This window comes from Natrix helvetica (assembly GCF_964273705.1).
Source record: "Natrix helvetica genome assembly, chromosome: 2".
In the NCBI taxonomy this organism is placed as follows: Eukaryota; Metazoa; Chordata; class Lepidosauria; order Squamata; family Natricidae; genus Natrix; species Natrix helvetica.
The window spans coordinates 254,064,255-254,208,433 of NC_138552.1; the positions used below are offsets into that span (position 1 = coordinate 254,064,255).

The window sequence follows — 144,179 nt, forward strand, 5'->3', positions numbered from 1 at the left end:
GATTTAATTGAAGATGATGTTTAGTCACCGGCAAAATCTGAAAAATGCAAGAGTGTGGCAATTTATTAATATCACTCTTGTGGAATATTAAGAATAGGTACGGATTTCTCCGTTATAAAACAAATGTCAGTTTATCCTAAAGTTTGAATTATTTAGGTATGCATACCAGATTCAAAGCTTTGACAGATCCATATTGTGCTGATATCCTGAATAATAAGCCAAAGGTAATTTGTTGCCATTTTTGCCAACATGTGACTGAAAATTCTCTTGGAATTTGATTAAAAGATCTACAGTTTCACAATTGATACAGATAGTTCTAACTTAGTGACTGCCTCATATAGCGACCATTGCAATAGTAATGAAAAAGAAACTTTGTGGCCAATTCTTGTATTTATGACATGCATATATATACAATACAATAGCAGAGTTGGAAGGGACCTTGGAGGTCTAGTCCAACCCCCTGCCTAGGCAGGAAACCCTATACCGTTTCAGACAGATGGCTATCCAACATCTTCTTAAAGACTTCCAGTGTTGGGGCATTCACAACTTCTGGAGGCAAGCTGTTCCACTGATTAATTGTTCTAACTGTCAGGAAATTTCTCCTCAGTTCTAAGTTGCTTCTCTCCTTGATTAGTTTCCACCCATTGCTTCTTGTTCTACCCTCAGGTGCTTTGGAGAATAGTTTGACTCCCTCTTCTTTGTGGCAACCTCTGAGATATTGGAACACTGCTATCATGTCTCCCCTAGTCCTTCTTTCTCTTAAGCTAGACATACCCAGCAACCGTTCTTCATATGTAAAATATATGTTTACATATATTTATATATATGTAAAGCAAAGGAAAATTGAAGTAAGATCATATAGTGACTGCTTTGTTTAATACCAATTTGCCATCCCAATTGTGGTTGATAATGAGAACTACCTGTATTTTCATTGCTTCTTGCTTAGTAGGATGGAAGTAGACTTGACTGATATCTATGTTGCTAAGTTTGTACTTCCAGAATATATTATTCCAGAATGATAAGCAAAGATACTGGTGTAGCCTTTTGAGAATGGAATGAGACTGGTTTGCAGTGTGGGCCACCTCAGAAATTCTCCCATATAGCGAGGAATTCAACTTTAGTTCAATGTCCATAGAGGCTTTCTTCTTGTCTTTTCTTGAAGGCTTAAAAGCATTTTTGAAAGTTTTGTCTCAAAATTTGAAAGACCCAATGGAGTAGATCTTGAAGCACATACTGGTTGAAAGGTTTAGAGCAGCAGTCCCAATCCCTTTCCGGATGGGCAGCCCAGCAGGAGTGGGGGTGGGGAAAGAGGTGAATGGTTCTGGGTGAGGTTCAGGCGTGAACATGCCCAGCTCCATTTGTGCAAGTGATGCTGCGAGTGTTAGCGCCCACCACTTGTATAGCCCAGTTCTGAACGGGATGCTGCCTGGTAGTGGGCTGTGGCCCAGGGGTTGGGGACCCTTGGTTTAGAGGAGAGAGGGGAAATCGCTTCATTTTCATTATCTATACCTATACATTTCTTTCCGAAACTCACCATTGGATTTTGCCCTGATCTCCAGGAACAGATTTCACAAAATTCAATGACAACTGCCTTTCTTAATTTGCATAATGATCCCGAAGCAGAAATATAGCTGTAGAGAAGAAACTGGTTCAGCAAGGCTAGCTGGAAGTACTCATATTTTTGGACGTGTTCCCAATCAGTTTACAGCAAGACAATGGAATTAGTTCAGCTAAACATGTCGGTGCTGCCCTTAAAATAGTTAGAAAATAGGTTGCTGTTAAATTAATAGGCTTAAGTTCCTTGCCTCAAACTACAAAGTTAAAATATGTATATAATCAAACATACTTTAGGCTAAGCACTTTACTGTGTATTTGTCTTCCTCTCAGACCAGAAACATGTAGAAAATGAGCAGGTAGGTTTACAGTATTTCTTGTGCATGTTTTATCTCTATATGGGTGTGTCTGTATATATTTATTGAAGGGAAGCATAATTTCTAATGCATTAATGCAAAACATCTATTCTGGGTATATCTTTGTATACGGAAAATCAATGGCTTGTAAACAGTTACAACAAAGTACATTTATAGAGTGTTTACATCTGATGAGTATAGATGAAGGACATCTGTTTATTTTATTTCAAATGTTTATACTACTCTCAAAAATATAGAAGAATGGTACCTGTTCTAATGTGCTCCAGCCAATAAATCAAACCTCATAGCAATCCTTATTTGAAGAACACCAACATTCATAGTTAAAACATTGAGAATAATTCAGTATGTAGTTACTAGGCTTTCACTATGAACTATCCTAAGGAGAAAATGCTCAGAAAAATAAAAGAATGTGCTAAAACAAAATAACACCAACTTCTTGGCATGAGGTTCAATTTCATTTCCATTGGAATTAAAAACAAGCTTTTGATCAGCAATGTGAGGACAGTTACTAGCAGGGAAAACAACCACGTCTCTATTACCAAAGTACCGTACTGTGGTTCAGTAACCAGTGATGATTTACCCACCCTTTGGGAAAGATTGTGCAAGTGGAATTGTATGTTTCATGGTTCTTATACATTGTATTCCCATGCCCACTTGGTGGCATCTTCTTCCTTTGCATTAGTTGAAGGTTGGCGAAAGATGCTCAAAAATGTAGTACAAACAATTCCCTGTTACTTCCTGCTCCCCATTAAAAAGAAAGACCATGTAAGAGCCAGAGACAGATTGCATTCTTTAGAACTGTAAATACATGAGTTCAAGGCTAGCCATATGATTGTGGCTCAAGAACATTCCTCGTGTATTGATTTCAGAACAAAACAACAAAACAGGCATCAATTCCACAGCAGATTTTAGGTCCTTCCTCTTTCTGCCTGTTCTGTGGAACTATTGCTACCCCTCCCTGTTGGCTTCTAGCAGTTACACACACTTGTATGTAGCTCTTAAGCAGCAAAACCTTCCAAAATAAGCACTTTAAAAATACCCTTGATTTTTAATCTTTTCTGTTGGAGGAGTGGTCACGTAGCCGAACTAATTCAGAGGTTTAACAGTGCAAGAGAAGAACACAGGTAAGAAAGCAATAACTCGATTTTATTCAGCACTGGCTAGATTGCACTTGTATATTGTGTATAGTTCTCCGTACTATAATTCAAAAGAGATGTGAAGAAGTAAGAGGGAATCAGAGAGAAGAGCTGTAGAATGAGATGAGGACCTGCAAGCATGTTCTATGAGTGGAGCATATTTAGCGTGCAAAACATAATTTTAAGGGAAAACATAAAAGCTGTTCTCTTTTGAAGCAGCAGGGCATAAGTACGGAGAAATCAAGGAAAAATTGAGTTTAATATTAGGAGTAACTTCCTAAAATTACAAACGCAACTTGCTTCTTTGGAGATTTTAAAAGAAGAGGCTCAGTTGGATAGTCAGTTTTTTGGGGATGACTTACCAAATTCCTCCATTTAGGTTGAATTAGAACAATGTTTCTCAACCTTGGAAACCACTGGCTGGGGAACTCTGGGAGTTGAAGTCCACACATCTTAAAGGTGCCAAGATTGAGAGAGACAAGACTAGAGGATATCTAAGATTTCTAGCATTATCCTTCTTACAGGCAGACTTGTTGATTCAGAATGTAGATAGATAGCAAGAAACATCCCAGTTGCAGTGCTTTGGAATGGAACCAAAAGAAAACCTGACCCTCAAAAAGAACCCATTCAGAAAGAATCAGAATCTGTAGGTTCACCTTCTGATACCAAAGGATATTTAATCAACACAAAAATCCACCAGGATACTTGCCCTCTGATCTTTTATGGATGAGCTGCCATAGTCTCGGTGGTGTATTAAATTCTTCCACGATGACTACAGCTACCTGCCAGGCTGGAACTGATTTCACCTTTGACGTCCGTATGGGTGTGCCACTGGATACTATTTTAAGCTTCATATGCCAACAGTTCTGCTGCAGAAGTAATTGTGGATAGCAGATCGTAACAACAGCTACACAGAGACAATAGAAATGGATTCCAAAACTTCAGGACCAATGCCTGGCTGCCCAGCACTTGAAGATATTCCTTCGGGACTGGCCATTTTTAAAACGATACCGTATGCCTTAATCTTGCCAGAGCTGGTAAGTCAACTAACTTATTTTTGTTGTATTTTTTTTAAAATCCCTATCTCCAATTTAACTTTGAGCAGTTTTGCACTCTATATAGTGTCACTATAGAAACACAAATTGTGTACAAAGCCATAGGGATAACTCCTGGTCCTGGTTACTTGTATGATATATGCAGATGTATGCACATATGTTTTATGCTAATTGTTCTCATAGTTAACGAAAGGTTTATTTGAGGATTGGTGAACTTTCCATACTTCATTTTATTAACTAAGAATTGTGTATTTGGTTCAGCTATGCACCAAAGGACATGCCATATAGCTGCTTCCCATTACTCTTAAAATGTGCACTTTTATATTTAAAGGAGTTGAAGCAGCTATCCATAGTTAGCATACAGCACAAAGCATCTAGATTTGTTAGAAGAGAGCTGTGTTAATCTAAAGTACAGGTAGTCCTTGACTTATAACTACAATGGGGAGCATAATTTCTGTTGCTAAGCAAGACATGTATTAAGTAAGTTGCACCTGATTTTCTGACCTTTTGGCCATAGTTGTTAAGTGAATCATGCAGTTGATAAACGAATCAAACTTTCTCCATTAACTTTGCTTGTTGGAAGCTAATTGGGAATGTCATAAATGGTGATCATAAAACCCCAGGATGCTGCAGCTACCATAAATACATGTTGGTTGTCAAGCACCCAAAATTTGATCACATGACTATAGGGGTGCAGTGATTGTCATAAGCATGAGGACTTATAGATACAAGGAGAAGTATTATATTTATTTATAGACTTGTTTATATATTCATATATGTAAAGTATATAATACCCTAACTATGAAGCTGATCATATGATAGCGGTTTGGGTGTATATTAAGAGGTCACTCTGCGTTCCTAATTTTCAGAGAACTCTAGCAAGAAACCATTTCAGCAAAGGAATGATTAGCTTGGAGATATTAATATTGCATTACAGAGTTCAATGTGTTTGATAAGGCTTGTGGAATTTTTCCTCCACCCTCCCTAATTACTCTCGGATTATTCAGGTTGACTGCTGCGAAGTTGAGTAAGATGCTGTGCTCATACCGGACTTGCTTTCTGAAGATATGGATCAATATTTTTCAAACAGTGAATGGTGGAGACAATAATCCAAAAAGCATTGATTTTCAGGCTGGGTGTAGCTAGGCATGTGATTTCTTGGATAAAGATTGATTCAACTAAAAGTGTTTCACAGGGGAGAAAGAGCAGAGCTGATTTATTCAGGGACAAAAGCAGGAAGGTCCATGTAGCAACTTAGAACATTCCCTAATTTATTAACGAATTCAAGAGTTAAAAACCCCCAAAATAATAACATGTCTAAAGGAGAGAGATGGAAGCATTGCCACTTTCAGTCTCTAGTTCATTAAACAGGATTCTCCAGACTTTGTACAGAGCTGTTTGTAGGGGAGAAGAAAAGAGGAAGAGGAACTTCTGCCCTTTCACCCATTCCTACTCCTAGTAACTCTATAGATTTGAGCCACAAAAAATAATTATACTTTATCAGTCTTGTCAAAGTTTGGGTAACAAACAGAATTGTTATGTCTTGAGGATTCAGCTGTATCTTGGATTTCATATATCCAGCAGGGAAACAAACCCTAATAGAACATCCTTGTTTGAATGCAGTTGAATTCAGATTGTTAAGTGCTGAGTATTGACCGTCTTGGAGAGTCCCTGTGGTTACACCCATCTGTGGAACTTGGCTTTCAGGAATTTGTCCTATTTTTTTAAAAATAGAAAATCAAACTAACTGGTCACTATCACATAGTGTGATAATGAAATTCACTGGGAGGCAGCTGCATTGCAGTCTGTATTTTGCTTCACTTGGAGAACTTTCAGGAAGTTATAATTCAAGAGTTGTAAAACATGGCAGAGTGACTATGTTATTGTATGAGCCGTGAATTTTAACACAAATAGAGGTTTGTGTGTGTGTGCGTGCGTGCGTGAGTGCATGTAGTGCTTATGTATTTTTTATTTATATGAAAACTTCAGCAGAGTTTGGTATAATCAGAGGTGGTATTCAGCCAGTTCTGACTGGTTCTGGTGAATTGGTAGTGGACATTTTGAGTAGTACGGAGAACTGGCAAATACCACCTCTGGCTGGCTCCGCCCCATCTTTTCTCTGTCTCCCGAGTTCCAGCTGATTGGGCATCCCAGCTGATTGGCTGGGTCTTCTTGTGTTGCCCTGCACAGAAGAATGGAGCTGGAAAGCAGGTTAGTGGGGTGGGGAGGGAATGCGGATTTTACAGCATCCTTGCCCTGCAGTGGGGTGGAAATGGGGATTTTGCAGTATTCTTCCCCTGCCCCAACGACCAAGCCCCACCCCGCCCACAGAACCAGTAGTAAAAAAAATGAATCCCACCACTGGTGTAAATAGTAAGGAAGATTACTTTGATGGAGATATGCAATCTTGGTTGTCAAGGCAACCAGTGGTAAAATATATTTTAAGTCCAAGCTACCAGATAACATTTGGAAGCAGCACAGACAGATACCTCTCTAATTCACTGAAGTATACAAGTGAGGAGGGTACATCAAAACCAGACTTGAAGATCCTGTTATCATGGTGAATCTTAATAAAAGTAGTTTTGGCCTTCTTGTGGAGTTGATGTTTTTGTCTGGTCAACCCAGTGGGGCTGAGGACTTATAATAAAAATTGAAGCAAGCAAGAAAACAATAGCATGTTAGTTATTGCCTTCTTTGCAAATACTGCTCCAGAAACCATTACTCAATGTGGACAATGCGTCTTCAAATCCATGGTGGCATAGGAGAGCCCAATGACTCTAATAACAGGGGTTGTGCTCAGGCATAAAAAAATGGGCAGCTCAGTGGAAGAGGGTTTCTGTTTTTCACAATCATTTTCACAAGTGACACAATTGACAGTTTGCATGAGACAGCAACATGAAAGTCTGGTGAATTGCTACAAATGACAAGCTTATGGGAAGAGGTTGATTTAAATTGCACAATTCTACGTGAAACATATACCGTGTTTCCCTCAAAATAAGACAGGGTCTTATTTTCTTTTGCCACACGAAATAATGGCCTTGGGCTTATTATAGGGGGAGGGCTTTTTGTTTTGGGGTTGCCGGGCAGCTGGTCCCTTGCGAGCGGGCTCCCGAAGAGCCGGGCATAACCAAGGCATGTGGTGCTCTGCCCACTCCCCAGCTTCTGCGGCTTGGCACATTTGGGATACCCCTAGGTCAGTGCATGGAGCTCTGCCTGGCTGGAGAAGGGGGTTGCGCGAGCACCTGTTCTGCCCCCAGCAAGCATGCCTCCCAGCCTCACCATGTCCTGGCCCAGCCACTGCCACCGCGCTCCAAGCATAACTTCTTCTCCGGCTTCCAAATTCCAAAACTCAGCTGCCGAGTCTTCCAGCAGTGGCTGCTCTAGGAGTGCGCTCTATGGTGTGGACTGGCTGCTGGAAGACTCTCTGTCCGGAAGACTCTCTGTCCGCCAGCCAGCCTAGGGAGCCCGCTCGCAAGGGGAGCAGCCACCCGGTAACTCCCCCTTCCGGCCAGACAGAACACCACTCCCCAACCTAGTGGTATCCCGAAGGCGCCAAGCAACGTGAGTGCCTTTCCTCCCCCTACCACCACCCCAACTCCCGCGGCTTGGTGCCTTCAGGATACCGCTAGGTCGGTAAGCGGAGAGGGGGGTTGTCCAGGGGGCTTATTTTCGGTGGTGGGCTTATATTTTTGCCCACGTGAAAAATGTGGCAAGGCGTTAGTTTCAGGACAGGTCGCATTTTCGGGGAAACACGGTATTTAAAAATATTTATTTCTTTGAGTGGTGGGGCAAGGAAGGCTATTCATGAAGGATATTGTGACAAAAACTAAATATAAACTGGAATATGGCTGCTTATGTGGGAATCAAAGTTAAGATGAGATACAGGAACGTGCCTTTTGATTTTCTTTACCCCAAATCCTTTTTTATTTCTTCCTGTCCCTTCAAATATTCAAGCACATCTGGGTCCCAGATGTTTCTTTACTTTTTTGTGTGTATGGCCAGAAGCAACTTAGACAATGTCACTAGAGCAGCAATATTCTGCACTCAAAACTATCTGCAACTCAATGAAGACAGATTTTTCTCTTAATTGAATTTTTATCCTATCTTTCTTCTATGAGCTCAAGGCTACGTCCACTGATTTACTAGAACAACTCTGGGAAGTAAAATTGGCTTTAGAAAAATGACTGGTACAAAGTGCAATTCTATAGCTAAGCATAGACTTGAACCTGCACCTCGGTAGTTCAGTTTAGAATGTAGTTTTGTACAATATGGTCTTTGGGCATGTGAATATTGCACCGGCTATTATTTTTTTGAGAATTTATAGAAGCCACAATTATAATACAGTTGCAACTGTACTTCCTATGCAAAGAACCTGCAGTTTACAAGCAACAAAACGACATAGATGGATAACACTATGGCTTTACATAAAACAATATGTGGAAGTTTCATTTTGAATGCTTTTAATTTTCAATGCATATTCCTGCACTCTCCATCTTGACGAACCTGTTTGATAATTTCTCAGCAAGGGGGAGCATTAGCTTTCTTGACAGTGATCCTTGCTCACTGGCATTCAGTGGGTGTGTTCCTGCTGGTGGGTAATCAGAAGAGTTGAACATCTTCAGATGGAGTTTTTGTTTTTCTTTCTTTCTTGGAAATGAAATGGGAGTGCTGGGTATTTCTGGAAACACCTTTACAAAGTATGCTGAAAAAGGTATGCAACAACCTGACAGCCAAAGAGAATGGCAGGGCCGTCACGTTCTTTGGAAGTAATGATCCTTAAAGTGTACCATCTGTACATATCTTCCAAATGTAATCACAGGTGTTTTTCATTGTCTGATTCATAATCTTTTCTCTGAATAATGACTAGTTTTATACATATAATATTTCAGGAAATCCCATTTAAGGATCTCTGTTGGATTCTAAGTTGACATTTTGTGCAAAACAGATCAGACTCAGATAGCAAATCACTGCTCTTATTCAATTTTGCTTACACTGACTTCTTCAAGATTTTGAGCAAGTTTTTTTTCTTCCTGCTATAGCTACAGATGCCAGTGACAGGACTTGGGACATTATCAACACCAGGAATCTGTTTTAATAGAGTCTAGGATTAGGGAGACAACTGCATTTGCATTCATTCCATTATAAATACAGCTTTTCTTCAGATCTCCCCTTGGCATTGGGGAAGATTGGATAAAATAGTGGCCACATCTATTTACATCCTGTTCTAAAGCAATTTAGATTGCCACATAGTCACCATAACTCTTGGAGAAGACTTCTTAGGATGCATCTTTATCCTACATTTTCTCTCCCTCTCTATCAAATGAAGAGCAACACATTTCTTAATATCAATTGCTGGAAATCATAAGGAGGATGTTAGATTGTCCAATTTCCTGTTGGAACAGGAAGAAAATGTTGGACTAGGCATGCACCTGGTCTGGTTGATCATCACTGCAATTGGCTGTTGTTTTAATGTGGATTTGTTGAAATGGCTTATTGATGACACAAAGGGAAGATAGGCAGTCAATATCATTCATGGGTGATATCCACCAAAAGAACTATAACAGTGAATGTGGCTAGGTTTGTGGCATAGGTGCCTATGTAACACAATCCTATGCATGAAAGCTTAGAAACGTGTGTCTTTAGCAGGAAACTACAGGTGGCACAACTTTATGCATGTTTACATAGAGCTTGCACACAAAGGCAAGTATACATGCAACTGTTGTCTGGAGAGATAGGATTGCAATTTTAAGTCAGCCAGAAGTCCAGCATAAGCCACAATGATGTCATAGCATCATTTGCACTGACGTAATGATACATATGATGTTATTTGTCCACCCTTCACTCTTAACACAATCAAGATGAGTGAAAAATGGATAAGGATAAAGCAGGCTATTTGTGAGACGAGAATTCAAATTTATGTTGTCCCTAATCAGAGGTGGGTTTCTACTGGTTCAGCCCAGTTTGGCCAAACCAGGAGTGGTATGCTAGCCTGGATTGCAAAACTGGCAGCGACCCAGGCTGGCCACACCCCCGAACCGGTTCCCTGGTCGCTGCCGTCGCCGCCATCTTTTTTTTTTTTTAGTTCTGTGCACGCGCAGAACAATTTTCTTTGAACTGTGCATGTGTGCCCACGCACAAAGTGTGCATGCGTGAACTGGCAGTAACACCGGCTGAAATCCTCCCCTGGCAAAAATATATGTATGTGTGTATGTATGTATGTATGTATGTATGTATGTATGTATGTATGTATGTATGCATGCATGCATGCATGCATGCATGCATGCATATAAATAATTTAGATCACAATTCTAAAAGGAGAAACCTCACTGAATACAATAAATATACACAAAAGTGAACTAAAAATGTACTATTGTCCCGCTGCTCAGAATAGGGTGACAGATGGTGGTGATGAGTATGGGGAATTTTGTTGTTTAAGGTGCTAAGACAACCCTTTGTTTAGCACAATTATTTATATACTTGCAAGGCTGCTTTACTCTCTATGGAATAAGTCATTTTAAATATTTATCATGATGCACATTGTTTTTTTTAAATAAAAGATTTGTAATGCCTTAACATTTTAAGAAAAAATATAGACTAAGTATATTACAATTATAAGCAACTTTTTATATATTTATGACATAAAGCTTTTTTTCATAATTTGTCCTGCTGTTCATAATCAAGGAGAGAGATCAAATCAAACATTCATGAAGCTAACCTTCTACCCACTTCACAAAGGACAAATGCGATTGGAGTTGTAATTGCCAGCTTCATGTTCTAATCATATATTCTGTATTCAGCCCATGCACACATTTGCTGTTAAATTAGTGTCAAGAGAAGATAAACAATATTAAGAGATCAGATGGTTAGTTGAATTCCTGAACCTGAATGTGCAAGAGAGTGGTTGACTTTGGATCAGTAACTGTATCTACATTAATTGATTGCAACCTGCCCTGTACATAGCTTTGACAGAAGCCTGTAAACCTATGAGAAAAACTGATCCACTCTTTTCAACTACAAAATACCATTCTTTGACAATTTTTACAGGTAGTCCTCAAGTAACGAATGTAATGGAGCTTGCCCATTCCATTTGTACCTTGAGGATTTGTAGGAGTGAATCTCGTACCTTGAACGAGATCACCTCCTGCTTTCTGTCCACACATTCGCTAATTGAATACGCAGTTCGTTAAGTGCACATGAGGGTGGGGAAGGCCATGGGGGGGGGTAGTGATGGAACAGCCCCCAAGGCCTCCCCAACCCTCTTAGATAGCTCATGCTTCCCCCTCCCTTCCGGCCGCCCCAGACTCACTTACCTTACAAGATCTGCCTTCTCTGTGCTGTGGTTTCTGTGCCTTTGAGGGAGGGGAGAGTCAATGCAAGGTCCTGAGTGCCCTAATATCGCACGAGTTCAGGCACCTATCCTCTTTTGCAGAGACTGGGTGCCTGAACTCTCACGAGATCACAGACCCTAGAAATTTTCATTCGGGATGTAAAAACTGTTTGTAGTGCCTTTGTCCTGCTACCCCACCAAATCCTTTCTGCCACCATCAGAACAGTTTTCATCTGGAAAAGTGAAAAGCCATTCCAGCCCATGTCAGTTCTCCATTCAGGTGAAAAGTGTTTGGGCATCAATGGGATGCTTAGAAATGGAGCCATCCGCTCCGTTTCAAGCATCCCATAGGTACCCATACAGTTTTTGCTAGCTTTTTATTGCATAAGAGCAAGTTAGGCCTAGTGGTTAAATCACTGGGTGAAAAGTGGGGGAACCCTGACTTCTAGTCCTTCCTTAGCCATGAAAACCAGCTGGATGACTTTGGGTCAGTCTCTCTATCTCTCAGTGCAACTCACCTCAGAGAGTTGTTTTTGTCTGGAAAATAGGAGAAGGAAGTTGTGTTGGATATGTTTGCTGCCTTAAGTTATTTGTAAAAATAACCTTTATTATAATAAAGGTGGGATACAAATAAATAAATAATAGACAAAAAAGATCAAGCTATTAAAAATGACCCAATTCTCTCCACTTGCTATTTACAAAATGCTCTGGGGCAGCAGCAGCAGCAGCAAAAGCACTACTAAAGTACATAACTTGTCATTTTTCATGATACTTACATAATAAGACTGACCTTCTTTGGAAATTGCTTTGGCAGATAAAGAAGCACAGTACACAACACTGATAAAACTTTGCAATGAAGAATAAATATAGTCCAGTTTGATCACCAAGTATTAGCTATAGGGCGAAAGTCTCAATTCCTCAGACTTCCATTTAGGCAAATTTGGATGTAATGGACAAAATTTTACTTTGCACAATTCTTCAGTCTTCAGTTTTATTTCATATTTTCATTTCCTAAGCAGACTGGACTATTGATATGCAATACCATTGCATAATTGATGTTTCAATGGAATTTGCATTCATTTATGTCACTTGTGCAAATGATGACTCAGGGCACAAGTGACATAAATTAGTGACATTCATTTATTTAAAATTGGATTTAACAGACATTCAGATTTAATGGACAATCCCTTTTCCCCAAGTGTCTATGGAGATTCTCAGTCATCCAGGTCATGGTTGTCCCAAAGGTGCTTTTTTCAAGAGGCAACTCGCCTTTCTGGTTTTTCTTTGAAGACGTTTCGCTTCTCATCCAAGAAGCTTCTTAGCTCTGACCGGATGGTGGGGAAATGTCTTCAAAGAAAACCCAAAAAGTCCAATTGCCTTTTGAAAAAGCTTCAGGTTTTACTTTTTTTAACAACAGTTTTCTTAATGGATTATTTTAGTTTGTACTATATGTTGTCCAGGATGGAATTATTGCATATCATTGTTTAAAATATTAGCATTTCTCCTTAGGATTCAATTAAATCATTTAATATAAATACACTGTAGTCATTCTGTAGTTAATTTTTTCCTGTCTCATGCATTTGGGTTTTTTTTTTGTTCTTGATTTAGCTTTTTTTTAAAAAAAGTTTTTGCTCTGTTGTTTTTTTCTGTCCAAAGAAAAAAACAAAGAAAAAGACAAGGACTGGTTCTCTTTTGTGCTCCCTTTGAAAAAATATTGGTTGGTTTGCACTTTATCCACTTCATATCAACCATAATATCTGCACATATCATTCATCCAAGGGAATTATTTTTAATTTAGATTAGAAGTTTCTTAGGAGGGAAAAAAACCCTGCTGATGTTGCATATTTTCATAACAGCCTAATGCAAGCATATTTAGAATTAATTATTTAAATAATATAAATACTTATTCTTCCTGAGGATCATTCCTGATGGAGCCAATATAATACTGGAAAAGGAAGAGGATATAGAAAGGTGCCCAGCTGGAGCTAGTTTCATATACATTCAGTTTTCAGACCCTGAGATGGTTCAACAATGATTGGCGCAACATCCTGCTAGCTTTTAAGATTACATGTGAAACACTTGTCCATTTAAGCATCAGTTGGACATTTTGTGCATGGATGTGTTGCTGTCAGTGTGTTTACTCTGCTGTTTTAAGATAGATCATTTTACATGTTGGTATTATTTGTACTTTAGCCTTCTGCTCCAGAGTTGCATTTTAATGAAATGTATAAATCAACCAATCAACCAAATAAATAAATACAGACATAAATCAGCGACTAAACCAATCTGAAATATAAAAAAGTTTAATGATAATCATTTGCATTTCAACATTTTTCACCCTGACAGATCTTTGGCTGCTGGGTTTGGATCCTCGTAGCAGCTACCACGGTGTATTTCCCTTTGCTGCAAGGATGGGTTATGTACGTCTCGGTCAGCTCCTTTGTCATCTCTTTTCTGCTCCTCCTGAGTTACTTGTTTGGCTTCCATAAAAACTTTGAATCCTGGAGAATTCTGGTAAGGTGGCAACAACAACTGTAGCTTAAAAATATTTGAAGTGGGTAAATACTCTCAGATCGCGAATGGGCTGCTTACTAGGATGACTTTGGTCTGTACTTCATGTGCAATTCTGCATGATAATGAATATAGCCTGAAGAATTCCACATTTCCTTCTTGTTTTTTTAACATTGTCCGCATCTACTTCTCTTTTCTTTTAGGACAGTCTTTACCATGGAGCCACAGGCATTTTTTACCTGAGCGCTGCTGTGTTGCAGGCAAATGCAACAATCCGTTCAGAGACTGAAGTGTCAGCAGAATTTATTCCTCGCTATTATCAGCTCAATGTTGCAGCCACGGTAAGAACCTCTCATCACCTGAGCAACTACCTGTTTTGTTTGAAAGCTCACACTTCAGTTCTTGCTGGTGACCTTTTATTGCTGGAACCAGAATGAAAAGAGCAGGGCAGCCCCTGCTAGGATCATCATTTCAAAAAGTGTTCTTTTACCCTGTCAGATACTTCATCTGTTTCCTATCATAATGCTCTTTCACTTAAATAGATGCTTTGCTGTTTTTATGAAGAAAGTACTAAGTCTTAAGTCCAGCCACAGTAAGGAAGTTCTTAATAGACACAACTCAACTCATAGTCTATAGAGATTCTCAGTCATCCAGGTCATGGTTTTCCCCAAAAAACCGACCTATGAGTTGAGTTGTCCCAAAGGTGCTTTTTTCAGGAGGCAACTGGATGTCCTTGTTTTTTCTTTGAAGACGTTTTGCTTCACATCAAAGACGGTTCTTCAGCTCTCACAGGGGAATGGAATCCTTCCATTCCCCAGTATCCGGTCAAACTGAAGAAGCTTCTTGGATGAGAAGTGAAATGTCTTCAAAGAAAAAGAAAGAAAGTCCAGTTGCCTCCTGAAAAAAGCACCTTTGAGACAACTCAACTCATAGGTCGTAAGCTAGATCATCTTTGTTCTGAATTGTTGTTTGCATTAAATCAGTGCTTAATGAACCTGGATAAATTACACAATACTGGGTAAAAAGTGGTTTTTTTTTGGAAAACAACACACAAATCTACAACAGGGACATTTAAATTGAGTTAAAGATTGCCATGTGTACCAAAAAATATTTATAAATCTCCCAAAGTATTCCTATTAAGATGAAAGTTGATGAAATTACCAATGCAAATTTATTGAAATGACATAAAGGCTAAACTTACTGATATTATTTGTATAATATATATACATCTCTTTCTATTTCCTTCCTTCCTTCCTTCCTTCCTTCCTTCCTTCCTTCCTTCCTTCCTTCCTTCCTTCCTTCCTTCCCTCCCTCCCTCCCTCCCTCCCTCTTTCTTTCTTTCTTTCTTTCTTTCTTTCTTTGATTTTTAAAAACATTTTTCTTATACTGTGAACCCGCCCAATCAGGTGCCACCTAATTTGAATAAATTAAATTAAACTACATTACAATGTTGTAAATTTACTTTTAGTTTGGCTTCAGCTGTTACCTTTTGGAATACAGCCCCTCCTCATCAAAGACCAAATGTGACTCTTAATGGCTCAAGTATGCACAAAGGCCTGTTGTAAAGCAGTATTAACTTTCACATAGCATGTGGCCTGCTTTATGGGTCAAGCATGTCTAACCCTACATATTTATTATTGGATTTATAATGAAGAACACTTTTCTATTGAAGAAGCCTTCCCTTTCCTTCAGTGTAGGATTATAGGGTAAACAAGACATGAAAATACAGAGCAAGAGTTGATAAAACATATAGACTTGTCAAATGTTCTATAAATTCTCCAATTAATAAACAAAATAATTATATCAGGATAGAGATTAGGTGGTTTTGAATGTAAACCGTGTAATGGACTTGCAAACTAAACTACTCCATCAGACTGTAGGAGTTTAACTCAACAAGAGAACTAGGAGCCTAAATGATGGGCCCTGAGCATCAGACAAGCATTCCTAGCATAAGATGGTTTGTTCATCCCACAAGTTCCTTTTGGTTAATGGTAAATTTAATCTGCTTTCCAGGCCAAACAGGTATACAAAGAAACTCATTAGGAAGGTCTGCTCTTTGATACCTGGGTATTTTGGAGGAAGGGTTACAGTTTGCATGCCATTACAACAATAGAAGTTGTATGCTAACACCTTTGGAGGCCAGGTGCCTGGAAAGTTAGAAACTATGTGACAAAACTGGTTGTCTCAGATTTTCTTCACCTTCATTTTGTCCTTCAATAATCCAGCAAGCTGGATAGCTGAAAGAGAACAGGTGTGAAGTTAGGTCTTGACTCATTTGGAACTGACTTTGAAATTGAATTTGCAACTATTCCTAGCCTGAGATGCTAACTTGCTTTGGGAATGGGAATAATAATTTTGCCAATTTTTTCCTTTTTCAGTTGTTTGCTTTCATCACTACGCTGCTGTATATTTTGCATGCCTTCAGCAACTACTACCACTGAAATGACAGGAGCTGGAGTCTGTATACCCAAACAAACAGTTAACATTTAAGAAGATAATTCAGTTGCAACTGAATTCACCCATCAGCTGGCACGATCTCATTTTAGGTGAAGCAAACACATGTTTGTTAAAACCTGTATTGTAGCATATTGCTGAGTTCTGTATGTAAAACTACTCAATTTACTGTAATCCTTGATTTCTCATGCCTGTAATTATCCCAAATTATTATTTCCCCCCCTCATATAAAACCCTCCATAAATAATGTACATAAAATAGGGGGGATTTTTGAACTTTCTGTCTTCAGTGAACTATCTTCACATTTCCTCTTCTGTGAAGGAATTCTTGTTGGTTTGCTATGGCATCTTGCCCATGGCAGAAGATTCTGGGTTCATATTCTCAGGTAGCTAGTTCCCGATTCACACAAACCCTAAACGAAATAGTGTATAGCAGTGATGGCGAACCTTTTTTGGCTCGCGTGCCACAAGTGGGGGGAGCGCAGGGGGGTCGAGTGCGGGTGTGCCGCACCCATAATGCAACACGCGACCCCCCCACTGTGCATGCGCGCAAAACACGCGACCCCCCCATTTTTACATGTTTTTTTGCCCTCCCCAGGCTCCAGGGGCTTTATAGGAGCCTGGGGAGGGCGAAAAGAGCCTCCCCCGACCCCCCCGGAGGCCCTCCGGAGGCTTCAGGGACTGTCCAGAGGCTTCCCTGAAGCCTTCGGAGCGCTTAAAACCACCCTCCGAGCAAACCGGAAGTGACTTCCGGGTTGCTCGGAGTGTCGTTTTAAGCGCTCCGAAGGCATCAGGGAAGCCTCGGACGGTCCCTGAAGCCTCCGGGGGGGGGCGGGGGAGGCTCTTTTCGCCCTCCTCAGGCTCCTATAAAGCCTCTGGAGCCTGGGGAAGGCAAAAAATAGCTTTTAAAAAGGTGAACTTAGGTGGCCAGCGCGCACATGCGTGCTGGCCAGCTGACAGGGCAGCGCCTCGCGTGCCCTGACAAATGGCTCCGCGTGCCACTTGTGGCACGCGTGCCATAGGTTTGCCATCACGGATGTATAGCAGTGTTTCTCAACATTGGCAGCTTGTAGACATGTGGACTTCAACTGGCTGAGGATTTCTGGAAGTTGAAGTCCACATAAGCTGCCAAGAATGAGAAACGCTGGGTATAGAATATATTATAATGCTACATGATTCAGTGTATGCCTTAAAATATATCTTCCAATGTCTTGTATTTGCAAGTCACAGGAAAGGTTGTGTAGTGGTTGGCAACCTTAGGCAGCATGCCTGCTTTCTAATCGATAAAGCTTCCAGAGAATTTCGGATTCCTCTACAACACTGCTTGCAAACTATTTCCCATTTGGATGCAACAAATTATTCATTAAGGCTACGGCAAATAATCTGTTGCCTCCAAATGGCCTGGGGAATAATTATCAAGATGTCTGGGAAGAGAAATTCACACACATTATGGTAGCTGTGATATAAATGATTTTTATCTCATTAACTTTATGTGTGATTTCTATCTTAAGTAAGTACGAAGCTAAAGTGGCAACATAATACAAAATACCATCTGTTTACCTATTGGGGTGCACACTCGCACAAAAAAAGCAAGATTCCTCCTGTGAATTGAAGAAGACTCATCCTGTCCTGCTGTTAACTAAAATTGAAAATGCTGTGCAAATAGTATCCCTTTCGGTAATGTTAATATATGTAAAAGTATTCTGCTCTTTGTTATTACAATATATAGACTGTTTGTTTCAATGTAGAAACATGAAGTAACTTATTGGTAAACTTGTGTTTTTTAGTTCTGTTTTATACTGATGTTTCAGTTAACTATCTTTTGCCAATGAATATAACTAAATTTGCCAAACCATGCAAGTGTTTTAATTGCTGCTTTATGAGTGGGGTTGTGCCATTGCAGATGCAAAAAACACATCCAGGCCATAATTTTATCAACAATTGTAGGCATCTTTAAACTATTATGTAGGAACTACAAAAGATGTACTTGTAAATGTGTGTGACTGTTAGGGGTTATGACATGCATAGGCCATAATTTATTTTTAATTTCATTCATCTTTCTCTGGATTCAAAGTACCAGTGCCCATAGTTGCTTCCAGCTTTTGTCCTAAGAATAAATCAGCCACAAACTTTGCTGCTCTGAAATATATGGGGATGTGTTGGGATGTGACTTGCATTGCAACGTGTCAAGATACTGCTGACTTCCGTCAGAATTCATCTGCTGGTGCCACTGCTTCAAAGACCTTGCTGCCCCTGACAAGTAATGCTAACACCAATCCTGAGAGGTAGTACATGGCCCTTCTGTTTGGTTTGATAGCGCAGTCAAAGTCTTAATCTCAATTTGGGCTTCCTCCTTTTCATAGGATCTGTTTATCAAGCACGCCGAGATTTATGAAGTAAAATATTTATGTCTAACTTATCCTTAAGCTCATGAGGAATACTGAGGATTCCTTCTATATCTGCACATGGAGAAATGTAGGCACCGAAATTACTTTATAATTTTTAAAAAAGGTAATTAAGAGTTCATTTGGGTTTATGGCTTTGAAGTGCTGTGATTTTTTAAATTTATTTTGCTATACCACCAACTGCCAAAATCGTTCATCATGATGTCAACATTACAAAATATTTTCTGATGTGGAAAATGCCTCCCCCCATCAAATTAGAACATATATTTTTAAGCAACTAAAATTTTACAAAATCAGCACAATGCAACATCAACTTTTTTCCATGAAAAGTTAGCATTAACACACGCAATTAAGCATTGAAGGGAGGTTTCAAGCAACTTGCCCACAGCTTCAGCCTTAAACTGTCTACCGTGGACCTCACCCCATTCCTAAGAGGTCTGTAAGGGGGCGTGCATAAGCGCACCAGCATGCCTACCATCCCTGTCCTACTGTCACCATTTATTTGTACTCATTTCATGTGCTCATGTCCATGTTTATACTTATATCTGTTATCTCGTACATGTTTGACAAACTAAATAAAAAGAACCTTTTATTCCGAGAGAAAAGGATTTCTGATTTCTGAAGTGGTTCAGCTCTTCCAAGTTATGTCTGACTATTCGAAGTTATGATGTCGCTGAAAAAAATGACTCACGACTGGTCCTTGCACCAACAACCATCAGTCTCCCAGTGGTCACTGTTGCGATTTTGAGAACTTGGCTACCATCAGCATTTGTGGTTGCATGTGGTGAAGTGATCACCATTTGCAATCTTTCTAGCTGGCTTCTGACAAAGTCAATGAGAAAAGTGGCAGGTAGTCACAGGTTGCAGTCATGTGATGTCTTATTTAAGGACCTTTGCTTAGCAATGGAGCTGTCAGTCCCAATTAGTGTCATTAAGCGAGGAATTCCTGTACCTTCAGTTCGCTAGTAAGAGAACATTAGTACACATTGCCTGGTCTATGAATGCGGGTAGCCCTTGTTTATTGACTGTCTTGTACTAATGACTATTTGGGGTAAAAAAAAATTAATGTTGAAACCAGTCCATGCATTTACAACCTTCTCAGTCTTTAAAGCAAACTGAAGTAAGATCATAAGCACAACCATGGTTTCACTTAAAGACCACTTAACTTAATGACCAAATTGCCAGGATCAATTATAAATCTATAAAAACACTACAAATGCTACTATTTTTGTATACATGCACATATATTGAAAATGTCAACGCTGTCATTACAGGCTGTCATCAACTTACAACCATCTGTTTAGTGACCATTCAAAGTTACAATGGCATTGAAAAAAGTGACTTATAAATGTTTTTCACACTTACGACCATTGCAGCATCCTTATGGTCACACGATCAAAATTTGGATGCTTGGCAACTGGCATGTATTTATGGTGCTCGCAGTGTCCATGTGATTACTAAAAGAGTGGTGTAGTGGTTAGGGTGCAGAACTGCAGGCTACATCTGCTGATCACCGGCTGGCAGCAGTTTGGCAGATCGAATCTCACCAGGCTCAAGGTTGACTCAGCCTTCCATCCTTCCGAGGTGGGTAGAATGAGGACCCAGATTGTTGAGGGCAATATGCTGACTCTGTAAACCACTTAGAGAGGGCTGGAAAGCACTGTGAAGCGGCATACAAGTCTAAGTGCTATTGCTAAGCGCTATTACCTTTTGTGACCTTCTGACAAGCAAAGACAAAGGGAAAGCCAGATTCACTTAACAACTGGGTCACTAACTTAACGAGAGCAATGTTTCACTTTACTGTGGCAAGAAAGGTTGTAACATGGGGCAAAACTGTTCCTGATTGGGTTTGATGCTTGGTGACTTCACATCGACATCCATGTAACAAAGGTAACATTTACTACTGCTTTCTTCTGGATATTCTTTTTCACCTCCTAATGTTACCTGAAGGGCTGATAATCCTTGGTAGTCTCCCATCTAAGGACTCACCCTTTCTCACCCTGGCTAGCTGCCAAGACAAGATCATCAGAGTGCTGTCAGTTGCATTGCCCAAGTCCTTTAGAAGGGATTGGATATTTTTCCAATGCGTTGCTTAATTATCCACTGGATGTATTTTTAAGATAAAGGCTTCAGAGCATATCCCTCATCAGAGAGTCATCATCTGAAAGGAGCAAGAAACACAGAAATAATGAAATTAGCAATTACAGAATTGGATGAGATCCCAAAGAGCCATTTTTACCAGCACAGAGATCTACATTAGAAAGTAATTAATTAGTAAGTAATCTCTTATGTCAGGGGTGTCCAAACTTGGGAACTTTAAGACTTGTGGACTTCAACTCCCAGAATTCCCCAGCCAGCCATGCATAGCATGTCATACAAAGGAGAAGTGAAGCCTAATTTTAAGATCTCTGAAAGGAATGGGTCAAAACAATTATAAGCACAGACAGAAATTCTATATAATACAAAGCTTCACTTGTGAGTTGAGCATCCCCCACTCTTAAAAAGCATATAAATGTGCATGGATACAGGAAATTTGCAATCTTTCTTTTAGTGACCATTCAAAGTTACAACAGCACTGAAAAAAGTGACTTAGGGCCATTTTTCTCACACCCCTTGCAGCATCCTTGTGGTCACATGATCAAAATTCAGATGCTTGGCAACTGGCTCAGATTTATAATGGTTGCAATGTTCCAATGTCATTTTGTACCTGTTGACAAGCAAAGTCAAAGAGGAAACCAGATTCATTTAACAACTGTGCCACTAACGTAGAACTGCAGTGATTCACTTAACAACTGTGGCAAGGAAGGCAATAAAATGGGGCAACACTCACTTAACTGTCTCACTTACCAACAGAAAACTTGGGCTCAATTACCAGTATTACTATGCACATGCACACACACGTATAGACTGCATATACTTATAGGTGCATATGTATGCATGTACGCAACTACATGTATACATATATACTTGCTAGAGGCTGTGCTTAAAAAAACAGCATTAATACAATATAATACAATACAATACAATACAATACAATACAATACAATACAATACAATAGCAGAGTTGGAAGGGACCTTGGAGGTCTTCTAGTCCACCCTCCTGCCTAGGCAGGAAACTCTATACCATTTCAGACAAATGGCTATCCAACATCTTCTTAAAGACTTCCAGTGTTGGGGCATTCACAACTTCTGGAGCCGAGCTGTTCCACTGATTAATTGTTCTAACTGTCAGGAAGTTTCTCCTCAGTTCTAAGTTGCTTCTCTCCTTGATTAGCTTCCACCCATTGCTTCTTGTTCTACCCTCAGGTGCCTTGGAAAATAGTTTGACTTCCTCTTCTTTGTGGCAACCTCTGAGATATTGGAACATTGCTATCATGTCTCCCCTAGTCCTTCTTTCTCTTAAGCTAAACATACCCAGTTCCTGCAACTGTTCTTCATATGTTTTAGTCTCCAGTCCCCTAATCATCTTTGTTGCTCTTCTCTACACTCTTTCTAGAGTCTCCACATCCTTTCTACATCATGGTGACCAAAACTGAACGCAGTATTCCTAGTGTGGCCTTATCAAGGCATTATAAAGTGGTATTAACACTTCACGTGATCTTGATTCTATCCCTCTGTTGATGAAGCCTAGAACTGTGTTGGCTTTTTTGGCAGTTGCTGCACACTGCTGGCTCATGTTTAAATGCTTGTCCTCTAGGACTTCAAAATCCCTTTAACTGTATAATTATCAATTAAAGGGAACAAAACTGATGTTACCTGTCTTGCCAACCCTTTTCCATTTCAGTGCCCACATATCATTTTCAGACACATAAATGTAAGTGCACAACTGCACATTCATACACATATGCACCTACATACACTTTTTTCCAGCCAACCCTTTTCCATTTCAGTGCCCACATATCATTCTCAGACACATAAATGTAAGTGCACATTCATACACATATGCACCTACATACACCGTTTTTCCAGAAACAACAAAAAGGAAAGAAGAAGCAACCCAGGATTAAAAGAGTGGGGCAGCTGCCCTGGGAAGGCAGAGAGAAGGGAGGGGAAGGGAGGGAGGGAAGGAGAGAGGGGGGGGGGGGGAGGAAGGAAGGAAGGAAGGAAGGAAGAAAGAAAGAAAGAAAGAAAGAAAGAAAGAAAGTAATAAGAGGTAAACAACGTAGACTGAGATGATGGGAGGGAAAGAGGTAATTGGCCAGAAAACAAAGAAAACAATGAAAAACCTTATGTCTTTCAGTATGAAAAAAAAAAGATTAAATTCACAAAATAGCCCCTCCTTAGAAATGGTTAATCTTTGAACTATTTTAATTTCAAGTACTTGCTTTGTTTTTCTACAGAGACCTCTTCAGTTATTTTTAATCACTGCTGCTCGTTTGCTCCCCCCCCCCAATATTGGCTCTCTTTTCCTTGGCAATTGCAAAATGATTGCACCCACCCTCCCCACCCGAATTATTTGGAAGTACTCTTGTTTTCATAATTGCAGTAGCTGAAATCCCATGGAGTTGGGACTTGGAGGTAACAGTGATTACCCTTCAAAGCAAAAGGGTACAAAACTCAATTCAGTCCACATACACTGCCCCGAGTCCTTCTGTGCGAAAGACGGATGGTTTCAAAATTTGATAAGGTAAATAAATAAATATAACCCTGCTGAAGCATTGTTAAGTTTATTATATCAGAATAGGTAAAATGTTTGAAAAATTGTGAACACTTATAATGCAACCATAAGAAAATAGTTCCTTATTGAGCATTTCAATAGAGCATGAACTTCATATTTCTTTATGTATTTTTGTAAGAAAACCAAAACCAGAGAACTCTTAAAGAAAAGGAAGCTAAATGTTAGAGAAGGGACCCTGGTAGCTTTTTGCTCTTGGAGCAGGAATTGGCACTTCAACAATTGGCAGGAGGCATGCATAGCCCCAGCATGAAGAATATCACCTGTTGATTTCCTTAAATCTATGTTCTGGTCCAGAAGTGGAAATCAGCATGGACACATTTTGTTTAGCTAGGTAGCAACCTTGCTATCTTTGGGAAACCTAACCCATCTATTTTAATATAGCTGTTAATTCAGATGAATATGAAATAGTTTTATTCTGCCACAGGTAATTGTCTGAGTAGCCACCAGATGTCTGTAATGCTCTGCTGGAGAAACTACAAAACACAGGATACTCTTTCTTCTCTGCTCAGCTGTTAACTGTTGATGCAGTTCTTCTGAAAAAGTCAAACCTCTCCTTCCATCAACCCACCCCCCTATGGTTCCTGAATATCTAGCAGAAATGCCTCTAGAAATAAGTGTGATTAAAGGGGGTAGTCTTTGCGAAAAAACCAAGTTGATCTATTTACAAATATATCTCAGATTAACGGTACTGTTTCTTGAATAACTGCCTGATGGTGAACCTATGGCAGGCGTGTCCTATGTGGCACACAAAGCCATGTTGCCCGGCATGGGCGGCCTTGCCTGTTTGTCTTTTGGGTTTCTGGTGCCCATCCGCGTGCGATGATCAGCTGTTCTTCGTGCATGCAGCAGTGCCGAAAACCGGTATGCACATGCGCACCACGCAGCTGATTTTCGGTTGCGTATGCGTGCCAGAACCCGGAAGTTCGGCTTTTCCAGAGCATGGCCCTGATGAGTGTGCATGCATGTGCAATGTTTCCATGCCAACTTTTTGGCACTCGGTGCTCCTTCTTTAGATTTAAATATGAGCCAGCAGTGTGGAGCAACTGCCAAAAAAGCCAAGGCAGTTCTAGGCTGCATCAACAGAGGGATAGAATCAAGATCACGTGAAGTGTTAATACCACTTTATAATGCCTTGGTAAGGCCACACTTGGAATACTGCATTCAGTTTTGGTCACCACGATGTAGAAAAGATGTGGAGACTCTGGAGAGAGTGCAGAGAAGAGCAACAAAGATGATTAGGGGACTGGAGACTAAAACATATGAAGAACTGTTGCAGGAACTGGGTATGCTTAGCTTAAGAGAAAGAAGGACTAGGGGAGACATGATAGCATTGTTCCAATATCTCAGGGGTTGCCACAAAGAAGAGGGAGTCAAACTATTCTCCAAGGCACCTGAGGGTAGAACAAGAAGCAATGGGTGGAAACTAATCAAGGAGAGAAGCAACTTAGAACTGAGGAGAAACTTCCTGACAGTTAGAACAATTTATTTATTTATTTATTTATTTATTTATTTCTTGGATTTCTACACCGCCCCCTCTCCCAAAAAGGGACTCAGTGGAACAGCTTGCCTCCAGAAGTTGTGAAGGCCCCAACACTGGAAGTCTTTAAGAAGATGTTGGATAGCCATTTGTCTGAAATGTTATAGGGTTTCCTGCCTAGGGGGTTGGACTAGAAGACCTCCAAGGTCCCTTCCAACTCTGCTGTTGCATTGTAAAGATTACCTGTGGACCTGAGACAGTTATCAGATGGCCATGGATGTACCTGGGGCATCTGATCTTTTCATAACATGCCTTTGTGTCCTTCCGATTAGGCTTTTCACAATGCAATCCAAAAAAAAGAGCCACTTGGATTTATTGGCTAGGACACTAGCTAGAAAGCAAGAAACTGTGAGTTCAAGTCTCACTTTAGCCATGAATGCCAGCTGAGTGTCTTTGGGCCAGTCACTCTCTCTCAGCCCAACCCCCAACAGGCTTGTTGTTTTGGGGAAAATAGGAGGAAAATGTGTTCGATATGTTGGCCGCCTTGAGTTATTAGTAAAAAATATTAAAGGTGGGATATAATGGATAATAATGAAACAAAGAAATTAATTCCTCAAAGCAGCTCCTGAGAAATCTGTGTTGATTACTACGTAAGAGAAATGAGTTTTTTGACTGAGAAAATAGTTGCTTTCACCAACACAATGCCTGCCATATTTTGCAGTGCAGTGCAGAATAATAAGGGACCTAAACAGGGGTGGGATCTTACCGGTTTAACAACCGGTTCTTGAGTGCAGTTTACAGAAGACTTACCTTCTGGATTACTGCTTGGGAAGGAAAACAGCTCCACTCTGCCGTGGGACTCAGCTGACAAGAAAAAGTTAAGTAAAGCACAGGGGCAGGTGGGCAGGCCCTCTTGCTAGTGGGAGCGCTGATCTCCAGAGCTACCAGTTCACCCAAACCAGTCCGAACCGATAGAATCCCACGGCTGGACTTAAAAGGAATGGGACAGAGAATTGAAGTAAGGTACTGGTTCCAAGCAGATGGCTCTTTGTGTTGACAACTATTTACTTCCTTATGCTATTTTGTTGGTAAAAGAAAAGGCCAATATCTTGATGGAAAAAACATGACATGTAACAAATATAAGAGAAAGTTGTCTAAGCTCTGTACAAAAATTTGTATACAAGGAAAGGCAACTGAGTAATAAATTATTTTCCTGGAAGTATTCCAGGTTTCTCCAACCTAAGGGCAGTTTTCTTTAAGGGAAGTTCTCTGTAAGCTTTGCCATACTGACTGTTCCATTTCTCTTACAGAATTTTGAAAAATAATGTATCTCGTAAGCTAGACAGGAAATCACAGAATTACAACATCTTAATATGACCTTTGGTCTCTTGGTGACAAATTACCATTTTCTCATAAGATTGCTTGATAGTTATTTTATCGGGTGTAGAAAATGTGTTTCAGTGTTCATTTGGTAGAGAGTCCGTTCTTTAAACAAATGTAACTCTAATCTTGGTTTCTGCCTTAAAACAGTTTCTAAATTATATAGGAAATTGTAAATGTGGGCTAGTGGATCAAGACCATGGCATATGGTTCCTTCCATTTGAATCCTTCCAGCAGTCTTCTGTTATTGCCTTCTGCTATCTATTATTTTAAATATATATACAGTATAGTGGTGGGTTTCATTTTTTTTAGAAAATTTCTTCACACCTCTTCTGTAGGTGTGGCCTGTTTTGTGGGAGTGGCTAGGCGGTCATGTGACTGGGTGGGAGTGCTTGGCGGTCATGTGACCGGGTGGGCATGGCCAACTTGGAAAATGTGGTGAAACTCACTTAACGACGCTCTTGCTTAGCAACCAAAATTTTGGGCTCAATTGTGGTAATAAGTTCTCTTTCTCTTTCTTTCTTTCTTTCTTTCTTTCTTTCTTTCTTTCTTTCTTTCTTTCTTTCTTTCTTTCTTTCTTTCTTTCTTTCTTCTTTCTTTCTCTCCCTTTCTCTTTTTCTTTCTGTCTCTCTCTCTCTCTCTCTGCCTGTCTGTCTCTCTCTTTGTGGCTCTTTATCTCTCTCTCCCTCCCTCCCTCTGTCTCTTTCTCTCATTCTCTCTCTGTGTCTGTCTGTCTCTCTCTCTCTCTCTCTCCTCCCTTCAGCATCTCTGTCACTCTGTGTGTGTGTGTGTGTGTCTGTCTGTCTGTCTCTCACTCACTCATTCTGTGTGTCTCTGTCTGTCTGTCTGTCTGTCTGTCTCTTTCCCTCTCTCACTCTGTCACTCTGTGTGTGTATGTGTATCTGTCTCTCACTCATTCACTTAATCACTCACTCTGTGTCTCTCTCTCTCTGTCTGTCTCCCTCCCTCTCTCTGTCTCTGTCTCTCTCTGTTTGTGTCTGTCAGTCTCTCTCTGAATCCCTCCCTTCCTCTCTCTGTCTCTCTCTGTGCCTCTCTCTGTCTGTATATCTGTCTCTGTCTGTCTGTCTCACTCACACATACACACATAGACACACACATACTGTGGTCACCTTGTTGAGTGTTCCAATCATCAGGTGATATTTGCCGATTCTCCGAACTACTCAAAATTTCTGCTACCAGTTCTCCAGAATCTGTCCAGAAACCTGCTGAATTTCACCCCTGATCCCATGTCTGTCTGTGGTTGAGGATGGACTTGAACTTCTGTCTTCCTGTCTTAAATCCTAGTTAACTCCTATACCACATTGGCTCTCAATGTGTACTCTACCTTTCTTGGTCTTGCAGCATCACGTGACGGCATCATGTGACAGCAGTGTGATATGGTGAGTTTGATACCTGTGGTGTAGAGGAGGTGGTTGCCATGTAATAGAAATGAACATAGATTTTAAGCACCCAAGAAGAGCCAGTGTGCAAATTGTGGAGTTCTCCTAGATTCACAATTCCTGCTCAAAGATCAGATAGTATTCGTGGCTACAAGAGCCTTCACACACCTTCATGTGGTACACCAATTGCACCCTTTTCTGGATCGTGAGACACTGCACTCCATCACTCACAATCCAATCCCAGCTGGATTATCGCAGCATGCTCTATGTGGGGCTACTGAGTAGTGTCACCCCGTCCAGAACTAAAGATGATAAGCCTCCGGATCCCAAGGCTCTGCATATCTACAGTCACTCTATCTTACCAGGGTTCAGTTGAAGCCTGTTGTCCCCCATCCAGGTCCCCACAGTCTCCAGGAACCATGAAAAGACAGTTACAGCATCATTTGATCACCAACTATGGAAATATAATATAAAGGTATCCTCAGTATATTGATGATATCTCATCCCATGGTGTGGGGATTATAATCAATTAAAATAGTAATGCATAATTAAATTAAGTATGTGAACAATTGAAATACATAATTTACTTTTTGAAATGGCAAGCCAAATGCTTTCTAGAAGAGAGACATGAAAACATTGGAAGATAGGACAATTTACTTTAATGTAAAATGGTGTCTGCATAGCTCAGTTTTTCTAAAAATTAAAAATAAATGTTTCAAAGCAAAACAAAGCTATGCATGTGTATGGGCATATAACAAAGAAAACAAGCATCAACCCATTTTGCTATCTTGTGAAATATCTAATAGTTTTTCTGCATTAATGTTGTTTTCCCCTGTACTGCCGTTCAGTCGATTAGATAAGTAACTCACCAATTCTAAACATTACAGAAAGTATTTCCAAGTGGTGTGTTGCTGAAATCCAAATCACTGCTAATGTTCAACTGCAAATTAGGAAGGGTTTTCTGGAATCCTGTGCAAAGTTCAAATCAGAGTATGGCATCAACACATTTCTCACTCCTGCTATATGTCTTTATATGTAACTATCAACATCTTGACTGTGGCTATAGCTCAGATAATCAAATCTATATATCATATGATTTTAGTTGCCCACCATGATACACCTTATAATTGTATTCTGTATCGGCTGTGAGTTCTAGCAATCTAACTGCGAAGAATATTGGCCATGAATAATTAAAGATAATTAAAAATATAGATAACTAAAACCCTGGTCTAGGGAGAAATATGTCTAGGAAATAAACTGGCAGAAACAAGCCTTGCTATTGATACACTCTGAACCTCTGCTTGGAATCAAGTAAGAACTTGAAATTGTTCCTTCAGGGGATGCAACTTGACCAGAACACATGAAAGTGTTTATCCACATCTTAGTCTTGGGCTGCTGAATAGTATGAACTGCCAAGAAAACAAATAGATGGCTCATAGAAGATAAGAGATAAGATAAGATAACTTTTATTGTTACTTTTCTGTGTACACAATGACACACACTAATATGAAATTCCAACGCTCACTCTCAAAAGAAGAACACACAGACAAACACACTGCCTTTAGAAAGTATTCAGACCCTCTTCACTTATGTCAATTTTGTTATGCCTGCAACCTGATTCTACAGTTGTTGAAATTCATTTTTTTCCTCATCAATCTGTAGGAAGTTATCACCCAGCCCTCTCCCAGAAAAATGAAATATCCTAGGAAATATTGAAAAGGCAGGATATTATATTTTCCTGGATGTGAAAAGGAAGAAATATGTTTTAAATTGAGAATAGCTCCCTGTAGCTTCCTGCCCACACCCACTTTGTCAATGGGCCATTAAGGTGGCCAAGCCAGACCCTTTACATAATAAAGAGTTCTCCCCTTCAGCTCCAGGGGGTTGGGAATGAAGGCATGATAATATAAGCCTTTACTCAACTGACCTCTGAACTCTGAGAATTCAACCAAACCTGGACTCAAACTAGAGAGTTGCCCCTGCGTGGGCCCATGTGAGCGTGACAACCAATCAGAATACATTTCTTACACAGGAACAGGAAACAGAGAGGTGGGACTGAACAGGTTATAAAAAGCCTAGCAAGCCCTCCATCAGCCCTTCTCTTCTTCTCCACCAACATTGAAGCATGTGATCACCTTTTCTGTTCAGGACTCAAGCCATGTGGTCCTGTCCACCATTAAACCATCTTTCCAAGCAGCCTCCATGTCTCCAGTGTCTTTTCCCCCACTTGGAGCTGAACCCAGAAGGACATTTCTTTCAACAAATCTACACTCAGTACCCCATAATGACAAAGAAAAAGCAGAATTTTAGAAATGTCTGTAAATTCATTAAAAAGGAAAAAAACACATTGGCATAAGTGTTCAGATCCTTCACTTAGTACTCTGTTAAAAGCACCTTTGGCAGCAATTATAGCCTTGAGTTTTAGGATACGACATGACAAGCTTTGCACACCTTGATTTGGGAGATTTTCTGCCATTCTTCTTTGCAAATCCTTTCAAGCTCAGTTAGGCTGGACAGTCATTTTCAGGTCCCTTCAGAGATGTTCAATAGGTTTCAAGTCAGGCTCTGGCTGTGCCACTCTAGGACATTTACAGAGTTGTCCCTAAGCCACTCCTGTGTTGTCTTGGCTGTGCGCTTAGGAATATTGTCACGTTGGAAAGTGAACCTTTGGCCTAGTCCAGTGATATCGAACCTTTTTTCCTTGAGTGCCAAAAGCACAAGTGTGTGCGCTATTGCGCGTGCTCGCATGCCCACCCTCATAATTTAATGACCCCCCGCACCATGTCCCCTGTGCATGTGCCCCCCCTGCTGCCCTGCGCATGTGCACATGGCTTTCTTGGAGCCTAGGGAAGGCAAAAACAGCCTCCCTGCCTCCCGGGGCCCTCCGTAGGCTGGAAACAGCCAATTTTCTGGCTTCTGGTTGGCCCGGGAGGTCTATTTTCATCCTCTACAGGCTCCAGAGGCTATCTAAGAGCCTGGGGAGGGTGAAAACAGCCTCCTCCGCCCCTGGAGGCCAGAAATGGCCCATTTTCTGACTTCTGGTTTGTGCTTTGGGCCATTTTTTGCCCTCTGGTAGCTTCAGGGAAGCCTCCTGAAGCCTCCGGAGGTTGAAAAACCACCCAACACACAAACTCGAAGTCCAGGAATGGATTTCCAGGTTGCCCGTTGCTCCGTTTTTTTCCCTCCGGAGGCTTCAGGAGGCTTCCCTGAAGCCTCTGGAGGGAGAAAAAAAGCCCAACACATGCCATAGGTTCGCCATCATGGGCCTAGTCTGGGGTCCTGACCACTGTGTAGGTTTTCATTGAGGATGTCCCTGTACTTTGCTCCATTCAGTTTTCCCTCAACCCTGACCAGTCTCCCAGTCCCTGCTGCTGCAAAACATCCCCACAGCATGATGCTGCTACCACCATGCTTTACTGTTGGGATGATATTGGGCAGTGATGATGGCTTTTGCTCTGCCACAGTGTGCATTGTCAGCTGTGAGTCCTTCTATACAGAGGTGTAGGCCTTTCCAAATCATATCCAATCAATTTAATTTACCACGGGTAGACTCCAATCAAGGTGTAGAAACATGTGAGCAACAATCAATAGAAATGGAAGGAACCTGAGCTAAATATCTAGTGTTGTTGCAAAGGGTCTGTATACTTATGCCAATGTGATATTTCAGTTTTTTTCTTTTTAATAAATTTACAGAGATTTCTAAAATTCTGTTTTCACTTTGTCATTATGAGATACTGTGTAGATTAATGAGAAAAAATGATTTTCAACAACTGTAGAATCAAGCTGCAGCATAACAAAATTGACATAAGTGAAGGGGGTCTGAATACTTTCTGAATGTAGTGTGTGTGTGTGTGTGTGTGTTTATGTGTTAGTCAGAGTCCATTTTGAATTGTTGTTGTTGTTAGTTGCAAAGTCGTGACCGACCCATCGCGACCCCATGGACAACGTTCCTCCAGGCCTTCCTGTCCTCTACCATCCCCTGGAGTCCATTTAAGCTTACGCTGACTGCTTCAGTGACTCCATCCAACCACCTCATTCTCTGTTGTCCCCTTCTTCTTTTGCCCTCAAACGCTCCCAGCATTAGGCTCTTCTACAGTGAGTCTCCATTTTGAATAAATAGCAGAAAAATGTGTCTTGAGAGTTAACAAGGTTGATATTATATGGTACAAATGATTATAGAATGTATGTCAGGGCAGCCTCCATCAGTAACCAAGAAAGAAACCACTCAACTCCATATTTCAGAATTAAGAGTACTTTTACTGGTTATGAGTAGATAGCAGCTAAGCAAAGCAAGATCTGAGGCAAAAGCGCGCATAATCATAGATATCAATATGGAACCCAACTCCCGCCCCCTAGTAACCCCATCCCCCAGTCCAATCCGCACACCCCACAGGTGTCATGTGGGCTGCAGCTTCAAAACCCATCATCACGTTGGTATGCCGGACAGTTGGCCTTGGCGGCAATTCCACTATCTGCAGCATGCACAGTAGATGGTGAGAAAACCACTCCCTTCTTCATTATATATGTGTGTGTGTGTGTGTGTGTGTGTGTGTGTGTGTGTAGGTATGTATGTATGTACACACACACACACACACACACACACACTGTATATAACAACAGAAGAAAAACAATCCAATTCAATTGCCATGGATTGATCAGAAATCCACCAATATTTTCCTTCAACTTTTTATGTAGAAAGGAAATTACTTCAGCACAGTGTTTTCAGTATCTAACTCACCTACTGTAGTTGATCTAGAACCTGGCCTTTGTGGTAAAGGATATAGGAATATGCATGAATCATACAAGTGGCAAGAAAATAGGGGCAGTCAGGCATAACACAGGTTATGTAGACAGTAAACACAGGGTCAATCAAAATGGACTCAAATGTCTATACACCAATGCACAGAGTATGAGGAATAAACAGGTTGAATTAGAAATTCAAGTAAATGAGGGCAGATACGATATTGTTGCCATTACAGAAACTTGGTGGGACGAAATCCACAAATGGAACATACAGCTAGAAAGATTTAAAATATTTAAAAGAAATAGACCAATTAAAAGAGGAGGTGGATTTGCACTATATATAAGAAATAACTACATCTCTACAGAAATAGAGCACAACAATGATGAGAACTATCTTGAATGCATTTGGGTCAATATTAAAGGTTGGGGGGGGGGGGAAATGACATTGCCATAGGTCTATACTACAGGCCACCCAACCAAGCAGAGGAAGTAGATGAACTTTTTGCTAGTCAGCTAACTAAGATATGTAAGAAGCACACCACAATAGTAATGGGGGATTTTAACTACCCTGACATCAACTGGGAAACAAACTCTGCACCAAGTGGAAGATCCAACAGGTTCCTAACGAACCTAGCAGACAGCTTTGTTTCCCAAAAAGTAGAGAAGGGAACAAGGGGATCGGCCATATTAGACTTAATTCTCACTAACAGAGAGGAAATGATAGAAGGTGTTGAAGCCACAGGAACCCTGGGGGCAAGTGACCATGCAATATTGGAATTCAACATTATGCAAACACAAGTAGTAGAACAAAGTCAAACTAGAGTCTTGGATTTTGCATCTTCCAACATGTTAAAAACAAGAAAAAGGTTAAGGAAACAATTGGTCCATTGCTGGGAGAAAATGGCAAGAAGGTGACAAGCAACAGAGAGAAAGCAGAACTATTTAACTCATTTTTTTGCATCTCTCTTTACACAAAGGGATAAAACAGTCCAACCTATCAAAAACAGCACCACAAAAATCACATTAGGTACACAAGTTGAAATAGGAAAGAAAATGGTAAGTGAGCACCTGTCTATCCAAGGCGAGTTCAAATCACCAGGACCGGATGGTCCTGAAGGAACTGGCAGATGAGATCTCAGAGCCACTGACTAATATCTTTCAGAGATCCTGGAGCACCGGGGAACTACCAGAGGACTGGAAAAGAGCTGATGTGGTTCCCATCTTCAAAAAAGGGGAAAAAATAGATCCAGGAAACTACAGACCTATCAGCCTGGCCTCAATACCAGGAAAGATTCTGGAAAAGATAATCAAGCAAGGAATTAGTGAACACCCAGAAGTAAACAAAGTAATAGCCAAAAGCCAACATGGTTTGTCAAAAACAGATCATGCCAGACTAATCTTATTGCATTCTTTGATAATGTGAAAAAATTAGTGGACCAGAGGAATGCTGTCGATATAGTTTACTTGGACTTCAGTAAAGCATTTGATAAGGTAGACCATAACCTACTACTAGATAAAGTAGAAGAATGTGGGTTGGACAGCATCACCACCAGATGGATTTGTAACTGGCTGACCAACCCCACTCAACATGTAGTCCTCAATGGAACTGCATCTACATGGAGGGAAGGCTCTATTTTAGGCCTAGTATTCTTCAACATCTTCATCAATGATTTGGATGAGGGAATAAATGGGGAACTCATCGAATTTGCAGATGACACCAAGCTGGCAGGAATAGCTAACACTCCAGAAGATAGGCTAAAGATACTGAAGGATCTTGACAAACTTGAACATTGGGCACTATCTAATAAAGTGAAATTCAATGGTGAAAAGAGTAAGGTTCCTCATTTAGGCAAGAAAAACAAAATGCACAGGTACAGTATAGGTGGTACCTTCCTCAATAGTAGTAACTGTGAAAGGGATCTTGGAGTCCTAGTGGACGACCATTTAAATATGAGCCAGCACTGTGCAGAAGCTGCCAAAAAAGCCAACAGAGTTCCAGGCTACATAAACAGAGGCATAGAATCAAGATCACGTGAAGTGTTAATACCACTTTATAAGGCCTTGGTAAGGCCACACTTGGAATACTGCATTCAGAATTTGCTTAAGAATGGTGATTTCTTCATCTTTATATTTTAGTGATCCCTCCCTTTTATTGTATCTCTTATCTAAGAAAGGAGAGCAATCAAAGCTATTTTAGTGCTATACTGGACTATGTCTTTTGAATGCATTCTTGATCTCTGCTTTCTGATAAATTTGGTGTTTGGTTATTTGTGTGATAGCCATTTACTCAAAACATGGATTCTCTAAATCCAGTGCAGAATTCTTTCATTTCCAAATCAAATTCTTGAAAATTGAAATAGACTACCATAACCATCAAGCTCTCAGTTAAAAAAGAAGCAATAGCAATTGTAATATCTACCGTATTTTTCGGAGTATAAAATATACCGGAGTATTAGACTCACCAAGATTTTGAAGAGGCAAACGAAAAAAAAAAGTTTTTGCACTCTGCAGACCTCTCAAAAACGGCCCATTTTTTTGCTCATTTCTGCCCTTCCCAACCCCCAGGAGCACTCTGAAAGCCTCCTAAAGGCTATGCACGGCCATTTTGTTGAAGGGAACAGGGTTGCAGGAAGCAAAAAAATGCTGTATTTAGTGTATAAGACACACCCAGATTTTCAGCCTCTTTTTGAGGGAAAAAGGTGCGTCTTATACTCTGCAAATACGGTACTTTAAATTAATCCATGTTGAAAGATTTATACATATATTTCTATTTTATTTAAGACCTACAAAAATGATCCAATCGAATATTTCAAATGACTCCTCATAATCCTTTTTCACAGGTAAACAATTTTTAAAAGGATCCCCATACAAAGCATTGTACTTCTTGTCTAGAGTAAAGTTACTAATCCTGCAAAATCCTAACAAAATATTATTTGAGAACAGAATGGAGAAAAACTACAGAGGGTTTATACTTCCAATGTGATTGGATGAATCCAATCCAAGAATTGCATCATGCAAAGCTGGCTATTTTACATGCCGTATTTTAAGGATGATTATTGCTTGGCTTGATTTGGTTGGTTGAACCCTAGTCCTTTTCATATGGAAGAAAAGGGCATTGAAGGAATCACCCACCAGAGGTATCTCTTTTGTCAAAGGCTTCAATCTGCCATGTCTCTCTGCCAAGTTTTATAAGATTATCTTGTTTGTGGTATTAGGCAAGAGATCGGAATGCTGCCTTAACATTCAACTTTAGCTTATCTCCATAACAACAGCATGGTCAGTAAAAACTCTAGAACTAGTCAACCATTAGGTTTCTTATGAAAGAAGTTTACAAAAGGGGCAGGGTTTTGATTGCACAGCTGAGCTGCCATCTCAACCCTTTAACCCTTCTTGCAGATACCCCTACCTTCTCAGAACCTATGCATGATGGGTTGGATTTGAACTAAATACCTGTTTCCACTATTGGAAAAACTAGATCCAGTTACTATTATAAATTAGAACAGAATAGAATAACAGAGTTGGAAGGAACCTTGTAGGTCTTCTAGTCCAACCCCCTGCTTAGGCAGGAACCCTATATCGTTTCAGACAAATGATTATCCGACATCTTCTTAAAAACCTCCAGTGTTGTAGCATTCACAACTTCTGGAGGCAAGTTGTTCCACTGATTAATTGTTCTAACTGTCAGGAAATTTCTCCTTAGTTCTATTATAATATTATAATATTATATACATCTGTCCGGCTGCGCCCGGGAGCTGCGGAGGGCGACAGTCGCTTTCGTGCTTCATCATCCGGCAGCGCCGACAACATTTCTGCCTCTGCCCTCCGCAGCTCCCGGGCGCGGCCGGACGGATGTAGCCACAGCGATGCCGAGGCGGTCCGGGCAGACGAAAGAGCGAGCGAGGCAGCCTGATCCTCAGTCGCTCGCCCACCGGACTGCCTCGGCGCCATTCTGGCTACCTCCATCCGGGCGCGCCTGGGAGCTACGGAGGGCGGAGGCAGAAATGTTGTTGGCGTTCCCAGATGACGAAGGCACAAAAGCGACTGGGGAATGACGAGAACCTTCCTGCCTCTGCTGGATTTCGTGCGCTCCTTGCGACTGCAATATGCAGTCGCGAGGAGCGCGTAAAGTCCAGCAGAGGCAGGAAGGTTCTCGTCATTCCCCAGTCGCTTTCGAGGACTGCGGAGCGCGACCCGACAGAGCACGCTCAGGAAGGCGGGGAATGGGATCACGTGTGCTGGAGGTTGAGGCAGCCTGAGCCTCCAGCACACGTGGTCCCATTCCCCGCCTTCCTGATGACGTCACCAGCCTCACCAGCCATAAACCTCACCGCATGTCACTGATTCTGACTTTATCTAGGGAACCACATAATGCCTATATTTGCCTTCCACCTGCACTCTCTTCAGATCAACAATAAGACTCACGAAACTTCTGAAATGAAGTAATAATCAACTTGACTATCTACTAATTATGAATTATTTCACTTGCCTTTTTTTGACCCATTTCATACCATTTAAGTAAAATAGTTAATTGGGTGACAAATTTTGTTTTATTTTAAGAATATCCCAGTGAGAGGCTCTCAGATGGTACAATAATCTTATGATTGACTTACAGCTACCAGCAACCTCCATCATTGGCTAGAATGGCTAAGCATTTATTATTTATACTACGTTATAATAGCTGGAGGGCAACGGGTTTCCTTTCTCTTCCCTAAGTATTTATTTAGGAATTATTGCTACTGAACTTAGTGCTAAATTAGAATCAAACCAATGGCATTATCCCTTATTGACCAGTGATATTTAGAGTCCAGATAATGTGACATATTTTTGAACCGGTATGTGTAGAATTGTACCATGAACATGTTTGAGGTTATTGTCAGTTCATCAGAATAAGTCATAAAAACCTAAAACAGTGAGCTGAGTCTCAATCTATTGCAAACCAGATATGAACTGTTGTGTAGGGCTGGGAAAGAGGAAAAGAGACATGAAAATAAACATGAGATAACTGATTGAAATGAGATTGACAAAGACCCAGTATAAGGACTTAAGATAGGAAGAAATATTCAGAGGACATTCAGCAGCCATATGAATGAGCAACTGGCTATTGCTCAGGCCAAAGGAACTTGCCTTACCTTGCCACCCATTTCACAAAGAAGAGGGAGTCAAACTATTCTCCAAGGCACCTGAGGGTAGAACAAGAAGCAATGGGTGGAAACTAATCAAGGAGAGAAGCAACTTAGAACTGAGGAGAAATTTCCTGACAGTTAGAACAATTAATCAGTGCAACAGCTTGCCTCCAGAAGTTGTGAATGCCCCAACACTGGAAGTCTTTAAGAAGATGTTGGATAGCCATCTGTCTGAAACGGTATAGGGTTTCCTGCCTAGGCAGGGGATTGGACTAGAAGACCTCCAAGGTCCCTACCAACTCTGCTATTGTGTTATTGTATTATTGTATTGTACTGCAACTCACAATAATAGCAACAACACATCAGCAAAATTTCCTAACAACAAAATAAACACAAAATTATTGGATCACATAGTCACCTAATAGCTAAAACTATTATCTTCGTGGACAATAGCATTCAATATACCCTCTGAAGGCTGGTCAAAATAGGATGATGAATAAAGCAAACATACAGCAACGGAACACAAGGAATAAATGACAAGAAAGGGTTAAGAATGTCACAACTACAAGCAAGAAAAGAAAAAAAATGTTATAAGCAAATTAGATAAATCATAGGAAATTTTATAGCTAACAGAACCATTCAAGAGTAACAATTTAAAATATGTAATAGAAATGTGATTAAAGAAATGTAGAAATATATAAAAATCCTTTACAAATGGAAAAAATGTACACAGAATTAATATTCAGGAGTTGGTTTTATTGGAAAGCGAGTTACAAGAGATAATGAAACAGTTTTCAAGTTGCACAGCAGCCATAATTCTTACTAAACCATAAGAGAAAAGATAATTAGATTGATGACAATTCTCTAGAAACACATACAGAAGAAGGTTGTGGCCTAAGGCTTGAAAAAGAATAATGTACCTACTAGTGGTGGGATTCAAACTTTTTTACTACCGGTTCTCTGGGTGTGGCTTGGTGGGCGTGGCAGGGGAAGGATACTGCAAAATCCCCATTCCCTCCCCACCCCACTAACCTGCTTTCCAGCTCTGTTCTCCTGTTCAGGGCAACAAAAGAAGATCAGCTGGGAGGCTGGGAGGTAGTGGGGCTGGGGCCAGCTTATTTGCTGGTTCTCCAAACTACCCAAAATTTCTGCTACCGGTTCTCCAGAACCTGTCAGAACTGGCTGAATACCACCTCTGGTACCTACCTATCTTGAAAAAGAGTGATGCAAGATAATTCCAAACCATTGCACTAATTCCTTGCACGAGCAAAGTACAGTGTTGCTAAAGAAGAACAGAGTAATATATGGAGAACAAAATGCTAAATGACCAAGTAAGTTTTTGACAGCAGCATCTGCAGCAAACTGCAATGATGCCAAAATAAGGCCACGCACATGGTGATGTTATCAGGCAAATACCACCATTTTGTACTTATATCATGATATCTGATTTTTGTACGTAGGTTGTGGCATTTGCCTGACGTCCTACTTCATTTGTGGTTCCCGCCCCAGGCAATTCTCTCCCTCCATATCCTGTTTTCAAAAATGGAATGACAGTGACAAGAAAACAGCTAACTAGCACAAGATAGATATTGGAGAAAGCAAGAGGATAAAATCGGGAATTGTATCTTTACTTAATTACTTAATTAGAACTAAGACTTTGATTACATCATACAGATCATACAGTTTAAAGATAATGTCTGATTGTTCATATCAGGAACCTTTGCTAAAGGTTGCAATAACTGAATTTGGAGGAATAGAATGGCTCGGTATTAGGAAGGGAGTGAGACGGTGACATAAATTGTTCTCATATCTCTTAGCATATGCAGCAAATGTAGTACAAAAATGACAAGGCTGGAAGAGGTGAGAGCAAGGATAAAACAGGAGGCCAAAATATGCATAATTTGCATTATGGAAAATAGAATGGGAATAGCTCATTATGAAAATAAAAAACAGAAAGCAAAAAATCTGGGTTGCCATTGTGCACAATGTCCACAGTCAGCCAACACAACTTGCAATCACTAGTCACAATGAAGAAAGGAGTTAAAATCTGGAAAACAATTTCTTAAGTTGAGTTAAGCAAATACGAAGCTTAAATTGCAATGCACAATTGCCTAAAAATAGTATTAACCATAGTATTCTTAGTGAAGATACAATTAAGAGCAAAGAAACGATGGCCTTGGGTAGTTTATGTCAACAATATCACAACCACATGGCGAAAGCTTTATATTTAATTTACCTGCACTGATTTACATAAAAAAGGAACAGGACTATGGCTGTATGGTTGTGGCAAACACCTTTACTGTTTTTGACATACATAAAAAAATAGTGGGAACTTGTTTGTTGCCACCATTTCCCCCCAAGCCTGGAAGCAAAGGTAAAGATATTTTAGATTTCTTGAGCTCCAGAATAGATAAGTGTGAGAAATATAAGCTGGAGAAATAAAAGGAAAATTAATCTTAGGAAGATTGGCAATGACAAACTTAGACATGATCCTGAAGAATAGGGATATTTCTACAAATGAAGATCTTTGAAATTATAATACTTAAAAGATATTTCCAATGATAATTTACAGTAAATTCCTTCTAAACATGGATTTGGAGATGGTTATCATGGATTTCAAGAAGAACCAACCACTTCCTCTTGGTCAAATAAAGACTAAGTCCTCCCCTAAAGTGACATTCAATGCAAACTCATGTTCTTTGGACAAATGTTGCAAACAGGTGACAGCCTAGAAAGAAATGTATTTATTCAACTTATGCACCACCCATTTCACTGATAAGGCAACTCTGGTCAAATATGTTTGTCAAGGATTCAGGGGAAATAGAAGAAGATTAAAAATGTGGTAGGAAGAGGGATTGAATAGTTTTCAGTGCATCCTTGGAAGAAGTATAATGGATTAGCAAGATGAGCAGCATATAAATTGGCAAATGAATATTATTAGAGATATGCCAACATGGCAATTGCTGGGAGTCAGTTTGACTGATTGGCACCTAACACATTAATGACCTTTGCTTGTGTAGTGTAAGTTTTAGAACCCAATGTTCCTTTTGGGTGGAAGGAACAAATTTCACAATGTGCAAATTATCAGTGGGAAAATTCAAATTCATGGGTTGGGAGAACTCAGAGAAAGTGAACACTGCATTTATTAATAGAGTACGCAAAAGAAAGGGTAAAATGGCAGCTAATATATATCCGAGCTTGTGAAATTATCATGATTTTTGTTTTATTTATCAATTGGTATGCAGCTTAAATAATTCATTTCCATCTGAAGGGTACAACTTATATTCCTACAAAAAAAAAAGATCATTCCCCCAATTTTATTTTCTGGATGATACATTGGTTTGTTCCTTGATCATCTTTCATGCAAAGCATTACTATAAATTGTCATTTGTGCATTTTTAAAAAAGGGCAAAGAAGATTTCTATTTTGCCTGAATCCTACATATACTAATTTTTACAGAGAGAGGAAACATTAAAAATAGTTATAATTTAAATAGAATTCACCAGATGAAGGAAGACTGTGGCCAGACATAGATGTTGCTTGTATTATATATATATATATCCTATCCTAGTCTCCCTTTATTTATTTATCAGTACAAATACAACATATATATATATAATAAATATAATATAATTAATATAATATAATATAATATAATATAATATAATATAATATAATATAATATAATATAATATAATATAATATAATATAATATAATATAATATAATATAATATAATATAATATAATATAATATAATATAATATAATATAATATAATATAATATAATATAATATAATATATAATACATGTTTTCTCTTTATATACAATATGTGCTTAATGAACAGTGTACTCTGTGGGTCAGTTTGTTTACATAGTAATAATACAATACAATAATACCATAGCAGAGTTGGAAGGGACCTTGGAGGTCTTCTAGTCCAACCCCCTGCCTAGGCAGGAACCTTATACCATTTTAGACAAATGGCTATCCAACATCTTCTTAAAGACTTCCAGTGTTGGGGCATTCACAACTTCTGGAGGCAAGCTGTTCCACTGATTAATTGTTCTAACTGTCAGGAAGTTTCTCCTCAGTTCTAAGTTGCTTCTCTCCTTGATTAGTTTCCACCCATTGCTTCTTCTACCCTCAGGTGCCTTGGAAAATAGTTTGACTCCCTAGTAATATTTCTTAAATTCCTAATTTCTACCCCTTTTATCCAACCATTGATAAATCAAGTCCCAAGTTCAAAAATATTCTGTGTCATCTTTTTCTTTTCTCTTCAGTGTTAATCTGTCCATTTCTGCACAGTCCAATATTTTTTAAATTATATTTTCTTCCATAGATGTTTCCTTGCTTTTCCAATGTTGTGCAAATACAATTCTTGCTGGTGTTAAAACATGCAATATCAAATATACTTTTTCTTTATCATATTTTTCTGGTATTATGCCCAATAAAAATAGTTCTGGCTTAAAATCTATATACTGTCTTAACATTTTTTCTAACCAAGTATGCATTTTTGCCCAATTTTGTTTGCTTTTGAGCATGTCCACAATATGTGACCAGTTTTTGATTACATTTCCAACACTTAGTAGACACATTTTTAAACATTTTTGCTAACCTTTCTGGTGGTAAGTGGCACCTATAAAACATTTTATACAAGTTTTCTTTATAAGCAGTTCCCACCATCAATTTATAGTTTCTTTCCCAGATTTTTTGCCAGTTACCTAGTTCTATATTATATCCAAAAATTTTTTGCCCATACTCTCATTGTCTCTTTCACCTGTTGGTCTTCCATTTTTAGGCTTAGTAAAAAGTTATATAGTTTCTTAATTAACTTTTCATCTACCATTAACAGTATTTGGTCAAATGTTGTTTTCTCTTTATAAAAGCCATATATCTTAGTATCTTTATTGTACCACAATTGCATTTGCATTTGTGGCTACCGCGATACATTCTTGTAGTTCTTGTTTGATTTTTAGTTTCCCTTCTTATTTAAAATATCTTTATATGTTAGAATTTTCTCAAGGTTTACAAGTTTTAGGTGAACAAATGCTTCCATTGTTGAAAGCCATCCCGGTATTTCCATATATATTTTAGCTTTTCCCTTTTCCCATAATAAAAATAGTGTATTTCTTACATAGCGATTTTGGAAAAATCTATGAATTTTATTCTTACCATACCCTAAGAAAGTATGCCATCTAGTTGCAGATCATGACCTTCTAAATACAATAGTCTTTTATGTCTGAATGTTATGCTAATTCTTGATGAATAATGTCAAAGTCTTCATTTCCCCTTTTTAGGATTTACTTTTTTATTGACTTGGATTAGACACTCAGTCTGATCAATACAGGCTGCTTCCACAAGATTTGGTGCTTTAAATAAAAGATTGCTCTGTGAAATATAACTACCACCACCTCTCTGCTCTAAATGCATTTTTAGTTTGGTTTAATCTCTTGCAATTTTAATCTGTTTTTGTATTTGCAATTATTTCACTTCTATATAACAGAATAACTGAGTTCTTCTAGTCCAACTCTCTGCTCAAGCAGGAGACCTTATACGAGGGGTGTCCAAACTTGGCAACTTTAAGACTTGTGGACTTCAACTCCCAGAATTCCCCAGCCAGCAGAGCTTCTGGGAGTTGAAGTCCACAAGTCTTAAAGTTGCCAAGTTTGGACACCCCTGCCCTATACTATTCCAGAGAAATGGCTGTCCAGCCTCTTCTTTAAAGGTCTTCAGGGATGGAGTGTCCACAACTTCTGAAGGCAAGACTTTCCAATGGTTAATTGTTCTCACTGTTAGGAGATTTCTCCTTAGTCCTAGGTTGCTTCTCTCCTTGATTGGTTTCCATCCATTGTTTCTCGTCTTGCCTTCTGGTGCTTTGGAAAATAGATTGACCCCCTTATCTTTCTGGCAGCCCCCTCAAATATTGGAACATTGCTATCACCCTAGTACTTCTTTTCACTAGACTAGAATATCCAGTTGCTGCAATCATTGGGAACAATAAAATAAGTTTTATTCTATGTTATAATAACTCAGTGTCATCTGGCACTGTGAGCTGATTGGCATATAAATTTGATACATAAATAAAATAGATAAATAACAGAATTCTCCTATACTGACCGGTCTTCTCTTTGTCCCAGATTGGGCTCCTCACAGAGGTGGGTGATTTGTATTATATCAACCGCCTTGCTCTTCAATCAGATCACAAGTATCTCCCCTTAAATCTGGGACTGGATTCCTATCTGATTCAGGTTCTAACATAAATTTCTTACATTTTTTTGTTGAAGTCATCCATAATTTTGCTGCTTCTTAACACTCTGTTCTTATATCACAATTGATCCCTGGTCACAATTTTATTATTCCAGTTCCATTACCATGTTTTCAGTGTTCCCCATTCCTGTTTCTGTTTCTGTTTATTTGGATTTATATGCTGCCCTTCTCCAAAAGGACTCAGGGCAGCGTACAACATTAAAAAAAAAACACATTCCAAAAGTTAAAAAAAAATTATATACATATCCAAAAAAACAACCGAATTTAAAAGACAATACATTTAAAATAAGTTAAAATTAACAGGCCAGGCCGGCTTGTTGGAAAAGCTAACTTTTTAGGGCGCATCGGAAGGACCGGAGGTCGGGGATTATGTGAAGCTTCGCGGGCAGCTCATTCCAGAGGGAAGGCGCTCCCACTGAGAAGGCTCTCCCCCTCGGGGTCACCAGCCGACACTGTCTGGCCGATGGCACCCTGTGCTATTTACCTGAAAAGTGCCTCTCTACTAAATCTGACTGATTTCATATCTCTTCCTTCAAATTACTCTTTAAAGCTCACATTTTTGGGAAGCATTTCCATTCCTTGATGAAACGGAGTATATAGTAGTGAACAGATGCCTATTGCATCCCACTTTGCCTTTTCATTGCTTCCTTTCCTCTGCTGAATTCTTGCATTAAATTATAGGTTGGGAATTCATTGAAAAACAGTCTGGCATTTAGTAAAGTATTTTATATTGACGGTAATGTAAATGAAACAATAACAATATATTGTTATTATAATTATAAATTATAAATTTACGACGGCAGTAGCTTACAAAGAAAATCTCTATAAAATGTTTTATAGATGGCATTTGCCTCCAGCGAGATTGGCCAAAATGTACCCAAATTTATCCCCTAATTGTTGGAGATGCAACCACAAGCCTGGAACATTCTATCACATGTGGTGGACGTGCCCCATCACAAGGAAGTACTGGTGCAAAATTCGGAAGTGGTTAGAAGAAATTACCGAGCAAAAAATAGAACTCAAACCAGAAACATTCTTATTAGGACTGCTGGATCAAAAAATGGACAAACAATCTCAACACATAATCATACATATACTCACTGCAGCCAGGATTGCCTTCGTACAAAACTGGAAAAAAATCAATACACCCTCAGATGAAACCACAATCAGGAAAATACTCGAATGCGCAAAAAAGGATAAAATGACAATAGAACTATTGTTTATTGTTTCCATAAAGTTATTTATTATTTTGGCTTCTATTATTTAGCTCTATATCCTAGCGCAAAATAAGTTTACTTAAAAATATGAAATTAAAACTCATACCAGAATGTACCAGAATAATGAAGGAACATAGTTCCAGTGATGCTATCCAAGAACTGATCATCTTAAGTTCAGAGCTAGCTGCCCATTATTCTAGTTACATTTGTCTACACATGATTATTCAAAAGTGCTTGCGGAATTATGAGACAGCAAAAAAGACGTATTCTTTGTTACAGTCTTTTTGCTTTCCTAAGGTCATCTAAAGAGTATGGGCAGGTACCTCTGGTTGGTTAGCCACACCTATACTGAGCTCCATCCCTGGAGGGCAGGCAACTTTAAGGTAGCCGAACAGTTAAGATCTCACATACCCAAGAGGAAGAAAGGAAACTAGAATCTAGCTGTACAGAGTGAGGACTTGTGTGTGTGTGATTTTGAAAAGAAAACAGCACAATGTCTTCAGCAACCGCCACAGCTGCTTTGCCCAGTGGTGCTTCAGTCCTGGCTTCATTTCCCGACATTCTTGTTATTCCTGAGTTTGTGAGTATAGCTTTTTCTTCTTTTAAAAATATAGCTTAGTTGCTAGAGAACACAATATAAAAAGTGTTTATTCTGACCGTTAGACTGCATCTAAAAAGCCCTGATTAGATGCCTTCAGATTTGTTTCATGGGGATTCTGAAAGCAAAGTATCTAGATTTTCCAGTTTTTTTAAAAGCTTTCCTCCCAACATCAAATACATTTTTAGTGGAATAAGCTATAGTTCACTAGAATGAATTATATTTTGAAAACAATAACGTGAGGCTGGGTAGCAAGGGTATTTTTTAAAAATAACTAGACTAGCAAGAGGTAACATGGCCTTACTCCTCCATCCCATGTTGACTGGCTTTAGAGTTAAAAAAAAATCTCTATTTTTAAATTTCAAGAGCATGTTTAGTTGACTTTCAAGGTTATACTCTGCTAATTCATGCACATAGCAGGTGTGCAGCACTCAAGTAGCTAATTATTTGGTTGAACTGGTGACCTGTGTACTGAAAACCAATCTTCAAGGTTTATTGAGTTTGCTGTTTCCTGGAGAAACAAGGCATACCATTCTTGTATGTGGAGGTGCTTGGGTCCTTTAATAGATATTAGAATATGTAGAACATATGCTTGGAATGTGAATGACTAGAGTAGTAGCTACAGTGATTGTAAAGGCTAAGAGAGATTGACAGTCTTGTATCCAGTGCAGCTCTCTCAGGTTTTTGAGTTGATCAAATTTAGTGGAGAATTCTTTTCTCATAACTCACCACATCCATCCGGGGAAACTATCATTTTCATTCTTTCAGGGTGCTTGGATGGGCAAATACATAGAGCTTATTTTCTGTTCTCCTAGAACAACTCTGTAAGATTGATAAGGCAGAGGGAACCATTGAGGTTCCATTCCTGAACTTCAAGAATGAGTGAAGTTTTGAACTCGAGTTTCCAATTATTCTATGTATTTACACTGAAACAAAGAGACATATTTATCCCCAAGGAGCTTTATCCTTAAGGTAGGCATTCAACAGGTGGTTTCCCAGGGAAATACTTGAAAATATGATAGCTTAGTGACTTTCTTCCTCTATAAGAACTCTGCTAATTGGCAGCAACAGCCTTGAGTTACCTTTTAGATCTCTGTGCTAAAAGAGCCTGTAGATTCCCTTACATATGTCTACTATTATATTGTAGCTCTATTTATAATTTTTTTAAAGACTTAAGAGTGGAGTTATTAAAGAGCCATCTAGAAAGATAGTATTTCCTTCTTCAATGGGAGACTTAATATCCTCTCCAAATATTAAGTGCTCATAATAAATACAAGATTGTACAGATTAATCAAGTCTAGTGATTTACCAGGGTGGGGTTCAGTTGTGGATATGCGTTTCAGTTAAAGGGATTTAAATGTTTGTGCTGCATTGAATGTTTTGCAAGCTTTAATCTCTACACATGTCCTAGCAATTATTTGAAAATATCAGGTCATTTCCTTATGAATACTGGTTGGGCTTCTGTGACTGGATTCACACAATACTGTAATCCCAGGTAATCAAAACACAATTGCTATATTCTTCTAATCAGCTCTGCCCAAACTGAGAAGCATTTTATTTGTTAGTGTACTAGCCTTATTTACACAGCCTAAGAAAAAGATTTCACAATACACTGAATGGCAAAGTACCTAACCTCATTTGAGCGTAATTTTGGGCGTTGAATGGATTCAGTTTTTGTCTTCTAAAATTTTAACTGTAGCCAAGTATAGTGTCAGCAGGAAGGGGACAATTTCTACTGCAGTTTCACTAAGACTCTCAAAATTCTCTCTTCACACCTAGAGGGGCCATTAGTTGCTCATTTCTCAGGGAGAAGAAAAATATGGACTTCTGTACCCAATAATTCAAAAATGCCAGTGGCATGATTATTCTCGTGTACAATGTGACCTTCAAACAATCTTTTTCTAAACCTCTCATTCATAACAGAAAGCACGCAAACCTCCTTTTCTTTCCTAGAAGATAAGGATTAATTACAAAGCATAACAAAATTAGTAATAAAAATAAAAATAACATTACAAATACAATAAGAGAGACTAAATAGCTCACCTACTGTATGCCTAGGGGAAAAGAAAATTTTGATCTGTTAACAAAATACTATTTTTCCAGGGTGTTAACCAAAAATATATGCTAATTGAAAGACATATTTTGAAAAATATGTCCTTAACTGTCTTATACTGAGTAAAAAGCATCTTGAGAGGAATCTCCAGTTCCAGTCATGGAATTATTGTGTCACATCTCATCTTTGATATGCACGCCACATTAAATCAGCTGTTTTTACCAGTTCCTTCTATTTTAGGAGTCTCCAGCTGTTGACGTAGACCTGCTTAGTTACTTCTGAACAGGACAGACTATGGGGAAATTCCAAAACCTTTGCTCCATTAGGTCTGGTGTTTGTAGGGATCGTGGCAGGTCACTCTATTAGTCAATCAACAGTCTAATCTCTGGGCAAAGCCATAGTGTTAATATTTGAATTCATACTATTCATATAGTGACATCTTTTCCAATTGGACTATATAATAGTGTGAATTCCACTTGCAATTTGATTGACATGTTACAATCCTTCCTCAAGGACTACTTCATGTGATATCTGGTGAAGAATAATTATTTCTCTACCCTTATGTCCAGAGAGAGCTGGCCAGTGGCCCTGTTTAAGGTGACTCTGTCTCTTCTGGGCAAAGTGGAGTCACAGAAACTCTTTTAGGGCCCCTGAGAAGATTATTCTAGACATCTACTGGATAAAGTTATTCAGAGTTGGAATCCAGTTGTACAGGTTCTGAGGAGTTGCCTGAGGGACAGTCTTGCTTGGTTAACTGGAAAGAGTGCTAAGAGTTCTGTTGGTTCTAATGAACTGGATAGGGTCTTTGGAGTGGTGAATTCAGCCACCTGTATTTTAGATCTCTATCCTTCCTGGTTGATTAAGGTCTCTTGGGGGCTGGAAGTGGCTGGGCTCGTGCAGAGGTGAATACTTCTCCTCTGGGAGACAGGTGGCTGTGTGTCTCTTGAAGGAGGCAGTTGTTTGCCCCTTTTTAATAGGAGTATACTGGATGCAATGCATTTGGACAATTTTTACTGAAAGTGGTTGAATTATAGCTCCAGAAGGCACTGAAAGAAGCAAATTATCTGGAATCTTTTCAATTAGGATTTAGGACTGAATATTGCATTGAGACAACATCATCTGTTGGATTTGAAATGAGGATAATGCATCCATTATTATGCATCCTTCTTGATCTCGCTGTGACCTTTCATATCATTGATCATGAATCAGTCTGCACCAGTTCAATGGGTTGGGCATGGGAGGCACTGTGTTACAGTGGTTCTCCTCCTCCAGAATTGACTCCAGTCAGTGTTGGGTGGAGGAAGGCAAGTTGAGCCTAAGGTCTCTATCTTTTCCCCTCATTCTATTTAATATCTATGAAGCCATTGGGCAAGGTAATAATGAATATGAGTTGATACCATCAGAGTGCTAATGATATCCAGTTGTACTTCTCCACTCTGGGCCAATCAGGCAATGGGCAAAGACCTTTACCATTGCTTGGAGACTATGATGGTCTGGAGGGGAAGAACAGCTTTTGGCTCAACCCTGACAAGATTGAATGGATGTGGGTTTTAGAGCACCCCAACACATGGGACTTTGCATCTTAATTCTGAATGATGGTGCATTTTCCCAGTTAAAGTTGGTGCCCAGTTTAGAGGTCTTCCTCAGCTTCTGAGCAAAAATCAAATGGCATCCATGGCCAAGATAACTTTTGCACATCTTACACATGCTAGTTCAACCTGTACTTGGATCTGGAGTCCTTGCTCATGGTGAATCTCACCTTAATCACCTCCAATTTGGATTACTGTAATATGCTCTATAGTATATCAAACTACCATTGAGGAGCACTTGGAAGCTGCAATTGGTCCAGAATGTAGTTATGTGAGTAGTTTTGGGTTTCTCTTATTATTCCACTGTATCATCACTGCTCTGTGAATTCCACTAGATCTGAGTAGGGCTCTGGATTCAATTCGATTCAAGCTGATGTTTATCATTGTAAAGCCTTACATAGCATAGGGCAGTGATGGCGAACCTTTTTCGCCTCGGGTGCCAAAAGCACATACGTGTGTGCTATCACACGAACTTGAGTGCCCACCCACATAACTTAATGTCCCCCCTCACCTGTGTGGACCGTGCATTTTTGCACAAGGCTTCCTCACCACTCCCTCTGGCTGCTTCCCCTTGGATAACACCCAGTGAGAGGAGAAGTTGCTCTGCCACTAACGGGCAGAGATTGGGGTGGGAGTGGGGGGATGCTCAAGTGTGCTCCTGTGTCAAAAAACCTTCCCTTATCATTCTCCTGTGTAAAGATTGGGCCCTTTTTACAATGGAAGATGTGAGTCCAGTTGCTAAATTCTCCCCTTCTATTAAAGAGGATCCTGGGCACTACAGTCAATAGACAAATGAGGAAGGGAGCTGCTGGCACAGGGGAAAGAAAAGCAGCAAGGAAATAAGGAAAAGCAGTTTTTTTCCCTCAAGGTGGCTGCTCTGTTTCCCCCCCTCCCCCGTGCTAGCACAGAGGATCCTGCCTGGTCCCTGCAATCCAAAGGGAAATGAGGAAGAGAGCTATCTGCATGAGGGAAAGACAAGCAGCAAGGAAATAAAGAAAAGCAGCTTTTTTCCCCTCAAGGTGGCTGCTCTGTTGCCCTTTTCTCCATTTCAGTACCACTCCATGGAGCCTGCCCCCCCCCCCCCATCGCCCAGGTCCTCGCTTCTCCCAAGCATTTCTTTGCCTATTTAATTTCCCCTCTGTAGCATTTTTCCATTGTGTTTCTTGCCATTTTGGACAGGAAAATAAAGTTTGTGGGACTAAAAGAACCCCCTTTCAATCAATCAATTCCAACTTTGCGAGATCTCTCCCCCCCCCAAGTTGTAATTGATTGAAGTTTTTTTTTAGTCCCACAAACTTTGTTTCTCTGCACACGATGGCAAGAAACGCGATGGAGCTGGAAATCAGGTAGGCAAAGAAATGCTTGGGAGAAGCGAGGACCTGGGCGATGGTGGGTGGGGCAACCTCGATGCCCTAGCACTGAAATGGAGAAAAGGGCAACAGCAGCCACGTTGAGTGAAAGAAGCCTCTTTTCTTCTTTCCTTACTGCTTGTCTTTCCCCCCTGCTGGCAGCTCTCCTCATTTCCCTGTGGATTCAAGCGATCGGGCAGGATCCTTTTTAGTAACAGGGGAGGGAGGGGGGAACAGAGCAGCCAGCACGAGTGAAAGAAGCCTCTTTCCTTGCCACTTGTCTTTTCCCCATTCCGGCAGCTCTCTTCAGGGAATCCTCCAGAGATTAAAAAAAAAACTATCGAAAATCAGCTGGCCAGCGGGCGCATGCGCACTGGAGCTGACAGGGCAATGTCTCGCATGCCCTCAGAAATGGCTCCGCGTGCCTCCTGTGGCACGCGTGCCATAGGTTCACCATCACGGGCATAGGGCCCGCAGAGTACCTGCAGAACCATCTTTCTTCCATTGTTTTTGCTTTCCCTAGCTGATCCAGTATAGAAGGCATGCTTAGGATCCCCTCTATCACTGAGCCATGGTGGCACAGTGGTTAGAATGCAGTACTGCAGGCTAACTCGTTGCTCACCCCAGGGGTTTAATTATGAATGGCTCAAGGTTGACTCAGCTTTCCATCCTTCTGTGGTCAGTAAGGTGAGGACCCAGATTGTTGGGAGCAATATGTTACTCTGTAAACCGCTTAGAGCGGGCCATAAAGCACTGTGAAGTGGTATATAAGTCTAAGTGCTATTGCTATCAGATTTAATGCCATCTTGTGGAATGCCCAAGTTTTTATTTTCAGTAGCAGTGCCTGCTTAATGGATCAGAATCCCCTGGAAATTTAGATGGCAAGCACTCATGGGCCATCTCCCCATCTCTGAAAAAATCCAAAGGACTATTACCTTCCTTCATTCTTCACAGTGGTTGTTTTCTCCACTTGTTCATTGAGATGTCTTCAGTCAGCCACGACTCATGCTGGAAACCATGTTTTGTCACGAGAATATTTAGGTAATAGTAGTGGAGAAACAGGATGACATATAACCTTTTCTGTGGGAAATGAGTTGAGGCATGGAATACTTGCTTTCAGGAATTTTATTTCATAGAGAGCTCTGCAATGTTTAATAATTACTAAGTGGCCATTTTCAAACACTGAGAGAATCGGATAGATCGCACTTAGAAAATATGGCCTTTTTGATGTGGATAGAAAGATTAGGGTGGGAAGAAATGTCAGCAAAAGTACTTGGTACACTCCACTGGAATCTGCACATGTGAGCTGTGATTGCACATGAGAAGCTAAGTACCAGTGATTCTCAGACTAGATTGGACAGTTCTGTGAATCCTCAACACTGCTCAGCCTTAACATTGTCAAGTGCTATACAAAGCCCATTATTTATGAAAAAAGCGAGAAGAAAATGTTAAAGATTTGAACTACCAGAGGTATAAAGAGGCACTTGTGCACTGAAAGCTCACAGTCAAAAGTTTCATTTGCTGTATGATTATTGTAATGTTAGATGGCTTGAATGTCATGTGATTCTTTAGGTTTATATAGTTACTCTTCTGTTGCACACTGCTCAGAATCACACTATTTGAGCTGGAATGGCCCTATGAATTCAATACTCCTTATATAATTCAATAAATAAATAATCAACCAATATAGCTGTGCCATGCCTATAAGATTTCTACCAATTCCTAGCTTAGAAGTCAAGTTAACTCTGTACAATGAAATATTTTGATGGGCTCCAAAATTCTTGGGAGCCTGAAATCTAGCAAGCTGTGAATATGTTTATGCTAAATCCAGTTCTTGGTCAAGAAGAGCACTGGAGAGGTGGTTTTTGGGGGGCAGGGGATGGGGGCAAATTAAGTTGCTTAAATTGCGACATGTTTTATACTTCTGCTGAAATAGTCAGTTTTTTGTATCGCTATACAACAGGAATAGCAGCATCTCTTGTCCTTTAACTCTTGAAAGGAACAGATTGCACATTCCATGCAGTAGATATGATTGCATTTTAAAATCATCGTTTTTAAATTTATAGTTACAAGGAAGAAACATTTCATGCAACAGATGTGATTGCATTAAAAAAAAAACAAATACCACGATGAATACCAGAAATAAAGTAAAATTCATGGCATGTTTATGGAGGGAAAAATCAACCAGGGAATCTTATAAATCTGTTTTAATAGCTTTTTAAAAGGAAAAAGAAGACTTTGTATTTGCCTATAAAATATTGTCGGTATGTAAGCAAATAAGAGACTTCTGAATAGAGTGATTGATACTATGAATATTGAAGCAGGAAAGTTATATACATTTTCACACAATAATACCTACTGAAAGGTTAAAATATGTGAACAACAATCTACATCAGATCAGTCCCAGCTTCATGTTATCATTTCCTAACCTGGTTCCTTCCAGATGTGTTGAGATTAAAATTAACAGGACTTTATTAAATATATGAGGGAAGGGGAGTTTTGGGATCTGTGGTCCCAAGATGTGGAAAATGATGGGGAAAGTTGATATAAGATGGAGTTGATCATCTTTTGAATCACATCTAATGAATGTAGCAAGATTACCCCCCTTTTCATACTCAAATTTTTTTTGACAAGCAAGAAATTTCTCCAACTTGAATCCAGATTTAAGTCCTTCTTCAAAAATAGCCTTTGGATAACACAGACTAAATTGAATGATGACATATTATCTGCTATTTTATTTTCCCATAATGCTCTTGATCTGTCTGCAACTTTCTTTACTCTCTAAGGCAGCCTTTATACCCTCAAATTTTCAGGTCTCAGGGAATCCATTCCACAAAAACAAACAAACAAACAAAAACATGAAAACAGCACAATTCAATTTACTTCTAACGTAACACTGTCGCAAAAGTGCTTTTCAAAAGTCAACTAAATTTTCTTGGGATTTTTTTCCTTGAAGATGTTTTGCTTGTCATCCAAGAACTGAAGAAGCTTCTTGAATGAAAAGTAAAACGTCTTCAAGGAAAATAACCCAAGAAAATCCAGTTGCCTTATGAAAAACACCTTCGGGAAAACCATGACTTGGATGATTGAGAATCTCCATAGACCTCCAACCTATACAATTCTCTTTTTCCAACATTTACAACAGTAGCAATATGGCTAAATTGGAGTGTGTAAAGCTGGGGGCCATGTTACAATGTGTAAAAATTCTGACTATGGTGAGCATTAGCATAATCTACAAAATTCAAAAAATTATGTATATTTTTAAACCACAGCCTCTTGTGGTACCCTTAGGGACTTGGTTATTTTAGTTTAAATGGGAATTATCCTCCAAATTCTAAGGACTGGCTTACTTAGCTGTACCTTGTGAGTGTTCAGCAGAGGTGTTATTGAATCAGGAATTTCCTAATTTGTACTTACATTTCTGAGCCTTATAATACAAACTAAGATCTTCCACAAGACAGCATAATAATCTCATTTGGCATAAAGAAATAGACAAAAAATATTATGCATAGCTGCACTTCCAACCTTCCTGGACAAAAATTCTGTCTACATTAGAAGTTCGTGTGTTGAGGGAAGAGTGAGAGTGGGGAATAACTCCTTTGCTACCAGTTCGCCAACACCACAAAGATCAAAGAATTGACAGCAGAAAACCTGCATTCCCCTTCTGCACTTTGAAGGAAGAAGAGAGCCTTTGTGGTGCTGGGAGAACTGGCAATCAAAACATCCAGTTCCCTTCCTTCTCTCCCCATATTTCCTGCCTTGCCTAAATTGGCAAGAGAGGTAACAGATTTTTGGTACAGTGAGAGAATCCTGCTAACAGATGAGCAGTTCTGAAAACAAGTGGCCAGTGGCCAGAGCAGGGAATGTGCCTGCGGTAGCTTCAGGTGGCCAATAAGAGAGGCTAGTATATTTTGGGGCAGTTCATTGAAGCCTAGCGATTTGGAATGGCTAGTCCTGGCAGAAGTTGAACAACACTGTTTTTGTAAAAGAGCAAGAAATTATGGCTGGAAATTGCCTTCATGGTGGGCCACCTAGGAGGGGAATAACATGCCCTCAGAAGGTTAGTAATATTTGTCGGTGAAGGCAAGCAGATGTGTATAGCCGAGATGGCGAACCTATGGCACATGTGCCAGAGGTGGCACACGGAGCCATTTGTCAGGGCACGCAAGGCATTGCCCTGTCAGCTGGCCAGCAAACATGCGCGCACTGGCTAACTGAGTTCAGCCTTTTTAAAGCCATTTTTCGCCCTCCACAGGATTCAGAGGCTTTATAGGAGCCTGGGGAGGGCGAAAACAGCCCCCCGTCCCCTCCAGAGGCCCCCCGGAGGCTTCAGGAGCTTCCCTGAAGCCTCCGGAGTGCAAAAAAACATCCCTACAAGGAAACCGGAAGTTCAGGAACAGACTTCCAGTTTGCTCGGAGGGCTGTTTTTTGCGCTCCAGAGGCTTCAGGGAAGTTCCTGAAGCCTCCGGAGGGCCTCCAGGATGGGGGAGGCTGTTTTCGCCCTCCCAGGCTCCTATAAGGCCTCTGGAGCTGAGGAGGGCAAAAAAAGCATGCAAAAAATGGGGGGTCGCGCCTGTCATGCGCACATGCGCACTGGGGGGGTCACACATTGCATTATGGGTGCAGCATGCCCGCGCATGACCCCTCTGCGCTCCCCCCATGTGAGCCAAGAAAGGTTCACCATTGCTGGTGTAGAGGAACTTTTATCATTCTTGGAAACAAATGTATGTGGGACTTTAAAACATACCTGATTATATCACAGGTTTTTACAGGCCAACTTTAATCTATTTTATCAGAAGTATCCACCCTTGGTTCATTTCTGTCTGCCTCTCAAGAAAAGAGTTCTTTTAAAAATTATTTAAAGGACTGAAATACCAGAAAAGATCAAACAACAGAAAAGTTAGCAGTGTATAAGTACTGGGTTGCGGAAATGTATTCCATTGGAGTTTCTGCATTTGCAGCAGAAGATAAGTGTTTGAGAAAGAAAGGACAGGAAGTGTTAAAAGATGGAACTTGACGTCCTGTTACAGGACTCAAAGTGAGATTACAAAATAGATGTATTCTGTCTCTGCTGCTGATAGAGACATACTGACTCTAAAGAATTACCATATCTCTCAATATCAGGTACTAAGGGACAAAGTGGGACAGTGCTCTGGCCTTGATTTGATACCTGAAGGCTTCCATACTTGGCCACCTTGAAGTAATTTTCTGGACTTCTTATAGTTTATTACTCCTAATGGGAATCATTATGGGATACTTTCTTAATGGGAGTGCTATCACTTTGAGTATGTTGCCTGAATGTAGTTTAGAAGCTGCTGTTCATAAAAGCAATGTACTCTAACATTACTTTCCCCCAACAGTTGATGTGTGTGGGCAGATTTACCTATCCCAAAAGCCTAAGGATAGCAGGAAAGAGGTGGCCACAGTGTGTACCTGTTGCGAAAGCCCAAGATCCCAGCACACCCAGCTTATTTTTGACCATTAAACAAACCGATAATAAACTGCAGACATGAGGAAATAGCAAATAGTAAGGCTTATAGAGGTGGTGCCCACTCAGTGAAAGATTAGAGAATGGGTACATAGTTTGGTTGTGTAAAATTGGTTTCCCACCCACCTGATACAATAGCAGAAAATCTGATAGTGAGCAAAGATAAAGAAGAGGGTGGTGCAAGACCAGTGGGGGTGGGTGGGTGGGGGAAGGCAGACTTATGGCTCCAGTGCTGGGAAGAAGGACAGGGGAAGAAGAATTAATGGGCCATTTCATTTTTGTGCGGAGCAGCTGCTAGAAACCTGTTAAACCAGGTAGTCTGCAATAGACTGATGCAGGCCGTCTTAAAAAATAAAAAAAACCAAACTTTATTGAGAACATTTTTAGAACAGCTAACAAGAATGTAGAGCAGGGGTGTCAAACTCACGGCAGTGTCATGTGACGTGTTCGGACTTCCCCCCCCCCTTTGCTAAACTGGGTGTGGGCATGGCCAGCAGGTGACACATCTGGCCGACGGGCCAGGAGTTTGACAGCCCTGATGTAGAAGTATGCTCCTATGGCATGAATCGGCAAAGAATAGTCTATTAATCTGTAAATCTCTCTCTCCTCCCCCTCTTCCTCCTGTGTCTGCCCTTTTTTGTAAAATTCACATGGCAATTTGAGAAATATTGACTGCCATCGTCTTTGAATTTGGGACATTCAATATCCTTCATAATATTCATAAGGTGGAATAAGGCGTTAGGGTAAAACAAGTTACACCTTTTTACTTTATGTATCTAATGAATGTAGCCTTTCCAAACCTGCTGCCCTCTGTATGTGTCGAGACAATGGCTCCCCGAATTCCCATCTAGAATATTTAAGGACTCATGCTGGTTAGGAACTGTAGAATTATAATTTCAATGCATCTGAAATGTACCTGGTAAGCAGAGGTGGTATTCAGCACTTTCTGACTAGCTCTGGAGAACCGGTAGCAGAAATTTTGAGTAGTTTGGAGAACCAGTAAATACCACCTCTGGCTGGCCCCGCCCCCATCTATTCTCTGTCCCCCAAGTCCCAGCTGATCAGGAGGAAATGGGGATTTTGCAGTAACCTTCTCTTGCTATGCCCACCAAGCCACGCCCACAAGCCACACCACGCCCACCAAGACAGGCCCACAAAACTGGTAGTAAAATTATTTGAATCCCATCACTGCTGCTAAGTGAAGAATGGGTTACAATATAATATACTTGGAAGCAGTGCTGGGATTCAACCGGTGTAACGACTGGTTTGCTGAGCGTGCATGCAGTGCGTTTGAAAGCAGCTCTAAAACTTACCTTCTACTGAAGCCCCGGTGAGTAAAACAGTTGAGGTGCAGCAATCCGCTCTGCCGCACCTATCAGCCTGGCTTCAAACAAAGGAAATATAGGACAGGCTAGCGTAGGGGTGGGTGGGTGGGGCCAGCTGATCACCAGAACTACCGGTTCACACGAACTGGTCCGAAACAGCTGAATCTCACCCCCTGCCTGGAAGATACCACTGTGAATCTGAAGGATGCTGTATGCATACTTGAAGTCCCTCTTCTTCAGAAAACCTATTCTAAAAGAGATACTTGTTTTCCAGATGGCTTGAACATCTCAAGAATCCTGTATTCTTATATTTATATGGGCAAAGATACATAGGCCAGGGTTGGTCTTAAGCACCTTGCTTTTTTTCTGTATTTGCCACCACTAAATCATTTCATGGTTCTGACTGGCCAAGATGCAAAGTGATTGAACTTCGTTCAGGCAAGAAAATCTATGTGGATAGCCTTGCTGCCATTTTACGCTATAGGATAAAAGTAAGGGTGACAGCTGAAGTAATCAAGTTTGTTACTGATAATAAATTCTTTACAAGGTTAAAAGGGGTCAGTGAGGGGTTCCAACAGCATCTGTCCAGAATGGAAGTATGGTAGTAAAATGCCGATAGAGTTCAGTACAGGTTGTCTGTCAACTCGTGAAGCCTTCCCGACCTGCTCTCGAGTTGCCATAGGCAGGGGGATGGGGAATCAAGCCTCGCAGCTGTATCAAGGAATTTGCACCTCAGTCAAAAGAAAGCACATTCCAGCCAGCAAATGTCAAGGTCATCTCTACAGAGATCCACAGTGGCTGGAGGGAATGACTTCTACAACCCGCAAAACTGCTTCGTTGGGGAATGTGACTGATGACACACCTTGTGGGGGAGGAGGGGAAATAGGGTCAGAGCTAAGGGGTGAATTAAGTGAGATCAGAGTTGGCTTCACTTGGTATGTGCCGACATGACACTGCTAATAAATAACTGGATTTCTTTTGAACCTCGGCTTGAGATTCATGTTTTAATTAGGGCATTGGTCAGAACCCTGATATAGTCCTTGACTTACGAAACTTCAGTTGAGCCCAAAATTTCTGTTGCTAAGTGAGACATTTGTTAAGTGAGTTTTACCCCATTTTGTGATCTTTTTTTTTGTGACCACAGTTGTTAAATGAATCACCTGCAGTTAATAATAGGTTGGTTAAGCGAACCTGGCTTCCCAATAGACTTTGCTTGTCAGAAGGTCACAAAAGGGGATCACGTGATTCCGGGGCACTGCAACGGTCATAAGTATGAGTCAGTTGTCAAGCGTATGAATTTTGATCCCATGACCACGAGGATGCTGCAACGGTTTAAGTGTGAAAAACAATCACTTTTTTTTCAATGATGTAACTTTCAACGGTCACTAAATGAACTGTTGTAAGTCGAGGACTACAGGTATAAGAAATGTAAAATGAGCACATTGGGGAGGGGGGAAAAATTATACACACACGAAGACTTCTGAGCTGGAGATGACTGGACAGGGTGGGACCTTGAAATAATGGTTACAAATAGCTCAAGGAAGTAAAGAATTTACAAAAGAGCATAAAATGGGGTTTGGCTATGGTCTCTAATCCCTCCAAAAGCATGTCCGAATTGTAATTTTCAATATGAAATAAGAATAAGTTATTATAGATATGATGATCTTATTGTATTTAAGCCAGGGGTTTCCAAACTTGGCAACTTTAAGACTTGTGGACTTGAACTCCCAGAATTCCCCAGCCAGCTGCTGGTTGGGGAATTCTGGGAGTTGAAGTCCACAAGTCTTAAAGTTGCCAAGTTTGGACACCCCTGATTTAAGCAATATTATCATATTTAACTTTACATCAAATCAATGTTAGATTTTGTCTAAATCCCATTAACTTTTTATCCTGTTTATAGCCATTTTTTGGAATGTAACATTCAGTTTATTAACCGAAGGCCAAGTATAGTCCATGGACTCCAAATGGTGTCCTTTTAGCAAATGAATAGTTAAAACAATAGAATCTGCTACTACAAGGTGTGATAGTGTTGCTCAGCTTTTGCACACTAGTTCCCAGCCTACAGATGTCTCAAAGGTGTCTGGTTAAACATAGTAAGAAACTGGATATTGATTGAATTTGATGCACCAGCTGGGCTTCTTAAGACTCTCAAGACTTCTTTAATGACCTTTCCCCACTTATAACTAATTACAGCATAAACATGCCCTATAAACATATTTTTCTGATTGTGCCTGCAGTCTTGTCTTCATTTCATCCCTAGCACATGTCAATGAAACAGTTACAACACTGTTCTGAGTTACGTTGTTAGTAAAACAGATCATCATGGCAGACTGAAAAGACAGCCACAAGTTTTATACAAATCTGTTGCAAAGGGGTTCCCAACCCTCAGTCCCTAGATCGGCACAGGTCCACGGCATGCCAGAAATCGGGCCGCACAAACAGGCAGCACATGAAACCACGTCCCCTCAGGTCCCCTCTCTCCACAGAACCGGTCCCTAGTGCCCAAAATGTTGGGGGCTCCTGTGTTAGGGATTTGTTACCCATTATCTTAGAAGGAAGTTAGGTAACTCCAGTGACCTGAAGTAGGATAAGGATCAGCAGTGAGGAACAACATGTTTCAAACTGGTGTCATTTTTTAAAAAACGAACTCAAGGATGGATGGATAGTACTTCAATATGGGACATGAGGTGAGATGCTAATGGAAGAAGGGGGCCTAGGAAACATTTTCTCTGAGTTTGGAGTTAGCTGGAAAAAACATGACTTGGGGAAGAAATATAATAATATGGTAGGAAATATTTAAATGTCACTTTGCATTCAGTTTTCATTCCTGCGCTCTCCTACATTTTAGTATTTACAGTAAGCTGGAAGTCTCTTGTTTGTCTTAAGGTATATAAATCTGGCCTGAATGTACCCTTCCCAAATGTCCAGGAGATAGAGGTAGAATAACTCAAGTGAATTAACAGAGGTAAGCTGGGGTAGACTGTATGTCGAAACAGTTTCCACCCCATCTCACTAGGGAAGCTAGTGAGCTGCTGTTAAGCTTTGAGCAGGAGCTGGTCAAAAGGAATTGCACAATCTGGTGACACACCCTGCAACAAATATTTTAAAGCAATCTCTTTTACCGTATCTCAGAAAGCCAACCTTGTGTTCAGCAGCAGTTATTCTTGTCCCACCACATTGCAAGTTGTAGGACGTGGCAGAGGAATCCAGTCGGTGCATGAAGTCAGAGCTTCTTCTTGCCTAACAGTAGAGTTTGATTGCAGTTGAGTCCTGGGGTAGAACTTTCAAATCCAAGCCATAATGGGAGTCATCTGTAAAAAAAAAGGCAGATGCCATTTGAGGTCTGAGATGAAAGGGGAAAAAAATGTCATTGGCATATTCTGCAAGCACAGCAGCCATGCTCTTTTTTGACATTGTTCATAAAAAGAGAAAATGTTTATTATCCAGGACCTGCTGAGTATGTCACTCCTCATTCCCAAGTACTCAGCATTGTATCCTATTTAATTTTTGAAATGTGGATTCACAGTGTAGAACTTCCACCATGCGTGGTGTACTGAACCAGAAGCCTGTGGTTTTAGGCTATGTGCTATGGAAATTCAGGCTCCCGTGGTGAGCTGATGGATCATCCTGTTGTGTAGACACAACTAATTGACTTGAGTTCAGCTATGTATGAATACATTTGTCCCGCAAACACAACTACTGGCTTAATTAAAATGCTCACTGATTGTACCCTTTTTTCACAATGTATTGTAAAGCTACAGCTTCGGATATTACATGCAGTTTATGCGTTCCAGTGAGAATTTGTAGCTATAATGCTGGGCTCAGTAGAAAAGGATTGCTTGGCTTCATTTGTCAGAAGCAAAACAACGACAAGCTGGCTCTGCATGTTTGGACTTTCCTTGTCCTAATTTGTACTCCTAGAATTTCCCCTTTGCCAGAAGTGTCTGTGGGGCAGAGGAGGTCAAAACTACAACTGCAACTGTACAACTGAAGCATTGCCCCCCCCCCCTTTTAAAAAGTGCATCAGGTGTAGGAAGCAACACAAATTTACAAATGAGAAGACATTGTTTTTTGCAAACCAAGCAGGACAATTGCATAACCAACAGCTTAAGTATATATAAAAAAGGACAAATTTGGACTCATAGACATCTTAGTGTGGCAGGTTTGAAATTGCTGACGTCTTCTGGTACTCCTGCCTTTTAAAATATGTAAGTTGTTCATCTTTCAGTGTTCAACCTGCATATGTGCAAATAAATGCAAATATTACAAAACACCAGTTCTGTACTTGGTACAAAGAACGTGGCAATCTTTCACCATCCAGTGAATCTTTGCTCCCAGGACGTCTTGCCACGTGGAAAGTGGAATGAGTGAAATAATGATTAGAACATGGGAAGTGGAAATGTTTGCTGTACTTCAGCAAGTAATTCTACCCAAAGTTATAGGGCATTGTCAATTATTTTCCCCTTCCATTTCTCTCTCTCTCTCTCTCCATCAATCGTCTGTCTGTCTATTGTCTATATCTATCTATCTATCTATCTATCTATCTATCTATCTATCTATCTATCTATCTATCTATCTATCATCTATCTATCTATCTATCTATCTATCTATCTATCTATCTATCTATCTATCTATCTATCTATCTATCTATCGTGGGTTGCTGCCGGGATTACTGCCAATTTGGTGCGCAAAAAATGCTGCATGCGCAGAACTGAAAATCAAGATGGTGCCACCGATGCCGATAGAACTGGTTCAGGAGTGTGGCAGCTGAGTTACTGGTCTGGCAGAACTTGGCAGAACTGGTCTGAACCGGTAGGAACCCACCTCTGCTATTATCTATCTATCTATCTATCTATCTATCTGTCTGTCTGTCTGTCTGTCTGTCTGTCTGTCTGTCTGTCTGTCTGTCTGTCTGTCTGTCTGTCTGTCTGTCTGTCTGTCTGTCTGTCTGTCTATCTATCAATCTACCTACCTACCTACCTACCTACCTACCTACCTACCTACCTACCTACCATCTTCCTCTCTCGCTGTCTCTTCCTCTCTCCTCCCACTCTCTGTCTTTCTCTCTCTCTCTCTCTCTGCCTCTGCCCCCTCTCTATTATCTACAGTATTTTTATTTCATATCATAAGAGCATCCAGGTCCATAGTTGCTTCTGAAGCAATCGAAAGCTCTTTTGTGCCAGAGCCCATAGATGTCCTTCAAATAATGGATCAGAAACCTCAAGATGTAGTTATTATAATTTAGTACAAGGAAACTAAACACTACATGTTAGCAGTGCTAATAATGTATTGCTATTGTGTTGCTTTAAAATAAATATTTCCACCTGGAAAAAAACTTAAAACCTGCATTACCTGGGGCTACTTTGCTTGGCCTCACTTGGGCATCATCATTTTCTGTTTCTCCACAAACAAGTGGAGCTCCTGGAACTGAAAATATTTCTTCCTAGGAGAGAGGTGGAATCTAGAATGTGGGCATACAGCTCAGCTTTTTCTAAAGCTGTTGCCTTTAGATGTATTGGGGGCTACAGTGATCGAAATTTCTCACTTATTACATAATTGCCTACTCTTATTGATTTCCTCCAAGAGGCTATGGTAAATATCCATGCATTGTCCCAGATCATTTGTTGTTCTCCACTCAAATTAATCTATTTATGATGGCTCAAGTGAAAAGAGCTATGAAACAGACTACAAAGTATGTGTCTTCAGTCACAACTTCCTTTTCCAATGTCCAGGGAAATCCAAATTATGGGTAAATTTCGCAACAATCTGGGTCCTTATTTTACCCACCTCGGAAGGATGGAAGGCTGAGTTAACCCTTGAGCCAGTGAGATTTGAACTGCTGAACTGCAGCTAGCAGTCAGCAAAAGTAGCCTGCAGTACTGCACTCTAACCACTGTGCCATTTTGAGATTTGGGAGAGATGCCAGGAGAAACATGCATTTTACCTAGAGAACAATCTTTTCAAAGCCCCCATGTACCATTCTTGTTTATTATATAGTGTAGAAAATAATTATTTGATAATGTTGAAGTCTTGTTTTTAGAGTAGAAGTCATACAGAATTTAGGGGAAATGTTTGTATGATGGCAATTTAAACTATTTTTTTTGTATGACTTTTTAAGTTGCTTAGATTTAACCCAATTGAAGCAGGATAGAAATCACAAGTCAGGTAAATAGCAATGCTGTATATTTAGTGCCTTTACTCTGAGTAATTCAAGTAATTCAGTAATTCAAGATGAGAAAATTTAAGTAGAATTTTCTCTCCCTATTTTGTCTTCACAAAATCCTTGGATGAAAAATTCCTGCACTCTGATAGAAATTCTCCCCAAATCAAATTTCAGTCAGCCCCACAGAACAATTTACCAGAGTAAATTATTAAGATGTAAAGCTAGGGGAGGTGGAAGAGGATATAGCAACTAATTAGCCTCCTTGGCTCTGATTCTTAACAGCAGAGTTTTGGTTCTAACTGGTATGAACAAGAACCCTTATTGGATTCAGCATTGCTTGTCTGTCACAGTTGTCCCTAGAAGGAAGAGTTTCAGCCGTGTGTTTGTGCTTTAAGAGGAATTTCTATCCATGCAAGCAAAATGATTTGGAAGAAACCATACTATTAGCCGAGCAATCAAAACTACCTGAGAAAGGCAAATGAAAACATTTTCAAGGTTGGGAAATCAAGGAACAAGGAAATTGTCCCAAGTGGGGAGCTGATAAAGTATTGTCCAATTGGCACACCATATGAAGCCATAGTTCGTTTAAAAGGATTTACTGAATCACAGCTGACTGGGTTCTCATAATATCTTAAAAGTCCCAAATCATGATTGTCAAACCTCAATCAAGCAGATTCAAATAAAGCATGTGATAGCGAAGTTCATGCAGCCTACTTTTCTATCCTAAAATTGCCTATCACTGGTTGCTTCTCTGCTGTTTGCTGTCTGACACACACTAATGCAAAGTAGAAGACCTTGTAAGCAATAAACACAGTCAATAAATTGGGTAAAGGAAGATTGATGCAAAGTAGAAGACCTTGTAAGCAATAAACACAGTCAATAAATTGGGTAAAGGAAGATTGATGCAGTGGCAAAATAGGTACTTGAGATAGGGAATGTTTATAAACTATGAAATATTGTGCATCTGCCCATGACACAAACGCAATATGTTTTGAGCATTCTTGAACCCAAAACCCATTATTGAATTATAGCTGACTGCTATAGTTACATGAGGGTTGGAAAAGAGATAAATTATAACTAGAGTTGTGTATTGTGTGAGCAAAGCCTGTATCTGCTTTGGCAGTCAATGCAGAATTACTGTGAAACAATTGATTGCATTTCTTTATTATATTTATATAGTCACCCATCTCACATGTGATTCAATTGCACCTAATAATTAGGGCCATGGTGCCTTTGTTATGAAAGGAAAATAACATGCAAATGTGGTACCTTATTAGCTCTCCTGGAAACTATAGCTCTATCAGTAGTAAGGTGCCTGAGGTGCCTATTGCAGCAAGATGCCTGATGGGAAACACAGGATACAAACCTACCATTTTTAGGCTCTAAGTGTAGATCTATCAGTAGTGAGTTGTAGCAAGGTGTCTGATGGGAAACAGAAGGTACAAAACTGCCATAAAGGTAAAGGTTCTCCCGCACATGCATATTAGTCATTTCCGGCTCTAGGGGCGGTGCTCATCTTCATTTCTAAGCTGAAGAGCCAGTGCTTCTCCGTGGTCATGTGACTAAATGCCAAAGGCGCATGGAGCACTGTTACCTTCCCACCAAAGTGGTCCCTATTTTTCTACTTGCATTTTTTTGCATGCTTTTGAACTGCTAACTTGGCAGAAGCTGGGACAAGTAATGGGAGCTCACTCCATTATGCAGCGCTATGGATTTGAACCGCTGAACTGCCAACCTTCTGATTGACCAGCTCAGTGTCTTAGCCATTGTGGTACCACATTCCCAACCTGCCATATTTAGCCTTTATTCTCCTTTGAGTTCCAGGGAACCTGGTTGTAGATGTTTCCCAAGGGAAAGGGAGCACCTCAGTAGGTAATTAAATCCCCACAATTTGTTTTTGAAGAGAAGATGCCCCATCCTTTCACCTGGAATCGAAGGAAATGGAACAGGAAATTCCTTCTCTAGGCTAACCCTTTAAATAAATAACTTACAGCTTCCCCTTTTAACCAGGCTTATCAGGGCAAGTGCTTTTCAAGTAAATAGTACTAGAACAAATAAAATAGTGGGGGAATAAGTTAGTGATACCAAATTATAGGGGACCTGGATCATCCTACAAAAGCTTGCACTTGTTATTCTGCTGCAGGCTCATGGGCAAAGAGATAGATATAAATTGTGAGCAAAGATAAAATGGCATAACTGAGCAAAGCAGTATTGAAATAAAATATTCCCAATACTTCTGCCTATACTGCTGGATCTTGACAACTTGACTGATTCAGCTCTTCTATTGCAGGGGTGTCCAAACTTGGGAACTTTAAGACTTGTGGACTTCAACTCTGGCTGGGGAATTCTGGGAGTTGAAGTCCACAAGTCTTAAAGTTCCCAAGTTTGGACACCCCTGTTCTATTGCTTTTGAGCATATCGGAGCCCTAAATCCAGTCAAAATAATCTTCTATAGTCCTTGTTGTTCTCATGACCTGAAGTCAAGAAGAATAAATCCTGCCCAATTTCTTACTGGAAAAGGCTTTATAACTTCTGAAACCCTAAAATCTGTAAGCAAAGTGTTAGATGTTAAAAGTACTGCATGTTAAAAAGAAAGCAATAAAGCAAGTATCGGTAGTAGAGTTATAAAAGGTATTTGTATATTGTCAGAGCTGGGAAAAGAAATGCTGGCTCAAACCCAGGCTTCAAAGGAATGTAACTGTGAGCAAAGTGCTGGATGGCAAATATGAAACTGAGAAAATGAGTTTGTTCCAACTAAGCCAATGGTTCAACATCATCTAGAATCCGAATCCGCCCAAGAGTAATATAGTTGCAGAAGATAGTAAACTCTGTATCACACTGGTAACTCATTAGTAAGCTGTTCCAAGATCCCTGAAGGAAACCAGTGATGAACCAGTGTTTACATACATATATATCCATCATTCTATTCCTTGGGTGGTAAGCGACATCTCCCAGTACTTAGCTAGCCTGATGGGATTTCAAATAGACACTTTGTCATCATGCATGATCAGGGAAAATGTGCTATCAAGATATAGTTTTTCATGTCATGTCCCTTGGTTTGGGATCCTAGAGAGTTCATCTCTAATAAACTGAAAGAGAAAAAGGACAAGTATTAAAAATGGAAAGAGGGGCACATAATTAAGGCAGAATATCAGCAAATAACTTGAACCAGTAAAGATAAAGTCGGGGAAACTAAGCCTCAAAATGAACTAAGGCTTGTGACAAAAATAAAAAATAACAAAAAATAGCAATAACACTTAGACTTATATACCCCTTTACAGTGCTTTACAGGCCTCTCTAAGCGGTTTACAGAATCAGCATATTGTCCCAACAATTTGGGTCCTCATTTTACCCACCTCAGAAGGATGGAAGGCTGAGTCAACCTTGAGCCTGATGAAATTTAAACTGCCAAACTGCAGTAAGCAGAAATAGCCTGCAGTACTGCACTCTAACCACTGCACCCCCATTTCTTTCAACATGTAAAAAACAGAAAAAAAAATCAAAGAAATGATTGGTCCATTAATAGGAGAAAACGACAAAAAGATGATGAGCAGCAGGGAGAAAGAAGAATTGTTTAACTCATTTTTTTATCTGTCTTTACACTAAAGGAAAAAAAACAGTCTGAACTATTCCCCCGCCCCTCCAAATACTGTAAAATGCAGATTAGAAAAGCAAGTCAAATAAACAAGAAAATGGTAAAAGTACAACTGTCCACTCTAGATTTGGGATTACACCCCAAAGTTCTGAAGAGGGTGGCAGACATGCTCTCAGAACCACTGAACCATGTCTTTCAAAGATCCCGCAGCACTGGGGAACTACAAGAGGACTGGAAAAGACCTGATGTGGTTCCCATCTTCAAAAAAGAAAAAAAAAACAGATCCAGAAAACCACAGACCTATCAGCCTGGCATCAATACCTGGGAAGATTCTGGAAAAGATAATCAAACAATGGATCTGTAAGCACTTAGAGGTGAACAAATTCATAACCAGAAACCAACATGGGTTTGTCAAAAACAGATCATGTCAGATAAATCTTATTGCATTCTTTGACAAAGTGGCAAAATTAGTGGGCCAGCGAAATGCTGTGGATATGTTTTACTTGGACTGATAAAGTAGAACACAACCTCTTACTTGATAAGACAGAAAAATGTGGGTTAAACAGCAGCCCCGCCACATGGATTCTTAACTGGCTGACCAACTGCAATCAATGTGCAGTCCTCAATGGAACTGCATCTACATGGAAATAAATATGCAGTGGGTACTCCCAGCTCTGTCTTAGGCCCAGTACTCTTCAATATCTTCATCAATGATTTAGGCAAGGGGATAGAAGAGGAATTCATCGAATTTGCAGATGACACCAAGCTGGCAGGAGTGTTTGGACTAGCAGACCTCCAAGGTCTCTTCCAACTCCGTTATTCTTTTATTCTGTTATTCTTTGGCAAAGGTAACACATTAATTCAGAGATACAGATATTGTACACTTCAAGCCACATTCAGGTCAGTATGGTATTGGGGTTGATATAAACCTAAATCACAAAAAGGTTTTACTCCATTATGAATTCAAGAGAGTGATACTGAGGTAGTCACTCTCAGTGTTTGATTATAAAGATAAAGTAGGATAGAGGAAATCTTGTACGCTACAATACTCTAGAGTTGCAGGAGGCTGTCGCAACTGAAAATGGAATTCAGGAGCCCATTTTTGCTGGCAGAGCACTCGGGCCACCACAGGACCCCCAACATGAGTGACATCGAGCTGGCCATGCCCACCCTGGCCATGCCCAACCTGGACCCCAAGGTCAAACACAACCCTCAATGGCCCTCAATGCAATCGAGTTTTACACCCTGATCTAGGAAAACAAATGGATATAAATGATTTTTTAAAAAAATTAACTGCATTCTTCTAAATCTGTTTCAGTCTTGTAAAGATACCATGCCTGGATTTCTATACTATGTCTATTTTAGCATAATCTAGCATATTGTGAAAACGTGTTATTTCTAACTGATAAATTATTTTTGTATTTTCTTGTAGGTCTTTGGTGGCCTGGTCTGGATCCTTGTGGCTTCTACCAAAGTTATTTTCCCAATGAGTCAAGGCTGGGTGATGTTTGTCTCAGTGTTTTGCTTCGTAATTTCTACACTTCTTTTCCTCTTATATTTGTGTGGAGCTCATGGTGGAAAAAGTGGTTGGGTTGCTTTGGTAAGTCACTTCAGAGAGACTAATACTGTGTATGTTAAATCTCATCTCTTTCCAAATTACCAGATCTTACAACAATGCATGATATCCTTCCTCACTCCTGAGTTTAATTTACACGAAGCAGAAAAACTGGTGAGCTATACAAAAGGAAGATGCATCCTCAAAGTATTGAAGCAAATGGCTTCAGATGTTGGCAGTCTAGCCATTTTTGTCCTCTCATCACAGCTTATTATGATCAGTATTCTGGTTTCTCTAACAGATCATATAAATCTTTTGCCAAATTCTACTGTTTATCAGTTAGAAACTTGTTGTGGCCCAGCAGGAGCCGTTGGAGCTGCAACCAGACTCCGACAGTGAGGGGCCTTATGAGTCGGCTGGAGAAGCGCTCTCGTGCCTGTTTCTTATCTTGGAAGTCTGGATTGCTGCCAAGGTCTAGTCAGTGTGTTAATTTACTGTGAATAAATCGTCTGGCAGTATTCTTGTCTTGGAGTGCTTTGGTGTACGAAGAGGGAGGTGGGGTCAGAACAGAAACTGTATTTCTATTGATTTAGACCAGATTTGCATTTGTTTGCAGCCACATTATACTACAGATTCACTTAACTCAGGGGTGTCCAAACTTGGGAACTTTAAGACTTGTGGACTTCAACTCCCAGAATTCCCCAGCCAGCTATGCTATGCTGGCTGGGGAATTCTGGGAGTTGAAGTCCACAAGTCTTAAAGTTCCCAAGTTTGGACACCCCTGACTTAACTACTAAATATTTTCAAAAATATCGCTGTGAAGTCATTGATTTCTAAGTACATGACTTTACATTGATCTTAGTTAACTTTCATAATATTTCAGCTATTTCTGTAATTAATCAAGGGCGATTTTGATTTTTGTTGCATTAGTTGTCCCACAAAATTCAATCTTATTTGAAAAATTGGTACGCATTCTTGTCCATCAAATACTGAAGAGTGAAATCTTATGGCACTGCATTTAATACATCTCTGCAGTTTGATTTGGAACCATTGAGCGACGCGTTTTACATAAGATTTTTGAACAATCTATGTAATCATTTAATCATTAGGCCATATTACCCATATTATATACCCAATTAAGTCATATAATGTTTACAAAAGCCAATTTGGTGTAGTGATTAAGGCATCAGGCTAAGAACTGCTAGACCAGAGGTTCTAGTCCTGCCTGTGACACAAACCCAACTGTATGACCTTGGGCCAATCACTCTCTATTAGGCCCAGGAAGGAGGCAATGGCAAATCATTTTCAAAAAATCTTGCTGAGAAACTAGGCCAGGTACTCTACTATCTATTAAGGAATTTACCTGATTGAATGAGATAGAATAGAATAGAATAGAATTCTTTATTGGCCAAGTGTGATTGGACACACAAGGAATTTGTCTTTGGTGCATATGCTCTCAGGGTACATAAAAGAAAAGCTACATTCATCACGAATCATAAGGTACAACACTTAATGATAGCCATAGGGTACAAATAAGCGATCAAATCATACTAGGAAATCAATATAATCGTATGGATGCAAGCAACAAAGTTGCAATCATACAGTCATAAGTGGGAGGAGAGGGGCGATAGGAACGATGAGAAGACTGATAGTAATAGTAATACAGACTTAGTAAATAGTTTGACAGTGTTGAGGGAATTATTTGTTTAGCAGAGTGATGGCGTTCGTGGAAAAAATGTCCTTGTGTCTTGTTGTTCTGCTGTACAGTGCCCTATAGAGTCATTTTGAGGGTAGAAGTTGAAACAATTTATGTCCAGGATGTGAGGGATCTGTAGATATTTTCACAGCCCTCTTTTTGACTTAATTAGTGTACAGGTCCTCAATGAAAGGACCACATTTGCTTCGTTTATTGTCCTCTATTTCCCCCTCACCCAGTGGAATTGCTTGTTTGCTATTGTGCTTTTATTATTTCTTTTTTAGGTATTCCCACCCATCTTCAACTTTTTTCCATTAGTTTTTCCTGCTATGAAATCCTATTCATTGTTGTTCAGGGTTTCTATTTCTAAAGTCCAAGATACACGTTTCTTTTCTGTTAAAATCAAGAGTTCCAACATGAGACAGTTGCTTTCCCTATTCTTTCTGATACTTCCAATTCTTTAAGTGAATCTTTCCTGTTGATTAGTATTAAGTCAAGGATAATTGATCGTCTTTTGCTTTCCCTGACCCTCAGAAAAATACAATAACAGCAAGATAAGTCATGAATTTTCTGGAATGTACAGGCAGCAAAACTCAATATTATTATATTTTTTAAAAAATCATTGTTTAATAGGTTCTATTATTACATTTTTCATTTTTAACTTGCACAACACTTGAAGTCCTCATAATCAAGCTCACCATACTTTGGGCATTTGAACCACTACTTACTAAAACTAGTCATGTGCCAGCAGTCCATCAATGAAATAATTCAGGCAGCGGATCAGAAAACAAATTTCTCCTATTATCACTTTTTGCCTAGTGAGTTATTTATCTACAGCATTCTTCTTAACATTTTTCTGAGTTGAATTCAAGCTGATTCAGTATGGCTTATGAATGAGTAGAAGGAAACAACTTGAGAACATTGCATAAATTAAAGGAGGCTGTGGTATTGTTGTGCTATGCTTGGCACAAGTCAGAAAAGTCATTACTGATGTTAGAGCATTTTATAAATGCTCATTGTTGAAAAGGGATGCAAACTGAACCATCTGCTCATATTAGATGCTTATAGTGGCACAAGGGCGAGATGGGAATGTGGGTGGATGCCTATAAATAGCAGAATTTGCAGAGTTCTTAAGACTTTTTTTTCTGATGTCCTTTTTCCCCAGGATGCTTTCTACCAGGTAATTGCATCACTTTTCTATTTGAGTGCAGCAGTTTTGCAAGCCTACACGACTATAGGAATTAAGCTTATTGGTGGTGACTTCAAGATATACCAAATAGATATAGCAGCTGTGGTGAGTATATTGAAATAAATTGAACTAAAATTGAAATGATTCATTAATTAGGGCAGGCTTCTTCAATCTGCTGCTTTCCAAATGCACTGGGAAACTCAAAGAGGACTGGGTTTTATTTACAAATTGGAAGTGAATGGAATGGTGTGTTGTTGTTTTTTTGATAAAAACTTTTTGGGTACAAATTTTTTTTGATTAATTAATTGTTAAGAAGTAACAATTTCTTATTTTATTATTAAAATATAAAATGGCAGAGACAATTAGTGTCTTAAAGTAACAGATTGCCAGTTTCTCATATATTTGTGTGCTGCTTCAAAGCTGTTTTTTAAACTTTATATGAAAATTCAGCTAATGGAGTAACAGATATAAGGCTGAGATATCTCTGACTGGATGACAGCTCTGCTTACAATGAAGCATTTTGTTAAAAAGATGTTTTATAATGAGTGAGGCTATTTGTGTGTTTATTCCATTAGTGTTTGCTTACCTAGTTTTTTCCCCCCATGGATAATTAGTTCTCAGGATTGAGTCTGGAGCTTTCCGAGATCAGAATGTGCTGTGCCTCTGAATTATGGTTCTCCTCAAATGATAGGCATATATAGTTACAAAATAAATTGGCTAAATGACATTATGAACATTAGAGATTTAAGAACTGCTTGTTCTTTGCGTGTGATTTAAAGTTTGTTGCAAATGTATAACACCTTTTGGCGTGGTTTGGGAGTAATTGGGACTTAATTCAAGATCCCAAACAAAAGTATCTATGTATATCCTGTGTTGAGTTCATCCTTATCTATGGGTGACCCTACAGAGAAAAAACTTTATAGATAGAAAATGCCTTTAACTAAAATGGCTCAGACAGAATGCAAACACAATCAGGTAATTTTAAGGTACATATGGGTGAATCTGTTAACTACAAGAATATAAATGGATTATTGTATAAAGTAAAAGTCAAGGATAACTTTTTCCTTCCTTCGCCCTCTAAAAAAATACAATTAACAGTACAGAACAAGTCTGTGGAAAACAAACTATTAAGAATTAGAGATTATATAAGGAATTGCAGTATATAAATCTTAGGACAGATTGTTATGTAGAGGAACACATAGTACTGGACATAACTTATTGCAATAACAACAGTCATGACTTCTTGCATTTTTCATTAATAAACAAAAATCCGATTCTTATGAGGAGTTAATATTGAGATTAAGAGTGATGGCTAGGTACGTTGGGGTTTGAAGACAACTCTCAATTGCTGTGCATGGCCTTTGTCTTTGTTCCTTATTGATGCTAATTAACTTATGATACTTTTAGGAACCACAACTTTGGCCTTGGCAATAAATTCTGGTTCCATAGGGATTGTGGCACTTCTAACGTATGCATTCAATGGAACATGTATAGGGAGCCACTATATGTATAACCTGAAATTCCTTATCTATTTATTGCACTAGTGAGAACTCTAACCCCAATTAATACAGATTTTAAAGGTTCCTTATGAGATACTCAGCCTAATTTCACATTTATTTCACTAGTATAAGTATTTGCCCTGTGACAAATCTCATAAGTATTTGCCTTGTGACAAATCTCATAAAAGGTCTGACCAGCTAAAACTAAAGAAAGTAATATTAATTTCAGTTGGATAGTCACATCTACTTAACTCTGCTCTTCAGGTTATTGGATGGGCTTTAGGGACTTTCTAGCCCTGGGTCAGACATAGCCCCCCTGATGACGATATAACTTGTGATCAGTGGCTTGCTATTGCGATACAGCTTATTGTATTATGAGTTAATTATTAAAATGAGACTTTCTCTAAGATCTCAAGGCATTTAACTTGCGAGTCTTCTTTAATTTTATTCTTACAAAAGCAAGTCTGTGGGTAGAAAGTCAAACAGAAAGGTGAGCACTGATTAGCCATTGATTCTCCTTGAACTCCCAAAATCCCAAATGTATATGTATACGGTCGTGGAAGCTATTCAAATAGTCTGGATAAATTTGGGGAACATTTGAACCTGAAATCAGAGATATTGGGAAATGGAGAATCTGGTAGAGTAGAAGTGTCCTTAAGCTTTAAATGTTAATAATATTTAATATTGCAATCTTAGAGGGCGTCTGCAAAGCAACATGTATACAGTGGAACTATGTCCAACCTACACAGACATTAGAAGAGCAAGTCCTCATAGCTAGAAGCGCTTGTTGATACTTTGCAATAGTAATACTTTTCAAGTATGATAGATCAGCTGATAGGTATGCTGTGATGATGGTGTGTGTGAATAAAATGACACCAAGACTGTTGCTCTGGGAAAAGATCAGTGTTAGGAAAAGCCAGAAGAAAATTAGACATGACTTTGACTGGCCAAACTCCGAAGCTAAATTATCTTCTCTTCTTTTCTAGGTTTTTGCATTTGCAGTCACACTGACTTATGTAATCCATATGGTGTTCTCCCTCCTGAGATGGAAAGCTTCTTAAACCCAATGTTCTATGGATTTTACAGACATATTTGTTATTTTGTAAAGAACTTCCTTTAGAAATCTTATATACACAATAATGTACTTTATTACATGTCATCAGTAAATTTCTTTATCAATATTTACCCCCAATTTTTGAACCCCGGATTCCAAATCCTTGTTAGAAGAGAGTGAAGGAAACTAAGTATCTACCTTAAAATAAATTTGTATTACAATGCCTTTTATTGTAAATGGACAATAGGCTGTAATTTACATTTATGTAAATTGTACAATAAAAAGCTTCAAGTTCAACTTTTAGATGGAGTTTTTTTTTTCATTTTCTTCAGTGGAGTAATATACCAACATGAACAATGATGTGGCTAAGTTTGTTGGCATCACTAAATTAGATTGATGATGTTATCTAGTTGGATAACGAAACATTTACGAGCAAACCACCAATCTCAGAGAGAACCAAGAGCTTCACATTCAACCTTGAGCTATAGATGCTATCTTCTTCTGGAACACTACATTGCTTTGAGTGATTAAATGATTTCAAATACCAGTACTTCAAAAAGGTTTGGGAAAGGTAGCGATGCATGTCTGCGTGAGAAAAATTCCTTTATTCTAAGAAAAGAATAAATTAAGTAGTAAATATCCATTTTTAAATATATTGTAACATCATTTGATGGGCCAAACTGATAATGACTGGTCTAAAAACAGATGTAACAGTTATGGTGATGTACTTGTTGGAAATGATCTATATCAGGGTTGTCAAACTCAAGGCCCATGGGCTGTATCTGGCCCGCAATGTGCTTAGATCTGGCTTGTGGGGCCTCCTGCAGTGCCTCTGCCAGAAAAAAATGGAGCTCTGTTTTTATCCATAACAGCCTCCTGCAGCCCTGTGACATTGAGTTGGCCACACCCACCCTGGCCACGCCCCCAGGTCAAACACAACCCGGATGCAGCCCTCAATTAAATCAAGTTTGACATCCCTGATATACAGCAACTAATTCTATGTTAGGGATTGTTAAATGTAAAAATAAAAATAAAACTGCCAGTAAAAGAAAGGAAAAATACAGGAAGATTTGTGTGTGTGTGTGTGTGTGTGTGTGTTTGTCATTAGAATTTAGGATGAAATATACCAGGGTAGGCTAAACACATGGAGATTTAGGGCAGACAAAAAGAGATACAAAAACACAAAAGAGGGAGGGAGAGGAACTTGAACAGGCGATGACCAACTCTAGAGCCTGTTCAGCCAGATTGTTTCCTTATGGTTCCTCCCACAGGAAATCAGTACCAATGACTTTCTGGGAAAATCTTAGAAACTGTTCTTAAAAAAATACACACACATATTGCAAAAAAAAAAAATTCTCTCTCTCTCTCTTTTTTTAAATAAAATCCTAATTATAACTTGTGTTAGTGCATGGTGAAAGTTGCTAAGGACAAAATAAATCAGTGAATCATTTATTCAGCGAGAACATAGAAAAAGTCACCGCCAGCCACAGAATATACAATGCACAACTGTAAAGGCTGCGAATAGGAGCACGTTACCTAGGGAAATACTCCTTTATTTTGAATCGATAGAATAGAACAGAACAGACAGAATAGAAAATAGAGCTGGAAGGGACCAGGGAGGTCTTCTAGTCCAGCCCCCTGCTCAAGCGGGAGAACCTATACAATCTCAGACGGGTGACTGTCCAGTCTCTTCTTAAAAACCTCTAGTGATGAAGCACCCACAAGGCAAGCTGTTCCACTTGTTAATTGTTCTTACTGTTAGGAAGTTTTTCTGTAATTCCTTATTTCTTGTCCTGCCCTCTGGTGCTTTATAATAATATAAAAAAGTATAACAATAGAATATTATTCTATAATATATAGAATAATTTGACCCCCCTCTTCTTTGTGGCAGCCCCTCAAAACTGAAATAACTGCTATCATGTCACCCCTAATTCTTCTTTTCTTTAGACTAGCCAGACCCAAAATCTGCAGCTCTTCTTCATATGGTCTTGTCTCCAAGGCCTTTGATAATCTTAGTTGCTCTTCTCTAAACTTTTTTCAAAGACTCAACATCTTTTTTTGTAGTATGGTAGATATTTTGTAATGTCCAGAAGTAGATGAATTGCAAAGTAGGAAGGATTTCCTGAGGGGCTTCGACTAAGCATCAGAATTACCTTGGAGAAATCCTGGAGATTGAATAAATTTCCCAATGACTACAGGAACACAAATGTCCCTAATTTCAACAAAGAGGAAACAGAATGAGAATGTTAAGCCAGCCCGTTTGACATTGTTACTGGGATTCTATAGCAATAATAAAGCATAATAAAATATGGCTACCTTGGAAACAATGTCATGATCAGTATAAATTAGCATGGATTAATCAAGAATGCCTCATCAAACTAACTATATTTCATTTTTGATGGAGTAATTTCACTGTAACACTTAAAAGGTTATATTAAAGAATTTGACACGTACATTCTGATTACTACTCTATTTGAGTCAGGCCTAGATAACAGTTTAACAGTTTAATGAATTGATATCAATAATCATTTAAAGTTCCCCAACATACTGGAAGGACATAACTTCTTCAGATGCGTCAAGTTCTCCACTCAACATTGACAGATTTGTTTATTAATGATTTGGATGAGCAAAAGACATAACATTGGATGGTATAGATCCGTGATGGCGAACCTATGGCACGCGTGCCACAAGTGGCACGCGGAGCCATTTGTCAGGGCACGCGAGGCGCTGGCCTGTCAGCTGGCCAGCGCGCATGCGCGGGCTGGCCAGCTGAGTTCACCTTTTTAAAAGCTATTTTTTTGCCTTCCCCAGGCTCCAGAGGCTTATTGGGAGCCTGGGGAGGGCGAAAAGAGTCTCCCCCGCCCCCCTGGATGCTTCAGGGACCGTCCCTGAAGCCTTCGGAACGCTTAAAACCACCCTCAGAGCAAACTGGAAATGACTTCCGGGTTGCTCGGAGGGTGGTTTTAAGCGCTCCGAAGGCTTCAGGGAAGCCTCCGGACGGTCCCTGAAGCCTCCGGAGGGCCTCTGGGGGCTGGGGGAGGCTCTTTTTGCCCTCCCCAGGCTCCTATAAAGCCCCTGGAGCCTGGGGAGGGCAAACAAAAATGTAAAAATGGGGGGGTTGCGCGTTGTGCGCGCATGTGCACTGGGGGGGTCACGCGTTGCATTATGGGTGCGGCACGCCCGCACTTGACCCCCCTGCGCTCCCCCCACTTGTGGCACGTGAGCCAAAAAAGGTTCGCCATCACTGGTATAGATAAATAGCTAGAAAACTCATAATGACAAAGGCAGATGCAAAGCTTTTCACTTTAGGAAGCATAAATCATGTTTGGTGTGTGATTGTGGCTAATGGTAATTGTGAAAAAGATCTTGAAATGATAATATCAGTTATCAGTATGATATAACCACAACAAAGTCCACTGTAATTTTAGGCTATGTGTAGTGGTTTTTAAGTCTTCTTTAGTTTATTTATTTATTTGCAACAAATCAGTCAAATGACTCAGGGCAGTAAATAGACACTTTCAAGCGGAAATCTCTTCCAATCTGAGAAATAATAATCCCAGAGCCAATTGTACTGAATGCCAGTGAAAGGCCCAGTAGGAAAGATTCTAATTGAGAATATCCATAGAAGTGGTCAATGCTGAATTCTGAACAAAAGGAACGGAAATATTTATTTCCTTTAGAAACCAGTGTGGCTGATTCTCTGGTTTACTCTATGGCTCAAACACCATGATTATGGTAGCCGCTTCCAGGTATCACTCTTTAATTCAGAGACATTAGAACACATTCAGAAAAATGCAAGCAGTTGATCAGGGGACTAGAAATTAAGTCTTCAGACAAAAGATTGAAGGATCTATTTATTATTAAATTAAATTAAATTAAATGAACATAACCCTGCAAGTATATGAAGAAGAGCTTCACCGAAAAAAGGCCAAGAATGTTCTCTACTAATTCAGCACATGGAATGATAAATTTAAATCACAGGAAGGTAGATTATGGTTGAATATTAGGAAAAACTTCCAAACAATAAGAGTAATTTTACCATGAAACTAGTTATCAGGAGACGGATGGCCTCTGCTACAATGGGTGCATTCTTGTAAAATCTGGACAGCCAGAAGATTTTAATCTGATTCTTGCACTGAGCATGACTCCACACTCCATGATGCTATGATTTTATACATTACGTATATAATTTTATACATTTTGAGGACTACGTTTGGCAGCCCAAATTTTGTCATATTGTTCCTGATGTGGAAAGGATTTCTATGTGGAATTTACTAGCTGAGTTGTTTATCTTACCCATCATGAATATGACAGAACTTTTAATGAGCCTGGAATGGGGCAAGGTGTCTTTTATATGATAGCCTCTTTGTTAGGAAATAACTATAGATACATCTTTGCAAAGACAATGGTGGGAAATTGGTGGGACACAAATGATATTGCAGCATCCGCCATTGGAAGTAAGTGGATATCCCACATATACTTATTTTCCTAAAACAGTGTTTCTCAACTTTGGCAATTTGAAGATGTGTAGACTTCAACAAAAGTTGCCAAGTTGAGAAATACAGTCCTAAATTGTTTAATAGAAGTACATGACATATTTGCTATACTTTTAGTTGTTCTTATGAACAATGAGGTGGTGGCTCAGTGGCTAAGATGCTGAGCTTGTTGATCAGAAAAGTCGGCAGTTCGAATCCCTAGTGCCATGTAACGGAGTGAGTGCCCGTTACTTGTCCCAACTTCTGCCAACCTAGCAGTTCGAAAGCAAAAATGCAAGTAGAAAAATAGGAACCACCTTTGGTGGGAAGGTAACAGCATTCTATTTATTTATTTATTTATTTATTTAATTTGACTTCTTAGTCACCCCCTCTCCCCCCAGGGACTCGGGGCGACATACAACAGCAACATCTGTGCGTCTTAGGCATTTAGTCACATGACCACAGAGATGTCTTTGGACAGTGTTGACTCTTTGGCTTTGAAACGGCGATGAGCACCGCCCCCTAGAGTCGGGAACAACTAGCACATATGTGCGAGGGGAGCCTTTACCTTTTTATGAACAATGAGAAACAAAGCACCATTGGTGAAAGAAAGTACCTTATTTAGGCCCAGGACCTCAAATACCTGTTCTGCACAGGTACTTATTCAGAGGTAAAGGGGCAGAGGCAGGTGAAGAATAATGAAGAATGGTTCTGTGGAAAGGTGTGTCTAGGGCTGGTGAATATTTTTAAGAACTGGTTTGTACCAGTAACATACAGTTCCTTTGACATTCTGTTTTAATAAGCCACTATGTGTTATAAAATATGCGAAAGGTGGAGAAGAGAATATGATTAAAGCAGATAATCAAGGAAATCCCTTAAATGCAGTTTCGGTTTAATGATCAACCAATATAGAATTTGGTTTTATTCAAGCTTTCTTCTGTAACTATTTTTATTGTGAGGATTGAAAGACTGATACGTAGATGATGAAGTAAATTTGTTCTCTGTTGCTCTGGCAAACAGGCGTAAACCAATATTATCATGAAGCAGGAACTAGAGCATATCTGGCATGAACTTCCTATAATACAATCTTTTTGAAGTGGCAGGTTCCCTATGATTAGGAGCATAGGTTTATTAAGCTTTGGAAAGGCTTGGAACACTAGCTTTATTCCATTTAGTGTTCCCAACAGCAAAATATCTGTTGAAAATACATGATTTGCAGCTGAATTTGAATTCCATGATTTGAGGAGCTGCACAAAACAGACTGGGGGCTTCTAGGGGCTCAAGGGATCACAATCTGCTACTTTTCCATTGAATTTTTCCCCAAGAGCAGTTGTGCCATGGCCAGTGTCACATTTAGACTATTGCACCTGTGTTGATTGGAAACAGTCATTGAATATCTTGGCAGGATATGTTGCTTTTTTGTATATTGAGCATGTGCCTGATTTTTGTTTCTCTTTTTTACAATTCCAAATACAGCTTTGAAAATGGATAAATAGAATGGTGGGAGTTTAGCACCATATAAGGCAACCATTCATTGGTGGAAGGGGCAAAAAGGAGAGGACAGGTAAGCTAGAAAGTTGTTAAGACTGCCAGCTGTGTTTGAGGTAGCTACCTTAATGTTTTAAGGCAAGTATTTTCTCTTTTTTGGGTTCTTTTGGCTTTCTGTTTTAAACATTCTTTTTCTTTGTTTTTCCCCGAGTGACAGTTTCATTCATTTGAATATGTAAAGTACGAAATGTGACTCTAGAGCCAACATTGACGTACATAAATCACAGGAAACCTCCATTTTTGCCAAACCAACATTTAAAAGCCCTGCACTGTAAACAATCCTTCTTCATCTACAACAGTGGTTCTCAACCTGTGGGTTGCGACCCCTTTGGGGGTCAAACGAACTTTTCACAGGGGTTGCCCAAGACCATCCACCTCCACTGGCGTCGCCCATGCTCAGGAGCGTGTCCTGAAGCGGCAGGTGCATGAAGAGCACCGGGTGGCAAAGCAGCCTCCTCCCAGCTCCGGGCACAACCTAGACGCAGCCCTGCCCAGTCTCCATGCCAGGGAAAGGCCGAGGCGCTGAAGGGAGAGAGGGGTTCTTCTGGGTGGCGGATCAACCTCGGCTCTGACAGATGTCTGAAGCGAGCGCGGTTGGCGGTCCTGCTTCAGCCCAGCTGCCTGCACAGGGGCTCAAAGGCACCCGGAGAGCAGGAGACAGTTGGGCTACCTGCTTCAGCCAGTGGGTCAGGCTCTCGCCCAGGCAGGCGCATGCTGGGATTCAAGCCACCTTGGGCCTGGATGCTGCCTTTGCGGCCCCTGCCGCCGGTCCTGTCCTGCGGGCTAAACTGAGCTCAGAGGCTTTTAGAGCCCCGGGAAGGGCTGGCAGGAGAGGCCAGAGGGGGGGACAGGCCCCGCCCACTCATTCCTTCCATCCCGAGGAATTCCACTCGGGACGGAATCACAGTTCGATGTAGCTTAATCCTCCGTTTAAAATCCCATTTAAAGGGCAACTTCTTAATCTGTGTTTAAGAAAGAAAGAAAGAAGAAAAGGGAGGGAGGAATGGAAAGAAAGAAAAAAGAAAAGGGAGGGGGAATGAAAGAAAGAAAGAAAGAAAGAAAGAAAGAAAGAAAGAAAGAAAGAAAGAAAGAAAGAAGAATGGGGGGAACGGAATGTAAAAAAAATAAACTTAAAAAGGGAAACTCATGTAAACCACGAACTGCTGCTGGAAGCAGGCAAGGAGGTTGTTTTATCCTGGAAAATCCCAGCCTGGCTGATCTTCTCCCAAACCAAGATTCACAGATTAATCACTATGCTTTAATTATGTTCAATTTGCATATCAGATATTTACATTACAGTTCATAACAATAGCAAAATTAGTGTTATGAAGTAGCAACAAAAATAATTTTATGGTTGGGGGTCACCACAACATGAGGAACTGTATTAAAGGGTCGCGGCATTAGGAAGGTTGAGAACCACTGTGATAGAGTGCATTACTCGAGTTTCATCAAACATGCTGTGTTTCTCATTATATGGTATACAACAGACCTGTGGAACATTGATAATTTGGATTTGGGGACTGGGCTTCTATGACTAGCTTTCTACCTGCCTCACCTTTCTGTTTCATGATGTCAACAAATTTTGATTGATTGAATCAGACACTCTCTTGCTTTACCCTCCCTGCATGACTTTCCTCTTTGAGATGGTGTAGCAAGGGTTTGATGACAATAGCATAGGAATGCTGCTCCTCAGGCAGAGAAGTCAAAACTGGGGCAACTGTCACATATTTTGTACTAAGGGTTTGGCATTGCTTGAGAATAAGCACTACTGTATGTTGCAACATACATTTCCCTGCATCGAAACCTTCCAGGGTTGGGAACTGGGAACTGTCAAACTTTTGCTATGAAGAAAAGTAGTAGAAAACAGATCCAATTAGAATGGGCCGTTGGTTCTTACCTGATACGCCCCTTCTTGAAGCAGGTGGAGACAGCGGTCATGCATGGGTTAACTCAGCCAGTAACCAATAGAACTGAGTCTACCAAAGTGATGTCATCGCCTCAGAGGAGTGTCCTCCCGCTTTTGTGATGAAGGAGATAAGTAGACTGCTGTGCATTAGTCGACTGCTTTCAATCCTCTGATACTCCAGCCTAGCTCCCAGAACTCACTCCGCGAACTAGGCTCGGAACCAAAGGATGGGGATGACCGCTGTCTCCACCTGTATCGAGAAGGGGCGTATCAGGTAAGAACCAATGCCCCATTCTCCAACGTTGGTTGAGACAGCGGTCATGCATGGGATGTACCAAAGCTAGTCGTGTCCCTGGGTGGTAATGAGACTGGGCTAGAAGCTCGAAGAGGGAAGAACCTGTTGAAGGACCCACCGTCTGAATGCTGCATCTGCTGAAGCGTATCTATCCACCTTATAATGGCGGATAAAGGAAGTAGGAGTCACCCAGGTGGCCACCTTGCAGATCTCTTCCACTGAGGCCTGCCTTGTCCACGTTGCTGATGTAGCCACACTGTGTGTGGAATGTGCCATGATGTTGGATGGAGGCATGAGGTGATGTGCCAGGTAAGCTCTAGTTATGGTTGACCGGATCCAGAACCCAACCATAGATGGAGAAGCCTTCAGACCCTTGTTTGTGGGATGGAAAGACACAAAGAGCGCTTCGGTGCGCCTGAAGATGGCTGTCCTGGCAATATAGATTTTAAGAGAGCGTCTTATGTCTAACCTGTGCCATTTGCGTTCGAGACTGTGAGAAGGATTAGGATAAAAGTTCGGTAGAGTGAGATCTAGAGACCGATGAAAAGCCAAATTGACCTTTGGAACAAAGGTGGGATCAAGTCGAAGGACCACGTGGTCTAAGTGAAAGGTACACAAGTAGGAACGGATGGAAAGGGCTGCCAATTGTGAGACCCGTTGTGCAGACGTGATGGCCACCAGAAAGGTTGTTTTCAATGTGAAGTGATGCAAGGAGGCTGACCTGAGAGGCTCAAAGGGTGGTCCAGTGAGAAAGTCAAGGATTTTGGTTAGATCCCACGAGGGGAAGCTGTGAATGACAAGAGGGCAGAGATTAGACGCGCCCTTTATGAAGCGGCATACATGAGGGTGCAAGGCTCATCCCAGGAGAGAGAACCGAAGAGAGAGCCGACACCTGCCTCCGTAAGGTGTTAGGCATGAGCCCTTTATCTAGTCCCTGTTGCAGGAACTCCAAAACCTTGGCGGAGCCAAGATGGGTCGGGATGGTGGATGGAACCATGGTGCAGAAGAGACAGTATCAGGGGGAGACGCCACACTGAGAGGTTGACTAGGTCGGCGAATCCTAGGCGGCGCGGCCAATGGGGGGCCAGTAGGATGAGCTCGGCCTCTTCCTCTATCATTTTCTGAATGACCCTCTGTATCAGGGGGAAGGGAGGGAAGGCATACAGGAGACCATGAGGCCACCTGAACCTTAAGGCATCAGTCCCTTCCGTGCCTGGTGTCGTGTAGCGAGACAGGTACCTGGGCAGCTGATAGTTGGATGCCATTGCGAAGAGATCTAGCACCAGGGTCCCGTACCTGGTCGACAGCTGTTTGAAGATGCAACGGTTGAGAGTCCACTCCGCAGGATCGATTGTTGTGCGGCTCAACCAGTCTGCTCTGGTGTTGTTGGAGCCCGAGATGTGTTCGGCGTGGAGAGAGAGAAGGTTGGCTTTCACCCAGATCCCTAGGTGAAAGGCAGACTCCATGAGGGATACTGCTCTCGTCCCCCACGGTGGTTGACATGCGCCTTGGCTGTTGTGTCCGAATTAGCACGTGTGTTGCGAATTGAAGATTGGAACTGAAGGAGGGCTAGATGGATGGCCCTCAAGTCTAGCCAATTCATACTGTGGGAAAGGTCGGAGTCGGACCGGAGACCCTGAGCTATCTGATCCTCCAGGTAAGCGCCCCAACCTGTCAAACTCGTGTCTGTCGTAACTACGAGACGAGGGGGCTCCCTGAAGAGGGACCCCTGAGAGATGGCCGGGGAGATCCACCAGCCCAGAGTGTAAGGCCTCTGGAGTCAACCTGACCTTCACTAGGGAACAGCTGCTGTTGGTCTTCTGGGATGGGAGAAGAAACCACTGGAGGCAGCGGTTGTGAAGCCGCGCCCAAGGGACGATGGAGAAGCAAGAGACCATCTTCCCCAGCAGTTGAGACAGCTGGAGAAGAGGGACCTGCTGTTTCCTCCGTACCTCGAAGGCTAAGTCCCTGAGGCTGATCTGTCGTTCCCGAGACAGGAAGACTTTCCCCTGAGTGGAGTCGATGAGGGCTCCCAAGTGCACTAGACAGGAGGTGGGAACAAGGTGGCTTTTCTCCTGATTGATAGAGAATCCCACCTCCTGAAGGACCTCCAAGGTGTCCTGGAGATCCCGAAAGGCCTGGTTGCGTGACCTGGACAACAGGAGAATGTCATCCGGGTATCAAAAGATCCGAATGGGTCTGGCACATAAGTAGTAAGTAGGCTGCTACGACTTACAGGAGCTTGGTGAAGACCCTTGGGGCTGATGATAGCCCAAAGGGGAGGGCCTGATACTGAAAGTGACGGCCCGCATAGATGAAGGGGAGGAACGGTCTGTGTTGTTTGTGAATGGGTATGTGGAGGTAAGCCTCCGTGAGGTCTACTGATGTGAGGAGATCGTGTTTGCACACACTCTCTAGGATTGACAGGAGAGAGTGCATTTTGAATCTCCTGTACCTGATGAATCGATTTGGGAATTTGAGATCGAGGATTGCTCTCCAGCTCTCCGAAGACTTCGGCACGATAAAGAGATGAGAGTAGAACTCCCGTCCCACCTGGCCTGGAGGCACAGGTTGAATGGCCCAAATGAGGAGCAGATGATGGATGGCCTGCTTTACTAGGAGCCTCTTTTGAAGGTCCCTGGATATGGGGCACGGGACAAAGTGGTTCGGAGGGCTGGAGCGCAAGTCCAAGAGAAGGCCGAATCTGATCGTGGACCTGACCCATCAGTCGTTGGTGATGTCGTCCCAACGATCCGCGAAGGTCGACAGATGTCCCCCTATGGGGAGATCCTCCAGGCAGTCACTTCTGCCTCTTGTAGGAGCGGTTATTATTGTTCCTGAATGACTTTCTGGGCTGGAATCTCTGGTTGTTTCTGCCTAACCTGTTGGAAAAGGAAGGGCCCTGCCTGGGGGGAGCATGACGTTGCGAACGGGAGCTGGAGGAACCCCCGTCCTGACCCCAAAAGGGCTGCCTGTGGTAAAAGGATTGAGTGCGGCCCTCTTGTTTCTTAGTGGCCAGCTGCAAGACCTTCTGCTTATCCTTGGACTCTACCAATAGAGGATATAATGGGGGGGGGGGGCAAAGAGAAGGAAGGAAGAATAGGGAGAGGAGGCTAGTCTCCACTTGGCACGGGCTTCTGCCTGCCACTGCTTTAGCCAAAGCAGGCAACGGGTGGAGATGGAGGATGCTATGGCCATGGACACAAAACGGGCTGCATCCAAGGAGGCATCTGCAGTGTATTCTAGGGCCGCCTTTATTTTGTTAATATCCCTGGCCGGGAGCCTCGCTTGAAGTTGCCTTAGCCATAAGAGAGCAGAGCGACTAAAGAACAAAGCAGAGGTACCCGCCCTAACGACCCAAGCCGAAGCCTGGTGACTCTTGATAAGAGATTGTTCTATTGTCTTCGGAGCGAAGAGCCTCCTCAGGAGCTGCTAAGGCTGTGTTAGGAGAAGAAAGGCCAATTATAGGTAAGTCGATAGAAGGTACCTCTAAAGCCTTAGTGAGCTCTGGTCCCACGTTATACAGGCGCTTATCCAAGGTATTGGGGGGGGGAACCTGTACCTGATGATGCCCACTGGTTCTGGACCACGTCTATGAAGAGTCTGGGAGACAGAACTACCTCCTTTTCCACCTTAGGCTGGATGAAGAGGGGGTCAGTAGTGTCCGCCTTGTCCACTTCTGTTCCTTGAGGCACTTTACGGGAAGGGATGCCAGCGATCCTCTTGGCCTTAAAGAGGAGAGAGCGAAAGACAACAGGTTTGTAACAAACCAACAAATGCAGGTGGGTCAGGGAGAAGACCCTCATCTTCCAAGAGATCTGAATCTCGTTCCTCTTCTCCAAAAACAGAAGGGGGACTGGATGTGCCAGGGAGCTCATGCGAAGAAGAAGCCGATATATCACCATCCCTGCGTCTGGAACCAGAAGAAGCAGACCTGCATAGAGTAGAGTGGTTAGAAGACCTATTTTTAAGGGCAGCTGCTACGCCATGTTCAATGGCCTCAGATATCATATCTGTCATGCCAGGTGAGTATGAGTGGTGGCGGCGGCAGGAAGGGGAAATTTCCTCCTGGTAGAGGGGCTCCTCATCCAGAGTGATGCTCCTGCCACCCTCAGATTTATCCCCACTGCAAGCGAGATCGCCTGAGCCCCTCGCATCCTCAGGTTGAATGATGGATGCAGCAGGGGAGAGATCATCCTCCGAATCAGAGGATAGGTCAGGAGGACTAGGCTGAGTAGGCCTCTGGGCCTGAAATAGATGGGATTCAGTGTGGTTGGTCTTGGCCTTGGCCTTGCTGGGAGGAACCTGGGTGGTGTTGTCCTTTGCCTGTGGCTTGACTGTACCCCTATGGGGCTCCCTGGGGGCCTTGGGGGAGGACTCAGTGAGGGAGTCTTCTGGGGAGGCCTGCATTTGTGGGTCCCAGAAGAAGGGGTCTCGTTGGTGGGTGGAGGCACTTGTGGCTCAAGGGCAGGAGATGAGGCCATGGCCTGTACTCTGGACTCCTTGAAGTACCCAAAATGGTCATCAGAGATCTTCGTGCCAAAACAAAATGGCCACTGAGGCTACAGAGCGTGTGGGCCGGGCGCCACGAGGTAGCTGAGGCCGCAGAACGAGTGTGGGCGTCGAAGGCCCTGCGGAGAGGCTGCGGAGGCTGAAGAGAGCAGCAGCGGCGATCTGATGGAGGCGGAAGCGCTAAGGGGCGGCAGCGGCATGTAGTGGCAGTGCTTCCCAGTGGTGGCTGCTGGCAGCCTTTGGCAGCGCTTGGAGGCAGCTGAGGGCTTGGCGACATGAAGAAGAGGCCCGGAGGCCAGCAGAGGTGACAGCGCTGAGTGGGGCCTCCAACAGCCGCTGCTAGGAGGCGCTGCTTGCAGGAGAGCCTCTGAAATTGCCAGTAAGCTCAGGAGGCAGAAGCCTCGAAGAAGCCTGGTGAGTCTCTTCAAGAAGCCCGGGGCTAATTGAAAGAATTAGCTCTGAGGAGCTATCCACTAAGTCTTCCCAATTTGGATGTAATTTAGGTGAAATTTAGAAAAATAAATCCAATTAAAGGTAATTATAATATCTACGAAAGTTGAGGAGAAAGCAGTTAGCACAGCCAGTTCGGATCGAACTGAGTCTAAAAAAGCAAGAGGACACTCCTCTGAGGCGATGACATCACTTTGGTAGACTCAGTTCTATTGGTTACTGACTGTGTTAACCCGTGCATGACCGCTGTCTCCACCAACGTTGGAGAATAGCACTACATATATCCATAAGGCTGTTGACAATTCAACTACCATCAAAATCAATTAACAAATGGGCAAAGTAATTGCTGAGAAACCTGTACTATTAAAAAAGGCAGGTTTGTAATTCTGGGAAACAATATTAGCTATGCAGGAAAAATGCAAAATTTTGGGAAAATATTATGCATACAAGCTGGGAAATGCATTTGAGTTAATATATTGATCTCATTATGATATTCTTACTTGCTTTGGATATTAGTCAGATGAGGAGTTTCTGAGTAAACAAAAGTTTGGAGGTTGGTAATCTGTTGTTCAAATTAAAGGTTTTCAATCAAAGAATTTGAGAGGTAATTATGTCCTCTCTGATAGAGGACAATTCACTTATATCTAGTTTTTTTTTTTAAAAAAAAGCAAAAACAAAGCTCCTCTCCAGATTTTTCTTGGAAAAGAATACTTAAGCCAGGGGTGTCCAAACTTGGCAACTTTAAGACTTGTGGACTTCAACTCCCAGAATTCCCCAGCCTCGCTGGGGAATTCTGGGAGTTGAAGTCCACAAGTCTTAAAGTTGCCAAGTTTGGACATCCCTGGCTTAAGCCAATCGAATTTTGTAGTGCACACATATTCCCATTAACCTGTAACTGTACTTACAAAAGTAGCATTTATGAACATAACTTAAGGATAACCAATTCTAACATTTCAGTTTGGGAAAGAAAAAATAAAGAGAGCTTCAGTGTGCTTGATTTTCTTGTCCATAATTTTGAGAAAGGGTAGGCTGACACCTTCTGGACATAGTTGGGCTACAGCTGAGATGGTAGAGACTTACAGATATCTAGAATCTATTGGGTTCTGGTCTGCAGTAGAGACCTTGACCCATGTTGGCTGAAGTTCATGGTAGCAGCATTCCAAGAATATCCAGATAACCACTAATATGAATTAGGTGTAATTAGATGCCTTCTTAGATTGATTGATGACTCTTTGGTTTTCTAGATTTGTAGTAATATGTGTCTTTACATTTCTATTCTGGAACTTGGATAAGACATGCATCCATAAAGGCATTTAAACCCCCTTCTTGCAATTAAGATAAGAGAGACCTCAGGTTTAGCCAAATTGTTTCATAAAGTTATGCCTCTTTATCTGTGAACCAACACAATTTCCTGTTCTTTTATAATTTCCAAAATTAGCTTTTTCATGCCATCTAAATGTGGAGTGGGGACATCATGCCTCGATTCATGGCAGCTCCTGGAAAGGGCACTTTTTTTCAGGATCCACCAGGAAGAAAGAGTTAAAATTCTTCTGCCCTGTGCACTGCGAGCACAATGGGAACTGCCCTCCCCTACGCTAAAACAGAACGAAAGCACTTGCAATAAAATTATGTAACAAAAGCAATTATGGTAACTTGAAATGTGCATCAGTTGTATTTTTAAAAGTTTACTTATTTTATTATGTTTATATGACAACTTACAATCAGTCCTCTTGGCAGCTTACAGTAAAATGAATATTTAAAGGTAAATATCTTCTGCAACCAAAAATGCCAGGCATACAAATTTGAAATATAGTTAACACGGCCACACTTGCTTTCACTGGAGGATTGAACTGGGCTAGATGACAGGTGGAGAAATGGTATTCCTGAATGTTCTCTGATGTAAGTAAAATGTAGCTGAATTGCAATAAGGGCCAGAACTAAATTTTACCCACACACACAAACAGAGTGAATTTTAATTAAATATGATTGCTGTTCATTCATGTATGAACAAATTCCTCTTGTGTCATATTAAAGAGCAAGTTGCTCTTTATGAATTTATTTCCAAATCTGTATAAAGCTCTGTATTTTCCAAGTGATATCCTAAAGCAGGGGTGTCAAACTCGCATCGTCATGGCAGCGCCACGTGATGTATCGGGACTTTTCCTTCCCTAAACCAGGCGGGGTGGGGCTAGCACAGTGCTTCTCAATTATTTTCTGTCATGCCCCCCCTAGGAAGAAGAAAACATTTCGCGCCCCCCCGCGCGACTGTAAATAGTATCATTTGTCTATAAACACCTATAAACACTCTGCATAACACTGTATCCTTATTAACGTATAAGAGAATAAAAAAAGAAAGAAATGTGGATCAATTTACAACAAAGAATAGCTTTATTAACTTTAAATATATAAAATAATTTGAGCTGATTTTTTAATCAGAGGTGATGTCTGGATTAATGGCTACAATGAGCACGTTTTGCAATACACAGCTTTTTGAAGCGGGGTTTGAAGCAGGACACAGCAACTCTCAGCTCCTTCTCAATGTGTAGCCGAGACCTGTATTTGCTTTTCAGAGCAGCAACAGCAGAGAAGCCAATCTCACACAAGTAAGAAGTTGCAAATGGAAGAAGAATGTGCACAGCTCTTTGTCCTAAGAGTGGATATTGCTTCTCCACACTCAGCCAGAATTCACTCAGTGTCTGGGATGTGAAACGTAGTCTCAATATGGAGTCAGATGCGATTTCTATGAACTGCTCCTCCTCTGCAAGACTGAAACCAGTAGGAGCTGGTGCATTAAAAGGATCTCTCACCCAGTCATACTGGGAACTGTTTTCAGGGAAGTACTTTGTAAAGAATCCTATCAGTGATGAAATATGCTGCTTAAAATATGGAATCACTGAGGTGGCATCATAGTCAGTAGTGTCAACAAATTCCTGCAAGTTCTCAAATGACACGGTACTTCCTTCATCAAGTCGCCTGCCCCACATTGCAAGCTTTCGAGTGAAAGCGTTGATCTTGTCTGTGGCCTGAGGGAGGTGTTGATTTTTCCCCTGAAGCTGTAGATTTAGTTCATTGAGCTTTCCAAATATATCACTCAGGTAAGCAAGTTTCATGAGAAAGTTCACATCATTAAACTTTCTTGCAACGTCATACTTGTGCTCCTGCTCCAAAAACATTCTTATCTCCTCTGAGCTCAAAAACTCGGGACAACACTTTTCCTCGTGACAGCCACCTTGCTTCACTGTGAAACAGCACAGCTTGATGTTCAGCTCCCATCTCCTCACAGATAGCAGAGAAAACTCTTGTTTTTAGTGGTCTGGTCTTTATTAAATTGACTACTCCTATAATGTCAGTCATAACCTCATTTAATTCAGAGGAAAGGTGCCTTGATGCCAGTGCTTCTCTATGTAAAATACAGTGTGTCCACTCAGCATTAGGTGAGACCTTCTTGATGAGTGTCCGAAGTCCTTTTCTCATCCCTGCCATGGTCTGTGCACCATCACTGCAAACACCCATGCAATTCTCCCACTTTAGCCCATTCTCAGTCAGGAAGCAGTCTAGCATTTTGAATAGCTCTTCAGCCGTGGCTCTGTCTCTGACATATTTACAAAAAAGTAGATCCTCACACAGGGAATTTGCCATTTCAAAACGTACATAAGCGATAAACAAACAGTCTTTGTTGCTGTCAGTTGCTTCATCAAATTGTAAGGCAAAACGTTTATCCTTGAGTTCATCTACCAGCTGTTCGTTAAGATCGTCAGCAATGTCATTTATACGTCTAGCAATGGTGTCATTTGACAGAGGGATAGTTTTTATTTTTGCAGCACTTGCGTCATCTAGCATGACAGAGACCATGTCTAATGCTGCAGGTAGTATCAGCTCTTCTGCTATGGTGTGGGGTTTTTTGCACTGTGCAATTTGGTACGCCACCTTATATGATGCCAACAATGCTCGCTGGTTTACTGAAGTAGCAGTCAGAAAGCGTGATGATTGTTTGCAATATTCAACACGTTTTTGCTGAAAATACTCAAGCGGCTTATTAGCGTGATTGGGGTGTAATGTCTTTAAGTGACGACTTAATTTATTTGGCTTCATGCTGTCCGCTGCCAACATTTTTAGACATAGTAAGCACACCGGTCTTTCCTCTTCTCCCACCGTAGTCACAGTGAAGCCGAGCGCTATATACGCCTCGTCATATTTCCTCGTCTTAGCCTTCGGCAGACTTTCTTTTATCTCCTTCTCTCCTTCTCTCTCCGCCTGTCTTTTCATCTCTGGGGGTCGTAACTGTAAAAATACAGTCCAAATGTTTCCTATAAATAGGACATGTTATGAACTTTTTTTTTAACTTGTAGTGTCTCTTTATTTATCCTAAAATTTAGGACCTAAATAGACACGACAGAGTAAAAAAACAAAAGGAGAAAAATATTTTAAACTGCAGAGATAGGCCTGAGTAGTAAACCAGGCACTTGATCAAAAGATCCATTGGAGGAGATTGCATCTTTCTGGAACCAAAGAGTCACATGGATATGTCTCCACACCTCCTTTTATGACACAGCACAGAAACATACAGATGTTTTTCAGTCTCTATAAGGTACACACCACTGTTGCAAAGAATAAGGAACAAGAGTGACTGACTTACATTCATTCTGCCACATACTCCAAGAGTCAGGAGACAAATAATAGCAATAGTAAAAAATATTGCACTTAAATTTGAAAGGAAACTCAACAAGGAGACATTCTCACAGACACAGTATCCCACTAGAAGGCTTCAATAAATAAACTTAGCAATAACACCCACCAGATACAAGGAACTTCCAAAAGACTTGATAGCAAAAGCTTTTGCTTCTGCTTCCCCTCGCGGCCAGTTGCAGGGCGTGGATCGCGTTCGGAGAAGGCGGAGCGGCAGCTCCTCCCTCAGCCAGGAGCCAGCGGGAAACTCCAGCAACTTTGGCGGGAAACTCCAGCAACCTTGGCGGGAAACTCCAGCAACCTTGGCGGGAAACTCCAGTCCTTCTCCTTCGCCGCCGCCTTCTCCTTCGCCTTTGCCGCCGCCTTCTCCTTCGCCGCCTTCTCCTTCTCCTTCGCCGCCGCCTTCTCCTTCTCCTTCGCCGCCGCCTTCACCGCCTTCGCCGCCGCCTTCTCCTTCGCCGCCGCCTTCTCCTTCGCCTTTGCCGCCGCCTTCTCCTTCGCCGCCGCCTTCTCCTTCTCCTTCGCCGCCGCCTTCGCCGCCTTCGCTGCCGCCGTTGCACCCAGATGCAAAGGGAGCCTTCGCGCCCCCCTTTATGGAGCCTCGCGCCCCCCCAGGGGGGCGCGCCCCACTATTTGAGAACCGCTGGGCTAGCACATGACGCCTCAGGCCTGCGGGCCACAAGTTTGACACCCCTGTCCTAAAGCACCCTGTTTTAATGACATATTTAAACCAGCTTTGTTTCCACCAGGGTGGATTTGATTTAAATCAAGATTTAAATCACTAGTAAAAAGGCTAATTTTTAAAGAGCAACTGTCATCTCTGTCCTGCAGCAGCTCCTCCCCTGAGCCGCTATTGACTTATCGACAGTCCCAAAATTGCAGAATATACAGCCTCATGCTGCATAACTAAGCTCCATTTCATGCTGAATAAACTAAATTATTAATGTAGCTTACATAGAAAACTATTTTCAGATAGATTTTTACTCCAAAAGCATTTTATTAAAATAAATTTGGTAAAAATAAAAAAAAATCCAATTTAAAATTTAAAAATCTCATTTTTTAGATTTTTTTTTAAAAAACCCATTTTTAGCCATCCTGGTTTTCGCTAAAATAAATGGGGAAAGGGGAAGGAGGAAAGGGTTGATTTTAAAGCCAGATAAACCATTACAAGCATATACTGTATACTGTGTCCTCTAAGAAGAAAACGTGACTTTTTATTGAGCTAAAGGAAGAGAATTCCCAATCAAATTTTTATGTTATTAAAAGTGGAAGTATATGTCAGCTTGCACCTTCAGATGCAGCAACTGCTTAGAATTTTCTTTGATATATATAATTAAATTATGCAAATGAGTTTGATGTTAGCTAATGGTAAATTATTACTCATTCATCTGCTCAGTACATCAATATTTTTTTTCTTAACCAGAAAATACCTTCTCAATGCAGTTTTTAAAAATGCGTCATCACCCAGATGGCTTCGCAAAAGGAGCTAACTAGATTGTGCTAAAAAGCTAAACAAATGTTTGACATTTATTCAGGATATAACATTAACTTATTACAAATTTAATCACATTTATACATAAACGGAGTCACTTTATGCCAGAAGCTCTTTTAGCTACATAGAAAATACCACAGACTTCCTAAAAAAAACTGGAATTTATCGGCAATCTTACCTCATCATACCATTTTAGCTACTATGGATGTTGAGCTACTACTGTATAGCAACCTTCCTTTTAAGCATTAGAAATATAATCAGGGCTGTCCATAAAGCATACCTTGTCACCAGTTCTTTTGATTTTGCACAACTACTTTGACAACAACATTTATGAGGAAATCGGGCCACAGCTATGCTAGCTCCACAATATGTCATCATTGTCATATTGACCTAGCAGCTTTCTTACCTTTTACCCTCTTAAATCCCTCCTTTATTTGATATTCAGTGATGGCATTTTCATTATTTGGACTCTCAGAAAAGAATGCCTTTTCAATCAAGACTTCAATAAGTTCTATCCTACTATTAACCTAGACAACTTTTTGTTCCATCACCAAAAAGGATGCAATGTTTTTATATATGTTTGGAAGTGGTGGGTGTAAGTTTTAAGATTGCTGATATCACTGAAGTCTTATACTATGACAAATGATTTCTTCTATTATCTCAGAACTTCCTACATTGTTTAAAACTGCTCTTTAGGGTTTCAATCCTATTCTTCTCAGCCCTGAAATTGTACCTGCAGCTTTCTGCAACCAATATGCCTCCTCTATCACAATGACGAATGTGGCAAGGAATTATCCAAAACTTGTTAACATTACTGGGACTTCTTCCAATTGTTCCTTTTAGTTCAGTATTGTCCAAGTAGTAATAAAAACCAAATGCATCAAATTACCTCATTTATTAAAAGTCCATGTTTCCTACTTGAACATATAGAGATGAAGCAAAATGAAATTCAATTATAACTTTATTTTTCCATACTGTTGTTATCTTCTCCAGTTATTTGAGGAAAGATTCGTTTTCCTTTACAGCCTGCACGCCACAAAATGATTGCATTTCAAATAGACACCAACTGAAGAAAGTTGGCTACATAGTTTTGAATGACTACATTCTAAGGACTGCAATAATCAAGGCAAGCAGTAATAATTTTTTCACTTCATGTGGAAACAAACATTGCCTTATTATACAATTATGCTGGCTCTTCTTTAATGTTTGTATCTAAATACTGCCCAAATCTACCAAACCGCTCTTTTGACATCAGCCCATCTACTCTTCATTCCCTGTGCTGCCTTCACTTCTTTCCATTCCAGTTTGACATCAAGAGCTACTTCTTCTGATTCAGGATCTTCTCTGACTGGTCCATTAGGCTTTGCAACAACAATGGGCAGCGGGCCACATTCTTCACGGAATTCTACCACATAGAGCTTCTTCTTGTCTGCTAGCTGTCGATGAGTTTCCTGTGGGGATAATTCAAAGAGAGTATTCTAATCTCCAGAAACGCCAATTCATCCGTTTTCAAAATTTAGTAAACCAATAATTTCATAGAAGGTAAAAGCTATCCTTAGCTGCTAGTTTTAACTCTTTAAAAACTTTACTGTTTTTAGTATGAAACATAGTATCCCTTAGCTTCAGCTTTAATTTCAATATTTTAGTATATCAGGAAAGATGGACACAATGGTAAGGAAAGAAAGATGGACACAAAAGTAAGGAAAGGCTGAAAGCCTGAAATGAGGAGAGAAAGTTCAAGATTTGAAAAGTCAAGACATTGAAAGAATAATGCACATGTGAACAGCTTGTTTGTACTGAATTTTCAATCTAGCAATATCTGACAATTCCTAGTTCTCCAAACTAATTCCTAGTTCTTCTTCACACTTCCTAGTTCTTCAAAACTATTTTGCCTATTTCCCATAATAATGTACTGGCATTCTTACTAACAAATGAGATCCGCTGATCGATTTCCACCTTTACAGATTTTCTTGGCATAAAAAATGACTGGAGGTCAGATGAACTGAGATGATTTCACAGACATATGATAATAATGAAAGTAAGCAAGCAACCCAGTCAGAAAGCAAGCTCTACAGAGCACAAATGAAGCTGAATAAAATACAGCAATATTATAAAGCTGGAATTTGTTTGTTTGAAAATCCTTCAATGAATGAAATGAACGTACTCCCCTCACAAAACAAAATTTAGCCGAAAAGAGAGAAGAATGGTAAAAATCAATATATTCCATATAGGAGGACGCAAGTAAATCCATGGCATGTTTCAATAATAATGGATCAGACAGCAGATGAGAGAAAATCTCTACTTGCCCAAAATCCAAGAGAGACTGTCACTCAAGCTGTTAACACTAGGCTACAATAACTTTTTAATTTGGCTTCTGATTGTCATCCTGGGCAAAACCCCTAATTGATTAATTTCATTCACCTTTATATTGCATCAATGTTGCCCTTGTACTGCACCTGACTCAAGTGTCAGCCGTGGCAGTGTTTTTAAGAACAAATACAATCCATCTTTGGATTGTAAAAAACCTTATTTTTAATCAAAATTGGAGAAAATTATCATACTCCACAAACCATGCTTAGGAGATCAAGAAACTATTTTCCGGTATTCACTTTAAATTAATTTGAACATTCCTTCCTTGTACCTTCCCACTGCATTATGGCAAAGCACAGTTCATAAAATATCTTACAATACAGGTCCAAGTTAATATTTTTAACATACTGAGAAGCATATGTTAGTCTCTCACTTAATTTTTACCTGATTAGCTAATCCCTTAAAGAGACACGTGGTGAGATTCAGTATATTGTTCGATCCATAAACCCTGGCATACATGTCTTTAACCCCAATCAGTCTGCAGATTGTGATGATAGCGCGGTGACAACGAAGTCCATACCCTGTGAAAAACAATTTAGTATGATTCAAATAAAAATGGCAATATTATAAACAGCAGCTATTATTAAATTTTTTCAACTTATCTGAGGGCTATATTATTTTAGACTATCTACAATAATGTATTTTTATTAGCAGGTTTGCTAAGTGCTTCAAAAGATGAATTTCTTCCTAATTTCTTCCTAATACAAAAAATGCCTGGTCTGTTGAAATTCACAGCAAAACCTAATTTAATCTCCTTCAGATATTATTCACATGCCTTCTGTTCCTTGTTTGTCTTTTAAATAAACATTTTCTATGTTTATTAATCCGTGTTAATTAGCATGTTTACTTGTTACATTAGCTACATGAAATTTATTTTATTCAGTTTTTGACATACACATATCATCCGTAAAAAAGTAAATGTTGTATTTTTATTTTTAAGACCTTACTATTCATACTCTTCCTAATATTTTGTTTGATATTATTGCAATTAATATTACTATAAGATCAAACAAAATACGTAAGAATGGATATATTTGTTTAGTGTTGTTATTTATTTTAAAAATGTCTACATGAGAAGTCTGCTTAAATGCAATCAATGGAATATTGCTAATACAGGAAGGCAAGCGGCATGTCGGTTGTAAAATGGAATGTAGAATACTTATCTTTGTAGATATTCTACTGTCACTTTCATTGAGAATAATAGTCCTCTTATATTTTCCAACAGAAACTTGTTTCATGAGGTTAGGCTTATAAAGCTTTAAAATTCCAAGTCTGACCAAATGTATTTTATGAAAAAGCTACAAATACAGCTCTTTGTGATTATTTCAACTGCAGGACCAATTGTCACTCAGTGATTGGAGAACAACTGTTTATTTCTCATGACAACAGCAGATGTGCAATTTATTAAATGAGAACGCTCCAGGGAGATAACTATATGAATACTGGACAATACTTTTATCATTGATTCTTCCGCAAGTAAATATTGTGCTGTATGTTACTTTGTGGCTATAATAGACTAAATCCGAGCTGCTATCAAAGAGTTTAAAAAAAATTAAAGCCACTTAATTGAGAAGGTCACTCTAAAGTCCAAACTGGATGAATATTAGCTGACTGAATAAAAAATACTATACATTTTCCCCATAATAGAAATTCCCAATTTTATATGCAAATGCCTTTTTTTTTAACTCACCTTTGTTTTGCTTCTTCATCCGAATTGTCGTTTTCTTAAAAGTGGCTGCAATATCATGATAAACTAAAATAAAAACAAAATATTGCTAAATAAGTATTTTGAATCCTGAATGATTTCAATGCACAATTTTAAGTGTGTTTACCATTTGTTCACAGAAAATCTAATTCCTACACAGAAAGCAATACAGCAGTGGAAATGGAAACATTTTCATTTGTTGAGTGTGTATTGCTTTGAAAGTTGTCTGAAGAGCAATTTGTACAGTGTTTACATCTTTAACTATATGGCACCAGAATGAAAACCAAGTATTGATTTTCTGGTTCTGAATCTTGAGAAAAGACAAAACTTTTGCTTTTCTATTGCTAGGATAGCATAAATAAGAAGGCAGTTTGGGGCAATCCACAAATTGGTGCAATTAATTTATGTTTGTGTGCTTTATCTGAGGTGGCTAATTTAAATGAATCACAGTAGTTAACATGCATAAAAAATCAAGGCATAATCTGAAAGAAAAGGCAAAATAATCCTGCTAAAACTAATCAGATGTTGATAATTTTGGGGATGGGAGAGGAAAGGGCCTAGGGAACTATGAAAGCACCCCCGGCATTTTCTTATGAAATTGGATAAATTCATGCAAAATAATGAATTGGTGTGAGATTTATTTAAAAGAAATAGACCAAATAAAAGAGGAGATGGAGTTGCACTATATATAAGAAATAACTACATCTCTACAGAAATAGAGCACAACAATGATGAGAACTATCTTGAATGCATTTGGGTCAATATTAAAGGTTGTGGGGGAAATGACATTGCCATAGGTCTATACTACAGACCACCCAACCAAGCAGAGGAAGTAGATGAACTTTTTGCTAGTCAGCTAACTAAGGTATGTACGAAGCAACCACAATAGTAATGGGGGATTTTAACTACCCTGACATCAACTGGGAAACAAATTCTGCACCAAGTGGAAGATCCAAAAAATTCCTAACGAACCTAGCAGACAACTTTGTTTCCCAAAAGTAGAGAAGGGAACAAGGGGATTAGCCATATTGGACTTAATTCTCACTAACAGAGAGGAAATGATAGAAGGTGTTGAAGCTACAGGAACCCTGGGGGCAAGTGACCATGCAATTTTGGAATTCAACATTATGCAAACACAAGTAATAGAACAAAGTCAAACTAGAGTCTTGGACTTTAAGAGAGCTAATTTCAATAAACTTAGAGAGCTTGGGAAGAATTCCATGGATGAGAATCCTCAAGGGGAAAACAACTCAAGAAGCTTGGGAAATTTTGAAAAATGAGATTACAAAAGCCAAGTCTAGCACAATACCAATGAAGAAGAAAAATAACAGCTCCCAAAAGAAATCAGCATGGCTGCATAAAGAACTCTCTGACAAACTGAAAGACAAAAAAGATAAGTATAAAAAGTGGAAATAGGGGGAAATAACTAAGGCAGAATATCAGCAAATAGCCCGAGCCTGTAAAGATGAAGTGAGCTAAGTGAGCTAAGGCTCACAATGAAGAAAGGCTTGCTACAAAAGTAAAAAATAACAAAAAAGCTTCTTCCAACATGTTAAAAACAAGAAAAAAGTTAAGGAAACAATTGGTCCATTGCTGGGAGAAAGTGGCAAGAAGGTGACAAGGAACAGGGAGAAAGCAGAACTATTGAACTCATTTTTTGCATCTGTCCTTACACAAAGGGATAAAACAGTCCAACCTATCAAAAACAGCACCACAAAAATCAGATTAGGAACACAAGTTGAAATAGGGAAGAAAATGGTAAGTGAGCACCTGTCTACCCTAGATGAGTTCAAAGCACCAGGACCGGATGGATTACACCCCAGGGTTCTGAAGGAACTGGCAGATGAGATCTCAGAACCACTGAATTATATCTTTTAGAGATCCTGGAGCACCGGGGAACTGCCAGAGGATTGGAAAAGAGCTGATGTGGTTCCCATCTTTAAAAAAAAATAGATCCAGGAAACTACAGACCTATCAGCCTGACCTCAATACCAGGAAAGATTCTGGAAAAGGTAATCAAGCAACGAATTAGCAAACACCTAGAGGTAAACAAAGTAATAGCCAAAAGCCAACATGGGTTTGTCAAAAACAGATCATGCCAGACTAATCTTATTGCATTCTTTGACAAAATTAATGGAGCAGAGGAATGCCATCGATATAGTTTACTTGGACTTCAGTAAGGCATTTGATAAGGTAGACCATAACCTACTACTAGATAAAGTAGAAGAACAGCATCACCACCAGATGGATTTGTAACTGGCTGACCAACCGCACTCAACATGTAGTCCTCAATGGAACTGCATCTACATGGAGGGAAGTATGCAGTAGAGTACCCCAAGGCTGTTTTAGGCCCAGTATTCTTCAACATCTTCATCAATGATTTGGATGAGGGAATAAATAGGGAAGCCATCAAATTTGCAGATGACACCAAGCTGGCAGGAATAGCCAACACTCCAGAAGATAGGCTTAAGATCCAGAAGGAACTTGACAAACTTGAAAATTGGGCGCTATCTAATAAAATGAAATTCAATGGTGAAAAGAGTAAGGTTCCTCATTTAGGCAAGAAAAACGAAATGCACAGGTACAGTATAGGTCAGCGATCGCGAACCTTTTTTGGCTTGCATGCCATAAGCGGGGGAGCGACCCCCCAGCGCACATGCGTGCATTACAGCCCCATTTTTTGCATGCTTTTCCCCCCTTCCCCAGCCTCTAGAGGCTTTATAGGAGCCTGGGGAGTGCGAAAACAGCCTCCCCAGCCCCCCAGAGGCCCTCCGGGGGCTTCAAGAACTTCCCTGAAGCCTCCGGAATGCAAATAAACGGTCCTATGGGCAAAACGGAAGTTTGTGAATGGACTTCCGGTTTGCTTGTAGGGCCCGTTTAAGTCCTCCGGAGCCTTCAGGAGAAAAACAACCCTATGAGCAAACCGGAAGTCACTTCCGGTTTGCTCGTAGGGCCATTTTTAGTCCTTCGGAGCCTTCAGGGAAGCTTCCGGAAGGCCTCAGAAGGCTCCGTACGGCTTAAACCGGCACTATGAGCAAACTGAAAGTCCATTCCTGAATGTCCAGTTTGCCCGAAGGGCTGGGTTTTTGTGCTCCGGAGGCTTTAGGGAAGCTCCTGAAGGCGCCGGGGGGGAGGCTGTTTTTGCCCTCCCTAGGTTCCTATAAAGCCTCTGGAACCTGGGGAGGATGAAAAATGGTTTTAAAAAAGGCTGAAATCAGCCTTGTGTGCCCTGACAAATGGCTCCGCGTGCCACCTGTGGCACGCGTGCCATAGGTTCGCCATCCCAGGTATAGGTGGTACCTTCCTCAATAGTAGCAACTGTGAAAGGGATCTTGGAGTCCAAGTGGACAACCATGTAAATATGAGTCAGCAGTGTGCAGCAGCTGCCAAAAAAGCCAACGCAGTTCTAGGCTGCATCAACAGAGGGATAGAATCAAGATCACGTGAAGTGTTAATACCACTTTATAATGCCTTGGTAAGGCCACACTTGGAATAATGCATTCAGTTTTGGTCGCCACAATGTAGAAAAGATGTGGAGACTCTAGAAAGAGTGCAGAGAAGAGCAACAAAGATGATTAGGGGACTGGAGACTAAAACATATGAAGAATGGTTGCAGGTATGTCTAGTTTAATGAAAAGAAGTACTAGGGGAGACATGATACCCTGTTTCCCTGAAAATAAGACCTCCCTGGATAATAAGCCCGTTTGGGCTTTTGACTGCATGTGCTAAAAAAAGCCCTCCCCCGAAAATAAGCCCTCCCTAAAAATATTGTAACACAGCAGTAGCCATGCTCGCCGCCTCCTGCACCTCAAAAATAATAAGACCTCCCTGAAAATAAGGCCAAGTGCTTATTTCGGGGGGGGGGGGGGGCAAAAGAAAATAAGACCCTGTCTTATTTTTGGGGAAACACGGTACCAGTGTTTCAATATCTCAGGGGTTGCCACAAAGAAGAGGGAGTCAAACTATTCTCCAAGGCACCTGAGGGTAAAACAAGAAACAATGGGTGGAAACTAATCAAGGAGAGAAGCAACTTAGAACTGAGGAGAAATTTCCTGACAGTTAGAACAATTAATCAGTGGAACAGCTTGCCTCCAGAAGTTGTGAATGCCCCAACACTGGAAGTCTTTAAGAAGATGTTGGATAGCCATTTGTCTGAAATGGTATAGGGTTTCCTGCCTAGGCAGGGGGTTGGACTAGAAGACCTCCAAGGTCCCTTCCAACTCTGCTATTGTATTGTATTGTATTGAGATGGAATAAAATAGCTATTCGTTCATGTGGCCAAAAGAAAAGTTTCAGATAGGGCATACTTTTACAAGTTCATGAAACTTGGATTTTCAGATAAAGAGATGGAAGAAATAATCAGTTTTATAATATCTGGGGAAAATACTGCAACTAGCTCACTTTTAAAATTTCAAAATGTATTTCTAATACTTACTTGTATGATCATCATATCTTTCAACATACTGTAAATGGCGAATAGCTTTGTTCTTTGCCTGGGGAAACAACATTATTTTAAAAAACTAGAAATGATTAAGAAAAGGTACCAGCTCAATTCTAAAGTTAAGTCACAGGTCTGATAAAAGAGAAAATATTAAACTTACTTCTGGGTCAATTATAAACTACAATCTGGTACTTATTTCAATTAGAAGAATCAAAATAATAGCTGGAGGTACTGTCTACTGATATTAATATTATTAATATTGTTGTTAATATCTACTCTCTTCTGTGTTGTACTTTTAATAACTTTTATATTTTTAATAATGTTTGTTTTACAATATTTATTTTTTATTTAATTGCTGTATACCACTTAAGTCACTTTTTGTGAGACGGATGACTATTTGCATTTTATAAATAAATAAAACCTACTATACTTAACAAATTCTTCCAGGTTATTTAGTATGAGATGACATTTTAATAATTTGGGTCATAAAATATTATTTTTTGCCAGCTTCCTTGAAGTCCCCAGGAGGCAAAAGCTTCCTCAATCCAGATGCCCAAATAAGGGGCTAAATTTAATCTAGAAGAGTGATATTCAAGAGAAATGTCAAGTCTGAATTAAGGAAACCTTATTATTCTTCGGCTAGAACTTAACGAAAAGATATGAAAAATAATTATGATACTAAAAAACAAAGAAAAGAGATGTTTAATTAATTCATCTGGAAAAATTGACTTGCAAACCTTTTTTTTAAAAGAAAAGGAAAATTAAAATGGTCCGTGAAAAGTTAAAAAAAAATCTCCAAAGAAATTATATTCTTTCCAAAGTCTTAGTTAACTCAAAATAAAAAAGGTTACATGCAGAAAATTAAAAAAGAAAACAGTTGCATGTAGTATTTAAAATTTGTATATATTTGTTGATTTCAATTAGTCATTTTTGAGTATGACCTTGAATTATAAACTGGCTTCAACTGAGAGGCCTGATCAGGTCCTTTTAAACTTTTGATAACCTATTATTTTCATCAAAATATAAACAAATCAGTTTTCTTATAATTTCTTTCCTTCTCCTCTCCCCTCGGTCTAAAAATGTTAAGAGCAATAGGGATTTATTTAGCACAAAGAGAAGCACAAAGTATCTGTGACCTATTGCACTTCACCGTGAATTCAAATGCAAAGCCATGGATTCTGTATACACGACAAACAACATCTTTCAAGTGGATGCTCTTCCCTGACTTTTAAAATTGTGAAATCCTCCAAATCTGCCTTTTGAAAACACATCAATTTGTTCAAAATGATAAAGAGGAGAAAAAGGGATACACTCTGCAGAAGAACCTATCTATCTTTTGAGTGCCCAAGGGCAGCAATGGGAATTGAGTGAATCTTTGCCACAAGTGGCAGCAGTGAATAAGAACATTTCCCCATCTATACCAATGTCAATTCATTGTCCTTATTATTCCATGAATGATGTCTATGGAATTTGTGATGAGAAGGACAGCTGAAGGACAGAGTATTTATTTCGCACACAAGTTCAGTGTCTGCCAAATGCATATAAAAGCAGCAGATAGGAAAGCTTCTTTATCAGAAAACACGGTCTGAGATGCACTATATTGCCAAAAGTATTCACTCACCCATCCACATAATCAGAAGCAGTTGTGAGCGAATTTGGGCAATACAGTGTATTTAACATTTTCCAAATGGATTCAAAGAAGGGTAGAAGCAGACGGTTGTGACTTTATATCTCAAAACCACAGAAGTAAAGACAGACTTTAATAACAATAGATGTTAAGCTTTTGCATTACATACTTTTCTTAGTGCATTCTTCATGTGAGATGCTTTTCCTAGAGCAAAACCTGATAAATACAAATGGGCTGTTAGAAACATCACAAATGGCAACTTGCAAAAAATGGGAAAACTCCTATATATAACACCAATGTTCTTTATATGAGAAGATTCTCACCCCAGGATGCCCATCATCTTGGTTCTTATCTTTTAAACTTTTTATTCTAATTTTAATTGTTTTAAGTACTTTTTAACTTTTTATTTTATTGGAAGCTGCCCAGAGTTTCTGTATTAGTAAGATGGACAGCATAGAAATTCAATACATACTGTATATACATACATTCGCACATATGTTACATTACATACAGTACTAAGGTTTTCCCTTATCTATGTAATATTAAGATTCTATGCCAGTTTCCCCACCCAGAACTAGAACTTTTAAGAGCTGCAAATATATCCAAGTAAAAAGGAAAAGATCTGCCCCCTTCCACTACCCCCAATAAATATGCCCTTGGCTCCTGGATTAATCTAAGGTCCAGTTTTTGTTCAGCAAAACTCTGACTGTCATAAGGTTTTTAATTATATTTTTTGAAAAAATACGATAAATGTTAGCATGTAAAAAATTATAAACGGTAAAGGAATCTAACAGACGAATATGGCTAATTATATTAGCTTTGTTGCTGGGCGGTATTTTCGTTCTGAACATAAATAGGTCCCTGATGCTGAGTTTTACAATCTGGGTTGTGCTGTTGCTACAAAACAGATTATTTCCAAGAAGAATCCTCTTGACAGATTTAGAAAGCTTCCTTCCCTGTTTCTTCAGTCTTTGCCAGATTTAGGCAATACTGTGTTGTTTCTACATTTCTCTCCTAATATAGAACCTCTCTCTCTTTTACTTCTTGGCTGATTAACTCACATACTGCATACATTTAAATTCTACAAGGAGAAATAGGACAAAAGCAAATAATGGGGCTATACCAGGGGTGTCCAAACTTGGGAACTTTAAGACTTGTGGACTTCAACTCCCAGAATTCCCCAGCCAGCCATGCTGGCTGGGGAATTCTGGGAGTTGAAGTCCACAAGTCTTAAAGTTCCCAAGTTTGGACACCCCTGGGCTATACGAAACCAAATGGTAAGAAATAAATGGAAACAACATCACAGGTGAGATGAAAGCTGGAGCTGTCTTCAAAAAATAGAGGGGGGGGGATTTGAAAAGCCTGCTGCTGGCCTGCTACCCCAAAGTTAAAGATAGTTAAAAGCTCATTCATTTGTCTATCCTTCAGTATGTGCTTATATCTGAAGTGCTGGGGGTTAACAGAGAACGCTACGAATAGCATCCCTTTTCAGTCAAGCCTGTTTAACAGAAGCCACAACCACCTTATTACATACAAGGAAACAGTATCAACACTTAATGTGGTTCTCCATCTTTCTGCAGAATAATATTCAGAGAAAGTCCATTGCAATATATGTTTCAAGGTTCAGGATGCCTGTTGAGCCACATCCAATGCTATCATTTCGAAAACCTTAAATTTACTGGGATCTTTTGCATCTCAGCACGAGTCTGGATAGTTAGAGCAGACAAGCTTTTTGTGCTCTTCTCCAATTCTAAAAGATGCCTGCCTGATGCAATATCCCCCAAATGTCAATGCATTCAACAAAAGGGAATTTCTACCTCTATTGGAAGGGATTAGTTATAGCTTCCACGCTTTGACTCATCTATTGGAGGACAATTACTTACCAGCAGATCCTCTTCCATTGCCAACAGCCACAAGGGCCCTCATGGATCTTTTTCGGCCTTCGTTTGAAGTCATGTTAAATACAGATCTTAGCTGAAGGAAAAGGTAGCAATTATTCAATTGGATTAGACCGATTGAGTAACATATATTCTTATTTTTTAAACATGAACAAAGAATTGTGATTTTTTCCCCTCCTCTCCCAATGGGAGGGAAGCTATTCATTTGAGAAGCAAAAACTGCAAGATTATTATACTGTTTTTCTGAGGTAGAGATGAGATCAGGGATCCCAGGTGCTCTCTGAGCTTGGTTGTTTTCTTGCAGAGTTTCATTACCCAAACTAGAGATAATGAAACGTCTGCAAGAAAATGTATAGGCTGCCCTAACTGACAAGAGTTCTAGGCAGGGTACAAGGAAGTCACACACAAAGAAAAAAGGAATACAACACAGACCTGACTAAAAGCTATAACAATATTTTTTTTCAAAATCCCATTGGTCACTAATGACTAATTGCCCTAATGGCCAAGTGCCTCAACTACCAAAGAAAGTAATAATGGTAAGAAAAACCAATTCCAAAGGTGTCAAAATGTTGCCTGTCTCTATTGGATTGGCACTGTTATTATATATAACCTGTATTAACATCATCTAATACATGATGGCAAACCTATGGCATAGAGCCTTCTATGTGGGCCTGTGCGCTGTCGCCAGCTGTTCCTCTGGGTTCTGGCGCATGCATGCACCTCCAGTTTTGGCACTTGGTGCCCAAAAGGTTAGCCATCATGTCAGTAGATGGTTTTTCATAGTGTGTCACACAGAACCTAAGGTTCAACAAGACCTTTGACTAGGTTCCATGAGAGAGTAAATATTAAAAAAAATCATCTAAATGTAGCCAATTTTCCACCACTAATTTTTGCCTCTTAATGAGGGATTCTGGAGACTAAAAAAAAAACCCCTAACAAGTACCTGACAGGATTTAAACTTTTTTGCACTACTGGACCATATGGATGTTTTAAATGTTTTCAAATATTCTTTTACAGACGGCCCTTGACTTACAACCATTCGTTAGTGACCATTCCAAGTTACAATGGCACCGAAAAAAATGACTTATCACCAGTTTTCGCACTTATGACAGTTGTAGCATCCCCATAATCAAAATGGGGACGCTTAGCAACTGGCTCATATTTATGATTTTTGCAGTGTCCCTGGGTCATGGGATCATCTTTTGCAACCTTTGCAACCAAGGAAAAAAAAAAAAAAGGGGGGGGACCCAGATTCACTTAACAACTTCGTTATTGACTGAACTACTGCAGTGATTCAATTAACTACCCTGTCAAGAAAGGTTGCAAAATGTCACGAAAATTTTGCACAATGTCTAACTGTTAACATGAATAAAGTAGAGCTTGTACATGCATTCTTATGCAAAAAAGGGAATCTTTAAGGAGAAAAGAGCCACATATAGGTGATTTGCAAGATATGCCCTCTGCAGTAAGCAAACCTTGGGTCAACAGAAATTTGCAAGGTATGTTTCTTAAGCTCATACACTGATTTATGGGAGGAAAATGTATGGCTTTCATATTATCAGAAAATATGTCTCAAGAACCACTGCTCTAAGATTATGCTCCAACTTCCCAACTCTGGATTAAACATCCATTGAACCAAGTGTTCAATGTTCACTATGAATAATGCTAATCAAGACTTTTTATTAAATCAGGATTGAAAGATTAGCACATTCTAACTAAAAGTAGATATGGCTGCTATAGACTGAGAGAACACAATTTCATGGACTGCCCGGTATTTCTTAAAAAATGTGTGAAATGTTGCATTCGTATTAGACTGCAGATAAACTGGGGGATGAAAAGGCAGGAGAGCAAGGCTCCTTTCTTCCTTTTCCAGCAGATGGCAAAAGCAGCACATTGAAACAAGTCAACCAGGAAGTGATTGTCTTTAAAAAAAACAAAAACTACCCACGCCAGCTGTTTTTGTGCAGCTGAGAAAGAAAATGTGCCCGGTCACCCATCACAATCACAGCTATCACATCTCCCTCAAAATTCCAGAGAAACTTTTCAAGCTTGGTCACGTGTACAGGCAGCCATGGACTGGCACTGCTTTTTTCCGTTCACTGAGCACTGGCAATTAGTTCGCTTCCTTCCCCTTTGTAGAAAAAGAAAATAGCTCATAATTGCCTTGCTAAGAAATTTAATATTCTTACAGATATGAAAAAAAAAAGTCTCTACTTCGGCTTCGGTGCTATCATGTCCTTGAGAATGCAGGTAACTCCATGCTAAACACAATCACTCAGGAGTCCAATACCAAGATTTTTACTTAGCAAATTTGATTAGAATGTACACCTTAAGGAACGGATGATGTAAAAGAACATGGTTGCACACAGATGTATGTGTAAAAGGTAAGGGAGAATCACAAGTACACGGGTTACATCCAGGTTGCTACAGAACAGCAACTTTCAACTTCAGCAACTTTAAGATGCGCGGATTTCAACTCCCAGGATTCCTCAACCAACACTTTCCTAGACAATGAACAGAAGGATAAAGCCACAGTACTGTGTTTTCTTTTTAAAGACTGCTCTACTCTGTTAAGTAACTAGAATTGTAAAACATGCTAATAGATGTATTTAATCCCTCTACAACTGCTAACTTGTCAGTCAAAGCAAAAGTTATTTCAATAGTAACAAACATCACTTCTTAACTCAAAGCTCAATATAGGAAACTTTAATAGCATTACTGTTAGATATTAAAGAGACATCAGGGAAAAACCCTCTTTCAGGTTCTCTCTTCCAGGTAATGTGGAAGTGTAGCCTTAAATCATGTGCACCAGTTGTGACCTGATGAGATGGGAGGATCAAAGAAAATATATCGAGAGATATAAAATATGCTCAGTATAGATAAATGTAATGATAGGCAAAATCTGTAATCTCAGAATATAGCTGTTAAAGCAGAAATATCATGAGCTACTCTATGCTGTTATAGAACAGTAACAGAAATCAAAATGCCAAGGAATCTCAGCTTAAGGACTATTAAGAAAATAATCATTGAAAGCATAGCAAAGTCTATAGTTACATAGATCACCAGTAGGAAGCAGGGGTATAATTCAGCAGGTTCTGGAGAACCAGTAGTGGAAAATTCTGAGTAGTTAAGAGAACCGGCAAATACCACATCTGGCTGGCCCCAGAGTGGGGTGGGAATGGAAATTTGGAAATATCCTTCCCCCAGGAGTGGGGAAGGAATGGGGATTTTGCAGTATCCTTCCCCGGCCACGGCCACCAAGCCAAGCCCACAGAACCGGCAGTAAAAAAATTTGAATTTCACCACTGGTAGGCAGTACATAATAAGTTTCATTTCATATTGCATGAGATTTGGAAGAAATATGTACTTAAACTTCACTTTTATGGGTTTCAAACTAGAAATTGAACTCCTGAACCACTGTACTACATTTATAAGCTTCCTATATTGCTCAGCAATATAGGACGGGATGTGTTGCCTTTAGTATATACCATTCCACATCTTTAGAAAACTTCTCATTTACCTTTGAACAAAATCCCAAGGGAAGCATTAAGTATTGCTATTATGGCACAAGCTTAAGGTCAAAACAACATCTCTTAATGCTGGACTTAAGGGCAGGCCAAATACCCTTCACCATAAATTACTTGTGTACAAAGAAAAGTCTGAGGGTGAAGTCTTAGACAAAAGCTAGGAAGCTATTAACAAACGCAACATCCAATATGCAGATATTTACTATCCTGTTGCATCAGCAAGACAGATTAATCAGTGTTTTCAGAAGGGTACCATTAGGATTCATTGTTCATAAAATACTAGTAATGCTGCTTTGGCATCTTTGTTCAAAAAGCAGTTTCTTCTACAGTATAATTAATTTTCAGGAAAATGCTGATTAGCGTAGGCCAACAGTCAAGCACTCTTTAGAACCATTCCCCTTATTAACAGAAATGGAAACAAAAGTAACAAAGGGAACTATATAATCATATAAAAATCCCCCACCATTAATTATTCCATGGTGCCATTTCTGTTTGACTTACTATTCTATTATTTTATCATTACATGTTGATATAACTTGTGCATTTTTGATACAATTTGATATACAATTTAGAGTTGATATATACAGTTGTGTTTTGTTAGGGTCTGTCAAATTTTCTGTATCTTGCCAAGAATGGTTTTTGTTGATTAATGGCCAAACAAATGTTTTAAATAGATAGATCTTAAATATTAATGAGAATATACATATATTACAATACTGTAGTGTTGCTTGATATATTATGAAAGTGTGTGGATTGCTAATCACTTGTTGTAATGCTAACTTATTATTTGGTGCTTTAATGTTGCTGCCCTCAAAAGAAAACACACATTTGCAGAATGATCGCAAAACACTATGAAAGTGGGAAGGGGAGGACACAAAATTACAACTATTTTTATACTGCTTATAATTTAAAACTTCCTCCTCTTCAATGAAAAACATAAGCTTAACAATTACATTCTGAATTGTTTGCTAGTCCTTCTCAACTGTATAAGAGTGACTCAATATTTAAATCATTAGTTGCAAGATTTTAAGATTTTTGTGAGAAAAGTACATTCATCTTAACTGACAAAACCTCAGCAGCAGTTTTCAAAAACCTTATTCTTCAAGTGTTTTCTGACAACACTAATAAATTTAAATCAATGCAACTCTGAATTAAGTTACTGCAAGGCTAAACATTTTCTAGTACGATGGTTTCAGATTCTTTCTCCCGATGTAATCTGCTTGATTTGTTGCATTTATTTAATATTAAATGTTAAGCATTTGTGTTTTGATCCTTTACATTGTTGTAAATAGCTCCTTGCTTCTATTATATTTGAAAATCAGCCTTCCATTACTAATGCATCTTTATTTCTTGGAATGAGTACAGGTAGTGTACTAATTAGTGACTGGGTACTTAATGACAGTTCCAAGTTACGATGGGCCTCCCCAGAGCTACATATGATCTGGCTCTGGAATTTCAATAGCTGCAACCCCCCACTACAGCTACGTGATCACATTTTAAGTGCTTGGCAACCAGCTTGAATTTACTGATTTTTGCAATGTTCGCAATCATTTGACCGTGATTTTCAGCATTTTTGCTGGTTTTCAGAATTTCCTTCTGCTTTCCAGCAAAAAAAAAAAAAAAAAAAAAAAAAAATGCCCATTGAAGAAAATGAATTTCTTTAACGACTGTGGCATTAGCTTACAACCACTGCAAAAAATGTTGTACAATTGGGCAGGATCGCATTATGACCCACTGAAAGATGCCATGACTTTACAACTGTAATTCTGAGCTCGACTACCATCAAACACTATCTGTAACACATTCATTTAAAAACTGAAGTAGTCTCATAGGACAGCAATCAAGATACCATTTTAAAATTGAAACAAAAATATGATGCTCTTTCCTTTAAAGAGTATTAAAATAAAATTTAAATTTCACAGTTCATTACAATTAATTTAATCCCATAGCCAAATCCCAAATAGTTTGTTCAAATGCACTTGTGACCCATCTTCATCTATTTCTCTTAATGGCTTGATCTGTATTTGGTTGTGAGCTTTTTGGCGCTCTAAAATCTTTGGATGGAAAACAAGCAGCTGTTGAGTTGCCTGTGGCATTAAGGGCTTAACATGAAATTCTTTGCCCTAATTTCCTCTAATCTTTTTGCTGAGACATCCCAAGCTCTGCTTTCATAATTTGGCTAGTAGAAACATATTCATTCAAATTATGAATGGCCTCAAAAGAATGGATGCATTTTCTAGTCTCTCTCTTAAGAATCTTAATTTTTGTCTCGTAACATTACCTAGGCCTTGTGTCCATGGAGATAGTATTGAAAATCTGACAGACACTTTGCTATGATCTGTGCCTGGATGCTATCTACTTTTGAAATAGCAAGCTGCCTCAAGCTGTATATAGCATGTGTCTGCCACCACTTGAACATATGCTCAAAAATCTCAGTGACAGAGCACATGCTTTGCGTTCAGTTATCTCAAGTTTAATCCTTGGCTTTTTCTATTAAAAAAGCAGCAGAGTTTTTTTTCTTTTAAAAGTCCCACTGCTACTATTAATCACATTTCTAGAGACACTAGACCAAAGTTCTGGTGTAGTGTAAGAGGAGTCCTTTGTTCTTTCATGCTCCACAAGGCACCTTGATTTTGGTGGCAATCCTAACAGGAAAAAAAATGAAGACGCTGAACGGTTTCTTTAGTTCTATCTTCACAGAAAAAAACCAGGGAGATGCCGAAGCCGAGCACTTGCTCCAAGAAGGGAATCAAGACATGACCGAGATGTACAAAATTATGCAAAGTGTGGATAAAGTGGAGGAGGAGAAGCTATTCGAACCAGAAACCACCCAATGAAAGTGAATCCTGAAACAATCAGGACAAAGAGATTTTATTGTATGCAGTGTGAAATTAAATTTTGGAATTCACTGTGAGATATGGTGCTTGCTGGCTTTAAAAAGGGTTAACCAATTAATATAAATTAAGGGCCATTAGCCTTGAGGGTAGTGTGATTGCTTCAGAAGACCATCTGCTAGGAGACTAGTGGACTACCTTGTGCAGTTGACTGACCACTATGAGAACAAGCTACTGGACTAGATGGACCAGGGATCTGCTGCAGCAGAACACTACGTACGTTCTTGCTTGCATATATGTACTTGTATTTATGTGTACATGGTCAAATGATATTAGAAGCCCCTCAAAAAACAACTTTATTATACCTTCCAAAGGATTTGGTGGATTCTATTCTTTTTTTCCTTTCTGAGCAGCAGATTTTGCTAACGCAACAAAAGATTTTATACAATACTGATGATCAGACCAAAGGCACTTTCAGTACTTGATTTAGATCTGAGATATGCAAAGCTTTCAACCTAACTATTTTAATGGTACAGTCCTAGGGTTAAAACTACTGTCAGGCCTGCAGTTATATTCCTTTTAAGGATCTTTGGCCTGCCACACTCTCTATTATTCATTATGCTGTTTCATTAGTGTAGTAGTTGGGAGGGGGGAATAGAAAGGAGTAGAATTGTGGAATGTGTTGTTGTCATTCTTTTCTAGAAGCCCAAGGTCATCTTTTGTCTCAGCACCTCTGCACCTGACCGGAACCAGCTGGGTGGAGATGCCAGCGTGGGCGAAGAAGATTGGACCATGTGATGGATTTATGGGTGTGGGGATAAGATCATGAACTTTCAACTGGGTGGAATCCCAGGAAGCTTTAGATTTGGGATTCCACAGCTTGTGCCAACATGTCTGTCTTATTAAATTGGAACTTTAAGGATAGCTCTGCCTTGGACTCTGATTTAATTCTGCATGATATTTGGAACGCTGACAGCTACCTGATGTCAAAGGAAAATCTGCTGATTGAGAGAAGAGTTCATAAACAGAACAATTTAAGACTGATACCTTTTCTCTCCATGCTCCCATTACACATAAGGCTAAATTCCACACATAGATTCTTCTCCGTTTGGCATCTTACATTACTTTAAAGATAGAGAAAGCAAGCAACGGTATGGACTGAGACAACCTTCAAATGTATTTGGGTCTGTGGCATCCAGCATGATGTAGTGTATTAGAAATAAAATAACTTCCGGATAATTACAAATTAATATTTAGCCTGTTCATTTTTTCAACCCTTTACATAAGAGATGGGTTGCTGCTGGTTCGGCCTGGATTGGCCGAACCGGTAGTAGCAGAGGCGGGAGGCTCCGCCCATCTGCACGCTTATGTGCGAGCATGCATGGGAGCGCGCTCGAACCGGTAGTAAAAAAATTAGCAACCCAACTCTGCTTTACATGTTGATTAAAATAAAGAAGAGGGGAAAAATTTATTGTAGGATCTAAACCCAGGGTTTTTTGTTTCTCCCAAACATTTCAGAATAAAAATAAGCAGTCACTGCAATGTTGGGCACACTGCCAATGGAATGCAATTGACGATAACTACGAGCCAAGATTGAACAAGGGACAGTGAAAATAATTTTAAAAAGACTTGCATGAGCATTTTTTCCCTCAGAGGACCACCAAGTCAGATACTGTATATAATTTAAAAATCCCCCTTGATATCAATGGAAGTGGGCGGGGGATTTATATGAAAAATCACACCTGCATTGGTATCACAGACATTTCTTGCAAGGCATAGTTACTTAAAGTATATGTGTTGGCCTTTTTCCCTTCCAACTTGTTCCCTCCCATCGGAAGAAAGCAAAGCTGACCACAAACTTTGCTTGATCTACCTTAGTAAATATATAAACTTGGAGAAAGGATCAGGGACCATGACCACAGTGTATAAAATCACAGGTAGACAATGAAAGAAGTGGGCAGAGGAATTTTTTTCTCCCTTCTCAATAGGTTCTCCAATAAAGCTAAGAAGATTTGGGACAGAATCATTCCTTCAATGCTACATTAATTACCACAGAATGTGTTGATGGCCACTGATTTGGGTTAGGTCTAGAAGGAAATTGGATCCATTCACAAAGGATAGGTCTATCTAATATGAAACTAAAAGCCAACTATGGGAAAAACAAGAACAGGTTTTTTTTCCAGCTCCTGCTTCTGAGCCTACTCTACTCACCCACCCACCTTCCCATGGCTATTATTAAAAGCAAATCAATAGTCTTTGATGGTCTTTGGCTGGTTCCACCAAGGACTCTTGCCTTTTTATAGCACTTTTATTCTAGTCTACTTTTTCTTTCACAATTTTATTAAAGCCCATGCTTTTATTCCCTTTGTTGCATTGGAGGAGGAATAAAAAAGTGAGATAAGAATTTCTTGATATTTAAAACACCTGACCATGAGACAAATGGTCAAGAAGAGAAAAGGGTGTCAAGTGCAAAGAAATCATAACCAGCCTATTAACTGCTAGCCTCAGCATGATCAAGATTGAAGGTAGGAAAAGATACGGCTGCTTTAAGGAATTGCAAACAGTTGACATAGTTATACTCCCGCATACTCCAGTGCACTTCTTGAAGCCTGAATTTTATTAGTCCTAATAATTATGTTTCTTCAGAATGAAGGACCTAAATTAGAGTATTAAATTCTCTTGAATATCAAGTACATTTATAAAGCTGGTAAAACATCCTAGCATTGTTTAAAAGTTTTAAAAAAAATGTAACACACAGAATTATAATTTAATTTACTAGAATAAATAACTCTACCAAGTAACAAGAAATCAAACTGAAATGCTAGTAGAAAAGTTTTAACATTAGATCCAGTTGTCTGCTAACTATCATACATGGTTAATTACATATATTGGGTCTGGATGGCGGAGAACAAATCCTAACAAATATTTCAGAAAGGTTTAGGAAAGTTGCATTGTGTTTTATAGATTCTGAAGCATAAGCCTTATTCTTTATATATATATATATATAAATTTAAAAAGAGCTGCTGGTAGCAAGAGTACTTTACTTTTATGGACACGTGGAAGTGTCTGGATACTCTGTAGACATTAAGAGGGATATTGCAGTATGTCTGACTGCAATATCCCTCTTAATAATGATCTTGGGTTGGCCTCAACATAAAAAATAGCTCATAAATCTCTATTTTAGTTACTTCAATAGATGGACAGAGATAATTAGTGTAATGTATAATGCCTCAAAATTCTAAAAATAATTTTGACTATTGTAGTTTTACATGGAGAAAGTATCCAATATGGATGGGTATAGGTAGAGATGAAAGGAAATTTGTTAGATGTATGTATGCATCTAATCTGTACTTCTCAGAATAATACATGAATTAAAAAGCAATTCTACTTTAGTCTTCACAATTGTCTGAATTTTGTATTGCAGTTCTCTAATAAAAATGTAGATGGAGAGGGAAATGCACACCGTGCAGTTCACAAATTGTTATGCTGATTTTTAATTTAAAAAATAGTGAGCTGCTGCAAAACTAGGTGGATAAAAGGTTTGTAAGCCCAAGTAAGTATATTGATCTGTCTTGAGGAATATGTAAAGTATCAGCAAAGGCTATGTAAACAACAATCCATGAATGAATTATAATAAGGTTATAAACAATCAAGATTCTGACATCAGACAAAATAATGGGACCACTGGAGAAGAAGATAAGATGTGGTCATTTCCAAAATTCTGGTTGTTGTAATGCTGGGAAATTTACAAGGCAACTTTGCTGGGCATTTGCTTCCTGTTTAATTGAAATCTGAATTATGTGAAGGATGAGAGCGAATGCTACAAAAGGGGTATGAGTTAAAGTGAAGAGTAACCATGCAACACATTTAGAAAGAGAAAAGAACAGGAAATCAGAACTGCAAGAACATAATCCCAAATCCAAATTCACTCAGTATCATATCACATTTATTACATCTAATGAATAAAAAATTATTCATAAGGAAAATAAAAGAATCTAATGTTTTTCAAGAGCAGAAAGACAAAAAGTGATCCTGACCCCACTTTATATAATTTTATTCTGGCATACTTTTGGTTTGGATAGAATCCAGATTAATTGAAGAAGAGTCTGTCTCTATGTCTATTTCACTTTCATGTGATTAACCTAACAGTTAACTTTATTAGTTTTTCAAAATTGATTAGAAATATCCTCTATTTAAAAAATGCTGTCTTCAAATTATGATCTTAGTTTTTACCCTGTTTCCCTGAAAACAAGACCTCCCTGGATAATAAGCCCAATCGGGCTTTTGAGCGCATGCGCTAAAATAAGCTCTCCCCCCAAAATAAGCCCCACTGAAAATATTGCAACACAGTAGCAGCCATGAGGTGACCACGTTCGCCTCCTCCTGCACCTCAAAAATAAGGCCAATAAGGGTCAAAAGAAAATAAGACCCTGTCTTATTTTTGGGGAAACACGGTATTGACTTTAATGCAATCAATTTTTTTTAAAAAAAAAACCCAGCACATTTTACCTTGCATACATTATTTCAGAATCCATTGATCTGACAAATTCTTGTTTTATAGACCTGGCCAGCACAACAGGTGACTCATCAACAACCTTTTATAACCTGCTGATGGTTTTTCAAGTCAATACATTCACTGCCATTGCCCCAAAAGACACCCTGCCAAGCGCCTCCAATGTCTCTAGGCTTCACTGTCATTTTGCTAGCTGTTAAACAGCTGATTGGTGCACCAGATGTTCTTTTGTGGCTTGCAATAATTTTTAATTTATTAATGGGGTCCTTTCTCCTCTACAAGTTGCACAGGCCTGCTACAGGGCTAATATTAAAGGAATAAAATTCACATTGGATTTTAAACCTTGCTTTTTCTATTTAAAGACACTTAAACTTACATTTTTAATTTAAAAAACCCTCTTACCTCAAGTACTCTGCTATCAAAATCTTCAAATGTTTCTGTCAGTTAAGGAGACATGAATCAGTGTTATACTGCACATACAATATTCATATTATTTTCTAAGAACAATTATGGTGCATCTCATCACAATCAGACCTCTGTGGGATCAAGTCATGAGGAGTACCCTAAATTATACAGATGTTGGAATTGGCCTTCAAGGAATCATTTGATGACCTACCCATAGTGGTACATCAATGGCCTTGTTCCAAGTGAATGTCGTTGTTTCTTTAACTTAGGACAAATATGAACCAGTCCACGCAGAAATAATAGAACACTAATGAAGTGGAACATCTAATCCATAAGGGATGAAATTGCCTCAAGAACAATAGCCATTTGTGAAATGCAAATGGAAGTATGAAAAGAAGGAGTAAGACTACAGACTTTGTTTTGTCCTTTTAATTTTTTTAGAGTGACAAAATGTAATTAAGCAGCACCAAATTATAAAGCAAACAGATGACAACCATTTTACTTAAATTAATTCTGAAATGCCTTATTCACCTGACTAAGCATTACTCGAATAAGCAATCATGCGTAGATTCAGATTGCATTTAAACTAAACAGAAACAGCCAGGCTATAAATGCTCACTTTTACTGTGCCAACACTACAACAGGATGTTTAGGAATGAGAAAACAATTAACGTTTCTAACTATATTCTAGTTTCTCAGTAAATTCATTTTCAGGCAAATTATATTGAGCCAATTTCACTGAAATTCTCTCTGCTTTGGGTGTTCAATTCTTCTTACAGTCAGTGGGGAAATGGTGAATTTGTAGCCAGAATTCATTAACGCTACAAGATGCTAATTTGAATTTCTGGACAGTTCACAACTTTAAATTCCCATTAACAACTTGGAATAATATGCCAATTGAGCTATATTCTGAATCTTTTCCAAGGTGTTTTAATAAATATTTTCCGTTATTAGATATGATCAAAATCTACATAGTAAATATGTAGCCTGAAATAATACTATGGAATATTACATGTATCTTCCCATCCTTTCTTAAGATAGTATTAGCAAGGAAACAATTTCTCCCCAAAACTAGTTTCTGTTTGTTTGTTTGTGTGTGTGATATCTATTCTTCTACATGGCTTTCCATTTATGTATATTGCTTGGTATAAGCAGTATACACAGATTATGAAACCACCAAACAAATCTTGTTTCTAGAGAACAAAATGTTCATTCTTTCCATAATTATCTCACCTCCATTGGGACCAGGATCAGGAGGTCCTAAACTGACACCTCCCCAGGATCGTCCAGTCCAGCCTCTCTCCTTCTTAACCCGTATTCTCCTTCTTTTGTCTAGTTGCTTTTGTTCCTCAGCTTTTGCTAACTGCAAAGCCTTCTGCTCTTCTTCATCTCTCTGGGAAATGCTTTGAACTTTTCCAGATACCATCAATGGAGCATTGAGGCCAGGCCAAAGGAAACCAATTTTTCCTGAACACATCAACACAGAAACAATTACAACTTAAACAAATACCCCTGTCATAGATATTATTTAGCATACTACCAATCCACACTTCCACAGCAAATACCAAAAATCATAAAATGATTTTTTGCACTTTTATATGTACAGCTTTTCATGGCATCTTAAGGTAGATTAAAACTGTAAAATGTGGCAGCCAATTTTGGCTAACCAGAACTTCCAAAAGTTTAACTGTTCTTAATAAGATAGAGAGAGAATCCAACTATATAGAACTTATGATTGAAAGTGAGTCCATATTTTTACATACAGTATCTTCCTCTCTTCCAACTTGGAATCAATTATTTTCAAGTAGAAAACATATTTCCTGAAATAAATTCTGATTATCACTCTCTGGCTATTTTTAGCATCCCAAGGAAATCATTATAAATACACTATTACCGTGATGGCGAACCTATGGCACGCGTGCCACAGGCGGCACGTGGAGCCCTTTTTGCTGGCACGCAAGCAGTTGCCCAGCTCAGACCCACTGCACATGCCCGCGCCTCCCACCAGCCAGATGATTTTTGAGTGCCTGGTGTCAGTAGGAGACACGTGTGAATGTGTGGTGAGTAGAGGGAGGTCGCAGGTAAATGAGTGGGGGGAGGGGGGAGAGCGTGCATTCAGGGGGGTGGGGGGAGCAGCACAACTCTCCCATGCCCCATTTTTGGGGCTTCTCCACCCCACCCCCAGGCATGCGTGGGAAACCCTTGCTTTGGTTCTAGCAGACCTCCCTGTGAAGCCTCCTGGCACCAAAGATGGGGATGGCTTTGGCTCTCTCCTAAAGGGAGAAGTTCAGCACTCAACCTTGACTTGAAGTGGGGAGCCGCTCCGGATTTTCATTCCCCAAATGAGTTTGCCCCACTCAAAGGGATGGGGGGAGGCCAAAAAGAGAGCGCCAAAGCCATCCCCAAGCTGAAATATTCCAACCGCTATGAATCACATGTTCCCGTCGAAAGAGATTGGGAGTTCTCCCTCCCATTCCATTGCAGAAGAAGTGGCCAGACGGGCGGGCTCTCTCAGCTGCTGCTGGGTTAGCATAACTCTCTAAAAAGCTGGCTTGCCCCTTCTTCCCACCGCCGAGGGGGAATCGCCGAGAAAGGGGCCAGGAAGGTGGCGGCGCTTGGCTGCAGGCGCATTTGCAAGCTGCCTGAAGTTGAGCCAGCCGTTTTCTGGAAAGAGGGAAGGGGGGACAATGGCCATAGCTCCTTCATGCTTTTTTCCATTCGACCTTTTCCCTTCCTGGGTGTGCATGTGCTTCCTAAGTGACTTTGGCTTGAAAAATGGAAGCAGGCGAGATCTCCACTGGCTTCTTTCAAGTGATTTTGGTCATTAAGATGGGCCATGATCAGCTTTTCTTGCCCATTTCCTCTGCCTTAAAGGGTGACGTGGATGTGTACACGTGTGTGCGCTCACGCATAAATGCAGTTATTTGAGCTCGGCAGTAATAGCGCACAGGGTGCACAACTTTCCAGAAAAAGCCCCCCCTCCTTCTTGCTCTTCTCTGGACCTGCATCATCAGATGGCCGGCTCAACTTCAGGCAGCTTGCAAACGCACCTGCAGCCAAGCGCCGCCACTTTCCTGGCCCCTTTCTCAGCGATTCTCACTCGGGGGTGGGAAGAAGAGGCAAGCCGGCTTTTTAGAGAGTTATCCTCACCCAGCAGCGGCTGACAGAGCCCGCCCACCTGGCTACCTCTCCTGCAATGGAATGGAAAGCTGCCTGAAGTTGAGCCAGCCATCTAGCGATGCAGGTCCAGGGAAGAGCAAGGAGGGGGGGTGTTTTCTGGAAAGGGGAGGGGGGACAACAACAATCGCTCCTTCAGTGCTTCCATCCTTCTGCTCCTTCCCCTAGCCATGTTGGACTTGCTTGCCTTCAACCACACTTTGTTATGCTGTTTGTTTTCATTTAGCTGCCATTCCAGCACTTCAAAGTCCAACATGGCTAGGGGAAGGAGCAGTGGGAGGGGCAGCTGGCCACCCAGCAGCAAATGCTGCCTTGCTCCCTTGAGCGCCAGAGCCAGCCGGTCACTCTTGCCTTTCCCCCTGCCGCTGCAGCTTCCCTTCTGGGGCAGCAGAGCTGCACAGGAGGAATGCCAGAGAGAGAAAAGGAAGGATTAGGAATCCTTGTGCACACGGCTGCCACCTCTTCTTTACCATCCCCCTCCCTCTGCCAAATTTGGAGTGAGTTTCAAGTGGTTTGTGGAGTGGGGGAGAGGCGAGGCCCCAGAATAGCAGCAGCATGGAAGCATGTGCGCTAGGTGTGCGCATGTGCATGGGGAAAGATTCATGGGGGGTCCGAGCATGCGCAGAGGCCGGACACTGCATTATGGGTGCTGGCACATGGGAGTGTTGGTGTGCACGTGCGCGCATACTTTCGGCACGCAACAAGAAAAAGGTTAGCCATCACTGCACTATTATTATGTGGATCCTGCAATAAGAAATTGCAGTACATCTCATCTCCTAAGCGAAGTCTTTCTGCTGGGTTTCAGCAGTAATTCCTTCCATACATGGTTGACTCTATTACAGTATTAGGTGGAGTGAAGCCACAATTTACCTCAGGCAGCAGATGCTTGGGCGTCTGGAAAAGATAGCAGTGATAACTTCCACATACTATTATTGTTTCCCAGACATAGCTTACTACTCCAAAAAGATAGCTATCTCCTCCGTGTCAGCTATCTTTATCTCCCAAACTATCACTTTACTATTTGGGGGATTTTCTTTTCCAATTAATTAACATTTGGCAAGAGCTGGAATTATCTTTATAAATAACTCAAGGCAATAAACATACTTAATGCTCCCTTCTTCTATTTCCCCCCCCCAAACAACAACTTTGTCAGTTGGGCTCAGAAAGACTGATTGACCCAAAGTCACTCAGTTGGTTTTCATGCCTGAGGTGGGATTAGAAACTCAGTTTTCTGATTTTTAGCCTTGTGCTTTTGATCACTGGCACCCTTACATTTTTACGTTGTTATATTATAATCCCTTATATTTCTACCTCCTTTACATTATTATTAAAAAACCCACCCTCCTGAAAGTTTTGTATTGTTTTCAATGTTTGTTTGTGTTAATTTTGGTATTTGGATTTTTAGAGGTAATGTGTACATTAAGATTACATTAAAGGGAAGTATAATGGCATTTTTTTAAACCCCTATTCTTTCAAATTTCTTAGGGCCCCGATTTAACTCATACTGTATCATATCAGCATCCAAATTCAGTATTAGTTGGACTGATTTGAGTAATTAGTCCCTTCAGGACTCTTCATTGTGTCATAAGTTTACCTTCGCCAAGGACCTGGCCTCTATTGAGATCCTTTGTTCTTTTCCGTTTGCCTCGCTTGCCTCTCCCTTTCCTTCCACCTGCAGTATTCTCGGCTGCAACTCCTTTCCAGAGTTGGTGGGCTGTCACTGTTACAAAACAGACGTGTGTAAGTTGTCCAAATCATAATATATTTTAACAGCAGTTCAAATGAAGAAAGAAGTCTATGCTATTTACTTTTAAGCCAGCTATACCTCAAGCAAAATATACCTCAAACAGCTGCTAAGATGGGCTTGCAGTACAGAATTTACTGGAGTTAACACCAAATGCATAGGATAACATAAAAACATAATGACTTGTTGCTTGGAGGTTGAGTCATGGCAATTGAACTTTTTCTTTTGGGTTAGAAATGTTTTGCTGCTTAGCCAAGTAATTTCTTCAGTCTGAGAATTGTCATCATCATGATCTATTCCCAAACAATTGCATCGATTTATATAATCTTTTTTATTTCCACAAGAATGTCAAATAGTTATTTTCATCACCAAGTGCCCTCCAAAGTGTAAAACTTCATATAGCCGTAGGACTACAGGTAAATCTTTGGGATATGATGGCAATTGTGGTAATCTCAATTGCCATTGCTAAACAACATGGGTTGTTCTACAAGGCTCTTAATATCTGCAACTTCAGATTTTCTGCTAGCTTCCTCGCTGACTACACTTATGACAAGGTGACAGAGAAAGTCACAAACACACGACTGCAGGGATGCTGTGGTGGTCAGAACTATGACATGCCATAAATGACATCCATTCTGTGCCACTGTACATCATTCATTCACTGAACATGAAAAGTTATGATGGTATCTGCTAATGGTACATATTCCTGTTACCTGCAAATACGGCCACTGGAATGCTCTACGGTCACGTGGTCCAAATTTGGGTGCTTGGCAGCCCATCCATACCTATGACCACATGGGTGCTTCAACTTACCCCACCAATCCATATCCCTCCCATCTTTGCCTTTTTGACACCCAGCCCCTGCTCTGCAAACCCTGGTTGACCTTTACCTTCTTGCTCCTGCTGCTGATCATGCATGCCCACCCTGACCCTTTGCAAGGCAACTGCTAGCTGAGCAAGGCTTTCTTCACAAGGTCGTGAACTGCAGCTTTCTTGCATGACTTGGTGAAGAAGTGTGGCCAAACAGCTATCTCATGGAGGCTCAGGCTCAACCTACCTCATCAGCAGCAGGAGTAAGAAAACAACAAAGGTCAACTGGAGCAGTGAAGGCGGCTGGGGTCTTAGAGTGCAAGGGCCTGTGTGCCACACTTCTGGCTAGGCTGTATCTGATGGGGCTTCCCAGGTTGGTTAGGGCTTTGAGCCACACTACTGGGGCTTTCCCAGGGAACCTGTGGCTTGACACAATGTTTCTGGACTGGGTTGGGGCTTCTTGGGGCTTTTGTACTTTGCTGTGGTTTGGGGGTTTAGAGAAACAGTGCAGCAAGCAGCCTCAGAGCTGCATGATTTTGGAGCTACTTGCTGTCCCTGAAAGTCAGCCAAAAGGGCAGAGATGAGGGCAATAGGCAGTTGGGGGGAGTTGAAGGGGAGGTGGTCCCTTACCTTCAAAGAAATGAAGCTTGGGGCTGGGAGGGGCTAAACTGGGAATGGTTTAGATCACGGTGGGTCTTCATCTAATGACTGGTGGGATTTCGTTAATGATGGCTTCAAGAAATGCCATGAAATTAGGTAAAGGTAAAGGTTCCCCTTGAATATATGTGCTAGTCGTTACCGATTCTAGGGGGCAGTGCTCATTTCCGTTTCAAAGTCAAAGAGTCAGCGCTGTCTGAAGACATCTCCGTGGTCATGTGGCAGGCATGACTAAATGCCGAAGGCGAACGGAACGCTGTCACCTTCCCACCAAGGTGGTCCTTATTTTTCTACTTGCATTTTTACATGCTTTTGAACTGCTAGGTTGGCAGAAGCTGGGACAAGTAACGGGAGGTCACTCCGTTACACGGCACTTGGGATTTGAACCGCCAACCTTTCTGATTGACAAGCTCAGCATCTTAGCCGTTGAGCACCGCGTCCCATGACATTGCTTAGTTACAATTGCCATTGTAACTCAAGACTTATTTTTAAGACATTTGTTTTAAATTTTCTTTCTCACATGGGATCCATCTCCTTATCATCACATGAAAGGATATAAAAGATAAAAACCCCATAGGTCTAGGTCTGCAGCAAAGTACAGGCTATCCTTGTTAAACAAGCACTTGTTCAGTGACCATTTGAATTTACGACAGTACTAAATGAGTAGCAGTTATGACTGGACTTCATTCGACTGTCACAATGTCCTGTGGTCCTGTGATTGCAATTTGCAACCTTTATTGCTGGCTTCCCACAAGTAGAATCAATGGGGAAGCCAGCGGGAAGTTGCAGTCACACGAGGACCACTTTTCATGACTCACAGTCCTTCCTTCTTTAACAACAGCAACTGGGACTGCCAGAACTTCTGTTGCTAAGTGGTGTGGTCATGCTTTCCTTACGACCACGTCTTTTAATGATGGATTTTCTAGTTCTAGTTAAGAGTTGTTGAATGAGGACTATATATAAAGCTGTACTGACGATATGGATCAGCCATTTGAGATAGCTAGGGCAGGAAATGGATACCAGAAGAACTAATGGAATTCTATTATTTTGCAGGTTATAATAACAACCCTTCTTACCCCGAAGAGAATCCAGGTGGAATAATCCTTAACTTCTTTCTCTCCCCCTCCTGTTTTTCAGGGATAAGCTGGTATTTACACAATCCTTCCCTCATTTCTTTTTAAAGGTTATGTCCATATGTTTTCATTCTACCACTCTCAAATAACTCTTGCATTTAATTATTAGTCATCTGAATCTGTAAAAATTTTTTATCATAGAATTATTTATATGATTATCAACATTTTATTTTACCTTCCTGGCATAAACATTATTCAAATAATATACAAATAAATATCACAGCAAGAGGTATAATGCACAAGTTAAAATGATTTTTGAAAATATTTTCTTTTAAAGCAGCATTTCTTCATATTAAGAAAAAAAATGTGTAGACATTTCATAGTTTTCATATTCATAAAAGTTTTCCCTTTGCTATTGGCTGACTAAATTCCTAATGGCTGGGCCAGTGGGATTAGGCCTCGGCTTCAGAATTAAATGATATTTTTAGTGGGACTTACAAACTGCAAAAGAAGATGCTGATCTTTAATATGAAATTAGAGTACCAAGATTGATAAAAAACCAAAATAATAAGATCTAACCAAGTTCATGCTAGAACCCATTCTGGATTTTTTTCTTGTTCAGGGTCATATAGAATACGTTACAGATGGTGCCTATAGGAGGAACTGTTTAATTGTGCCCTGAGGATGTGTACACTGAGATTAGTCTAGACCAGGGGTGTCCAAACTTGGGAACTTTAAGACTTGTGGACTTCAACTCCCAGAATTCCCCAGCCAGAATTCTGGGAGTTGAAGTCCACAAGTCTTAAAGTTCCCAAGTTTGGACACCCCTGGTCTAGACCAAAAGAAATGTACGAGTAATTTCAGAGTCTTGTTTCCATTTCGAACCTCAATTTACCCCAATATTCTGGGTTTTTTTACCTTCTCTCCTGGCATTCTGTATTCCATACTCTTTTCTTCCCATCAACCCCATGACTCATCACTTCTAAAAAAAATCAATTCCCTACTCCTCTTCCACAGTCAATACGGAGCACAGGAGAATCAATTCACAGCTGGTGGTGACAGTACTGCTAAGTGCTACTTAAAATGTTCCGCGGTTTTTCCTGAGGTGACAGTGCATGGCTAATGTAAAAGAAAGCAATACTTCAAATAATTTTCAAAATATGGAAACTCATAGCACTTAACTACTCCTAGGCACAACAAACACTGTCAAATATTCATCAGGAAACTAATAATTCATTTGTATTCCCTGTGGTTAATATAGCAAGTATAGAAGGTTTTAGGAAATGTAGACTGGCTTAGCCCTAATCAAGCTGACGTGAGACACAAACTCCAACAATTTATCTCTGCTTCAGAGGCAGATGAAAGGGAATTGATCTTTTGTATGTTAATATTTTCATTCGTCCAGTATTGATGCTACATGGAGGATCTAATCTAGTCTAAATTCTTTTTTTCCTTTTTCTCCAGAGCTAGCTCCAGCTAGTATTAATGGGATCTAGCTCATGATTCTCTGCTTTGCGGAGTGCAGAGCTTTCTTCTTTCCCTGCTCTTAACATCTGCATGAAGTCAGAGGGCAAGGTCATCTGTTGGCTTGGGGTGCAATATCCTTCATATGCTAATAATACTCAGTTGTACATCTTTATCCCTAGACTGACCAGGCAGTGCTGCCAAGGTTCTTTCCCACTGTCTGGAGGCTATCAGGGTCTGGATAGGAGAGAATAGGCTTCAGATCAAACCTGGCAAAACTGAATGGCATGGACTTTAAGGCCATCCAGTGCTGGGAATTTTCCATCTTTAATTCTGCACGGAGGTGCACTAAGAGTTGGTGCACAATTTGTGGGTCCTCCTGGATACGTGGCTCCTGTTTGAAGGGTTTTTTGCACCGATTTGTCTTATGTATCAATTGTTCTCATTCTCAGAACAGTGTTACACACGGTGACTCATTGCAATATGGTGAATTATTGCAATATGTGCTCTACGTGAAGTTGCTCTTGAACAGCAATCAGAAGTTGCAGTTGATACAAAATATCTGCTGATGCAGATAGTTGTCAGCATTTCTTCTTATGCTCACAAAACAATGCTGCTCTGCAAGCTGCACTGGTCCCAGTAAGGTTTTAGGTGTGATTCAAGTACTGGTTATCATCTACAAAACTATGCATTGGAGAGGACCAGGCTAATTGTGGGGGCCACCTTTTTCCTATTGTTTCCCTTATCCCAGCAATCTAGAGAGATCTAGGTCCTTTCTAACAAATAGTGTCACCTTGTTGGATCCTAGAGTCATGTCTTCTCAATGGTGCGCCTGTCCAAATGAATAGTATCCTTCACACATTCATACGGCCCCAACCCTGAATTTGAAACCTGGCTATTTGGGACAGGTGGTTAGATGGCTCTACTATCAATATGGGATTTTCCCCCTGGTGAAAAGTAATCTTTGGACACTTGGGGTTATATGTTGTAGGTTTTGCTGTGTCTGTAATACTTGTCAGTTGCCCAGAGCTACATCTGTGAGATTGGGATCTATACATACATACATATAACTCAAGACTAATGGGTCCTCTAATGTCCATCTCTCAATCACTTATCCTACTACATGCCGCAGTGAAATATAAGTGCTAAGAAAAAAACAAAACATTGCAAGAGAGTTCACATCATGTAGCATAGCTCAATGACAGCTTAGGGAAAAAAATCATAATATCCTCAAAATAGTTTTGATTTTCTAAATGTTACCAAATAACACTTTCCAGAACAAACATCATTTGCCATTTTAACAAGCGTTGCTTGTGGTTTGAAGTTGAGTAATTATCTGGAGGACTTCAATGTCCATTTCTGGTAAGATTGGACTAATCAACACTGATCAGCTCTGATTATGAGAACTTTAGGGATCCACAGGAACTATTTTAATTTAGCCAACTGAGGAATCATGTAAACTCCTGAGCACTGTAATTTACTATGAGAGAATTTGAGCCTACACTATGGCAGTTAAGGAGAGTAAACCAGGCCCACTTTTCCACCCTGAAAATATCCACAGGAGGTCAGGCAGCTGGACTCTTTGCACAAGTAGAGTTCTAGTCCACTCCAGTCAGGGAGTGCTGCTTGATCCCCTGCTGTCACTAAATTTACAGGTAATATAGTGAGTGATACAATTGCACACGGCTAAAGTGCCAGCTATAAGCCTTTGAGTCAGGCAGCTTTAATGGAGGTTATTCACACTTTAGTGAACTGCTGTCTTGATGTATCCTTGAAGTGTCCAAAAATATAACTGGAGAAAAGTGCTGCAGTTCGATTAGTGAAGAATGCACTAAAACTCTGAACAAATTGCCTATCATCTAAAATTTAAGGCAACAATGCTGATTTTATAGCCCTAAAGAATTTATGGGCTGGTTGCCATAAATCTCTCCTGCTACAAGCCTGACTAATAACTTAACAGGAGATGCATCTGCTATCAGAAGCTTTTTTTATCTGACATGTGGGAAAAGGCCTTCTCTTGTGTAGCTTCAAAACTATGGAATCAAAAGTTTTCACCAAGATTTTCACTATTAATAGATTTTAATTTCACTTTATATTTTGATTTTAAATGTGGTAAGCTGCCTTCAATGTTTATAAAAGTAGAAAAATGGGGTGTGACTCTAATTAACATAAGAGTAAAATTATAGGCTGCAGGATTGATTAGCAGCTTCCAAATACTTACATTTATTGAAAAAGCTTCTCTGCCTTCTTTGCTGCACTGTCACATTATATGATGCAGAAATGTTGCAATGTGTCTGAAATGTCCATGCCAAAGCAGCATACTGGCAACTGATTCCATGGTTTGAAATCAAAGCGTAACCTGTGGGGGGAAAATCATGTTAATATCCCAATTATTGAAAGGTTGAAAAAATATTAACTTATGCATAAGAAATATCTCAAAAAATATTAGTATATTTGGATACATTTCTTGGATAATATGTATATACATTGTATAAGAGAAAGAGCAATAAATTGAGTGAAAGTATAATACATTGTTTTATAATAAATTAAGTGAAAGGATAATAGGAGTTAATAAGCTTCTTGCCCTGAAAGCTTTTTTTTCTGTTCAAAATCTTCTCTTCGCTTCTTTATGGCAGCAAAGAAAATGCAGAGCTCTTGAGATGATTCCACCACCAATAATTTTTATAGATTCTTGTAGTAAATATAACAACTTTAGACTTTTGCTGCCCAACCAATCAGCCATATCTTTTTACCTATTAAAATAATTTAAATGTATTAATTTAATCAACTCACTCATTAATATTTCTATCCTAAAGCAAATTACCATAATTTAAATATAAAACAGTAACCCAGAGAAGCAACAGTCTACATCTCTTGAGTCAATTTACAGAAAAAATGATTGTTTAATATTATACACCCCCCCCATCCCACACCCCGTCAGAGTTTTCTAGGCAATTCTCTAGACCAGTGTTTTCCAATGTTGGCAAGTTTAAGATAGGTGGACTTCAATTCTCAGAATTCCCCAGCTATGCTATCCATTATAAGCTATCCATTATTGGCAAGGTTGAGAAACATTGCTCTAGACTAGGGGTGGGCAAATATGGCAACATTACAACCTATGGACTTCAGTTCCCAGAATTTCTGATCCAGCAAGTCCACAGGCCATGGTTGCCATAGTTGTCCACGTCTGCTCTAGACAAAATAATTTCCTTCAGCATCTCTGTTACTGAGAGCACAGACTCTGCATTTTCTTCACTACAATAAAGAAGCGAAGAGATGATTTTGAACAGACAAAGTAAGTCTTCAGGGCAAGGAGGTTTCTTCTCTTATTATCCTTTCACTTAATTTATTATAAAACAATATATGCTTTTCAATGTATTATACTTTCACTCAATTTATTATTGAAGAAAGAAAGAAAGATCCATTGAACCATACTGCATGTCCACTTTAGTCTTTGTATGTGTGTGTTCATTTCATTTTTTATTCTTTTCCAAACCGTCAGTTATAATGCCCACAGAAACTTTTTAGATTCCAGCCTATGTTTTTCTACAATGTCCTTTCACAATTCTTCAGAAAACCTGAAGGATGCAATTGTGATTGGTTTCAAGGTCCATGAACAAAAATTCCTACCTATGAGTAACAATTGGAGCTCATTCTCCATATCACAACTCTTACTCCTCAAAGTTGGGAGGTTCAGAAATGGGTATAATTCATGCAAAAACACACTCACCTAACAACATTCTGTTACAGATTATCATTGTTGTGTTTTACCCATTTACCTCTTTGCTTTAGGGAAATGTCATAGAAAGCAACGACTGTGAGATAAATGAAAGCTGCAGTATTTATTGGGAAGTATGAGATGGGGCAATGAATGTTGGTACCAACTGGACTCACAATTTCAGAAAAGAAAAAAGAGACAAAAAAGGATTAAACTCTCCGCATTTGAAATGTTTTTAACATTTATTTATTATTAGTAAATTGATTTGCAATCGATTTGAGGTGATTATTCTAAACACTATTGGTTCAAACTATATCCGCAATGAACTCTGAAAGCAATCCGTCTTCAGCACAGCCTACGGCCGATATTCCAATTTAGAATGCTCTTTGCAATGCAGGCAAAAATTGCACAGCAAAATACAAAGTTATGCAAAAATTCTAAAGTTATTTTATTCTATTCCTAATATGCAAATCTGCAAGTTTACAATGTAATTCCACTGTTTTTTTCATTATAGACAATCACGTTTGCCAAACGGGTTATGCAAGCCAACTTATTTTATGGTTTAGAGTGCCATGCAAAGGCTTAGGAATGGTTACGTTAATCACGAGTGCTAGTCGTGAACAGTTTATGTTCATTTATTCAGAAGCTGACTTTCTTATGTATTGCATTTATCCCTAATTAAGTAAGCTTGGCTTGATTTTCAAGCGTGGATAAACTGCCTATGAGGAAATACTAAATTTCAGAGCCCGTCTTCTCATTTTTTGTTAGCAGATTTGCTACTCTTAAAAAAAGCAACCGAAGCTACAGGGGCTATGATGGCTGCAATCCAATACATATATACATATACAAGGGCACAGGCTAGAAGGGCCCAGAAGGAGAAAGGCTAACGTGAAGAAGCCCCACGATCCAGCCCCTGCATGGAAATCTCAGTCCAGACGAAAGCAAGAAAAGGGTTCACCTCTGCACGCGGTCCTGAGGATGCCGGCATTGCAGACTCTCTGGGCCGCGACAACTACGGCGGCCGCCATGTTTCCAAAGATCCCGGGCAGCTCCCGTAGTTCTTGCGGACAGAGACCTTCTTCCGGATCTCAAATTTGAGCGCGTAAAAGTATGAGTTCGGTTTTTCTGTAAATCAGATGAAGTTAATCAGAATGACAGGCACTGTTGAAGGCAGCTTCTTCTCTCGGAGGAGCTATCGTTAAAACGCAGCCCCCAAGTCCTATAAACAAGCATTTCTCATTTAAGATGTATGGACTTCAACTCCCAGAATTCCCCCTCCAGTCATGAGAAACACCGTATTCTCATAGATTCAAGAGTTCTAGTCTGAGAAGGGTTTGTCGTCATATCCTGGTTTCTTTCGAAAGTGGCGAGAAATCTCCGTTTGCTTCCATGTGCGGGGCTCTAAACAAAACAATAAATCGATGACTATTTGTATTGAATTAGTGCCCAGCGTCGCGAGTGCTTTTATCAACACGGGAAGTAGCACCTCGTCCTTTGCCAGTAAGCTTGGTTAATATGCTCCCAACTCCGCTTTTTGACGGGACGCTTCAAACGGGCTCAACAACGCGAGGAGAAGCAGGTGCCTGGGCTGGCTTAATCTACACCTCTTTCTCTTTCTCCTTCCCTCTATGCTGGGGATCATATAAAGAATATTCTTTCATGGTTTGCAGTGCAGCTGCAGCATAAGCGACAAATATAAAGGAAAAAGAAAATTCTGGCCATTTTTTTTAAAAAAAAGCCTTTAAAAGCCAGTTGACTTCTCACGGCTGTTAGGACGACTCCATGCAGTTTTCAGGTTCAGGTTTCAGGTTTATTTAATTTATAGACCGCCCCCTCTCCCCGTAGGGACTCGGGGCGGTGTACAGACCATTCATGATCAAAACAACGGAAAATAACACAAAGCATAGAACAAAACAACACACACACACACTGTCTGCATGTAAAACCCCAAAACCAATTTAAATAATTAAAAACAATTTTAAAACCCATTTAAAACCCCAATATAAAATTTAAAAAGCCATCCAGGAAAGTTAGTAATAGATGTTAAATACAGTTACGATTATAATTATAATTAGGCCAGGCCAGCTGCTCGAAATAGGTGGGTCTTGAGTTTCTTGCGGAAGGAGCGGAGATCAGAGGTGGTTCTAATATGGGGGGGGGGGGAGGTCGGTCATTCCAGAGGGTTGGGCCCATCACAGAGAAGGCCCTACTCCTAGGCACCGCCCGCCCGCACTGTTTAGCGGAAGGTACCCGGAGGAGGCCTTCTCTGTGAGAGCGGATTGGTCGCAGGGATGTATGGGGTAGAATGCGATCCCGCAAATAACTAGGTCCCGAGCCATGGAGCGCTTTGAAGATGATGATCAACACCTTGAAACGCACCCGAAAGGCCACAGGTAGCCAGTGCAGCTCGCGCAGGAAAGGTGTTACATGGGAGTACCTAGAACTCCCCATAATAACCCGCGCGGCTGCATTCTGGGCAGTTTTCTAGGCAAGATTTCAGAACTGCTTATCTAATTGCCTGACCAAAAGTCATTCAGCTGCCTTTTGTGCCTAAGTAGGATTAGAATTTAGGATTTCTAGCTTGGTGCCTTAAACTGGCTCACATGACTGTTAGCTTCAATACAATACAATACAATACAATAGTAGAGTTGGAAGGGACCTTGGAGGTCTTCTAGTCCAACCCCCTGCCTAGGCAGGAAACCCTATACCATTTCAGACAGATGGCTATCCAACATCCTCTTAAAGACTTCCAGTGTTGGGGCATTCACAACTTCTGGAGGCAAGCTGTTCCACTGATTAATTGTTCTCACTGTCAGGAAATTTCTCCTCAGTTCTAAGTTGCTTCTCTCCTTGATTAGTTTCCACCCATTGCTTCTTGTTCTACCCCCAGGTGCTTTGGAGAATAGTTTGACTCCCTCTTCTTTGTGGCAACCTCTGCGATATTGGAACAATGCTATCATGTCTCCCCTAGTCCTTCTTTCTCTTAAGCTAAACATACCCAGTTCCTGCAACCGTTCTTCATATGTTTTAGTCTCCAGTCCCCTAATCATCTTTGTTGCTCTTCTCTGCACTCTTTCAAATCAATGATCTTGTAGCCATTGAGCACAGATTTAATGTTGGTATAGGGAGATTGTTCAGGGGCGTATCCAACCTCCTCCCCTGTTTCTTTTTTCTAGTTAGTGAAGCACTCCTAGGAAAATAGAAGTTCCAAATAAATTGCACAAACTTGAAATCTATTTTTATCTGTACAGAAGTAGACACTGTAACAGCATTGCCAAAAAGGCATTAAGAGTTGTAACCTAATTTTGTGAAGCTTCTTCTCTGGTAACATTGTACTACTAACATGGGCATACAAAACCTTTACCAGACCAATTCTCGAATACAGCTCGTTTTCCTGGAATCCACATTGTATATTGGACATTAATATGATTGAGTGGATCCAGAGGTATTTCACGAGAAGAGTACTCCACTCCTCTGCTCACAACAGAGTCCCTTACACCACCAGGCTTGAAATTTTGGGCTTGGACAATCTGGAACTACGCTGCCTGCAGTCTGACCTAAGCATAGTATACAAAATTGTCTGCTACAATGTCCTACCTGTCAATGACTACTTCAGCTTCAACCACAATAATGCATGGGCAAACAATAGATACAAACTCAAGGTAAACCGCTCCAAACTCGATTGCAGAAAATACGACTTCAGCAACAGAGTGGTCAACGCCTGGAATGCTCTATCTGATTCCGCTGTTACATCCTCAAATCCTCACAGCTTCAGCCTTAAACTGTCTACCGTGGACCTCACCCCATTCCTAAGAGGTCCATATAGGGACCGTGCATAAGCGCATCAGCGCGCCTACCATCCCTGCCTTACTGTTCTATTTATCTGTATCTACTTCTTTTGTTCATGTCTATATTCATACTTATACCTGCTATCTTGTTCATGTTTGACAAACAAATAAATAAAATAAATAAATATTTGCTCAGCAATTCAATCCTCCTTAACTTTTTCTTAGTGACCAAGCCAACTCAATGTAATTTCTTTGAAAATGGTCATTTTGTTTTGAGTTTAGTCCACATACAGTTAGCACCTATTCAGACTATACAGTATCCAGAGCCTTCCTGGCAAGATTTGCATACCATAAAATTTCTTTATCAATTTCTCCATGTTAATAGATTCTTCCAAGGTACACTAATTCATTTATTTGTTCCAAATGCCGTTTATGTACAAACGGTATTGTTTTTCTTGTCAAATATTATCAAACCCTGGTTTTTGTATTTATTTTCAGATCCATACTTTTCATTGCATCATATAATCTAACAGTTGCTGAACAGCACATGTGCATTCATGTCCCCAACTGATATATCTTTAATATCAGTGGTCCCCAACCTTTTTATCGCCGCGGACCGATCAACGTTTGATAATTTTACCATGGCCCGCTGAGGGGGGGACGTTGATTGTTTATATTTTAGATTGTTTTGATTTAATAATTTTAATTTAATTGTATTTAAACATGCCTTCAAAATAAAATACAGTTACACCAAAAAATGAATATAAAGTGATTTAACATTTTAACTCACTAGAACGCTAAATCAATGAGAACCCTGAGTTTGTTTCTTTGCAACGAGACGGTTCCATCTGGGGGTAATAGGAGACAATGACACCCGAAGTGTGTTGCTTATGTCCAGTTTATTCCGTTGTTTTGTTTTGGTTGCTGTCACTGCAGAAAACCCCGCTTCACACAGCTAGGATGTCGGAAATGGCAATAGGGATTTAAGTGCTGTGGTGGCAATCTTAGGGTATTCTGCCATGACTTTAATCCAGAACACCGGCAGAGTTGTTGTCTCGAACATAGTTTTAAGGCTGCCATCATTTGCAATCTCCAGCAGTTGATCTTCTTCTTGCCCAGACATGCTAGATTCGCCTGGTTTGTTGACAAATGGGTCGCGGATCCATTCCTTACTAGTTCATGGGTCTTTTGTGGTTGGGAAGTAGCGCTCGAACTCTTTTAAAAGCAAAGACAGGTGATCGTGCACCAACTGGGAGAATGAATGCTCTGGCTCAGTCTCGCCTAAAATCCCCGCTAATGTTTGAAACATGTCCAAAATGCCTCTGTTCACGCGTCGTCGCCACAACTCCAGTTTGGCTTTAAATGCAGCTACTTTGTTTGCCAACTTGAAAACAGTTGTCATTTTCCCCTGAAGGGACAGATTGAGTTCATTGAGCAGCCTGAATATGTCATACAGGTAAGCCAGTTTTGGGACCATACCTTGTCACTGAAATGTGCTGCCAGCGGTGACTTCTTTTCTGAGAGAAATCTTTGCAATGGCTCTCATAATTCAAATACTCTGGTTAGCGATTTTCCTCTGGATAACCATCTTATTTCTGTGTATAAGAGAAGGCACCTGTGCTCTGCGTCCATCTCCTCACAAAGCTGCTCAAACAGGTGCGAGTTAAGGGCGTGTGCTTTGATGTGGTTAATAACTTTAACGACATCAATCAATACGCTGTTAAATTCCGGTGACATTTTTCGGCTTGCCAGCATTACCCTGTGAATGATACAATGCGTAGATTCACTCTCAGGTGCAACCTCCTTAATCTGAGCAGTTAAACCAGACAGTCATCCGGTCATGGCAGCACCTCCGTCTGTGCATATGCCGACACAAAAGGACCATTTTAGTTGTCCTGATATATAACCATCCAGTGACTTGAACAGTTCTGCTCCTGTGGTGTTGGTTGGCAAAGATAGTGCACATAAGAAATCCTCATGCACATCCTCCTGATATAAATATCTCACATAAACAAGTAGTATTGCCTTGTTGTCAATATCTGTAGATTCGTCAACCTGGAGTGCGTACCACAGTGATGTATTAATCCTCTCCAACAATTGTGTCTCAATGTCTTCAGCTATTTCCTCAATGCGCCTAGTCACAGTGCTAGTCGACAAAGGCACATGTGCTATCTTTTCCACAGCAGCCTCTCCTAGAAGTTCACGGCAAATGTCTTTAGTGGAGGGCAAGATCAATTCTTCACCGATAGTAAATAGCTTTTTAGCCTTAGCAGTACGGTTAGCCACCAAATATGATGCTCTCAGTGCATTCTCCTTTATTGATGTGGTGGCCCTCATAAATTTCTCCCGTCCTTCGTGTTCCCGTTTTTTTCTTTCAAAATACTCCAGGGGCTTGTCTTTTAATCCAGGGTGCTTGGCGTTCAAGTGGCGAAGCAGTTTTGAAGGTTTCATTGCCTCATTAGAGAGCTGGTCGCCGCAAACTATGCAGAGCGAGGTTGGTGTGTGGGAATCACCTGTCCCGATAAATCCATATTTCAAGTAGGACTCATGGTATTGTCTGTTAAAAGTTTTATGTTTCTTTGATGTTGAAGGCTCTTCTTCTGTCTCTTCACTGGGCCTTTTCTTTTTCCCAAGGAAACTTTCTAACGACGTCTGTTTCGTACTCATTTTTGCTAATTTGTGGGTTAAATTTGAGCAAACACAATATACACGTACACCAAACACTGTTAAACATGAGAAAGTACCGGTGAACAGAGAAAAGAGCGCCCTGATATCACGATATTTTGCGCATGCGCGGTATTGGTACGGCTTTAGGTGACGTCTCTCAGCTCCCCGTTAACCTCTCATCCATGGAAAGTCAAACAAACCCGAGAGAAATACACCACAGTAAAAAAATGGAAATAATTTAATGTTCCTTGGGCGGCCCGGTACCATTTGATCCACGGACTGGTACCGGTCCGTGGCCCGGGGGTTGGGGACCACTGTAATATCATCACAAGCATTCCTTCTACACTTTACCCATAAAGCCATTGAACAATGAAACATATTTCTTTGACTTACTCCCAACTAATTGTTGAACCACTAAATAGCATTATCATGCATGCATTGCTTCCATCAATATGTAACTTACCAATTTCAGAAACAACCTTCAGCATCAAATTTGTACACAGCTTCCATAATTCAAGACTATTTACTTTATCATGCAGTTTAATTAGATTTACAAAATACAATAAGTTTCTTTCTGCCATTTATAATTCCCATTAGCATTGTTCCATACGCTTCTGTGGAGCTCTGGAATATTTTTTTTTTCTTGCTGCATGAAGCATTTTCCACAGCCCACTTATCATTCATTCTACTGGGAAATGTATCAATTTTTTTTTCATGCAGAACTCATACTTTCTCTTCCTTTAATAGTTTTGACTTCATTCTCATTTTTTTTCACCATCCTTTTTATCCATGGCTATTTTATTTTTATGAAGAAACATTGTTGACAGAGTAAAAACTAGCCTGTTCCATATTCAGAGTCTCTCATTATTCTTATATCTGCATCTAATTTTAGCAGACCCTTTTTGGTCTCTCATAAATCAATATTAACATAGTGTTCATTTTTTCCTATGTGTACCTATGAATAGATTTATGCTTAAACCAGGGATGAAATTCATCAGGTTCTGACAGGTGCTGGAGAACCGGTAGCGGAAATTTAGAGTAGTTCGGAGAACTGGAAAATTCCACCTCTGGCTGGTCCCAGGAGTGGGGAGGGAATGGGGTTTTTGCAGTATCCTTCCTCTGCCACGCCCACCAAGCCACGCCCACAGAACCGGTAGTAAAAAAATATGAATTTCATCATTGGCTTAAACCACATGCTCAAAACACTCACATAAAAAAATGAAACATACATATGCCTCATATGAATAAACATACACTTAAACCATGTATTCAAAATAAAGAGATACAAGTACTTGAAACTCATCCATCAGGGACCATTTTCTTTCATTCTTCAATCTAAGAATGGGCCAATAACTTTTTATGTACTGGGATGTCTTGCTCCTTCCCATTGTTCATATTACCTTGCAGGCGCGCGCACGCACGCACGCACACACACACACACACACACACACAGTCTGCATAGGAGGAGCCATTCCATTATTTGGTTGTGCTCCATTGACTTGGTCCAAGTTTTAGCACTGACAACTCATCATAATGTGGGAGTTCTGCACAGAGCAAAATTCTTCTTAGGTCCAGCAATGATGATACCTGATTGGTGTATTTAAAAGGTCACCACCATTTCCTCCATCTATTTGGACTTCAACTCACATCAGTTACCTGCCACCATTACCAAATTTGGGAGTTGTAGTGGACCATTACATCCTATTGAGGTAATATTCTTAGCTTATAAAACCAATAGGGAAAGCAAATTTTAATATAAGCAGCCTATAGAACATCTCATGTAAAAGAAAAGCTTTTCTTTTTTAAAAAAGAGCAAGAAACGATCCTTATTTTCTCCTACAAATGGCAAAGAAAACATTTTTTCGTCTCTCATTTTTTTCCTGTAAAAGCCATTTCAAATTGAAGTACATCTGAGAGACTTTCCCTGACAAAGATTTAAAAAATCAGTCATGGCTTATACATAGTATTTTACATGATTTAAGCAGTTAGAGAATCAAGCAGCAGTAATAAGGCTAGAACAGAAGTCATAATTTCCCAGATTTGTGTGTTATGTAAATTGCACACAGATTAAAGGCAAGGAAACCCTGAATACAGAATGTGATGACTGTGATTTTTGCAAGCTAGTAAATTCGTTTCAGCTAAGGATGGAGTAACTTATTAAAATCCCAAGGTTTTTTTATCCAAGTTGATTAAAATTCTCAAGCCAATCTATGCTATTATGGAGCAGTGAAATGACAATATGTAAGGCAGCTATGTACTTCTCAGAAATTTTGCTTAAGTGACCAGAGACAATTCCAACATTAGTGAATTCCTTCCAGTAGTGGGATTCAAATATTTTTACTACTGGGTCTGTGGATGTGGGTTGGTGGGCATAGCATAGCTTGGTGGGCATGGCAGGAGAAGGATACTGCAAAATCTTATTCCCATCTCACTCCAGAAGAAGGTTACTATAAAATCTCCATTCCCTCCCCAACTCCAGGGGAAGGATACTACAAAATCACATTTCCTCCCAATCAACTGGGACTCAGGAGGCAGAGAATAGATGGGGACGGGGCCAGTCAGAGATGGTATTTACCGGTTCTTTGAACTACTCAAAATTTCTGCTACCGGTTCTCCAGAACTGGTCAGAACCTGCTGAATACATCTCTGATTCCTTCCCTGGAGAAAGAAGCACTGGTGAACACAAAATAGCTACAAATTAGTCACCAGGTGACAAACTGTTCCTCCAAGCCTGTCTTGTCTTTCCAGATCCTTTCTACTATCTATGTTCATCATGGTATTTTGGGAGGGAGGGGGATAGGTGGACACACTTTAAATCAGGGGTGTCAAACTCGATTTCATTGAGGGCCACATCAGAATTGTGTTTGATCTCGGGGTGGGGGGGGCATGGCCAGCTCGATGTCACTTGTGTCAAGGGGCACTCTGGCGGCCCGAGCACTCTGCCAGTGAAAACAGCTTGGGCTGAGCTCCATTTTCTCTGGCAGAGGCATTGCGGGCCAATCTTTCACTGTTTCCAGGGCGACCCTGTGGGCCACATCTAAGCATCCTGCAGGCTGGGTCTGGCCTGTGGGCCTTGAGTTTGACACCCCTGCTTTAAATAAAATACTAGGCTATTTTAACATTAACAAAACAATTAACAAACAATGTGTAGCATTTTTATAAATCAAGATAATCTTAGAGATTGGGGATTTGTTTTGTACTATGTATGTTTCCCATTTATTTATTTATCTATTTTGCACAGCAGGATGTAGTAATAGACAAATTTAGGGAGTTCTAATGAGATGGTTTTTCAGTAGAAGTACCCACACTTTAAGTGGCAGGTAAAATATTCCTGCTTACCATGATGTTTACGACTCTAGGTTTATCCCTATTGCCTATCCCTATCCCTTATTTTCTAGTTTATTTCTGCCTTTCGATTTTAGCTTCGATGTATCATTGTTCTTTCTTTTGGGAGTTGCTGGCATTTAGATGATAGTAAATAACAGGGAAGATCAATGCTTTGGGAAAAAGAAATAAAATCCACAAACCTATATTTCTTAACCATCTTTCATCATCTTAAAATTTACCCAGAACATAGGAAATTGAAAATTAAGCAAGAACCTGTTCAGCAAATGTATCATTTAAAAATGTCATGACCTGATTAATGATTAAGAAGAGAATGTTTTTTATTTAATGACTTCATTAATGCTAACTTTGGTTTTCAGATCCCCCCTCTTTTTTCCCCATCCTAAGCAGCTTTGATTTTTCCTATTCCTTCTGCAGTATTTCCCAAAGTGTGAGTTACACAACGCTTTCCTTGCAAACACTTTCCACACATGTTTACCAGTTTGATGCACAAGGACACTGAATGCAAAAGCCCCAGGGTGCTATATGAGCCTGAATGGGGGTTTTGTTGCATAAACACAGCATCCTTGTCTTTCACAGGGAGCATTCAAGCATGAAATTTCTGTGCAAAGTTCACACACCCCTGACCTGAAATCCATTCTGAAATTGGAAGGGAAAGGAAGGACAGGGAAGAAGGCTGCCATTGCAAGAGAAGAGAGAGGAATATACAAAGCTTGAAGTTACAAGGGAAGCAAAATGTTATGTGACTGTTATTACATTGAAAGAAAAACTACCAAATGCAACTCACCGCTTACCAGTGTTTTGCCAGCTGGAACATTTGAAGGGTCCTTCCTCACAATGGTTATGATTGTGTCTTCTTCTTTACTCAAGAGGATGTTGTTAATATTGAAAGCACTGCTTACCTTTTCTGTGTTATTGCAACAAGACTGGTCAGTGGGGTTGCTGCCCTCAGAGAATGCAATCCAGACAATCATTGGTGGATTCCCACCTAGTACTATCTACTAGCAGAAACCCAATCACCAACGGTTTTTCTGTATCTGTGGCAGGGACAGGCTGAGAGAGTCAACTGTTTTTGTTATGTATTAAACACCCTGTGCCCCACTGGTTCATCATTTCAGAGATATTTCCTTACTTAAACCTAAACAGAGAAACAGAATGACCAGAGGTGGACAAAAAAAGCAGTGGAATCAGGAGTGACTTCTGACTTCCAATGGAATGCCCCAGGGGTCTCCAGACCATACTTTGAGAATTGCTGTTTATAGGGGGGTCATCTTATTGCAAAGCTGTAGAACTCTTATTCCCATCGACTGGCTTTCTGAACTGGGTCTATCTTGGGCCTAATTCCATGACCTGTTATTAATTCATTTATTGTATGGCCCAGGTGACTTATTTGTCAGACCTGGAAGCCATCTGTTACATTGGGCCTTCAGACCTACCAAATTTTCTACTGTGAGAAAATGGGAGGGAGGATTATATAAAGCATAGGTGATATATAGTCAAAATAAACTTCTTTTTTCAGAGAGTCAAGGACACTTTGCCCTGCAGCTTGCAATGATGCAACTGGGAGGTGTCTCCAGTTTTGGATGGTGCCTGATTGGATGATGCGATGGACATGTGGGTGCTGGGCAGGGACGTGAATTTTTTTTGGGGTGGGGAAAACCTGGAAACTTTCAGATTCGGGTTTTCCCAGATGTGCTAATGTGACATATCTAATACAATGGAACTTTGAGGAAATTCAAGCCTCGGAGTCTTCTTTTGTTAGGATTGTTACTTGGAACTCTGACAACCTGAATCCTCTTTAACAACTTTACCAGCTCCCCCGAACTCCCGGGTGCTGTCTGGGATCCTGAGCCCCAAGCGTCGACCCGATCCCAGGTAGCGCAGAGACTCAGGAAGAATGACACTCTTACCAATAACAGTTAAAAATTGATTTTCCATCTTCAGAGGAAGCATATCATTAGATACCAAATCTTAGAGAAACAAAATAACCAACTACTGTCTTTTCAAATTGGGATGTATGCAGGGAGTCAAAAAGTCTAGAGCAGCGATGGCGAACCTTTTTTGGCTCGCGTGCCACAAGTGGGGGGAGCGCAGGGGGGTCATGTGTAGGCATGCGCACAACGCGCAACCCCCCCATTTTTTACATGCTTTTTTCACCCTCCCCAGGCTTCAGAGGCTTTATAGGAGCCTGGGGAGGGCGAAAAGAGCCTCCCCACCCAGAGGCCCTTCGGAGGCTTCAGGGACCGTCCGGAGGCTTCCCTGAAGCCTTCGGAACGCTTAAAACCACCCTCCAAGCAAACCGGAATGACTTCCGGGTTGCTCGGAGGGTCGTTTTAAACGCTCCGAAGGCGTCAGGGAAGCCTCCGGACGGTCCCTGAAGCCTTCGGAACGCTTAAAACGACCCTCCGAGCAACCCGGAAGTCACCCGGAAGCACCTCACGTGCCCTGACAAATGGCTCCGCGTGCCACTTGTGGTACATGTGCCATTGGTTCGCCATCACGGGTCTAGAGGGTGGCCAATTCATACAGTGGAAGCCCCACATCCATTTTGATTCTCCCATAGAGCCTTGTCTGTAACTTGAAAGCAGTGAAATGGCAACAAGAACCCCTTTTAAAAAATATAAATAATTTGAACATGGAAATGTAGACTATTGCTGTAGTCATTATAGAAACATGAGGCAATCAAATATTGCAGAGGAAAGGAGCCTGTAATCCCCAGATGTTATTGAAATATGAGTGCCAGAAGACTTGTTGGCTGAAGTTTCAGGGCAGAAATAGAGCAATATCTGGAGGTTATAATTTCCAGATCTCATATATACAACTTTCTCCTGAGGTTAAGCAATTATGCTGTCATTTGGACCCCCTTTGTTTTGCTCTGAGTCACACACTAGGAGACTTCTAAACAGCACAAGGATGTAGCTGTCTCCGAGTCTAAGATCAATTTTGTTCAAAGCAATTTTCTGTAAATAAATAGTTCCAAATGTATCCCACATCTAACCTTTCAAAGGTTCACACATGCCTTCAGTGCAATGCAATCAAGAGGAGAAAATGATCAGCTTTAGCATCGGCCTATTGTGACAGTTCATTGAATGTCAAAAAATCATCTTGCTGCTTTAACTGCATGCATGATTCTGAAAAGTTATGTGTTGTTAAAAACAAAGCAACCAGCCAATTGTGTAGAGCTAAAACATCTGAGCATCACCTCCTTCCAATAAAGAGGCTCTAAAATGACTATCAACAAAACTCCCCAGTTCTTGAAAGCTTTGAGAAATTGCACAAAATGAGATGCTGGAGGAAAAGATGATAGCTTCTGTCACTTAATGTCCCTTGAAAAGTGGTTGCTATAGAAATTCCTCCTGGAGAACTGCAATCTGACTTATATAATGTAAATACAACATTTATTTCAATTCCTCCTCTTTCCCAATGGGTTATGTTTATTTCATCGCTTTATACAATAGTACAGTGATGATCAGCATGCAATTTATTTCCCTCCTTAGCCAAAATCATTGTCTAAACTCTAAAACATTCCACAGTTGGAAGGGAAGGCGGGAAGAGAGGTTGAGAACATCAGTAAATTTCTTTTTGTTGTAATGAGATTGGTAAATTAAGGGGCATTTCTTCAACATATATTGACAATAATTTGCATTCAGGGGTATAATCAGGTAAACTGATTCAAAAGGCTTTTTTTTTTTTCCTTTCCAGGGACCTTGAGATTTGTTCTTCTGAAGACACAATCCAAGCTGTTTAACAAAAACTTATTTATTACAGATTTTGAAAACCTTGAGGTATGTTGGCAATTTAAAATTTGTGTAATTTCTTGTTTCAGCAAGAAGAATCTGTGTACACGTTGTATATCTCTTTAGCTAATTAAGTAGAATATAAGCAAAACAGTGAAATGTGGGATTAATCTAATGGTAAACAACATACTTAATAATACTATTTATACACTGAACTCATAAATAGAAGTGCTTCTTTGGCTGCTGTTCTAAAAACTTAATTTTCTTTTTTCTGGCCAAAGTTACTGTTTTTTCTATACTTGAAAGCTCACATTTGTTTATTTGTCCTTAGAGTTATTGCTTAATATACGGTATGTAATGGAGGCCAAGGTATTTAAATCTCTCTTTTTTTTTTTGCTTTTTCCATGTACTGCATCTGCTTCAGGAAGTTTAAAGTGAGTTTCTGGTACACAGAGGTTCACAGTAGAAGCAATAATAGAAGCCACCACTGCTTGGTTGCTAATGAAAAGGAATCACTTGAGTTTCAGTTATTAAGAAGTTATTAACTCCACTATACGCTATATTGAAAGAGATACAAAACTCATGGGCTAACCAAGCCGAAGGTATTTTTTTAAACCACGATTGAATCTGGATGATGAATCTTAGCCTGGAGCTGTTTTCTTATTTGAACAGCATCCTTTAAAAAAAAACCAAAAAACCAAAACCTGTTTTGAAGCTTACTTAAACTATTTATTTGAGAGATTGCCTGCAGGAGAGGCATTAAAGACGATTTTGTCTATTAAAGAGTGCCATCTGGCAGGATTTTGGAAGAGAGACTTTTCTGTAGTATTTCCCACTCTTTCAACCATCCTCCTGACCAGTTGTGGAATTCAAATAATTTAATTGGTTCTCTGCCCTAATGTTAACCTGGTAGGCGGGGCTCAGTGGTCATATGACTGGGTGGGCATGGCCAACTCAATGTCACTCATGTCGATGGGCACTCTGCCTTAGCTGTTACAATGTAATAAAGCTTAACCAGAAAGGCAGTTTCTGTAAGCAGGGCAATAAAGATTAGGCTAGA

At 40.2% G+C, this 144,179-nt stretch overlaps 3 protein-coding genes across 3 annotated transcripts; 2 read left to right on the forward strand and 1 right to left on the reverse strand.

Annotated features, from left to right (window-relative positions):
• Window positions 1-3,000: 3,000 nt before the first annotated feature.
• Window positions 3,001-16,843, forward strand: MALL (mal, T cell differentiation protein like). Its single transcript, XM_081940701.1, has 5 exons — window positions 3,001-3,055; window positions 3,768-4,104; window positions 13,796-13,963; window positions 14,164-14,301; window positions 16,339-16,843. Exons 2-5 carry the CDS (start codon window positions 3,994-3,996, stop codon window positions 16,399-16,401), a joined length of 480 nt encoding a protein of 159 aa, XP_081796827.1. The 5' UTR covers window positions 3,001-3,055; window positions 3,768-3,993; the 3' UTR covers window positions 16,402-16,843.
• Window positions 16,844-45,528: 28,685 nt separating this feature from the next.
• On the forward strand, window positions 45,529-74,491 carry MAL (mal, T cell differentiation protein (MAL blood group)). Its single transcript, XM_081944976.1, has 4 exons — window positions 45,529-45,682; window positions 68,695-68,862; window positions 71,679-71,807; window positions 74,188-74,491. The coding sequence occupies exons 1-4, from the start codon at window positions 45,596-45,598 to the stop codon at window positions 74,260-74,262; spliced, it is 459 nt and encodes a 152-aa protein (XP_081801102.1). The 5' UTR covers window positions 45,529-45,595; the 3' UTR covers window positions 74,263-74,491.
• Window positions 74,492-94,499: 20,008 nt separating this feature from the next.
• On the reverse strand, window positions 94,500-130,853 carry MRPS5 (mitochondrial ribosomal protein S5). The gene is made up of 11 exons (XM_081945916.1): window positions 130,541-130,853; window positions 128,086-128,223; window positions 121,711-121,836; window positions 118,173-118,406; window positions 116,937-116,971; window positions 105,646-105,736; window positions 103,932-103,978; window positions 102,130-102,187; window positions 97,680-97,742; window positions 96,374-96,510; window positions 94,500-95,070 (listed from the first exon to the last, which is right to left on the reverse strand). Exons 1-11 carry the CDS (start codon window positions 130,608-130,610, stop codon window positions 94,849-94,851), a joined length of 1,221 nt encoding a protein of 406 aa, XP_081802042.1. The 5' UTR covers window positions 130,611-130,853; the 3' UTR covers window positions 94,500-94,848.
• Between the last annotated feature and the right edge of the window lie 13,326 nt (window positions 130,854-144,179).

What these genes read in the sequence shown, in the direction of transcription:
- MALL (XM_081940701.1), top strand. Translation starts at nt 3,994, where the DNA reads ATGGATTCCAAAACTTCAGGACCAATGCCTGGCTGCCCAGCACTTGAA. An exon ending in TTGAATCCTGGAGAATTCTG is followed by an intron (nt 13,964 to 14,163) that starts GTAAGGTGGCAA and finishes CTTTTCTTTTAG; the next exon opens with GACAGTCTTTACCATGGAGC. An exon ending in AGCTCAATGTTGCAGCCACG is followed by an intron (nt 14,302 to 16,338) that starts GTAAGAACCTCT and finishes TTCCTTTTTCAG; the next exon opens with TTGTTTGCTTTCATCACTAC.
- MAL (XM_081944976.1), top strand. Translation starts at nt 45,596, where the DNA reads ATGTCTTCAGCAACCGCCACAGCTGCTTTGCCCAGTGGTGCTTCAGTC. An exon ending in TTCTTGTTATTCCTGAGTTT is followed by an intron (nt 45,683 to 68,694) that starts GTGAGTATAGCT and finishes ATTTTCTTGTAG; the next exon opens with GTCTTTGGTGGCCTGGTCTG. An exon ending in AAATAGATATAGCAGCTGTG is followed by an intron (nt 71,808 to 74,187) that starts GTGAGTATATTG and finishes CTTCTTTTCTAG; the next exon opens with GTTTTTGCATTTGCAGTCAC.
- MRPS5 (XM_081945916.1), bottom strand. Translation starts at nt 130,610, where the DNA reads ATGGCGGCCGCCGTAGTTGTCGCGGCCCAGAGAGTCTGCAATGCCGGC. An exon ending in AGGCCAGGTCCTTGGCGAAG is followed by an intron (nt 118,407 to 121,710) that starts GTAAACTTATGA and finishes TGATGTGTTCAG; the next exon opens with GAAAAATTGGTTTCCTTTGG. An exon ending in TTAAGGGATTAGCTAATCAG is followed by an intron (nt 95,071 to 96,373) that starts GTAAAAATTAAG and finishes TTATCCCCACAG; the next exon opens with GAAACTCATCGACAGCTAGC.